The 144,179-nt window shown below is 44.4% G+C and overlaps 2 protein-coding genes across 3 annotated transcripts; one reads left to right on the forward strand and one right to left on the reverse strand.

The window, feature by feature from the left end:
- Positions 1-6,186: 6,186 nt before the first annotated feature.
- On the forward strand, positions 6,187-117,720 carry LOC122936202 (major facilitator superfamily domain-containing protein 8-like). Of its 2 annotated transcripts, none has more exons than XM_044292294.1 (13): positions 6,187-6,437; positions 47,792-47,866; positions 54,615-54,800; positions 71,152-71,214; positions 71,352-71,471; positions 94,209-94,288; positions 96,091-96,379; positions 99,867-99,940; positions 100,983-101,066; positions 105,097-105,226; positions 108,945-109,067; positions 113,561-113,691; positions 116,820-117,720. In XM_044292294.1, exons 3-13 carry the CDS (start codon positions 54,638-54,640, stop codon positions 116,883-116,885), a joined length of 1,323 nt encoding a protein of 440 aa, XP_044148229.1. In that variant the 5' UTR covers positions 6,187-6,437; positions 47,792-47,866; positions 54,615-54,637; the 3' UTR covers positions 116,886-117,720. The 2 variants fall into 2 exon arrangements, with proteins under 2 accessions (XP_044148229.1, XP_044148228.1); XM_044292293.1 differs by having other exon boundaries at positions 6,187-6,394.
- Positions 117,721-136,082: 18,362 nt separating this feature from the next.
- Positions 136,083-139,259, reverse strand: LOC122936193. The gene is made up of 3 exons (XM_044292281.1): positions 138,982-139,259; positions 137,971-138,124; positions 136,083-136,883 (listed from the first exon to the last, which is right to left on the reverse strand). Exons 1-3 carry the CDS (start codon positions 139,172-139,174, stop codon positions 136,616-136,618), a joined length of 615 nt encoding a protein of 204 aa, XP_044148216.1. The 5' UTR covers positions 139,175-139,259; the 3' UTR covers positions 136,083-136,615.
- Between the last annotated feature and the right edge of the window lie 4,920 nt (positions 139,260-144,179).

Below are 144,179 nucleotides of genomic sequence, written 5' to 3' on the forward strand. Positions count from 1 at the left end.
ATTAGCCTTGTAATCAGCGTCCCCTCCCACAAATGCAGCAATACAAGTTTTGAGAATGACACAAATATTAGTTTTCACAAAGTTTGCTGCTAAACTGCTTTTAGATCTTTGTTTCAGTTGTTTCTGTGATGTACTGAAATATAATTACACGCACTTCATACGTTTCAAAGGCTTTTATCGACAATTGCATGACATTTATGCAAAGAGTCAGTATTTGCAGTGTTGGCCCTTCTTTTTCAGGACCTCTGCAATTCAACTGGGCATTCTCTCAATCAACTTCTGGGCCAATTCCTGACTGATAGCAACCCATTCTTTCATAATCACTTCCTGGAGTTTGTCAGAATTAGTGGGTTTTTCTTTGTCCACCCGCCTCTTGAGGATTGACCACAAGTTCTCAATGGGATTAAGATCTGGGGAGTTTCCAGGCCATGGACCCAAAATGTCAACGTTTTGGTCCCCGAGCCACTTAGTTATCACTTTTGCCTTATGGCACAGTGCTCCATCGTGCTGGAAAATGCTTTGTTCTTCACCAAACTGTTGGTTGGAAGAAGTTGCTGTTGGAGGGTGTTTTAGTACCATTCTTTATTCATGGTTGTGTTTTTGGGCAAAATTGTAAGTGAGCCCACTCCCTTGGATGAGAAGCAACCCCTCACATGAATGGTCTCAGGATGCTTTACTGTTGGCATGACACAGGACTGATGGTAGCGCTCACCTTTTCTTCTCCGGACAAACCTTTTTCCTGATGCCCCAAACAATCGGAAAGAGGCTTCATCGGAGAATATGACTTTGCCCCAGTCCTCAGCAGTCCATTCACCATATTTTCTGCAGAAGATCAATCTGTCCCTGTTTTTTTGGGAGAGAAGTGGCTTCTTTGCTGCCCTTCTTGACACCAGGCCATCTTCCAAAAGTCTTCGCCTCACTGTGCGTGCAGATGCGCTCACACCTGCCTGCTGCCATTCCTGAGCAGCATATTCTACCATGAAGGCCTGATTCACACAGTCTCCTCTTAACAGTTGTTCTAGAGGCTGGTGACTCGGATGAACTTATCCTCCGCAGCAGGGGTGACTCTTGGTCTTCCTTTCCTGGGGCGGTCCGCATGTGAGCCAGTTTCTTTGTAGTGCTTGATGGTTTTTGTGACTGCACTTGGGGACACTTTCAAAGTTTTCCCAATTTTTCGGACTGATGGCCACTCGTTTTTCTTTACTTAGCTGCTTTTTTCTTGCCATAATACAAATTCTAACAGTCTATTCAGTAGGACTATAAGCTGTGTATCCACCTGACTTCTCCACAACGCAACTGATGGTCCCAACCCCATTTATAAGGCAAGAAATCCCACTTATTAAACCTGACAGGGCACACCTGTGAAGTGAAAACCATTTCAGGTGACTACCTCTTGAAGCTCATCAAGAGAATGCCAAGAGTGTGCAAAGCAGTAATCAAAGCAAAAGGTGGCTACTTTGAAGAACCTAGAATATGACATTTTCAGTTGTTTCACACATTTTTGTTATGTATATAATTCCACATGTGTTAATTCATAGTTTTGATGCCTTCGGTGTGAATCTACAATTTTCATAGTCATGAAAATAAAGAAAACTCTTTGAATGAGAAGGTGTGTCCAAACATTTGGTCTGTACTGTATATATATATATATATACACACAGTCATGGCCAAAAGTTTGGAGAATTACATAAATATTGGAAATTGGAAAAGTTGCTGCTTAAGTTTTTATAATAGCAATTCGCATTTGCATATACTCCAGAATGTTTTGAAGAGTGATCAGATGAATTGCATAGTCCTTCTTTGCCATGAAAATTAACTTAATCCCCAAAAAACCTTTCCACTGCATTTCATTGCTGTCATTAAAGGACCTGCTGAGATAATTTCAGTAATCGTCTTGTTAACTCAGGTGAGAATGTTGACGAGCACAAGGCTGGAGATCATTATGTCAGGCTGATTGGGTTAAAATGGCAGATTTGACCTGTTAAAAGGAGGGTGATGCTTGAAATCATTGTTCTTCCATTGTTAACCATGGTGACCTACAAAGAAACGCGTGCAGCCATCATTGCGTTGCATAAAAATGGCTTCACAGGCAAGGATATTGTGGCTACTAAGATTGCACCTCAATCAACAATTTATAGGATCATCAAGAACTTTAACAGGACAATGACCCCAAACTCACCTCCAGGCTGTGTAAGGGCTATTTGACCATGAAGGAGAGTGATGGGGTGCTACGCCAAATGACCTGACCTCCACAGTCAACGGACCTGAACCCAATCAAGATGGTTTGGGGTGAGCTGGACTGCAGAGTGAAGGCAAAAGGGGCCAACAAGTGCTAAACATCTCTGGGAACTCCTTCAAGACTGTTGGAAGACCATTTCAGGTGACTACCTCTTGAAGCTCCTCAAGAGAATGCCAAGAGTGTGCAAAGCAGTAATCAAAGCAAAAGGTGGCTACTTTGAAGAACCTAGAATATGACATATTTTTAGTTGTTTCACACTTTTTGGTTATGTATATAATTCCACATGTGTTGATTCATAGTTTTGATGCCTTCAGTGTGAATCTACAATTTTCATAGTCATGAAAATAAAGAAAACTCTTTGAATGAGAAGGTGTGTCCAAACTTTTGGCCTGTACTGTATATTAAATTAGATTTGAACTATTATTAATACAAAAAACCCACACAAATAATACTTACTTGACATTCTTGTCGAAAATTTGTAAAATTTCCAATAGACGTCTGGCTGGCTTGTCTGTCTGGGTTTCGCTTTTTCTTGCGAGCAGGTCAACAGAGATTTTTTTTAATTGAAAAATATTTTTAGTAATATTTTTTTGACATGAGAAAAAAAAAAAAAAAAAGGAGAGTCATTATGTTGTAGAAGTACTACCCCTAGCATCCCCTATGTACTTGCACCACATGCATTGCCTATGCAAAACTACATAGGCACTGCATGTGGAGCAAGTACATAGTGGATGCTAGGGGTAGTAGTCATCAGGACTACCACCCCTAGCATCCACTATGTACTTGCACCACATGCATTGCCTATGCAAAAGTACATAGGGCCCCACTGGTGGTACAAGTACATAGTGGATGCTTGGACTAGTAATCAACAAGACTACTACTCCTAGCATGATCTATTTACTACAGCTCCTATGTATAAATACATAGGAGCTGCTTATATTTATTTTCCCTGCAAAGACAAACAAAAAGCAAAGACAAACAAAAAAACTTTCTACTCACTTCTAATGGCGTCCAGCCTTCTCCCTCGCAGGCAGTATCGAAGAGAGAATAGGAAGTTGACAGCGCCCACAGCTCCTCCTATTCGATTGCGCAGGAGCAGAAAGAAAAGCCGGATCCTTCGATTAGGCAAACGACGGAAATCTTTGCGACGGATCCGGCTCTAATGCATTCCTATGGAGAAAAACGCCGGATCCGTCATTCCGGCAAGTATTCAGTTTTTTTCGCCTGAGAAAAAAATGTAGCATGCTATGGTATTCTTTTTTGCCTGATCAGTCAAAATGACTGAACTGAAGACATCCTGATGCATCCTGAACGGATTACTCTCCATTCAGAATGAATGGGGATATGCCTGATCAGTTGTTTTCCGGCATAGAGCCCTTTTGACGGAACTCTATGCCGGAAAACAAAAACGCAAGTGTGAAAGTACCCTTAGTTGCATCTCACAGCAAAAGCCATGGTCCACAGAAAGCTTCCAATGCATCAGGGGGATCTCATTGTTAAAAGGTATCAGTCAGGAGAAGGGTACAAAAGAATTTCCAAGGCATTAGATATACCATGGAACACAGTGATCATCAAGTGGAGAAAATATGGCACAATAGGGACATTACCAAGAACTGAACGTCCCTCCAAAATTGATGAAAAGACAAGAAGAAAACTGGTCTGGGAGGCTACTAAGAGGCTTACAGCAACATTAAAGGAGCTTCAGGAATATCTGGCAAGTACTGGCTGTGTGGTACATGTGACAACAATCTCCCGTATTCTTGATACTGTATGTCTGGGCTATGGGGTAGAGTGGCAAGACGAAAGCCTTTTCTTACGAAGAAAAACATCCAAGCCAGGCTACATTTTGCCAAAACACATCTGAACTCTCCCAAAAGCATGTGGGAAAAAGGTGTTATGGTCTGATGAAACCAAGGTTGAACTTTTTGGCCATAATTCCAAAAGATATGTTTGGCGCAAAAACAACACTACACATCACCAAAAGAACACCATACCCACAGTGAAGGATGGTGGTGGCAGCATCATGCCAAGGGGCTGTTTTTCTTCAGCTGGAACTGGGGCCTTAGTTAAACTAGAGGGAATTATGAACAGTTCCAAATACCAGTCAATATTGGCACAAAACCTTCAGGCTTCTGCTAGAAAGCGGAACATGAAGAGGAACTTCATCTTTCAGCATGACAACGACCCAAAGCATACATCCAAATCAACAAAGGAATGGCTTTATCAGAAGATTAAAGTTTTGGAATGGCCCAGCCAGAGCCCAGACCTGAATCCGATTGAAAATCTGTGGGGTGATCTGAAGACGGCTGTGCACAGGAGATGCCCTCGCAATCTGACAGATTTGGAGTGTTTTTGCAAAGGAGAGTGGGCAAATCTTGCCAAGTCAAAATGTTCCATGATGATCCTATTAGTTTTAGGCCTCATGCACACGGCCGTGTGCATGCCCCCAGTTGAGCTAATGTCCCCATAGTGCCAACATAATGTGCCAGTATAAAATACCCCCATAGTGCTCCTCTCCCTCCTTCCTCCTAGTGCCCCCCATAATGTACCAGCATAAAATACCCCCTATATAGTGCCCCAGTAGATGCCCTCAGTTTCCCCCATAATTTGCAAGTATAAAATACTCCTTCTTAGTGCCCCCGTAGATGACCCCATAGTACTCCTCTCTCCCCTTCCCCATAGTACCCACCATAATGTGCCCCAGTATAAAATGCCCCTATACAGAGCCCCCCTATAAAATACTCCTTCTTTGTGGCCTCAGTAGATGCCCCTAATAATGTGCCAGTAAGAAGTCCCCCCCACAGTGCCACCTAATAATGTTCCAGTAAAAAGTGCCCCCAATAATGTGCCAGTAAGAAGTGTCCCCAATAATGTGCCCCCATAGATGCCCCCCAATAATGTGCCAGTGAGAAGTGCCCCCAATAATGTGCCAGTAAGATGTGCCCCCATAGATGCCCCCCAATCATGTGCCACTAAGAAGTGCCCACCAATCCTGTGCCATTAACAAGTGCCCCCCTATTTTGTGCCAGTAGCCTGTTTTGTACCTGAGGACGGCAATACAGATTACTATGGGGATAAGCACTTCCACAATGGAAACGCTTATCTCCCTGTGCCCTGCCGCCACCCCCCACTTGTGAGCAGGGCCGCGCCGCCTGGGGCGATCGCCTCACCTTGCCTAATTGGCGGTGCAACCCTGCTGAAGCAGCCTAAAATTTTTGCGCACAGGGCAACGCCCCTCCCCCACTATAAATATATATATATATATATATATATATATATAAAATACATCTGTATAACAACCTGGGGACATACATGGGCATGAACCTATCACCTGGATTTTGGGTATAGAGCTGAGGACATGGGCTGCTAAATGGCCGCTAGTCAATTTGCATATGTATCAAATCAGTTTTTTTACACAATAAAAGCACACAGAGCTATGGGGACTGGGTATTGCGGATGTGCTAGCGGCCATCTAGCAACCCATGTCCTCAGCTCTATACACAAAATCCCAGGGACAGGTTCCCTTTAAGTATATACAGACATGCATTACAGGGGATATGCATATTCGTATATACACCCATACGCTGGGCCCATATCCTGGACATAAAGGGGCAAATATATATATTATAAAACAGATTTATGCATAATACCCCTTCCCTACAGGGATCATTTGTAACTGCAGCACCAGGGCGCAGGGCTTTATAATATGACCCACGGCTTCTGCCTCAGCTTCATCAACGCACTCCTCAGTACTATGTGCCACACAGGCAGCAGGATTTGTAATGCATCTGTACGCCACATATTTATACCCCCCTCCCCATCATAACGCTACGGGTGCAGCTCCTGAGCCCCCATGTACAGGCGCCTGCAGCCCACACCCAGCAGCGCCTGGCTGTGATATCTCCGCGCCCTGACTAATAAAGCTTGTCTCCTTCAAACAGCCGGAGTCTGCAGAGAGAAGCTGCCGCTGAGGCACCATGGCAGCCCGGGCGCTTTATAGGCCGGGCAGTACGCCGTGACTGTGGCCCTGAGGGCCCCTGTGCTTACAGCTGCAGCCTGGGGTCATAGGTCCGGGCTGATATATAAGTACGCGTCCTGTATGTAAAGCAGCCGCATCTGACACAGACTCCATGGAGCCGCAGGCAGACCCTGACAGTAAGACGCCATAATGGCCTTTCTATTGGGGGGTGCGGTGCAGGTGCGTGCACTAGTAGTATCCCTGTCTGCAGTGGGAGAATGGAATCTGATAATCCGGAACCATTGATTTGTTATGCAGATTGGCGATCCCGTCCCAGGAATTTGGCGCTCCCTGTGTAGTCTGATCTGGGATTATTTCTGGGCTCACAATGCGTGCCTCCCAAGTGTCCCTCAGTCCCTCTTTGATCCTTAAATGTCCCTCTTTTTGACCCTCTTTGATCCTTAAATGCCCCTCTTTTTGACCCGTGAATTAGTGCATAAATGTGCATTAATAAATTTACTAAATTGCTCTTTTCTAAACTATCTGTATAGTTTCTAACTGTATATTGGACCAGAACATTATTATGTGCAATTCGGACCTTAAAATATCTATAATCTGATGATTCTGCTAATATTAAGGCTACTTTCACACTAGCGTTCGGCTGTCCGCTCGTGAGCTCCGTTTGAAGGGGCTCACGAGCGGACCCGAACGCTTCCGTCCAGCCTTGATGCAGTCTGAATGGATGCGGATCAGCTCAGAATGCATCAGTCTGGCGGCGTTCAGCCTCCGCTCCGCTCGCCTCCGCACGGACACCTGAATGCTGCTTGCAGCGTTCAGGCTGTCCGCCTGGCCGTGCAGAGGCAAACGGATCCGTCCAGACTTAAAATGTAAGTCAATGGGGACGGATCCGTTTGAAGTTGACACAATATGGCTCAATCTTCAAACGGATCCGTCCCCCATTGACTTTCAATGTAAAAGTCTGGACGGATCCGCTCAGGCTAATTTCACACTTAGCCATTTTTTGCCAATATAATGCAGACGGATCAGTTCTGAACGGAGCCTCCGTCTGCATTAATATGAGCGGATCCGTTCAGAACGGATCCGATCAAACGCTAGTGTGAAAGTAGCCTTAAATGGCTATTGAAGTGCGAGAAAAAAAATTGTCCGAGGGGCTCCACATGCTGTAAAAAATAAAGGAGTATGTGGCCCTTAAACATGGGAGCAATTAGATCATATTTTTTATTTTATTTTTTTTAGGCAGTTTTTTGGGGGGTTTATAAAATAATTCCTTGAAATTAATTCTTTTTTTCTCTAGTCACATGTTTTCTTTCAGGCATTTTCCTATAGACTTTATATACTGTATAGGAAAAAATGTTTGAAAGAAATGTTATCTTTTATGGACCCCAAAAGAGAAAAAAAAGCCACAAAAACTCCATGGCTTGCAGCAGGCGAACAGAATGCACCTGTCTCCTGCAACGAGGAGAGAGAGAGAGCTCTATTCAACAGCTTCTCTCTAGGGATGAGTGTACCCGGTGTTTTCAGGTTTCGGTTTGGCATTTAAGAGGCATTCCGTTTTGCATTACGTCATAATAGAAGTCTGTGGGCCGCATAACGGATGTCTGGTTTCCGTTATGCAGGACAGGACTTTGTTTTCCGTCCTGCATAACAGAAACTAGACGGATCCGTTATGCGGCCCATAGACCTCTATTATAACTGAACGCAAAACGGAATGCCTCTTAAAGGCTTTCGTTTTGCCTTTCCGTCATAGCATGGAATATAACAGAATTCTAACGGAATCCAAAACAGAATTCCTCCACCGTCTGAACGCCGTTTGAAGTTGACACAATATGGCTCAATTTCAAACGGATCCGTCCCCCATTGACTTTCAATTTAAAGTCTGGACGGATCCTTCTGAGCAACTTTCACACTTGGAAATTTTTCTAAAATATAATGCAGATGGATCCGTTCTGAACGGATCCCATCATCTGCATCAGGGATGTCAAACTCGTGGCCCTCCAGCTGTTGCAAAACTACAACTCCCATCATGTCTGGCCATACTACAGCTATCAGGGAATGATGGGAGTTGTAGTTTTGCAACATCTGGAGGGCCATGAGTTTGACATCCATGATCTGCATTATAGGAGCGGATCCGTCTGTGCAGACACCATGGTGATGGATCATGTGATGTACCATGTGATGAGCTCAGTGATGTCACCACAGGTCCTTTGACAGGTCCTGAAGAAAGAACAGGAGACCGGCTGCTACGCGATGAATTGTCCCCTTGAAAAAACACTAAGGCTACTTTCACACTTGCGGCAGTGTGATCCGGCAAGCACTATCCCATTGCAACCCACCAACAAGATGAAGAATTCCTCACTTATGTTATTGTATGTAGCCCTAACAGATATTTTACAAAACTAACAATCATGTATAATTCGTACAGTTGGTTTGTTAATTCTGTTACAAGGCTACAATGCTTGCTGCATTCCGGGAGTGCACAGATCCGCTTACCAAAACGTAGCCATGAGCCACGCAGACCGGTTACTCAAACCCCAGCGTCCGTAGATTGCCTCAACGCCAGACTTAATGTTAGTACTCAACTAACTGCACTTGAGGAATGTCCCAAACCGCTTACTGAAACACAGTCGTGAGATACGATACCAGTTGCCCGTGACAAACCCTGGTCTGTGGAGACTGTCTGAACTCCACCTCAGCCGTGTTAGCCCCCCCATATCAAAATTTTTGAACAAAATATGTGCAGTTGGTTAGATCTTTGTTAGATCAGGTTAGATCAATTGTTCTTTGCGTTAGATCTCATACAGAAGTAGAGATATTAACAGTTATTTGCAGGGGGGGCTAACCCGTCATCAGCCCCCCCTTATCAAAAAATTGACCAAACAATTAGCTATTTTGGAAGATATTTGTTAGATCAGGTATGATCAACTAGTTGTTTTGTTAGATCTCACATAATTGCAGACTTATTAAGTGATTAATGAGGGGGGGCTAGCCCCCCCACATGCAATTTTCAGGTAAAATTTGATGCAGACTAATAGGCCTTCGTTAGATCCGGTAAGATCAAGTGGTTTCAACGTTAGATCTCATTTAATTACAGAGATATTTCACATAAAAATACAGATATTAGGTAGTATTAAATAGGGGGGCTAGCCCCCCCACATGCAATTTTCTGGTAAAATTTGATGCATACTAATAGGCCTTCGTTAGATCCGGTAAGATCAAGTGGTTTCAACGTTAGATCTCATATAATTTCAGAGATATTATGGATATTTGGTATTACGTCAGGGGGGGCTAGCCCCCCCACATGCAATTTTCAGGTAAAATTTGATGCAGACTAATAGGCCTTCGTTAGATCCGGTAAGATCAAGTGGTTTCAACGTTAGATCTCATATAATTACAGAGATATTTCACATAAAAATACAGATATTAGGTAGTATTAAATAGGGGGGCTAGCCCCCCCACATGTAATTTTCTGGTAAAATTTGATGCAGACTAATAGGCCTTCATAAGATCCGGTAAGATCAAGTGGTTTCAACGTTAGATCTCATATAATTACAGAGATATCATGGATATTTGGTATTACGTCAGGGGGGGCTAGCCCCCCCATATGCAATTTTCAGGTAAAATTTGATGCAGACTAATAGGCCTTCGTTAGATCCGGTAAGATCAAGTGGTTTCAACGTTAGATCTCATTTAATTACAGAGATATTTCACATAAAAATACAGATATTAGGTAGTATTAAATAGGGGGGCTAGCCCCCCCACATGTAATTTTCTGGTAAAATTTGATGCAGACTAATAGGCCTTCGTTAGATCGGGTAAGATCAAGTGGTTTCAACGTTAGATCTCATATAATTATAGAGATATAAATATTTGATATTACATAAGGGGGAACTAGCCCCCCCATATGCGATTTTCAGGTAAAATTTGATGCAGATTAATAGGCCTTCGTTAGATCCGGTAAGATTAAGTGGTTTTAACGTTAGATCTCATATAATTATAGAGATATTTCACATAAAAACACAGATATTAGGTAGTATTAAATAGGGGGGCTAGCCCCCCCCCACATGCAATTTTCTGGTAAAATTTGATGCAGACTAATAGGCCTTCGTTAGATCCGGTAAGATCAAGTGGTTTCAACGTTAGATCTCATATAATTATAGAGATATAATGGATTTTGTTATTACATAAGGGGGGGCGTGCCCCCCCACATGCAATTTTCTGGTAAGATTTCATTCAGGCTAATAGGCCTTCGTTAGATCCGATAAGATCAAGTAGTTTCAATGTTAGATCTCATATAATTACAGAGATATTTTACATGAAAACACAGATATTAGGCAGTATTAAATAGGGGGCTAACCCCTCCCCACATGCAATTTTCTGGTAAAATTTGATTCAGACTAATAGATCTGCATTAGATCCGCTAAGATCCAGTGGTTTCAACGTTAGATCTCATATAATTACAGAGATATAATGGATATTTGGTATTACGTTAGGGGGGCTAGCCCCCCATAATGCAATTTTCTGGTAAAATTTGATGCAGGCTAATAGGCCTTCGTTAGATCCGGTAAGATCAAGTGGTTTCAACGTTAGATCTCATTTAATTACAGAGATATTTCACATAAAAAAACAGATATGAGGTAGTATTAAATAGGGGGGCTAGCCCCCCACATGCATTTTTCTGGTAAAATTTGATTCAGGCTTATAGGCCTTTGTTAGATCCGGTAAGATCAAGTAGTTTCAACGTTAGATCTCATATAATTACAGAGATATTATGGATATTTGGTATTACATAAGGGTGGGGGCTAGCCCCCCCCCCCCCCCCACATGCAATTTTGTGGTAAAATTAGATTCAGACTAATAGATCTGCATTAGATCCGGTAAGATCAAGTGGTTTCAACGTTAGATCTCATATAATTACAGAGATATTATAAATATTTGGTATTACATAAGGGGGGCTGGCCCCCCACATACAATTTTCTGGTAAAATTTCATTCAGGCTAATAGGCCTTCGTTAGATCCGGTTAGATCAAGTGGTTTCAACGTTAGATCTTTACAGAGATAATTAATAATTACAGAGATTTTTCAAATGAAAACACAGATATTAGGAAGTATTAAATAGGTGGGCTAGCTCCCCCTTATGTAATTCCTAATATCCATAATATTTCTGTAATCATATGAGATCTAACATTCAAACCACATGATCTTACCGGATCTAACAAAGGCCTATTAGCCTAAATCAAATTTTACCATTAAATTGCATGTGGGGGGGGGGGCGGGGGGGCTAGCCCCCCTATTTAATACTACCTAATATCTGTGTTTTTATGTGAAATATCTCTGTAATTAAATGAAATCTAACGTTGAAACCACTTGATCTTACCGGATCTAACGAAGGCCTATTAGTCTGCCTCAAATTTTACCAGAAAATTGCATGTGGGGGGCTAGCCCCCCCTGACGTAATACCAAATATCCAAAATATCTCTGTAATTATATCAGATCTATCGTTGAAACCACTTGATCTTACCATATCTAATGAAGGCATATTAGCCTGAATTAAATTTTACCAGTAAATTGCATGTGGGGGGGCTAGCCCCCCTATTGAAGACTACCTAATACCTGTGTTTTTATGTGAAATATCTCTGTAATTATTTGAGATCTAACGTTGAAACCACTTGATCTTACCAGATCTAACAAAGGCCTATTAGGCTACTTTCACACTAGCGCTTGATCGGATCCGTTCTGAACGGATCCGATCATATTAATGCAGACGGAGGCTCCGTTCAGTACGGATCCGTCTGCATTAATAACTTAGAAAAATTTCTTAGTGCGCAAGATGCCTGAGCGGATCCGTTCAGACTTTCAATGTAAAGTCAATGGGGGACGGATCCGCTTGAAGATTGAGCCATATGGTGTCATCTTCAAGCGGATCCGTTCCCATTGACTTACATTGTAAGTCTGAACGGATCCGCACGGCCGTTCAGCTGTCCGCCTGTCCGTGCGGAGGCGAGCGGAGCGGAGGCTGAACGCCGCCAGACTGATGCAGTCTGAGCGGATCCGCTCCATTCAGACTGCATCAGGGCTGGACGGAAGCGTTCGGGTCCGCTCGTGAGCCCCTTCAAACGGAGCTCACGAACGGACCTATGAACGCTAGTGTGAAAGTAGCCTTAGTCTGCAACAAATTTTACCTGAAATTTGCATATGGGGGGGCTAGTTCCCCCTTATGTAATACCAAATATTTATATCTCTATAATTATATGAGATCTAACGTTGAAACCACTTGATCTTACCTGATCTAACGAAGGCCTATTAGTCTGCATCAAATTTTACCAGAAAATTGCATGTGGGGGGGCTAGCCCCCCCTGACGTAAAATACCAAATATCCATAATATCTCTGTAATTAAATGAGATCTAACGTTGAAACCACTTGATCTCACCGGATCTAACGAAGGCCTCTTAGTCTGAATCAAATTTTACCCGAAAATTGCATGTGGGGGGGGCTAGCCCCCCTATTTAATACTACCTAATATCTGTATTTTTATGTGAAATATCTCTGTAATTAAATGAGATCTAACGTTGAAACCACTTGATCTTACCGGATCTAACGAAGGCCTATTAGTCTGCATCAAATTTTACCTGAAAATTGCATGTGGGGGGGCTAGCCCCCCCTGACGTAATACCAAATATCCATAATATCTCTGAAATTATATGAGATCTAACGTTAAAACCACTTGATCTTACCGGATCTAACGAAGGCCTATTAGTCTGCATCAAATTTTACCAGAAAATTACATGTGGGGGGGCTAGCCCCCCTGACGTAATACCAAATATCCATAATATCTCTGAAATTATATGAGATCTAACGTTGAAACCACTTGATCTTACCGGATCTAACGAAGACCTATTAGTATGCATCAAATTTTACCAGGAAATTACATGTGGGGGGGCTAGCCCCCCTATTTAATACTACCTAATATCTGTATTTTTATGTGAAATATCTCTGTAATTAAATGAGATCTAACGTTGAAACCACTTGATCTTACTGGATCTAACGAAGGCCTATTAGTATGCATCAAATTTTACCTGAAAATTGCATGTGGGGGGGCTAGCCCCCCCTCATTAATCACTTAATAAGTCTGCAATTATGTGAGATCTAACAAAACAACTAGTTGATCATACCTGATCTAACAAATATCTTCCAAAATAGCTAATTGTTTGGTCAATTTTTTGATAAGGGGGGGCTGATGACGGGTTAGCCCCCCCTGCAAATAACTGTTAATATCTCTACTTCTGTATGAGATCTAACGCAAAGAACAATTGATCTAACCTGATCTAACAAAGATCTAACCAACTGCACATATTTTGTTAAAAAATTTTGATATGGGGGGGCTAACACGGCTGAGGTCTGAACTCCACATTAGCAGCATAACCTTAAACCAACATCACAGGTCTTTGGACAGGACAATTTAAAATCTGTAAGACCAGATCTTAGCAGTCAAAACAGGGAGGGTCAGAGGGTCATGTTGTAAGAATACACTTTTTACCGTTCAGTTGCGTTATGGTCTGTCTGTCCCAGTGGAGGTCATGCCTTTGTCGATCCGAATGGCCTTTCTAGATGTCTCTTCCCTGTTCGGGTGCCATTTTCTGTGGTCGCAAACCGACCTTCTGATGTGATGACTTCTCCTAATAGTTCTCAAGTTGAGGATTGAGGTCATGGCACAGACACATACACTATGTGTTCCTCATAATACCCCTGCTTTATTATAATGAGCAGTTCACGCATTTATACACACAAAAAGCAGTAACAGTGTCATAGTGGAGACAAGCTTGAGTTACTAGGTCCAGTTTGAGATGAGAAAAATGCAAGGAACAGCATGGGGGCAGTAGGAGCCCACTGTGAAATGTGTACTTCTTCCTTCCCCCTCCTATCTAAGTGCAGGTTATTCATATATATAAAATGAATACATATACAAAATGGATGCTTTCACTCACAGTGGCACCATTGGCCCTGGTACATTTATAATTTACACCAGAAACTGGCACCAATATGTCAGCAATCTGGTGCGCGTTACTGCTGGAGGAGACATTTAACTTACGACGAGGGTCGCGCCTTGTCTGAAATGAAATGCGTAGTCTAGAAGCACAGGCCCTGTAACGACCAGCGTAGCACATGCCGGTTATGATAAATCAGGGCCAGTGTGTTTTATCAGTGCATTTTCCTCCCTATGAGAGTAGGAGTTGTTTTATATTTCTTCATGAGAAATGTTTCTACTACTTTTCTGCTGAAGACTTTGGTAAATAGGGAAAAGTTCACTGTGAACCTTTTGCCTTCTGGATGAATTCACCAGGGTCTGAAACGTGAGCCGTGTGACTTCTCTACATTCATATTTTATATATATGCATAGTACTGAAGTAAGAAGAATGATAGGCTTAATTTTTTATTACATATGAGGCTTAAAGAGGACCTTTCACTCGTATACAAACTAAAAACTAACTCTATCTGTGGGCAGAGCGGCGCCCAGGGGTCCCCCTGCACTTTCTAGTATGCCTGGGCGCTGCTCCGTTCGCCCGGTATAGGCTCCGGTGTCCAGTGGCGTCTCTAGCTTTCAAATTTTGAGGGGGCACACTGGGGGCCAGGACAAAAGTAGGGGGGACAGCTATAACAACGATACATTTACACAAGTACGCTTAGAAATGCTGCGATACTTTACCCAATACCTAAAACCGCAACAGGGAAGAAAAATCCAGCTGTCTGTGGATGACACTTTTATAGAGAGGGGGATCTGTGGATGACACTGCTATGGGGGGGATCTGTGGATGCCACATACAGTGTAATGTATAGCATCTTATGCTATATGTGTCATCCACAGATCCACCCCATGACGGTGTCATCCACAGATGCCCCTCCCTATAACAGTGTCATCCACAGATGCCCCTCCCTATAACAGTGTCATCCACAGATGCCCCTCCCTATAACAGTGTCATCCACAGATGCCCCTCCCTATAACAGTGTCATCCACAGATCTCCCTCCCCGCCACTCACAGGAGTGTACATTTGACATTTCTAAACCGTAATCCATATCCTGCAGTAACTTTAACTTTTAAATCAGGATTAAGCGGCCGCTCATCTCTACTAGTACCTTAACCTTACACCACTTGGCTAGCTTCGGTAACAGGGCCAGGCTACAGCCTACAGGTCCTGCCTGTTAGTTGTTATCGAGCGAGTGCTGATTTCTGCAGGTCAGAGGATACGGATTACAGTTTAGAATAAATGTACACTCCTGTGAGCGGTCCAGTGGCGGATCAGAGCCTGGTCTCGGGAGGGGCACTTCCAGATTATTTTCTGTCCGCCGCCACAGAACAAGGGTGCTTATAGAACAGACTACACAGTGTAGAGGCATACTATATATTGTGGGGCACAGTGTAGCAGTATACTGTATATTGTGGGGCACAGTGTAGGCTATATGTGTATAACAAACATATTTCACATGAACACTTACAGTTACTTGGCTTGGCCCTTGGGGGTCTCGGTCGCCACTTCCACACTTTGGCCGGGGGCTTGGCGGAGCTGATGTTGTGCTTTATCCTAATGAGAAAGATTTCATAATAAGGATTTGGAGAAGAGGCAGAGGAATAGCAGAGCAGGGAGAGGCTGGTGCTGCTACTAGGGGTCATACCATGTGGGAGTAATAAAGCCCACCATAATGCCCCCCAGTAGTAATAATTCTCCTTATAATGTGACAATGCAAAAAATACCCCCTTATGCCCCCAGTTGAGCTAATGTCCCCCATAATGTGCCAGTATAAAATACCCTATATAGTGCCCCCAGTAAATGCCCCATAGTGCTCCTCTCCCCTTCCTCCTAGTGCCCCCATAATGTACCAGTATAAATTACCCCTTCTTAGTGCCCCCGTAGATGACTCCACGTGCCAGTAATAAGCCCCCCATTACGTGCCAGTAATAAGCCCCCCATTACGTGCCAGTAATAAGCCCCCCATTACGTGCCAGTAATAAGCCCCCCATTACGTGCCAGTAATAAGCCCCCCATTACGTGCCAGTAATAAGCCCCCCATTACGTGCCAGTAATAAGCCCCCCATTACGTGCCAGTAATAAGCCCCCCATTACGTGCCAGTAATAAGCCCCCCATTACGTGCCAGTAATAAGCCCCCCATTACGTGCCAGTAATAAGCCCCCCATTACGTGCCAGTAATAAGCCCCCCATTACGTGCCAGTAATAAGCCCCCCATTACGTGCCAGTAATAAGCCCCCCATTACGTGCCAGTAATAAGCCCCCCATTACGTGCCAGTAATAAGCCCCCCATTACGTGCCAGTAATAAGCCCCCCATTACGTGCCAGTAATAAGCCCCCCATTACGTGCCAGTAATAAGCCCCCCATTACGTGCCAGTAATAAGCCCCCCATTACGTGCCAGTAATAAGCCCCCCATATCATGTGCCAGTAATAAGGCCCCCCATATCATGTGCCAGTAATTAAGTGCCCCCCATATCATGTGCCAGTATTAGGTGCCCCCCATATCATGTGCCAGTATTAGGTGCCCCCCATATCATGTGCCAGTATTAGGTGCCCCCCATATCATGTGCCAGTATTAGGTGCCCCCCCATCATGTGCCATTATTAAGTAAGTCCCCCCCCAATGTGCCATTATTAAGTAAGTCCCCCCCCCCCCAAGTATCACTATTGTAAAAAAAAAGAAAAAAAAAAAAACACACATACCTCAGTGTCAGCGATGCGATGCAGGCCTCTTCTGGCCTGTGTCCCATGCTGTATGGCTCAGGCGGCGCGATGACGTCATCGCGCCGCCTGCATCGGCCTCTGATAGGCTGCAGGCACTAGGCCGGCAGCCTATCAGAGCAAGGGGAAGGGACACGCCTCTCCCTCCCCTGCACCGCCGCTTAGTGATGGGAAGTTCGGATCTTTTAGGTGAATCGGTTCATTTGAATCAGCTCATTCAAATGAACCAATTCATGAATAGGATCTTCGGTTCACTTGGTGAGTCAGACTGCTGAGCTGACTCGCAAGTGAACCGAAGACTCTAGGTGCCGGTGCGCATGCGCAGATGCTTAATACATTCGATTCACTCACTACTTGCTGCGCTGCTGACTCAGTGCAGTCTGCTCGTCTTCTTCAGCTCTCTCTGATTACTAGTATTGAGTGAGTCAGGAAGAGCGATTTATTATAGTAAAGGGAAGCTGAGGCTGACGCCGGACAGGAGGACTCAGGAGTCAGACAGGAGTCAGAAGCTGTCACTGTGGTGTGCAATGTGAATTGTTGTCTGTTGTGCATTGTTACCCACAGTGACAACAGTCTGACACTGACAGTACAATCCATAAAGGTGATGTGAACCCACCCTTAGGCCCCTTTCACACTTGCGTTGTCAGGATCCGGCATAGAGTTCCGTCGTCGGTGCTCTATGCCGGAAGAATCCTGATCAGTTTTATCCTAATGCATTCTGAATGGAGATAAATCCGTTCAGGATGCATCAGGATGTCTTCCGTTCCGGAACAGAACGTTTTTTGGCCGGAGAAAATACCGCAGCATGCTGTACTTTTTACTTCGGCCAAAAATCCTGAACACTTGCCGCAAGGCCGGATCCGGAATTAATGCCCATTGAAAGGCATTGATCCGGATCCGGCCTTAAGCTAAACGTTGTTTCGGCGCATTGCCGGATACGACGTTTAGCTTTTTCTCAATGGTTACCATGGCTGCCGGGACGCTAAAGTCCTGGCAGCCATGGTAAAGTGTAGCGGGGAGCGGGGGACCAGCATACTTACCGTCCGTGCGGCTCCCAGGCGCATGGATGACGTGATCGCATGTACACGTCATCCATGTGCATGGGGCGCTCTGACGTCACTCTGGAGCGCCCCGGAGCCGCACGGACTGTAAGTATACCGCTCCCCGCTCCTACTATAGTAACACTGAAAGCATTTTGAAGACGGATCCGTCTTCAAATGCTTTCAGTACACTTGCGTTTTTCCGGATCCGGCGTGTACCTCCGGCAAGTGGAGTACATGCCGGATCCGGACAACGCAAGTGTGAAAGGGCCCTTAGTTATATAGCTACTGAATGAGATGCCTTTAACATATACAGGTCCTTCTCAAAAAATTAGCATATTGTGATAAAGTTCATTATTTTCTGTAATGTACTGATAAAGATTAGACTTTCATATATTTTAGATTCATTACACACCAACTGAAGTAGTTCAAGCCTTTTATTGTTTTAATATTGATGATTTTGGCATACAGCTCATGAAAACCCAAAATTCCTATCTCAAAAAATTAGCATATCATGAAAAGGTTCTCTAAACGAGCTATTAACCTAATCATCTGAATCAACTTATTAACTCTAAACACCTGCAAAAGATTATTGAGGCTTTTAAAAACTCCCAGCCTGGTTCATTACTCAAAACCGCAATCATGGGTAAGACTGCCGACCTGACTGCTGTCCAGAAGGCCATCATTGACACCCTCAAGCAAGAGGGTAAGACACAGAAAGAAATTTCTGAACGAATAGGCTGTTCCCAGAGTGCTGAATCAAGGCCCCTCAGTGGGAAGTCTGTGGGAAGGAAAAAGTGTGGCAGAAAACGCTGCACAACGAGAAGAGGTGACCGGACCCTCAGGAAGATTGTGGAGAAGGACCGATTCCAGACCTTGGGGGACCTGCGGAAGCAGTGGACTGAGTCTGGAGTAGAAACATCCAGAGCCCCCGTGTACAGGCGTGTGCAGGAAATGGGCTACAGGTGCCGCATTCCCCAGAAACAGCGGCAGAAGCGCCTGACCTGGGCTACAGAGAAGCAGCACTGGACTGTTGCTCAGTGGTCCAAAGTACTTTTTTCGGATGAAAGCAAATTTTGCATGTCATTCGGAAATCAAGGTGCCAGAGTCTGGAGGAAGACTGGGGAGAGGGAAATGCCAAAATGCCTGAAGTCCAGTGTCAAGTACCCACAGTCAGTGATGGTCTGGGGTGCCATGTCAGCTGCTGGTGTTGGTCCACTGTGTTTTATCAAGGGCAGGGTCAATGCAGCTAGCTATCAGGAGATTTTGGAGCACTTCATGCTTCCATCTGCTGAAAAGCTTTATGGAGATGAAGATTTCATTTTTCAGCACGACCTGGCACCTGCTCACAGTGCCAAAACCACTGGTAAATGGTTTACTGACCATGGTATTACTGTGCTCAATTGGCCTGCCAACTCTCCTGACCTGAACCCCATAGAGAATCTGTGGGATATTGGGAAGAGAAAGTTGAGAGACTCAAGACCCAACACTCTGGATGAGATTAAGGCCGCTATCGAAGCATCCTGGGCCTCCATAACACCTCAGCAGTGCCACAGGCTGATTGCCTCCATGCCACGCCGCATTGAAGCAGTCATTTCTGCAAAAGGATTCCCGACCAAGTATTGAGTGCACAACTGAACATAATTATTTGAAGGTTGACTTTTTTTGTATTAAAAACACTTTTCTTTTATTGGTCGGATGAAATATGCTAATTTTTTGAGATAGGAAATTTGGGTTTTCCTGAGCTGTATGCCAAAATCATCAATATTAAAACAATAAAAGGCTTGAACTACTTCAGTTGGTGTGTAATGAATCTAAAATATATGAAAGTCTAATGTTTATCAGTACATTACAGAAAATAATGAACTTTATCACAATATGCTAATTTTTTGAGAAGGACCTGTATAAGCCAATTTGATTCTAAAGGGTTAATTTAATTCAACCTGTAATCTAAACTCTTGTGTCATCTGTCACTTCTCCTATCTGTTGCAACAAAAGCAGCCTCAGCCTCAGTGTAATGTAACCTGTTCTACACTCTGACTCACGGTTCTTTTAACTCAATGAATCGAATGAGTCACAAATTAAGGGCTCTTTCACACCTGCGTTATTGTCTTCCGGCATAGTTCCGTCGTCGGGGCTCTATGCCGGAAGAATCCTGATCAGGATTATCCTAATGCATTCTGAATGGAGTGAAATCCGTTCAGGATGCATCAGGATGTCTTCAGTTCCGGAACGGAATGTTTTTTGGCCGGAGAAAATACCGCAGCATGCTGCGCTTTTTGCTCCGGCCAAAAAAACTGAAGACTTGCCGCAAGGCCGGATCCGGAATGAATGCCCATTGAAAGGCATTGATCCGGATCCGGCCTTAAGCTAAACGTCGTTTCGGCGCATTGCCGGATACAACGTTTAGCTTTTTTAGAGTGGTTACCATGGCTGCCGGGATGCTAAAGTCCTGGCAGCCATGGTAAAGTGTAGCAGGGAGCAGCATACTTACCATCCGTGCGGCTCCCGGGGCGATCCAGAGTGACGTCAGGGCGCCCCAAGCGCATGGATGACGTGATCGCCCCGGGAGCCGCACGGACGGTAAGTATACTGCTCCCCCGCTCCCCACTACTACTATGGCAACCAGGACTTTAATAGCGTCCTGGCTGCCATAGTAACACTGAAAGCATTTTGAAGACGGATCCGTCTTCAAATGCTTTCAGTACACTTGCGTTTTTCCGGATCCGGCGTGTAATTCCGGCAAGTGGAGTACACGCCGGATCCGGACAACGCAAGTGTGAAAGAGGCCTAAGTCGGATCTTTAGATTCTTTTAACTTGTGACTCATTCAATTCCTTTCTATTCTTAGACTCCCTGCACTTGTGTGACTCAGACGACTCGAGTCAGAGCTGCTGGTGTGCTGTGCTTGCCTTGCCCCCTCAGCTCTGGTCGGTGATTGGTTGGTGGGTGTGGAGGGGTGGGGCTGGCAGAAGCCAGCTTCCACTCTGAGATCATATTACGCTCCTCCCCGTCCCTCCCTCAGGCTCCGGCTCCCTGAGTCCCTGCTGCCAGCAGCGTGAGGTGAGAGACTCTCTGTGACTGAGCTGAGCGCATTTTAGTTGGGGGGGGCACATGGGGGGGCCCAGCATGATGTAGGGGGAGCCGTGGCCCCCTCTGGCCCCCCTTCCTGGCGACGCCACTGCCGGTGTCTCAGCTCCGTCTGTTGTATTGGAATGATTTTTTTTGTAGGAGGCGTGTCCCTTGCTGCAGTGCTGGCCAATCGCAGCACACAGCTCATAGACTGGCTATGAGCTGTGTGCTGCGATTGGCCAGTGCTGCAGCAAGGGACACGCCTCCTACAAAAAATCAGTCCAATACAACAGACGGAGCTGAGACACCGGAGCCTATACCGGGTGAACGGAGCGGCGCCCAGGCATACTAGTAAGTGCAAGCGCCGCTCTGCCCACATATAGTTAGTTTTTAGTTTGTATACGAGTGAAAGGTCCTCTTTAACTGTTTGGTTCAGTATGACGTGGCCTATAAATAAAGACTTCTAGAACCAGGGCCCTCAGAGAACATTCTGGAAGCAAAAGAATTCATATCTGTCTCTGTTGATGATTCTCTCAGTGATACCATATTACTAATTTGGAGCTTAGAGCGATTGATAAAATGAACAACTCTATCACCCCAATAGAGAAAGACGTCAAAAGGCCTAATAAAGAGCTACAGCATGCTGGATTTTCGAAAAAGCAGCAAGAAAAACAAAATTGCCACCTTATTACCAAAGATCTCAGGACATGTTTGTGTCCTGCATTTTATATTTCCTATCAGTGGCGTACATGGAGAAATAAGGGCCCCATAGCAAGGATCAAACCAGGCCCCCACACAGGACAGAAGGGTTTCCGCCTAAACCCCTTTCAATGACCCTTGGGCCATTTTTTTCACTGCCACATTTGCTAAAAAGTTGTTCCTTTAGAGGGTTGAGTCCTGATCAAGTTTTAACCCCCCAGTAGAAAAGGAGATGATCCCAGCTGGGCCCCCTCTTGCTCTGGGCCCTATAGCAGTCGCATGGTCTACCACTATGGTAGTTACGCCCCTGTTTCCTATAGACGGCTAACATCTGGAACTGGCCTTTTTACTGCAAGAATGCTGCAGAAAAAGATCAAAAACCTATGTGAAAGCACCCTATGGCTACCTACTTACGTTGCAGGTTCCTGTGCAGCAAAAACACAATGTAACACAGTACCAGCAAAGTGTATGAGATTAGACAAATCGCTTTGGTTGTTTGGTCCGTGTGGAAATCATCCTGCTGGATTTTACAAAAGTGAGATCTGCAAATAACGCATGCAATTTTGTAGAAGATTTGGTGCAGAAAAGCACAGAAATCGGCACAGAACATAGTGTGGAATTTCTGCAAGACATCCCGCGCCCTTGTGCAGGTAGCCTAAGTGGATTTTCCCGAAAGTTTTATTTTGGTGACCTGTTCATAGAATAGTCCAGTACAAGTGAATGGTAGATGGCTGCAGCAACCAGGCATGGCCACTACACTCCTGGTTGTGGTGTGCTTCGGCCTCTGTAATCAGCTGAGTGTTGGGAGTCGGACCCCCACTGATAATGGTGACCTATTCCAAGGATGGGGTGACAGAGGAAGCCTTCTCTAACCACATGTCCAACCACTGAGATGCCATGATTATTATTGACTGTAATATGCAGCTGCCACCCGCCGCTGATGGCATTACCACACTCCTGTGCCCTCTTTATACCCCACTGTACATTTAACAGCACTTTATGACAAAGTGTGGGAAGAGGTTAAAGAGGACCTGTCACCGCTCCTGACATGTCTGTTTTAATATCTTCACGCATTGCCCATGTAATAACAATTCTGGAGCATCTATTCTTATGTCTGTATGTTGTGCCATTCCTCTATTATTTCTACTACAATTTATGAATGAATTGCTATTAGCCTTCAGTAAGGGTACAGAGGGGAGGTAACCAGTTTGGGGGTGTTGTACCTGCACAGACTCACTCTATCTAGTTCAAGATCAGGCCATTTACTCTCCATCATGAAAAGGCACATTCCCTTTATACAGTGCTTCCTTGGAAAATGAAAGATGGAATCTGATTGGTTGCTATGGGCAACTAAGCCAGCTTTCCTTTACACCAGTTTTGATAAATCTCTCACATTGCATCCGGAGGTCTTCCATTTTTCACACAAGCCCCATTCAGTTTGTTTGTAGCCAGAGCTGCGCGTAAAATGCACAATATAGATTATGCTGCGTTCCCCCCCCCCCCCCCCCCCTCCTGAACGCAGAGATGAGGATTGAAAAATGATTTGCACTTACCCATTGTAATGGATTCAGTCCGGATGCTATGCGTTCACTTTACACATACAGACGGAAAAGCCGCTGATGTGAGACGGACAGGGAAACCAGCCCTTCCGGAGTCCACCCAGTGCTCCAGACTAAAAAAAATACCTAGTAACCATTGGCTCCTGAACTGAAAAATTTAGTCGCCAAATAACATTTTTAGTCGCCAAATCGAAACCGAATCAAAATTTTTGGTATCGTGAGAACGCTACGCCGATCAGATCGGCGTAGGGTTGTTTCGATGCGAAAATTTTTATTCACTTTCGTCACTATAAAAAAGTATTGCGATACTCAATACCACGCAAAAAATAAACACGAAAAAAAAAGCTGCGTGTATTTCGCATTTTATGAAACGTTCGGCCCATAATAGAACAGTCCTATCCTATTTTTTGGGGTGACAAGGTGACAAAAAAATGGCGAATCTCATGGTATTTATTTATTTCTGTTACGGCACTCACCGCTTAGTAGATATTTTTTAATAATTTATTGTTTTGACTTTTCGGATGCAGCGCTATGTAATATGTTTATTTATTTATTGTTTATATATATTTTATAGTTAAAATTTGGGAAAGGGGGGGATTTAAACGTAATATTTTATGGTACTTTTACACTAGCGTTTTTCATTTCCGGCATAGAGTTCCGTCACAGGGGCTCTATACCGGAAAAGAACTGATCAGTTTTATCCCCGTGCATTCTGAATGGAGAGTAATCCGTTCAGTTTGCATCAGGATGTCTTCAGTTCAGTCGTTTTGACTGATCAGGCAAAAGAGAAAACCGCAGCATGCTACAGTTTAACTCCAGCGAAAAAAAAACGAAAGACTTGCCTGAATTCCCCATAGGAATGTATTAGTGCCAGATCCGGCATTCAAAATGCCGGATCCGTCCTTCCGCTCTGCGCATGCGCAGACCGGTAAAAATGTGTAAAAAGATACAAGACTGATCCGTCTGTCACATACAGATCGGCGGATCCGGCAGGCAGTGAAAGTAGCCTTAGTGTTTTTTTTTTTGTTTGTTTTTTACTTACTATTAGCCCCCTTAGGGGCTGGAACCCTTGTCCTTTTCACCCTTAGGCCCCTTTCACACGGACGAGATTTGTGCACGGGTGCAATGCGTGAGGTGAACGCATTGCACCCGCACTGAATCCGGACCCATTCACTTCTATGGGGCTGTGCACATGAGCGGTGATTTTCATGCATCACTTGTGTGTTGCGTGAAAATCGCAGCATGCTCTATGTTGTACATTTTGTCACGCAACGCAGGCCCCACAGAAGTTAATGGGGCTGCGTGAAAATCGAAAGTGCGGATGCGGTGCGATTTTCACCCATGGTTGCTAGGATGAAAGTCTATTCACTGTATTATTTTCCCTTATAACATGGTTATAAGGGAAAATGATAGCATTCTTTAATACAGAATGCATAGTAGAAGGTCAATTGAGGGTTAAATAATAAAAAAATGAACTCGCCTCCTCCAATTGATCGTGTAGCTGCCGGTCTCCTGTTCTTTCCTCAGGACCTGACAAAGGACCTGTGGTGACATCACTGAGCTCATCACATGGGCCATCACCATGGTAATGTGAACTGCGCCACCAATGAAGATAACTGACCTGTTAATACAAATACAGGAGGCGGGTGCCGGAATCAAATAGCCGGCACCCGACCTCTATGACAGGGGGCTGCGATCTGCTGCAGTTAACCCCCTCAGGTGTCGGTCCCTGTCATAGAGGTCGGGTGCCGGCTATTTGAATCCGGCACCCGCCTCCTGTTTTTGTATTAACAGGTCAGTTATCTTCATTGGTGGCGCAGTGGCCACAGCCCCTCCCCCTCCTCCTCCCGTCTCTCTCCTTATTGGCGGCGGGAGCAGCACAAGGGGGAGGGAGAGACTCAAATTTAGGACTATCATGAAGTACAATCTCATAATGGCTTGGATAAGTAAAGGCGTTCCAAAGTTATCACCACATAAAGTGAGATATGTCAGATTTGCAAAATTAGAAATTAGGGGGCAAATGGCCCAGATGGGAAGTAGTTTGTGTTATAGAATGCATTTGTGGAAAAATGTACATAATAAATACTTGTGTATTCCTATAGACTTTTATCTTCTTCATAGATTTCCCTGGTAAATCATAATCCACAATGAAATCCATATATATATATGTATGTATATGTGTGTGTGTGTGTGTGTGTATATATATATATATATATATATATATATATATAAAATTAGTGTGGATTTTTATGCCATGTGTGAAAGCATTGAAATAATGACTAGGTGCATGCTTGTGCTGTTCTCTGCTCGTATGCAAGTAGTGATAGGTAGGTGGGTTAAGGAACAGAATATCTGCAAAATCAATCGACACTCTTGATAAATCCGATTCCACACATCATGTCAGTTTCTGTATGGAGAAAATAAATGCAGGGTGAACATCAGTTTCGTCTAACCTCACTCACTTTGTTGGTACTGTATTACACTGCGATTTTTCCACATGAAGATCCTTTTAGAAAAAATGCTCATAATCTGCAAGTTGTGCAGGTAGGGTTGTTTCGGATATAACATTTTCGATACCCAATCGATACTTTGTCTGAAATTGCCCTTAATAACAGAATTTGACTTTTTTCGATACTATGCTTCGCTATTGCGCAGTCTAGTATCAGAGAACATGGAGCACGCTGCTCTCAGCGCGCTCAGTGTTCTCCTCAGCAGCACAGGGGAGTAGGAAGCAGTCTCTCCTTCCCCCTGTGCCGCTGCCACCAATGAGGGGAGCAGGGCGGGCGCACTGCGCCACCAATTAAAGTAAAGGTTTAATACAAATCCAGGAGGCAGGTGCTGGTGGGGAGCTGCGATCAGTGGCAGTTAACCCCTCCTGTATTAAATGTTAATTATCATTGGTGGCGCAATGCACCCCCCCGTATTAAAATCATTGGTGGCAGTAGCCAGCAGTGTAAGCCTGGGGCTCCGATCGGTTACCATGGCAGCCAGGACGCTACTGAACCCTGGCTGCCTTGGTTATCTCCCTGCTGCCATGTGCACAAAGCACAGGGCAGCAGGGACAGTGTGAAGTCCCTATTGACCCTAATAGAGCTCTATTAGGGCTTGTTTACATAACCGTGTGGAGCCCGTGCTGTGGACTTCAAATTGCGGTCCACAATGTACGGGCACAGATCGTGGCCCAGCCGCATGGGGATCACAGAGCCATTCACTTGAATGTGTCCGCGATCCATCCGTTCCGCAAAAAGAGAGCAAGTTCTATCTTTTTGAAGTGTTTAGGCACGGAACGGAACCACAGGAAGCACTCCGTAGTGTTCCGTTCCGTGCTTCTATTCCGCATCTCCGGATTTGCGGACCCATTGAAGTAAAGTTACAAAAAAAAAAATAATAATAAGTATAAATCACCCCCTTTCCTAATTTTACATATAAAATATATAAACAATAAATAAATAAACATATTACATATTGCCACGTCCGATAAGTCCAAACTGTTGAAATATAAAAAAAATGTCCTATGCGGTGAATGCCGTAACAGAAAAAAATTAATAAAAAATGCCCGATTTGCCTTTTTTTCACCTTGTCCCCTCAAAAAATAGAATCTGACTGTTCTATTATAGGCCGGACATTTAATAAAATGTGGAATGCACGCTGCTTTTTTGGGTGTTTTTATTTTTTTTGCGTGGTATCGAATGGTATTGAGTATTGCAATACTTTTTTATGGTATCGAAACCAAATCAAGATTTTGGTATCGAAACCACCCTATGTGCAGGTACTCTTAAAGGGGCTTTCCTGGGATTTTTACGTGCATCGGAGCAGCACTGCAGTAACCGCAGCCACAGCGATGACAGGGTACTATTGGTCATCAATAGGAAACTCCTGGAAAACCCCTTTAAATATCTTCTGTGCTGAGATATAATTGCTTGACGTTACCAGCAAAAAGCTGGACGTTGCAGTGCTCATAGATTTAACATTCAGAGACCAAATACAGCATTATCTACATCCATGTAATGGTAAGCTGGAGCATGTATCTTAAAGGGAACCTGTCACCCAAAAATCGCCTATTAAGCTGTTTACAGTACCTTATAGTGCTGTATAGTCGTTTCCTGATGCACTTTTTGTTAGTTTTGCAGCATGTATGCTCAGTCAGAAATCGATGTTCTATTCAGCTGCTGCCCCGTGCTTCAAGTCAGGCTTGAAGTCACGGGGGCAGCGGCCTCGGCGTCTTACATGGCCCTCTCCCCGCCCCCTGCCTCTGTGACTGACAGCCGAAATCCGATTCCGGGACCGCGCTCAACGGCCGCATGCGCAGTAAAGGGCGGCAGGAGCGCGGTCCCGGCTGCCGCGCGTACTACGCGCCGTCTTACTTTCGCCGCACTGCGCATGCGCCCGACATCCTGTATCAAACGCGCCCGCGCCCGGCATCTGGGCGCGGGCGCGTTTGATACAGGATGTCGGGCGCATGCGCAGTGCGGCGAAAGTAAGACGGCGCGTAGTACGCGCGGCAGCCGGGACCGCGCTCCTGCCGCCCTTTACTGCGCATGCGGCCGTTGAGCGCGGTCCCGGAATCGGATTTCGGCTGTCAGTCACAGAGGCAGGGGGCGGGGAGAGGGCCATGTAAGACGCCGAGGCCGCTGCCCCCGTGACTTCAAGCCTGACTTGAAGCACGGGGCAGCAGCTGAATAGAACATCGATTTCTGACTGAGCATACATGCTGCAAAACTAACAAAAAGTGCATCAGGAAACGACTATACAGCACTATAAGGTACTGTAAACAGCTTAATAGGCGATTTTTGGGTGACAGGTTCCCTTTAAGGTCCCTTTACACGGGACGTCAGAGCAGCGTTCCTTCCTGACAATCTTCATTTACCTGCAGTGATCTCCTTCACAGTATGGGGAGGAGTGATCGCTAATGCCATTGCTCTTCCCCATACTGACTTGTTTGCCAGCAGAAGATTGTGATTGCGATAATTTTTGCGTACGCACAAATGATCAAACTACCTGATAAACGAGCGGTTATCTGGCAGTACATTTACATCGCCAGATAATCTCTTATGAGCATTCCTGTGAACACTCATTATTGATCATCTTTGGGATTCTTGGCCCGTGTAAAGGGCCCTGGTGACCCTAACCGCTTGCAATGGACAGTGGTTGCACAATTTGAAGGCAATGTCTCCTTTTCTCCCACAAAAAAGGTGGGAATTCAGCCTCTTTCTTAGGACTCATGCACACGACTATATATATATTTTTTTCCGCATTCGTTCTGCATTTTCTTTTGGGTCTGATGAAGACCCATTCATCTCAGTGGGGCCGCAAAAAAATGCATGTAGCACACCGTGTGCTCTCTGCATCCATATGTCTGTTCCTTACGCAAAAAAAAGAACATATCCTATTCTTATTGTTTTATGGACAACAAGCATAGGACCTTTCTATAGAGGGCTGGACGCTCCGTTCTGCAAAATGAAGAACATACGTTAGCCGATATCTGTGTTTTGCAGACCGCAAAACAGGCTACGGTTGTGTGAATGAAGCCTTATAGACGTCTTATCAGCACATTTTATTGTCTGTATTATGGTTGCAATTCCTGACCTACTGTGACTATGGTCTATGTTAAAAAGTGGTGTATGTTCGGCTGTGAAATAAGGTAAATGCATAAGTGGTTGTCTATACATAATCCGACAGATTCTAATAATCTCTGCTTTTATAAAATAAGTATTCCAGTAATAAAGCTCTGTATTCTAATTTCTAGCATTATTCCTCTATGTGAATTTTGGGGAACTTGCCTTCCAAAAGGTCAGAAAATACCTTTTCTGATTTATTTCTCTTACATTACCTACTTCTTCCACCTATATCGAGAACTGCTTTAGCAGCCCCAGTTCCAGGGCTAAACAGCTGTAACAATGTGATAGTTCTTTCTGTTGCCAGGACTCATGGAGTGTTGTATACACAGAGACCGAGGAGGCAGAATTGTAATCCTGCGGCTATATTCTTCTCCACACACTGTTTCTTACCGCACTGCTGACAAATACCCTTTGTATAGATAGAAATTACAGTGTATGGTCTTTTAGTTAGTGACCAGCCTATTTTGGGCCTTAATATAAAAAAAAATATAAATATATATGTTTGTGGTCGTGGCTAGTAATACGAACTTTGGCATGCGTGCCCGCTTTGAACCTAAACCGCCTGAGGTGTGCCTGGAGCCGGGTACGAGAGCAGCCTATAAGGGGGCTGCCCTAAAGGAGAAGATTTAATAAATAAGGGGAATGGGCGGGTGGGTTGAAGACCGGAACGCCTACCAGGTGAGGGAGAGAGGGGCTGATAAAGGCTCAAACCCCTCCCACAAACGCAGGCTGAGCTTCAGCCTTACTAACTTGTGGTCGTGGCTAATAATACGAACTCGGGCATGCGTTCCCGCCTTGAACCTGAGGTGTGCCTGGAGCCCGGTACGAGAGCAGCCTATAAGGGGGCGAAAAGGAAACCAAGATAGTTAATTCAAGAATTTTATTAACTCATAACACCAGAGACTGAAAGGCTTGCGAAATCTCTACCTGTGGGTTAGGTATATACCTGGTGAAACAAGACGAGCGCCACCTTCCCATTCTCTGGATGACATGAGTGGGGACCCTGTGCTGGGAAGCCGCAGAAGCGGCTACAATGCAGAAGGAATGGCCAGATATAGAGCTGGGGTCAAACCCTAAGCCAGAGGCAAGAGTACGGATATGGCTGATGAATTGCACGGAGGTGAGAGAGCCATTAAGATGTGGTAGCAGTGGGCTGTGAGGGGGAGCTTCATGGATGGCGTGCATGAGCTGCCCAAAGACATTTATTGCCAGACTGGAAAAAATTTACCTCAACCGGGGGACCTGTTTGGTTTGTCTTAGTGGATGTTAAGCGTATAATGGTCCTGGTTCCGCACCAGCTGTTCCTTGGATAGACCGCTACGCCCCGCAGAACTGCAAGTGAATTCGCCTGGCCTAAGGAACCCGTAGCAGGCCCAAGTACATAGCAGCTTTAATGACTAAGCTGGAAAAGGGCCCAAAAGGGGCAACATCAAGGGCTGAAGACAACCTCCGGAACATCTCCCCTGTGACTGCCTGTCTACGGGACGGGGGATTGACCCTACCTTTCGGGACCCCTCGCAAGGTGGCCTTGACTGCATTGTGGAGCATGGTGTGGTGTTGGACGCCCGCAAGGTATAACTTGATGGTGTTGTATAAGAGATGCAAATGGTGATGACAATGGGCGATAAAGGCCATGATGTATGGGATGTCCGCTAGGCCACCCTGTGGGTGCAGATTTGAAAACTCCCGGTAGGTTCTCAGGCCTGATTTGATAGTTCCTGGCTGTATTTGGGGCAAGGGACTGCTGTGCCAGATCCCTTGCTGAGGAGACGAGCGTATTTAGCCCATTGTCAGGGAACTGAATGCTGGGGTGGGACATCTGAGTGGATCGGCTTCTGGCATGACCTGAAAAAAGAGGGTGAAATTAAACCGGGATAGTGCGTCAGCCGCTATGTTTTGCTGACCCGGAATGTGGCTGCAGTGTAAATGGAAATTGTGGGACAGGGCAAGCCATACCAGCTGGCGCAATAGTGCCATGATCTTTTGGGACTTAGCCCTACCCTTGGCCAAGATGTCGACTAGAGCCTGATTGTCAGTTACAAATATCACCGGTGAGTTAGCCCAGAGATGACCCCATGCCTGAGCAGCTGCGACAATAGGGTATAACTCCAACAGGGAGGAGGTGCAGATGGACTCTGCATCCTCCAGGATGGACATGGGCCAATGGTCAACCAGCCAATGGGTACCCCAAATGGCTGCGTAACCGCAGGATGCGGCGGCATCTGAAAATATAGTCGGGAAGGAGGGTGACCACGGAGGGATGAAGAGGGAGATGCCGTTCCGCTGGGAGAGGAACAACTCCCACATGGCCAGGTCTGCCATCGCCTGGCCCCCCAAATGGATGACGCTGTCCTGTTCAGGTGCCGAGGGAAGAAGCTGGAGTAGTCTCGACACGAATTTCCTTCCCTGGGGCATGATCCTAGAGGCGAAGATAAGCCGGCCCAGAAGAGATTGCAACTCGACCCTAGTGAGGTACCCAGAGGAGGCAGCGTGGGAAATGACCTCTCGGCACTGAGTGAGTTTCTCTTCTGGGAGGCTGGCCTGCAGGCTGACAGAATCCAGGATGATGCCCAGGAATGAGACCCTAGTGGTCGGGACCCTCAGTCTTGGCCTGGGCGACCGGAACATCTAGACTGGCGAACGTCTTAAGGAGGACGGCGAGAATGCCAGATCCACCCTGCGGGCCCTCAACGACCAGAAAGTCATCTAGGTAGTGGATGATCATCTGAAGGCCACCATGATGGACCAAGATCCAATGTAGCGCTTTGGCAAACTGGTCAAATAACCAGGGGCTACTTTTAGAGCCGAACGTGAGTCTGTTGGCAAAGTAATATTGGCCGGCCCACTCGATGCCATAGAACTGCCACAACTGTGGTTGGATGGGAAGGAGCTGGAACGCATCGACGATGTCTGCCTTTGCCAACCAAGTGCCCCTGCCATGCAACAGAATGGCTCATATGGCGTAGTCTATGGAGGAGTACCTCATGGCGAATTCCTCAGAGGAATGAGGGAATTGAGGCTGGGAATAGCAGAAACGTGAGGGGCGGACAGGTCATAGATCAACCTTTTTTTATTAATGTTTTTCTTGGACACTAGGCCGATTGGGTCGATGCGCCATGACTCGAAGGGAATTAGCGGGAAAGGGCCTATGAGGAAACCTTTCTCCACCTCAGACCGGATCAATTCGCTAGTTGCTGGTGGGTCCATGGTGGCCGATAGCAGATTCCTGCCTTCCCAGGGAACCTGTGGCAGTGTAATGAGCCCTGTGTGGAATCCCTGCCAGAACCCTGCCAACAGCTTTTTTGCAAAGGATGGCCACCTTAGCGTTTGAGGCGGAGTTGTTTTATGAAATAGTTTCTCCTCTTTTTTTTCTAATAATCGTAAAATATTATTATTTTTTCCCCCCAATGGCCCCCGAGAGCATGGCAGAAGGCCCTGCCGAACCCCACCTGGGATGCTAGCACGCGGAACCCTGGCGCCGGAGAAAGTTAACCTGGTCTTAAACATTTATAAAACCATGACAACAGGACTCATGTTATGGGGGCAGGAAACACCAGCCCTGCACTCCTGCGTCAAGACCCCCGGAAGGGGAGGGGGGGGGGGGCGCGTTTTCCCTCACCATACCCTGGGGCAGCCGTAAGGAATCGGCGCAGCAAGAGGAAAAAAAAGAGGGGGGTTAGGGGGGCCAACCCTGTGCTGGAAGAAAAACAAATAGCGGCTTCACATTTAATAAGAACCCGTGGAACTTGTGCTAAAAGCCCCAGGGCATGGAACCGAAGGTGCTGCAGCCAGGAGGAGGCGCCGCGTGCGTTCCACAGTGGCACGCACGCTACTCCCCCAGAACCAGCGCTTGTATTAGAGACCGGCCCACTTATGCAGCCAGCCAGGCAAAGAGCTGCGAGCGTTCCACGCTGGAACGCACGCCGCTGACCATTGCATAGGCGCCCGCAGGAGCCGGTCAACCCCCTGTCGCCAGCCATTATGAGGGGGTGCGTGCGTTCCACGGTGGAACGCACGCCGCTGCACAGAACCACTTTTCTTGTGATTGGTGGGTCTTAACAGTTGGACCTTCACCTCATATACTTAGAACCTATCCAGAGGACTATAAACAACTTTTTCATCTTTGTTGCCTTGCTTAACTTATACACGTGAAATTGACAATATCTGCCTGTGAAACCAAAGTAGGTGAGGCTGCTTGGAACCCATCCAAACTTTTCCCTTTTCTTATATTAGATGAGAGAGGTGTGTGAACTTTCTAGCAGACATGATGGGTGGCTGAACAAGTTTGAGATAATCATGACTTCAGAACAATGCAGATACCAAGTATGACTCACATTTCATGCTGGACAGCATTCCAGGTATAACTAGAATAGCTAAAATTTCTGGGGAAATTGTGTGAAGTGTTCTTGCCTCCACCAGTAGACTTCAACTGGAGTGGGCGGAGTAACTGGTTGGAGTGGCTTGAATAACTGTGCTGTGTGGTTGGACTGGGCAGAGTAACTTTATGGAGTGGGCAGAGTAACTTTATGGAGTGGGCAGAGTAACTGTGTGGAGTGTTTGGAGTAAGTAAATATAGTAAACAACACACTAACCAACTGATCAAATTTAAAAAAGTGCACATGGAAAGCTTGATAGAGTGAGAAATGCATTTCAACTTTTATTTATTTATATAGCACATTTAATTGCAATGTTGTTGCCCAAAGTGCTTCACAGTTACATTAAAACATACACAAATCGGCTGCTTTATAAATGTAGGTGTGCTTGAAAATGAGGGAGTGGTGGCAGTTTAGAAATCATGTCCTGATTTTTTTTCAGCTCACTCTCTAGCTTTTGTCACACTGCTCACACACCTGGGTTCTTATGGCAACTCACTCTAAAGCAAGGGCAGAGAAGAGCAGTTAAAAACAAACTGCTCCAACTTGCCCACTTCCCTGGCGGTTGCTATCTTCAAAGGTTGTAGTTTAAAAATGATGAGGGCTTACTCCCTCTGACGGGAGATAAAGCTTTTGAGAAAGTATGTCAATTTCAACCATTTACATACTACATTGCAGTTTCGCGACTACAAGAGATTGCTTGCCTAACCCGCCTCAGGTGATAAAATTGTCTTAAGGAAGGGATACCCACTTGTCAGTGGACTCTCTCCTAATTTAACACATCAACATGTGACCAGATGTTCTCCCCTTTCCCCTTTATTGAAGTAATGTCTTTTGCAATATTGCTCTTTGAAGTACTGATTGTAATCTGCTGGAGACTTATTGTCGTCTCTACTTTCATGTACCCTTATTCTTGTATCTGCGATATTACTCAATAAAAGAGTTAAAAGTTAAAAAAAAAATAAAAAAATAAAAAAATTATATACTGACAGTCTGTCCTTTTGAATCTAACGATACTTATTATGATTTTAATTAAAACTTTATTATTTACAAAAAAAAAAAAAAAAAAGATAAATTCTACAGTGAAGAGCTTTATATTGTAAGAATCACAAGAGCTTTATATTGTAAGAATCCCAAGACCCAGACCTACATTTTGATGTGTGGTATGTCTCTGAAATATTGAAGATGAAGGCACAGTCGCAATTTAGAAATTGCCCTTCAAATTTGAGGTGGCTATAGTGGAGTTTCAATGAAGGTCATTGGGCGGCATGAGTTTCAAACAAATGGTCATATTGTGAAAACGATCACGACTATGGCTTAGTTGTGGACATTTTTAGTGGCAGCAGGGATAGCTGAACGTTTTGATATAAGATTTGTGTAGGTGGGCTTGAAAATTAGGGAGTGGTGTCAGTTTAGAAATCATGTCCTGATTTTTCAGCTCACACTCTAGCTTTTGTCAGCTTCCACTCTAGTTTTGAACATTCCTCTGGGACCAATTTCGCCACAAAAACGCCGATATTTCGTGAACCATTTGGCGAAAAGTTCCGCAAAGTAATTTACTGTCTATGTAGTGTAAAAATTGTGGAAGGAGTTTGGGTGGTACATTTGGCTATAATAATAAGAATATATATGTGAGATAACTGTAAGTGGTCTTGCCATGCAAGAACACTTAAAGGGAACCTGTCACCGGGATTTTGGGTATAGAGCTGAGAACATGGGCTGCTAGATGACCGCTAGCACATCCGCAATACCCAGTCCCCATAGCTCTGTGTGCTTTTATTGTGTATAAAAGCTGATTTGATACATATGCAAATTAACCTGAGATGAGTCACAGCTTGAAAATATGACTCTTCTCTGGTCACACAAGATATGACTCTTTTATGTTAATTTGCATATGTATCAAATCGTTTTTTTTAGACAATAAAAGCACAGAGAGCTATGGGGACTGGGTATTGCGGATGTTCTAGCGGCTATCTAGCAACCCATGTCCTCAGCTCTATACCCAAAATTCCGGTGACCGGTTCCCTTTAATGATAGAGATAATGGTAATGCTGCCATGAAATTGTGTTGCTACAAATTCAAGTCACATGAGGGTGATGCAATTCATTCCATCTGCTGCTGTATTTGGGAGTGGCAAGTATTAGTTGATCTTTGACTGGTCTTTCATTAACCCCTTCCTGACATATGACTTAATAGTACGTCATGGCGGCAAGTGACTTGCAGCATTTTGACGTACTATTACGTCATGGTGATCGGGCAGGCATCGGAGCGGTGCGCCCATCCAGTCTCCGCGCTGCTGTGGCGGGGACCCGAAGGGTGTGAGGGTGCATCAGGGTAGCTTCAAATGAGACGTGGCATCTAAACACCAGTTTGGCAAAATCTGCCTTCCAAAAACCATATGGCGCTCCTTTTCTTCTGCGCCTAGCCGTGTGCACTTACATCAGTTTGCGACCACATGTGGGGTGTTTCTGTAAACCGCAGGATCAGGGTAATAAATATTGAGTTTTGTTTGGCTGTTAACCCTCGATGTGTTAAAGAAAAAAATGGATTAAAATGGAAAATCTGCCAAAAAAGTGAAATTTAGAAATATCATCTCCATTTTCCTTTTATTTCTTGTGGAACGCCTAAAGGGTTAACAAAGTTTGTGAATTCAGTTTTGAGTAACTTGATGGGTGTAGTTTTGACAATGGGGTCATTTATGGGGGGTTGCCACTATGTAAGCCCCACAAAGTGACTTCAGACCTGAACTGCTCCTTAAAGGGAACCTGTCACCGGGATTTTGTGTATAGAGCTGAGGTACATGGGTTGCTAGATGGCCGCTGGCACAGCCGCAATATCCAGTCCCCATAGCTCTGTGTGCTTTTATTGTGTAAAAAAAAACCCGATTTGATACATATGCAAATTAACCTTAGATGAGTTCTGTCCCTGAGATTAGTCTAGCGTGAAGGAGCCCAGATTACGGCATCACTAGATTACGGTGCTCTAGCTTTCTGACGTCGGGGAGCAAGGAGGAGATTCTGAGGATGCGGGACGGTGCTGGGCTTTTTCACGCTGGACTTTTTTCAAAATTTTTGGTAAATTTGGGATTTTTTCATACATAAAGGTGAAATATATTGGCTTAAATTTATGACTATCATGAAGTACAATGTGTCACGAGAAAACAATCTCAGAATGGCTTGGATAAGTAAAACTGTTCCAAAGTTATTACCACATAAAGTGACACATGTCAGATTTGCAAAAAATGGCCTGGGCAGAAGGACGAAAACTGGCCCAGGATAGAAGGGGTTAAATATTAAAAAATAGCATGCATTCACAATGGAAAAAAGAATACTCTTGGATTTTAGGCTTTGCTGCAGATTCTTAAAACAGCTAATTTCAGAGTGGTTTCTCACTTTTTATCTAATTCTACTTATACCTCATCTTAAACCACATGTAAATCTGTATTCGGATTAACAAAGTGGGTATTGTGTCCATGTTGTGCAGAACTTCCTTAGGCTTATCTCACACAAGCTTTGGTGGACTAGCCATAGCCACAAAACCAGTCAAGGCGTTATTCCAGGATGTTTGCCCTCTACTCATTGCCCCTGCAGGTTTTCTGAGGCTTAGGCCACATGGACACGACTGTATCTGTATGCAGTCCACAAATTGCGCATCCACAAAACACAGATTTTCCCCTTCCGCACATCTGCCCTATGTTAAAAATGCCTTTTCTTGTCTGCAAAGTGGACAAATATAGGACACGTCTTATCTTTTTTGCAGGATGACAGAACAGACATATGCATGTGCTGTCCTCATTTTTTGCAGCCCCATTGAAATGAATGGGTCCGCATTCGATCCGCACCAAAAATACGGTCATGTGCATAGCGCCTAAACCTGGCTTCACATGGGTATAGTAGATCTCTGCCGGAATCCATGTCCTTTGAGATCAGGAAAGCGTTTCCTGAGGCCTGTCCATCCTGGGCTCTAATGGTACGGCCACACGTTCAGGTTTATTTATGCTATTATTAAAGGCAAAACCAGGAGTGCATAAAAAAATAAAATAAAATTATAATATCCTTAGAACTGCATCAGAAAACCTGAATGTGTGGCCGTTCCTTTTGGCTGGGTCTACACCTAGACTTTTTATAGCACTATGGTGGTCATTTACTAAGACCAGCTTTTTACACCGGTCCCCTCCCCCCCATGCTGCTATAAGATTGGCCTCGTTTATGATGAGATGTGTGCCTTGTCTTAAATTTGGTAAATTTAAGGCAGTCTTCGGGCCTATAAAGAAAAAGTACTCCAATCCCTGGTGGAGTCGTTTCTCTGCAACATTTACACCTGTTTGCAGGGGTAAGTGTTAGTAAATTTGCCAGGGCCGGTGTCCCGGTCCCAGTATGTCCCCGCTCTCACCCCACCCAGCTGACTAACACAGCGTTAAACCAAGTCCCTTTTATAAGTGACTGCCCATGTATTGAGTCTAAAGGGGAGGGGGGGGGCCCATGTATTGAGTCTGCAGTTTGTTTTAACTGATGATCTATCCTCTGGATAGATCATCAGCATCTGACCGGCGGGGGTCCGACTCCCAAGACCCCCACCGATCAGCTGTTTGAGAAGGCAGCGGCGCTCCAGCAGTGCCGCGGCCTTCTCACTGTTTACCGCTGGCCCAGTGACATCACGACTAGTATCAACTGGCCTGGGCGGGGCTAAGCTCCATTCAAGTGAACCCCTTTAACTATTGACCCACAGCTGTAGTCCAAAGCACTAAATTGAATTGTATGCAATTGTGCACTGCAGCTGTCTCTCGATAGTTGAAATCGGTAAGTAGTTCTACAAAAAGTCTAGATGTAGTATAATCCTAAATATGATTTGTGAGACGTGAGTCATTAGCACAAGCATTCCAGGAAAAACTCTTCATTTTTGCTAGATTAACACATTGGCTGATTTGTATTTGATAACATAGTTACCCATTGCCCTAGGTTAGATCACAGTAGAGAAGGCAGCAGATCTGCGACTTATCAAGGACAATGAATTCTGGATACGATTGTCACAGGTTAAGGCCTCATGCACACGACAGTTTTTTTTCACGGTCCGCAAAAACGGGGTCCGTGGGTCCGTGATCCGTGACCGTTTTTTTGTCCGTGGATCTTCCTTGATTTTTGGAGGATCCACGGACATGAAAAAAAAGTCGTTTTGGCGTCCGCCTGGCCGTGCGGAGCCAAACGGATCCGTCCTGAATTACAATGCAAGTCAATGGGGACGGATCCGTTTGACGTTGACACAATATGGTGCAATTGCAAACGGATCCGTCCCCATTGACTTTCAATGTAAAGTCAGGAGTCCCTTTACTTTCACACTTGTGTTCATAATGCAGACGGTGGCTCCGTTCAGAGCGGATCCGTCTGCATTATATTGTTAAAACATTTCTAAGTGTGAAAATAGCCTCAGACGGATCCGTCCAGACTTTACATTGAAAGTCAATGGGGGACGGATCCGTTTGAAAATTGAGCCACAGTGTGTCATCTTCAAACGGATCCGTCCCCATTGACTTACATTATAAGTCTGGACGGATCCGCTTGCCTCCGCACGGCCAGGCGGACACCCGAACATAACTTGAAGCGTCCCCATCACCATGGGAACGCCTCTACGTTAGAATATACTGTCGGATATGAGCTACATCGTGAAACTCATTTCCGACAGTATATTCTAACACAGAGGCGTTCCCATGGTGATGGGGACGCTTCAGGTTATAATATACTGAAAAACTGTGTACATGACTGCCCCCTGCTGCCTGGCAGCACCCGATCTCTTACAGGGGGCCGTGATCAGCACAATTAACTCCTCAGGTGCCGCACCTGAAGGGGTTAATTGTACTATCATATCCCCCTGTGAGAGATCAGGGCTGCCAGGCAGCAGGGGGCAGACCCCCCCCCCCCCCAGTTTGAATATCGTTGGTGGCACAGTGTGCGCCCCACACCGCCCCCCCCCCCCTCCCTCTATTGTAATAAATCGTTGGTGGCACAGTGTGCGCCCACCATCGGCCCCCCCTCTCTCTATAGTAGTAACAACCATTGGTGGCAGTGTGCGGCCTCCCATTTCCCCCCCTCCCCATCATTGGTGGCAGCGGAGTTCCGATCGGAGTCCCAGTTTAATCGCTGGGGCTCCGATCGGTAACCATGGCAACCAGGAAGCTACTGCATCCCTGGTTGCCATGGTTACTTAGCAATAGTACAATTGTAGAAGATTCATACTTACCTGCTTGCTGCTGCGATGTCTGTGACCGGCCGGGAGCTCCACCTACTGGTAAGTGAAAGGTCTGTGCGGCGCATTGCTAAAGAACTGTCACTTACCAGTAGGAGGAGCTCCCGGCCGGTCACAGACATCGCAGCAGCAAGCAGGTAAGTATGAATCTTCTACTGTTGTACTATTGCTAAGTAACCATGGCAACCAGGGCTGCAGTAGCTTCCTGGTTGCCATGGTTACCGATCGGAGCCCCAGCGATTAAACTGGGACTCCGATCGGAACTCCTCTGCCACCAATGATGGGGGGGGGGGGGAAATGGGAGGCCGCACACTGCCACCAATGGTTGTTACTACTATAGAGAGAGGGGGGGCCGATGGTGGGCGCACACTGTGCCACCAACGATTTTTAACTATAGAGGGAGGAAGGGGGGGGGGGCGATGGTGGGCGCACACTGTGCCACCAACGATTTTTAACTATAGAGGGAGGAAGGGGGGGGGGGGGCGATGGTGGGCGCACACTGTGCCACCAACGATTTTTAACTATAGAGGGAGGAAGGGGGGGGCGATGGTGGGCGCACACTGTGCCACCAACGATATTCAAACTGGGGAGGGGGGGGGGTCTGCCCCCTGCTGCCTGGCAGCCCTGATCTCTTACAGGGGAATATGATAGTACAATTAACCCCTTTAGGTGCCGCACCTGAAGGGGTTAATTGTGCTATCATATCCCCCTGTAAGAGATCGGGTGGTGCCAGGCAGCAGGGGGCAGTCTTGTACAAAGTTTGCAGTGTATTCTAACTAGAAGCGTCCCCATCACCATGGGAACGCTTCTGTGTTAGAATATACTGTCGGAAATGAGTTTTCACGAAGTGAAAACTTAGATCAGAAAAAGCTTTTATGCAGACGGATCTTCGGATCCGTCTGTATGAAAGCAACCTACGGCCACGGATCACGGACACGGATGCCAATCTTGTGTGCATCCGTGTTCTTTCACGGAGCCATTGACTTAAATGGGTCCGTGAACCGTTATCCGTCAAAAAAATAGGACAGGTCATATTTTTTTGACGGACAGGATACACGGATCACGGCCTCGGCTGCAAAACGGTGCATTTTCCGATTTTTCCACGGACCCATTGAAAGTCAATGGGTCCGCGAAAAAAAACGGAAAACGGCACAACGGCCACGGATGCACACAACGGTCGTGTGCATGAGGCCTAAGGGGAAGGGAAAAAACCAAATGCATACCACAACGAATGGAGAACATTCTAGGCCTCAAAAGCTAAAGAGGGATGGTGACCTCCTAGTAATCCCTAGGCCTTTCCCTAACTCCTGCCAGTATGAGCAGATCCTGATGGTGGAAATACTCATACACTGGATACCTAAAGCCCTGCTAAAACTGACGAGCCCTAGGATAGGTAGCAGGGGATGAGACAGCTGGTTCCTTCCAGAATGAAGGAACCTGCGTCTCCCTGAGGCCTAGAAACAACACACTTCAGATAATAAGAAACAGCAAAGGCAACAAGTACTTAACTTAGAGATGTATGGAGAAGCAGGAGATCCAAGACAAACTAGCACTAGCAACTCCAAGCAGAAACTATCAACCGCATGGTCAGCAGTGTGAGGCGGATCTAAATCGAGCCTCATCACTGATAGCGAGCGGCACCTGAGGAGAGGTGAGATCCTGCCCAACAACATACATAGAGGAAAACAGAGAGACCTGTCAGCCTCACGTGCAGCAAGTCTATCCGATCTTCTCACCTCTCACAGGAGGGACCGTGACAGCAATTAGGTGATATTAATCCATGGGGAAACACTGTCAATAAGGTAATGGTGTAATTGAAATTGAGTAATAAGTAGATACTCTTTAGTGTAAGGCACCTTTCACACAAGTGAGTTTTCCGCTCGGGTGCAATGCGTGATACGAACGCATTGTGCCAGCACTGAATCCGGACCCATACATTTCAATGGGTCTGTGTACATGAGCGTTGTTTTTAACGCAACACTTGTGCATTGCATGAAAATCGCAGCATGTTCTATATTCTGTGTTTTTGACGCAGCCCTGGCCCCATAGAAGTGAATCGGACTGCGTGAAAATCGCATCCGCAAGCAAGTGTGGATTAAATGTGTTTTTCACTGATGGTTGCTAAGAGATGTTGTTTGTAAACCTTAAGATTTTTATCACGCGCATGTAGAGAACGTTACAGCCAGGGAGAAGGGGAGTTTTTTTTTCTCCCTGGCTGTGACGCTCTCCGCTGCGATTAGACAGCGCTACAGCCAGGGAGAAGGAGACTCCCTTTGAGAAACCCTGGCGTCTCCTCCCTGTCCCGATGCTCAGTATTAGCATACTGAGCGGGAAGAATAAGAGGGGCGTACCAGCGGTATTTAAAAACATCAGGCAGGGTGACAGCATCAGCTGGGGGTGCCCTGCAAGTAAAGGTATTTATCTCAATTAAATAAAAACCATGAAAGGTCCTCTTTAAAATATGTATGTGCTTTTGTGAATTGCCTGTGTCTGCTAATAAGCCTGTCAAGGGATCACTCTTGGACCTAACCCCTTTTTCATATCGTACAGTTTTGCAAAAGGCTTCTTTGTTAAGATATAATATTATTTATATATATATATATAAAAAACGGACAGCACTCCAAGTAAAAGTAGTGGTGTTTTTTCACCTATGTGGATGGCAACGTTTCAGCTCATACAAGAGCCTTTTTCAAGCTTGAAAAAGGCTCTTGTATGAGCTGAAACGTTGCCATCCACATGGGTGAATAAACACCACTACTTTTACTTGGAGTGCTGTCCGTTTTTCATCTGTATTCTATGGGGTAAGCAGCTACATCCCTGGACATAGCACCCACATTGTTTCTTCCAGTGCCGCCATATATATATATAGCACTTTACAAATTCTTATAACTGCAGAATATATATCTATACAGTGGATATAAAAAGTCTACACACTCCTGTTAAAATGTCAGGTTTCTGTGATGTAAAAAAATGAGACAAAGATAAATAATTTCAGAACTTTTTCCACCTTTAATGTGACCTATAAACTGTACCACTCAATTGAAACACAAACTGAAATCTTTTGGGTGGAGGGAAGAAAACAAAAAAAACTAAAATAATGTGGTTGCATCTTTTAACTGGGGATGTAGCTGTGTTCAGAATTAAGCAATCACATTCAAAATCATGTTACATAGGAGTCAGCATACACCTGCCGTCATTTAAAGTGCCTCTGATTAACCCAAATAAAGTTCAGCTGCTCTAGTTGGTCTTTCCTGAAATTTTCTTAGTCGCATCCCACAGCAAAAGCCATGGTCCACAGAGAGCTTCCAAAGCATCAGAGGGATCTCATTGTTAAAAGGTATCAGTCAGGAGAAGGGTACAGAAGAATTTCCAAGGCATTAGATATACCATGGAACACAGTGAAGACAGTCATCATCAAGTGAAGAAAATATGGCACAACAGTTACATTAACAAGAACTGGACACTTAGTTAAGCTAGAGGGAATTATGAACAGTTCCAAATACCAGTCAATATTGGCACAAAACCTTCAGGTTTCTGCTAGAAAGCTGAACATGAAGAGGAACTTCATCTTTCAGCATGACAACACCCAAAGCATCCAATAAGTGATAACGGAGGCAGCATGAAAAAATCCCTTTATTGGGAACTGCTGAAATGCAAAACGTGTTTAAAAGATTGCTACGTTTCGGCTACTACATAGCCTTTGTCAAGCACCAAGTGATCCCTAAATGATCCTGTTTAAAAAGCTTAAGCCACACCTCCACATACGTGGCCAATTACATAATTGCACAATACAATGATTATCCACAGTGCATCCAAATGTGTACATATAAACCCGCTTACCATATATATCAGTGTTCTCCCATATGGAGAGTGAAGAGCAATGGAACACATAAATCCGTGATGCACGCTTCCAGCGCGTCTTTCAGCAACCAGTGCGCATGTCCGGGGAGGAGGGGCCATTCACTCACCTGTCCGTCACTGGTCACATGATGGCGCTGAGCCCACTCCTCACCCAGGCAGCACTCCATTGCTAGGGATGCACACAGAACCGCCCACCCCTCATTTGTAACACTGGCAAAAGCATCATATTCCTAAGAGCCAACAATCGTGTATTCACTCTTACTTAAGGAGGGGGGCAAGTTCCTCAATCAGGTGGATCATGAGGCAGTTTTCAATGTGTAAAACAAAGTGAGCATAAGTGGTTATAGCATTAGTGTAGAAAACAGATATCTATTAAAAAATCACTATACAGAGTACAAATTCGTCATAACGTCACATGGATCTCCTATATATTCCCCACATAAAACTCAATATTCATCCCAAAAGGTTGGAGTGCCTTGAATTCAAAATCCACTTCAGTTCCCAAAGCATACATCCAAATCAACAAAGGCATGGCTTCACCAGAAGAAGATTAAAGTTTTGGAATGGCCCAGCCAGAGCCCAGACCTGAATCCGATTGAAAATCTGTGGGGTGATCTGAAGAGGGCAGTGCACAGGAGATGCCCTCGCAATCTGACAGATTTGGAGTGTTTTTGCAAAGAGTGGGCTAATCTTGCCAAGTCAAAATGTGCCATGCTGATAGACTCGTACCCAAAAAGACTGAGTGCTGGAATAAAATCAAAAGGTGCTTCAACAAAGTATTAGTTTATGAAATGATTTCTCTTTGGTCTTTTTTTATTTATTTTTTTACATCACAGAAACCTGACATTTTAACAGGGGTGTGTAGACTTTTTATATCCACTGTATATACAGTGTGTGTGTGTGTGTGTGTATGTGTGATACATGCATAAATACATACCATACGTGAGTAAATAGATTTATACTGATTTGGAATTCGTCCTAAATTTTTCCAAGAAGTTTGGATTTTAACAAAGCCCAATTTTATGATTTGTTTAGAGAAAGTGATGGAGCATCTAGGATGTATGTGAAGTGGCCAGAGAGAGAGAGTACCTAGGATACTAATCTGGGTTTCCTGGCCATATATATGCATTGTCTGGGGTATACTCTCTCATTAAGGAGAGCGCCTAGTATGTGTAGTACTTGTGTGGAGTATTGTAGGCCAGGCAATGCCCTTCTGGGTTTCTAGGAAGCTATTCAAATAAGCTTTTCTAAGCCTGTCTAATGCTAGCAGATGTAAGATGTGCTAATTTTTATATATTTTTCCCCGAAACCTGGAGGAACGTTGACTGGCTTAGGCTACTTTCACACTGGCGTTTTGGTTTCCGTTTGTGAGATCCATTCAGGAATCTCACAAGTTTTGCCCTTAATGCATTCTGAATGGATAAGGATCCACTCAGAATGCATCAGTTTGACTCTGTTCCACCTCCATTCCGCTTTGGAGGCGGACACCAAAACGCGGCTTGCAGTGTTTTGGTGTCCATCTTAAAAAACTGAGCCAAACTGATCCGTCCTGGCACACAATGTAAGTCAATGGGGACTGATCCGTTTTCACTGACACAATATGGCACAATAGAAAACTGATCCGTCCACCATTGATTTTCAATAGTGTTCAAGACTGATCCGTCTTGGCTATGGTAAAGATGATACAATCTGATCCATTCTAAACGATGCATGCGGTTGTATAATCTGAACGGATGCGTTTGTGCAGATCCATGACGGAGCCACACCAAAAGCGAGTGTGAAAGTAGCCTAACAATACGCCTCGTGCATAACTTGCACCCTCAATTAGAAATAGTACCCCAACCAAGGCCTCTCAGGCAGCAAAACAAAGTGGCTTTGCCTAGCTCTGTTAAAGATATTTACCCAGAAAGAGCTGGAATCCTGGTATGAGACAGTTATCATTTGCTTTTGGAAAGGAAGCTAGCTTGCATGTCTCCTTGCACAGAAACATTATGTGGAAATGCAAGCACAGCAATAGATAAAGATCTGATTATCAAAAACCATTGATTAAACCGTTTGAGGCTACCACTGATTATTTTCAGGAGGGAAGCACTCTTTCCAAGCTATTGCCTGCACGATAGCGGAGGAGACTGCTGCTATTACATGCAGCAATCTCCCCCACGGTATAGGGAGGAGTGATTGCTTATGCCATTGCTTGTCCCTTTACTGACTAGTTGTTTACCAATAGCAGATTGTGATTAGACAACATGATCTGCTGGCGGCAGTATTACATTGCCAGATCATCGCTAAAGAGCGTTCCTGTGCTCGTTACCGCTTGTTAACTATGAACTGGCTTACAGTCTGCCAGTCTAATACAGGCTTTAGTGAAAAAAAAAAAAATACATATGTATAAATAAACCTACTAGAGATGAGCAAATCAATTCTATAAATTTGGAATTTATCCAAACTTCAAATTTGTTTGAGGTAAGATTTATTAAACTTCTTGAAAAAGTTTTAATTCAGACACGAATCAGTTCTGGGCTAATAAAATATGCTCCAGTTGGCCTAAAAATTGGTATACAACACCTACCATTCTCATATTATATAGGACTAATTTTTTCTAAAAATCCTCGCCAAATAAATAGTCTGAAGAGAGACCATACTCACCCAATATTTAACTGAAAGCGAGGTATGCAATGTAATTTTCCATCCAAAACAACTAGAATATCCTACCAAGGATTACACTTGTCTCAATAATACATGCAAGCTAGCTCTGCCTTCCAGAAAGCCCAAAGAACCAGAATGTCTTAAGAGAAGATTGCCTTGCTTAGCTTACTGGCCTTGAGGAGTACTCTTTGTTGTGCTCTTTATCATTAGGGAGACCAAAAACTATTCATGATTATTTTATACCAGACAACACAGTTTTTTTCAGAGAAGAATAGATGCAAATTCGCTTAACTTTAATTCTACTGGCATTAGGATATCCCCTATTTTTATTTTTTCAGGCAAGCTAATTGGCATACCTCTGGGTTTCTGGGAAAGATATTCATATTGGCCTTTATTGCATGTAAGCCGAATTAAGATATGTAAATTTGCATATTTTATTCCTAGAAGCCAAGATTAGTGTCACCTGGCATACAATACTCGCCATGCATATTGTTTGGTTTCCCTAATGCACCCTGAAGATTACCCCCTAAGGCCAGTGAACCAAGCAAAGCAAGGTTCTCTCAGGAAAGAGGGTTAGCTTGTATGTCTCATTGAGAGAAGTGTAATCCTGGTTGGGATGTTCTAGTTCTCTTATCTATCTTTTAGTTGAATATTACTTAAGGGGGTCTTTCTCTGGTTCATCTGAAATGAATCCCAAAATGGTAAAATGGATTTGCTCATTCTTAATTCTAACAAGCGTAAACATTTTGTAAATAATTTCAGACAAATAAAGAGACATCCTCATGTGAAAATACATAAAAACACATGTAATTCAGCTGAGTGTTTCACAATTACAGCATATCCTTCCAGTTATTGTCCAGCCTTTTTAAACATACTTGTGCTGTAAAAAAAACACCAAAATATCTATTTCAGCACAGAAGCCCTTTGTTGGAGCAAAGCTGATGGAATCAGCTTTTCTAGTTGAGAGGCCTTGGGTGGGTACTATTTCTATTATGGAGACCAGTTAATATATGTGATGACTATTGTAGGCTAGGGAATGCTCTTCTTGATTTCCTTGAAAAATATATGCAAATTAGCATGTCTGCCATCAGCTGGAATCAGAAATAATTGCCATTCTTATCTTTTTTTTTTTTTGTCTGAAAAGCTAAATTAATTTTTTTTTTTCCCCAAAAACACATAGCTATGCAAATTGTCTTTCTTTTTTAGAATACAATTTTTATTTTTTCAGGATGGATTCCAATTGATTTGCTTATCCCTAGCATCTACAGCTTTTGGTTGTAGCCTCAAACTGTTCAATCAATGCTTTTTCATAATAATTTATATTTTTTATTGCTGTGCTCGTATCCCCCTAAAATGCTTCTCTGGAAAAGACATGCAATCTACTATCTTTTCCAAAAGAAAAGTGTCTTGTACCAGGAACTCGGCTCTTTCTTTGCTTTGCTGTCTGAGAGGCATTGGTTGGGATATTATTTCTTCTTATGGAAAGTGCATGAGGCGTATAGTAAGCCAGTCAACGTTCCTCCGGGTTTCTAAGAAAAATATATGAAAACTGGAACATCTTACATCTGCTGGCATCAGATAGGTTTAGGAAAGCTTATTTTTAAAATATTTGTAGTTTGTGTCAACCTGTGAATTATATGTGGTTAGCGTATATTTTCTGTTTCTTCCACTTTGTGGCCATTGCCTGTGTTATAATGGCATGTATTTATTTATTTTTCTCCAGTTTTGCTGCAGAGGAAGCGGAAACTGACAAATGTTGCAATAGGATTAATCTTTCTGCTGAGTGGCATTGAATATGGTTTGTATTCTATTTCTGTTTGTTAACTGCACTCTATAATTATCACCAAAAAGTCATGAATTGGTGATATCCCATAGAACAACTCCTGGGCCACTGATAATGCTGGATATCACCTTTTTAAAAGGGTTGTTTCACTTCAGCTAAAGGCATTTATCATGTAGAGGAAGTTAATACAAGGCACTTACTAATGTATTGTGATTGTCCATATTGCCTCCTTTACTGGCTTCATTCATTTTTCCATCATATTATAGACAGCTTGTTTCCATGGTTACGACCACCCTGCAGATGTCATTTACTGAAGTGAGACAACCACTTTAATTATATTAAAGCGGGTTTTACATCAAATGTAAGATATGCTAGATATCTTTAAAAAACTGGATGAATTGGGAAAGGGGTATAACCGCTGGAACTCCCAGTGACACGATGAGTAATGGTAATCTGCTTGTTGGGTGATCGGTAGCATATTTAGGCTACTTTCACACTTGCGTTCAGAGCGGATCCGTCTGAGACGGATCCGCTCATATAATGCAGACGGTGGCTCCGTTCAGAACAAATCCGTCTGCATTATATTGTTAAAAAATTTCGAAGTGTGAAAGTAGCCTGAACGGATCCGTCCAGACTTTACATTGAAAGTCAATGGGGGACGGATCCGTTTGAAGATTGAGCCATATTGTGTCATCTTCAAACGGATCCGTCCCCATTGACTTACATTGTAAGTCTGGACGGATCCGCTTTCCTCCGCACGGCCAGGTGGACACCCGAACGCTGCAAGCAGCGTTCAGGTGTCCGCCTGCTGAGCGGAGCGGAGGCTGAACGCTGCCAGACTGATGCATTCTGAGCGGATCCGCGTCCACTCAGAATGCATTAGGGCTGGACGGATGCGTTCGGGGCCGCTTGTGAGCCCCTTCAAACGGAGCTCACAAGCGGACACCCGAACGCTAGTGTGAAAGTAGCCTTACACGGGTGAATTATCAGTCAACAAGATTGTTCCCAATCATCTAGACCGACACCAGATTTATCATGGAGGCTCGGGCTGGATGATAGATGTGGTGCTGGTATAGACACTGTTCTCTGATTCTATACCAACTATTAGTTGGTTTACTTTGAGACAAATATTTAGGCCAGACTTGGGGTGCAAAATGGTGCAACTTAGTCCCTTCCTACTGTTTTCTGCTGAACCACACCCCTTGTCAAGCAGGTCAGAAAAAGAGATCAAACCCTAGATGTGCCAAGTCACACCAATTTGCGACACTTTTTGGACAGATTTTTGGCACAGACACACCTGTGGGTGTACCAATATTTAAAAATAAATTTTTGGCATTGCAAATAATTGCTATCATGGGTATAGGAGTGCATATGCACTGCTTTACATGTTTCTTTTCTTAGAATATTGTAAATGGATTGTAAACCCGCGCAGGCAGGGGCCCCTTCTCTATACCAGTCTGCTAATAAGTTCATGCTTATTGTGCTTCTTTTATATTATGTGTTGTGATTTCATGAGTTATGTCTTATATCCCATATTGCACTGAGTCTTATGTGTATGGTAAGGGAGCACCTTCAGCTCATTTGTGACCCAATTAGCATATGCCTATGAAATGCCAACACCATTTGAACTATTTTATTGGGTGTGCACAGGTTCTCACACCTGCAAATCGCTCAATCCCATTGGAGTTCATGAAGGGCCCAGACATTGAGGCTCTTGTCACAGCAGTGGGCCTAGAGACAGCATGGCTCTACAGAGCAATGAGTGAATATATCATAGGTTGTACATCATTCTGTTGAGACATATTTGTTAATAAATTTTATCGCGTTTGGTGCATCACAGGTTTCGCATGAAGCCCAAACACCCCATACCTTTTTGCATGCTTCCCCACCTCCTGTAGAACTTACATTTAATATTTAGAGGGTCATTTATTAAGACCAGCGTTTTATACACTGGTCTTAATAATCTCCTGCGTTGGCGGTGGATCTGCCGAAGTTATGAAGAGGTACCGACCTCTCCATAACTTTGGCATATCCAGCGCGTGTAAATGTAAGGCAGCTTCCAAGCTCTCTTACGTTTTAGACCATTTTATACACCTAAAACAGCTGTAGAAAATTATAAATGAGACGGGCCTGCCTGTCCACCCCCCACCCACGCCATGCCCACTTTTTTTAGACCTGCGGCATTAGTCTAAAGAAGGCCGGTAAGCCGAAAACGTCACACTATTATATACAGCCGCACCGGAATAAAAAAAAATCACTACTTTGCAACAAAACTTCTAAGTTGTTAGAATAAATGAAATATGGGGTGAGAACCCCACTTCCAGCACCCTAATCTACACTTTTTTTTAGACCTGGCGTGAGCAGGTAAAAGTCGCAGAGAGTCAGAGATTTTTATTCTGATGACCTATCCTCTGGATCAGTTGGGGTCTGACATCCAGAACCCCTACCGTTCTGCTAAAAAGGCAGCAGCACTCACAGTAGAATGTGGCTGAGCGCAATACAGTACAGTACAATTGGGGATGAGCGAATCGACTTCGGATGAAACATCCAAAGTCGATTCGCAAAATTCGCGTAAAACTTTGTTCTAATACTGTACGGAGCAGGAGCTCCGTACAGTATTAGAATGTATTGGCTCCGATGAGCCGAAGTTATTGCTTTGCGAAGTCTCGTGAGACTCAATCTGATTGGATCTGTGCATCTTCTTCCCTGTCTCGAGGATAGCAAAGGACTTTTACCACGCAACCTGTTAAGTATTAGACTTTGATATAATTCTTTTTATATCATAAATGTCTTTGCACATGTCCATATGTCTTTTTTATTTCTTTATTTTTCTAAATAGTGGAAGGTGAATGCAAGATTGTGTGAGTGCAGTAAATTAGTCCCTCGCAGTCATAACCGTGTCACCTGCTACAGTGGTACGCACGTGTCGTGTATATATACCACGTTTCTAGATGTACAGGGCCCTGGAGATAATGGTGCTTTCAAATAAATAATAATGACACTATAACTTTTCCACTTGCATCACGTCACGTTTTGGTCCACTTTTGGCATACATTTTGGGTAAGGCTCCTGACACATACACTAAACTTATCTACAGGGTGGGCCATTTATATGGATACACCTTAATAAAATGGGAATGGTTGGTATATTAACTTCCTGTTTGTGGCACATTAGTATATGTGAGATGGGTGGTGACCATGGTGGCCATTTTGAAGTCGGCCATTTTGAATCCAACTTTAGTTTTTTTCAAATAGGAAGAGGGTCATGTGACACATCGAACTTATTGGGAATTTCACAAGAAAAACAATGGTGTGCTTGGTTTTAACATAACGTTATTCTTTCATGAGTTATTTACAAGTTTCTGACCACTTATAAAATGTGTTCAATGTGCTGCCCATTGTGTTGGATTGTCAATGCAACCCTCTTCTCCCACTCTTCACACACTGATGATGTGTTTCTCTCTTTATGCACTGAAGCTGGCATGTTCCCTGAGTTTTTCCAGCAAGATGATGCACCACCACATTATGGGTGTCAGGTCCGAGCATTCCTAGATGAACAGTTTCCTGGAAAGTGGATTGGTCGTCGCGGGCCAGTTGAATGGCCCCCAAGGTCTCCCGATCTGACCCCCTTAGACTTTTATCTTTGGGGTCATCTGAAGGCAATTGTCTATGCTGTGAAGATATGATATGTGCAGCACCTGAAACTACGGATACTGGAAGCCTGTGCGAGATATTCTCCTGCGGTGTTGCTATCAGAGTGTGAAGAGTGGGAGAAGAGGGTCGCATTGACAATCCAACACAATGGGCAGCACATTGAACACATTTTATAAGTGGTCAGAAACTTGTAAATAACTCATGAAAGAATAAATTTACGTTAAAACCAATTTTGTGAAATTCCCAATAAGCTTGATGTGTCACATGACCCTCTTCCTATTGAAAAAACAAAAGTTGGATTCAAAATGGCCGACTTCAAAATGCCTGCCATGGTCACCACCCATCTTGAAAAGTTTCCCCCCTCACATATACTAATGTGCCACAAACAGGAAGTTAATATCACCAACCATTCCCATTTTATTAAGGTGTATCCATATAAATGGCCCACCCTGTATACTGCTTTATTCACCCAATGGAACCCAAAAATGTTCTTGAAGCTTCTGTCAGGTTGGTATACTTTGTATACTTTTCTTTAGCAATGTGGAATAGCTATGCATCCTGTAGGAGACTTAGGATGCATCGCAGTCACCTGTTAGAGGTATACAGTGTATTTAGAAAGTCTTCAGATGCTTTAACTTTTTCACATTTTGTTATTTTCTGGTCTTGTGTTGAAATAAAAAAAATTCTCATTATTCTGCACTCAACACCCCAATGGCAAGGTGAGAACAGAATGTTCAAAATCTTTGCTAATTTATTGAAAAGGAAAATCTAAAATCTTGCATTGACAGAAGTATTCTGACCCTTTACTCAGTACTTATTTGATGCACCTTTGGCAGCCTCCAGTCTTCTTGGGTATGATGACACAAGGTTTGCACACCTGGATTTGGGGATTTTCTGCCATTCTTCTCTGCAGATCCTCTTAAGCTCTGTCAGGTTGGATGGGGATCGTTGGTAGACAGACATTTCTAGGTCTCTCCAGAAATATAAAATTGAAGTCAGGGCTCTGACTGAGCCACTCAAGGACATTCACAGAGTTGTCCCTAAGCCACTTCTGCGTTGTCTTGACTGTGTGCTTAGGGTTATTGTCTTGTCTTGTTGGATGGTGAACCTTCAGCCCAGTCTAAGGTCCAGAGCACTCTGGAACGGGTTTTCATTAAACATATATCAACGCTAACCAGTCTTCCTGCCCCATCCGCTCAAAAGCACCCCACAGCATGATGCTCCACCACCATCCTTCACTGTAGTAGGGTGATTTGAACAGGGCTTAATATAAATATGATGGTCTTGGTATTTCAATAGAATAGGCAGAGTCTTATAAGCATCAGCTTGTCAGTGAATGGTATACAGGTTTCCAGTTACTTTGTGATGCAACCTTATGAACACAGCCAGTAATACAGTGGGATGCGAAAGTTTGGGCAACCTTGTTAATCGTCATGATTTTCCTGTATAAATTGTTTGTTGTTACGATAAAAAATGTCAGTTAAATATATCATATAGGAGACGCACACAGTGATATTTGAGAAGTGAAATGAAGTTGATTGGATTTACAGAAAGTGTGCTATAATTGTTTAAACATAATTAGGCAGGTGCATAAATTTGGGCATCACAAAAAAGAAAGGAAATCGATATTTAATAGATCCTCCTTTTGCAGAAATTACAGCCTCTAAACGCTTCCTGTAGGTTCCAATGAGAGTCTGGATTCTGGTTGAAGGTATTTTGGACCATTCCTCTTTACAAAACATCTTTAGTTCATTCAGGTTTGATGGCTTCCGAGCATGGACAGCTCTCTTTAAGTCACACCACAGATTTTCAATTATATTCAGGTCTGGAGACTGAGATGGCCATTCCAGAACGTTGTACTTGTTCCTCTGCATAAATGCCTTAGTGGATTTTGAGCAGTTTAGGGTCGTTGTCTTGTTGAAAGATCCAGCCCCGGCGCAGCTTCAGCTTTGTCACTGATTCCTGGACATTGGTCTCCAGAATCTGCTGATACTGAGTGGAATCCATGCGTCCCTCAACTTTGACAAGATTCCCAGTCCCTGCACTGGCCACACAGCCCCACAGCATGATGGAACCACCACCATATTTTACTGTAGGTAGCAGGTGATTTTCTTGGAATGCTTTGTTATTTTTCCTCCATGCATAACGCCCCTTGTTATGGCCAAATAACTCAATTTTAGTTTCATCAGTCCACAGCACCTTATTCCAAAATGAAGCTGGCTTGTCCAAATGTGCTTTAGCCCACCTCAAGCGGCACTTTTTGTGCTGTGGGCGGAGAAAAGGCTTCCTCTGCATCACTCTCGCATACAGCATCCCCTTGTGTAAAGTGCGCCGAATGGTTGAACGATGCACAGTGACTCCATCTGCAGCAAGATGATGTTGTAGGTCTTTGGTGCTGGTCTGTGGGTTGACTCTGACTGTTCTCACCATTCGTCGCTTCTGTCTATCCGAGATTTTTCTTGGTCTGCCACTTCGAGCCTTAACTTGAACTGAGCCTGTGGTCTTCCATTTCCTCAATATGTTCCTAACTGTGGAAACAGACAGCTGAAATCTCTGAGACAGCCTTCTGTATCCTTCCCCTAAACCATGATGGTGATCAATCTTTGTCTTCAGGTCATTTGAGAGTTGTTTTGAGACCCCCCATGTGGCTACTCTTGAGAGAAAATTAAGAGGAGGGAAACTTACAATTGACCCCCTTAAACACTCTTTCTCATAATTGGATTCACCGGTGTATGTAGGTCAGGGGTCACTGAGCTTACCAAGCCAATTTGAGTTCCAATAATTAGTTCTAAAGGTTTTGGAATCAATAAAATGACAACAGTGCCCAAATGTATGCACCTGCCTAATTTTGTTTAAACAATTATAGCACACTTTCTGTAAATCCAATAAACTTCATTTCACTTCTCAAATATCACTGTGTGTGTCTCCTATATGATACATTTAACTGACATTTTTTATCGTAACAACCAGTGATTTATACAGGAAAATCATGACGATTAACAAGGTTGCCCAAACTTTCGCATCCCACTGTACATAATCAATTTTGTCTTGTATGTAGAGTTAGTATGCTTTGTACAGTTCATGTGTATTTTGTCTTTTTATCCTTCTAGCTGTGATCCTACCCACTGTCTGGATGTTCCTGCAGTCACTCGATGCTCAGCCATTCTTTCTAGGTCTTGTTCTATCTGCATTCAGCCTTACAGAACTATTGTCTGGCCCCATGTTTGGTTATTGGTCAGACAGTACAGGAAAAACTAAGAACGTCATCCTATTGAGCAACTGCTTTGAGATTGCAGGTAAATGATCACAGCATTTATTTTTACTGCTTTACAGAAAGATAAAACTGTACAGCTTTTAGATGTCTCTACTTTTTGGGTATGCCTGCACATGACTAAAATGCGTTTGGAGAAATCGAATATTAAACTAGCAGAACAATTATGCTGTTATGTTATTAAAGAGCATCTGTCACCAGGATCAACCCTAATAAACTAGGTATATAGCCTGGTAGGGTTGATCTAGCTGAGTAAAACGATACCTGTATTATCTTTCTAGGTCCCGGCATTGTGGAGAAATTTAAACTTTTATTATGCAAATTAGCCCTTGGAGCACCAAGCAGGCTTATGCGATGCCCCTGGTGCTCCAAACATGCCCCCTCCCCTTAGATTGACAGCACTAGACTTCACTTATAGCATTGAGTTCTTGCGCCTCTGCATTAGTTCGTAAACGTAGAGCGTGCGCACTCCATATTCTGCTGCTTGCTGAGCAGCGAAGATTAGTAGTGCACACACACTGTTGACATCTTTACGCCCGGAAGTGGTGGTGCCATTGGCTTCATCTGCAGTCACCTCCACTTTTGGGTGCAATGGCGCGTGCACGTGCCGTGTTTGTGAATGAATAAACAGGCGCAAGAATTCAACGTTGGATTAGAGGACTCATACTGCATAAGCCTGCCTCTTGGTGCTCCAATGGCTCATTTGCATAATAATAAAGGTCTACATTTCTCCACAACGCCAGGACCTACAATGACGATACAGGTATTGTTATATTCAGCTAGATCAACCCTACCAAGCCATATATATGCCTGCTTGATCCTGGTGACAGGGCCTCTTTAATGTTATACTATTAACACTGAGGTCTCTGATGCTAAATGTGTTGATACAGTAGAACCCAAAAAACCTAGACATAGACAGCTAATTCATGACAAAGAGAAAACATTCTTCTTGGAAAAGGCAATAATTAGTTCTGGAACCCTGGATAAAGGTACTAATTAGTTGCTAATTATATAGTACAGTCCTGATCAAAAGTTTAAGGGCTGTTTCACACAAGCGGATGCCGTGGGTGACATCCGCTCCGTGAATGACAGCCAAGACCCGATGCGGACTGCAGAAGCACGGAGCATTAACATGATTGATAATGCTCCGTGCCTCTCTGTGACCTCTTTACTATGAAATCACAGTGAGATAAAGTTGTCACTGTGATTTCATAGTAAAGAGATCACAGAGAGGCACAGGAACATTATCAATCATGTTAATGCTCCGTGCTTCTGCTGTCCGCATCGGGTCTTGGCTGTCATTCACGGCATCCGCTCGTGTGAAACAGCCCTAAGACCACTTGAAAAATGGCAGAAAATCATATTTAGCATGGCTGGATCTTAAAGGGCTTCTGTCACCCCACTAAACAGTTTTTTTTTTTTTTGTTGTGTACTTATAATCCCTATACTGCGATTTATCCATACATAATGTAATTAATCATTTTGGTTCAGTAGATTCTTCTAAAAACGTACTTTTATAATGTGCTAATTACCTGTCTACCAGCAAGTAGGGCGGCTACTTGCTGGTAGCAGCCGCATCCTCCTATCCTAAAGACGCACCCTCCGCATGTTGATTGACAGGGCCAGCGAACGCGATTGTCCTCTGGCTGGCCCTGCCTGCTATCAAGATCTCGCGCCTGCGCCATAACGGTATTCAGTCGGCGCAGGCGCACACTGAGAGGCGGACGCTCGATCAGCCGCCCGCTCCATCCTCAATGCGCCTGCGCCGATGACGTCATCAAGTACACCTGGAAGAGAAGACGCCGGCATCGCTGGTCACAGATCTTGATAGCAGACAGGGCCAGCCAGAGAACAATCGTGTTCGCTGGCCCTGTCAATCAACATGCGGAGGGGGCGTCTTTAGGATAGGAGGATGCGGCTGCTACCAGCATCGCTGGCGTCTTCTCTTCCGGGTGTACTTGGAGCGAGATGGAGCGGGTGACCGAGCGAGCGTCCGCCTCTCAGTGCGCCTGCGCCGACTGAATAACAGGGCCAGCTGTTGATGGCAGACAGGGCCAGCCAGAGGACAATCGCGTTCGCTGGCCCTGTCAATCAACATGCGGAGGGGGCGTCTTTAAGATAGGAGGATGCGGCTGCTACCAGCAAGTAGCCGCCCTACTTGCTGGTAGACAGGTAATTAGCACATTATAAAAGTACGTTTTTAGAAGAATCTACTGAACCAAAATGATTAATTACATTATGTATGGATAAATCGCAGTATAGGGATTATAAGTACACAAAAAAACAAAACAAAAACTGTTTAGTGGGGTGACAGAAGCCCTTTAACCGCCTCCGGACCGCCTAACGCAGATGTGCGGTCCGGAGGCGGCAGCGCTGCGCACAGTCACGCATATACGCGAGATGACGCGAATATGCGCGCGCGCATGCGCAGTTCGCGCCGGCATTTCGTAGAGGGGGGTCGGGTCACCAGCCTGTCAGCCAATGATCGCGGCTGGCAGGCTGGCGATTTTTAAAAAAACCAATCAATAATACCCTACAAAGTGCTTTTCGTAAATTCATATGGGCCGGAAAAAGATCAAGGATAGCACTGAAAACTCTCATGCTTACTAGGGAAGAGGGGGGAATAGGCTTTCCTGATATAAGACATTATAACGTGGCTAGCTTGTTGAGGTATGGAATAGACTGGATTAGACAATCCTCATATTTCTCTAACTTCTCTCTGGAATCACAATTGGCAAAGCCATGGAGTCTTAATGCTTTATTGCATACTAGATATTCGGCATTCCCGTCGCTGATTAAGCATAGTGTACTAATTAAGGACACTGTAGCGGCTTGGAAGGTAGCCAGGAAACTGCATAGACTCCCTTTCCTGATGTCAAAATACTTGTCTCCCTGGCGGCATCCAGAATTCCAATCAGGGTCACTGAACAAGCAATTTATAGAGTGGGAAAGTAAAGGGATAAATAAGGTTTCGGATTTATGGGATAAACAGAAAGCGCAGTACTATTCATTCATTGACTTACAAACAATATATGGTGTACCCTCGAGGCACTTTCTAGCATATCATCAGATCATGAGATTCTTGAAAGAGAGACTCAAAAATACTGTGTCTGAGTTTTCACTAAATGAATTTGATGGTATAATATCTCCTAGCTATGGCAAGCCTTCAATAGCCTCCCTATATCAGAGGGTGAGGAAGACACTCTCCTCAGGCATTGTGGATACTCTCTTTAAGAAGTGGACGGGAGAACTGAGCATTAAAGTAGAAGCCGAAGATGTATTGAGGGGATGGGAAAATGTTCGTACAGCAGTATCTAGTGAAATATGGAGGGAGACCCATTTTAAATTGATACATCGAGCGATATATGGCTTCGATATCAAAGGAAACAGTACTGTTGCCGCTAGGGAAAGGCTAAACGCCTGCCCTAAATGCTCGTTACCAGATGCAAACATGTATCATTGCATGTGGGAATGCAGGGACATTGGGGAGTTGTGGCAAAGGATAACCAAAGAACTAAATAATAAGTTAAAAACAAAACTCTCTATGGATCCGAAAGAGCTGTTGTTACAAGCTACAGGCCCACGGGTTCCCTTGGCAGTGCAGGTAGTTCTGTTAGCCACCAAAAGATGTATACTAACGCATTGGCTTCAGTCAACGGTCCCGTCAATTGAAGAAATAATAAAACATACAAAGAAATGCATACTGGCAGATAAATGGGCGGCGGACAGGGAAGGTCAGAAAGCCACAAAAAAATACCAGGCAAAATGGCTTACGTTCATACTTACATTCTTCTCGGGAGATGACACTAGGGATTTGATATAAAGAAGGCATAGGGGCTAGGGTCACACAACGGTTATATTCACAAAATAATTTAACTGAAAAGATTGTAACTGCATGAAACATGAGTATAGGTTTGAAGGATTACATTCTATTAACCCAATTGGGTTACTAATATATACTGTAGGCTTAAGTACTTAGGGAGGGGGGAGGGGGGAAGAGAGGGATTGATGTTTGTTATTCCTAAATGATCTGTATTACACGATTGTCTTGACCACATGTGGATATGTAAACTTATGCAAGTTATGTATCACAGATAATTTTGTGGAAATTAATAAAAATATGTTACAAAAAAAAAACCAATCAAAGGCCAGATATCAGATCATATTAGTAAATATGATCTGATATATGGCTGCCTGCTCCTCTGCTGGTTCTTTTCGTCGGTTGGATCCAGCAGAGGAGCAGGCTTCACAGTGAGTACACCAAACAGCACACTTTAGCCCCAGATCACCCCCCTGAACCCCAATTAACCCTTTGATCACCCCTTTGTCAATCACTAGTGAAAGAAAAAAAAGTGATCAGTGTAAACTGTCACTTTTTTTTTCACTGGTATTGACCGTTAGGTTTTAGGTATAGTTTAGGCCCCTTGGTTAGGTAGTTAGCGATCAGTTAGCGCCCAGCCCACCGCACCGCAGTCCGTTATTCGCTGATTAGCGTATCGCTAATCAGCATTTGTACTTTTATAGTATCTGGAAGTGATCAAAACTGATCACGGTCAGATCTATAATAGTATTAGTGTCACCTTAGTTCGCCCTCCACCCAAAACGCAGTGTTTGCCCGATCAGGCATGATCGGTCGCCCACACGTGCGTTCGCCCACACCCGCCCCACCGCAGTGACAAAAAAAAATTTTTTTTTGGTTCACTGCACAATCACTTTACACGCACTGCGGCGATAAAAAAAATCAGTTTTGATATTTTTTATCAACCGCAGCGGCCTCCGGTACTTCGCTAGCCTCCCCTTTGTAAGACAGGCTTGCTTTTTTTTTCTTGGGTAGTCTCAGGGAATACCCCTAAATTTAGTTGCCCACATGTCTAACAGGGGGTATTCTTCTGAAGAGGCCTACAGGCTTCTGACCCAGTCGGATGAGGAGTGGGAACCCTCATCTGATGAATCCAGCGGGTCAGAATACGAACCTGTAGAAAGCAGTGGCTCTCTGACCCAAAGTTCGGACGAGGAGGCTGAGGTCCCTGATACCACCAGGCGTTCCCGGCCCCGTGTCGCTAGACCACAGGTTGCGCAGGATCCGCTTCAAGAGCAGCAGAGTGGGGCTGGTGCTGTCGGATTACGTGGTGAGGCATACACCAGCAGCCCAGCCCTCCCTGGACCTAGTACCAGCACTGCCGTACAACCTGGTGAAGTAGCGAGCACCAGAAGGGCAGTTGAAGCTGGTACGGTGGCACGTGCAGTAGTGACCCCGTTGCAGCCACCGCAAAGACGTGCCCGTAGAGCCCCTAGAATCCCAGAGGTGCTGGCAAACCCTGATTGGCAGTCCCCAACTTCAGCCGCACCCGTAGTTTTCCCTTTCACTGCCCAGTCTGGAGTTCGGGTTGAGACAGCTCAGATCGGTTCGGCCCTGGGATTTTTTGAGCTGTTCTTGACTGCGGAGCTTTTAGACATAGTTGTGGCCGAAACAAACAGATATGCCACACAATTTATCACCGCTAACCCGGGAAGCTTTTATGCCCAGCCTTTCCGGTGGAAACCAGTCCAAGTTTCCGAACTTGAAACTTTTCTGGGCCTCCTCCTCAACATGGGCCTGACAAAAAAGCATGAATTGCGGTCATATTGGTCCACGAACCCGATTCATCACATGCCCATGTTCTCTGCTGCTATGTCCAGGGCACGTTTTGAGGCCATCCTGCGTTTCCTGCACTTTAGTGACAACACCGCCTCCCGTCCCAGGGGCCACCCTGCTTTTGACCGGCTCCACAAAATTCGGCCCCTCATAGACCATTTCAACCAGAAATTTGCAGATATTTATACCCCAGAGCAAAACATCTGCGTAGACGAGTCCCTGATACATTTTACCGGGCGCCTTGGCTTCAAACAATACATCCCAAGCAAGCGCGCCCGGTATGGGGTCAAATTGTATAAGCTCTGTGAAAGGGCCACAGGCTATACCCACAAACTTCGGATCTATGAGGGAAAAGATCAGACCCTGGAGCCGGTCGGTTGCCCTGACTACCTGGGGAGCAGTGGGAAGACAGTTTGGGACTTGGTGTCACCCTTATTCGGCAAGGGGTACCATCTTTATGTGGACAATTTTTACACAAGTGTGGCCCTCTTTAGGCATTTGTTTCTAGAACGGATTGGCGCCTGTGGTACCGCGCGAACTAGTCGCGCGGGCTTCCCCCAACGGCTCGTTACCACCCGTCTTGCAAGGGGGCAGAGGGCCGCACTGTGTAACGAAGAACTGCTCGCGGTGAAATGGAGAGACAAGCGTGACGTTTACATGCTCTCCTCCATTCACGCAGACACGACAATACAAATTGAGCGAGCAACCCGTGTCATTGAAAAGCCCCTCTCAGTCCACGACTATAACCTCCACATGGGAGGGGTGGACTTCAATGACCAGATGTTGTCTCCGTATTTAGTTTCCCGCAGAACCAGACGCTGGTATAAGAAGGTGTCTGTATATTTAATTCAATTGGCTCTGTATAATAGTTTTGTTCTCTACAGTAAGGCTGGGAGAACTGGATCCTTCCTCAAATTTCAGGAAGAGATCATCGAGAACCTCCTGTACCCAGGAGGTTCCGTGGCCCCATCCACCAGTGTAGTTAGCCGTCTACACGAGCGACATTTCCCCAATGTCATTCCTGGTACCTCAACCCAACAGTCACCCCGAAAAAGATGTCGTGTCTGTAGCAGGAGTGGAATAAGGCGTGACACCCGCTATTTCTGTCCTGACTGTCCTGACCACCCTGCCCTATGCTTTGGAGAGTGTTTCCGGAAGTACCACTCACAGGTACACTATTAGCATAGGGATCATCTCACCAGGATAGGCACACAGGGCTATTAGGGCCCATTAACTCACTGCTGCTGCAAACGTCTCCTTTCACATGGGACAAAGTGCATAACGCACTTCGCCACATCTTTGGGCGATTTGCGCTTTGCACATTGACCCATGGGGAAGGAGAGGTTTGTTCTATAAAGGTAAAAAAACAAAAAAAACAAAAAAAAAACACCAGTAAGCAAAAAGGTTAATGTTCAGTTAAAAAGTTAAAGTTACATGTTCTGTTGCAAAGTTAATAAAATTATTGCGTTGCGGCCTGGTTTTTTCTTATTTTTTTTTTTTTTGTCTTTTTACCTTCCAGGTGGACCAACCGATCGACCAGCTGCAGCACCGATGTGCATTCTGACAGAAGCATTGCGCTGCTGTCAGATTACACGCAAGTCGGTGTATGCGGCGCTGCAAGACGGGATTTTCTCCTCTGCAGTAACAGATATGTTTGCCGAGGCATACGAGCTGAGGAGGAGGCGGCGTTCCTATGCTTTGGCAAACACTTTGTATGTATATAAATATATATAAAAATAAATCCCGGCAATGATTTATTCATCCACATCGATTGATGTGAATGGAGAAATCTGGTTTGCCAGGGCATACGAGCTAAGTGGGTATGGATGTAGGGCGACGCCTTTCCCCTCCATCTTTTTTTTTTGGCAGAGATTTTTTCATCCACATTGATCGATGCGAATGAAGAAATCTGTGCCGTTCATTTTTTTCTTTCAGCCCAGAGGCTGAACGGAAAAAAAAATCTCATTACCTGTATGCTCAATATAAGGAGAATAGCAGAAACTCCTAATGCTGGCCATACATGTAATGATTGCGGAGACCCTCAAATGCCAGGGCAGTACAAACACCCCACAACTGACCCCATTTTGGAAAGAAGACACCCCAAGGTATTTGCTGAGGGGCATATTGAGTCCATGAAAGATTTAAATTTTTGTCCTAAGTTAGCGGAAAGTGAGACTTTGTGAGAAAAAACAAAAAAAAATCAATTTCCGCTAACTTATGCGAAAAAAAAATTTTTCTATGAACTTGCCAGGCCCCTCATTGGATACCTTGGGGTGTCTTCTTTCCAAAGTGGGGTCACATGTGGGGTATTTATACTGCCCTGGCTTTTTAGGGGCCCTAAAGCGTGAGAAGAAGTCTGGGATCCAAATGTCTAAAAATGCCCTCCTAAAAGGAATTTGGGCACCTTTGCGCATCTAGGCTGCAAAAAAGTGTGACACATCTGGTATCGCCGTACTCAGGAGAAGTTGGGGAATGTGTTTTGGGGTGTCATTTTACATATACCCGTGCTGGGTGAGAAAAATATCTTGGTCAAATGCCAACTTTGTATAAAAAAATGGGAAAAGTTGTCTTTTGCCAAGATATTTCTCTCACCCAGCATGGGTATATGTAAAATGACACCCCAAAACACATTCCCCAACTTCTCCTGAGTACGGCGATACCAGATGTGTCACACTTTTTTGCTGCCAAGGTGGGCAAAGGGGTACATATTCCAAAGTTCACCTTTCAGATTTTGCAGGCCATTTTTTACACATTTTGATTGCAAGGTACTTCTCACACATTTGGGCCCCTAAATTGCCAGGGCAGTATAACTATGCCACAAGTGACCCCATTTTGGAAAGAAGACACCCCAAGGTATTCCGTGAGGGGCATGGCGAGTTCCTAGAATTTTTTATTTTTTGTCGCAAGTTAGTGGAATATGAGACTTTGTAAGGAAAAAAGAGAAAAAAAAAAAAATCATCATTTTCCGCTAACTTGTGATAAAAAATTCTAGGAACTCGCCATGCCCCTCACGGAATACCTTGGGGTGTCTTCTTTCCAAAATGGGGTCACTTGTGGCGTAGTTATACTGCCCTGGCAATTTAGGGGCCCAAATGTGTGAGAAGTACCTTGCAATCAAAATGTGTAAAAAATGGCCTGCAAAATCTGAAAGGTGCACTTTGGAATATGTGCCCCTTTGCCCACCTTGGCAGCAAAAAAGTGTCACACATCTGGTATCGCCGTACTCGGGAGAAGTTGGGGAATGTGTTTTGGGGTGTCATTTTACATATACCCATGCTGGATGAGAGAAATATCTTGGCAAAAGACAACTTTTCCCATTTTTTTATACAAAGTTGGCATTTGACCAAGATATTTTTCTCACCCAGCATGGGTATATGTAAAATGACACCCCAAAACACATTCCCCAACTTCTCCTGAGTACGGCGATACCAGATGTGTGACACTTTTTTGCTGCCAAGGTGGGCAAAGGGGCACATATTCCAAAGTGCACCTTTTGGATTTCACCGGTCATTTTTTACACATTTTGATTGCAAAGTTCTTCTCACACATTTGGGCCCCTAAATTGCCAGGGCAGTATAACTACCCCACAAGTGACCCCATTTTGGAAAGAAGACACCCCAAGGTATTCTGCGAGGGGCATGGTGAGTTCCTAGAATTTTTTATTTTTTGTCGCAAGTTAGTGGAATATGAGACTTTGTAAGAAAAAAAAATAAAAAAAAAATCATCATCATTTTCCGCTAACTTGTGACAAAAAATAAAAAGTTCTATGAACTCACTATGCCCATCAGCGAATACCTTAGGGTGTCTACTTTCCGATATGGGGTCATTTGTGGGGGTTTTCTACTGTTTGGGCATTGTAGAACCTCAGGAAACATGACAGGTGCTCAGAAAGTCAGAGCTGTTTCAAAAAGCGGAAATTCACATTTTTGTACCATAGTTTGTAAATGCTATAACTTTTACCCAAACCATTTTTTTTTTTTGCCCAAACATTTTTTTTTTATCAAAGACATGTAGAACAATAAATTTGGCGAAAAATTTATATATGGATGTCGTTTTATTTGCAAAATTTTACAGCTGAAAGTGAAAAATGTCATTTTTTTGCAAAAAAATCGTTACATTTTGATTAATAACAAAAAAAGTAAAAATGTCAGCAGCAATAAAATACCACCAAATGAAAGCTCCATTAGTGAGAAGAAAAGGAGGTAAAATTCATTTGGGTGGTAAGTTGCATGACTGAGCGATAAACGGTGAAAGGAATGTAGTGCCGAAGTGTAAAAAGTGCTCTGGTCATGAAGGGGGTTTCACGTAGCGGGGCTGAAGTGGTTAACAAGGTTCCAAGTAGAGCTTCAACATGCAACAAGAAGAAATGGGAGTGAGACAAAAAAATTTTGAGCATTCAATTTAATGAAAACAACGAATAAACTGAAACGGGCTGTTTTTCAGCTGATCAAAAGTTTAGGACCACACCTCCAAAAAAAAAACTAAACACCCCCCCCCCCCAAAAACAGAAATCCAACTTCCAAATATAAACTCAGTAATGAGTAGCTCCGCTGTTATTATTTATCACTTTCGAAATTCGTTTCGGCATGCTTGATGCAAGCGTTTCCATGAGGTGAGTGGGAACATTTCTCCAAGTGGCGAAGACGGCCGCACGAAGGCCATCTACTGTCTATAACTGTTGTCCATTTTTTTAAACTTCCCTTGCCATCCATCCCCAAAGGTTCTCAATTGGATTTAGATCAGGGGAACACGCAGGATGGGCCAAAAGAGTGATGTTATTCTCCTGGAAGAAGTCCCTTGTCCTGCGGGCATTGTGTACTGTAGCGTTTTCCTGTTGAAAAACCCAGTCGTAACCACACAGACGAGGGCCCTTAGTCATGAGGAATGCTCTCTGCAACATCTGGATATAGCCAGCGGCCTGCACTTCCTAAAGATCCATTGTTGCACTGAAGAAAAAAGCACCCCAAACCATTATGGCGCCCCCTCCACTGTGGCGCGTAGAAAACATCTCAGGTCGGATCTGCTTGTCATGCCAGTAACGTTGGAAACCATCAGGACCATCAAGGTTACATTTTTTCTCATCAGAGAATAAAACTTTCTTCCACCTTTGAATGTCCAAACGAGCAGTTCTGTGGCGTTCAAGGAGACAAGGTCTTTGAAGACATTTTTTGTTTTTGAAGCCCTTCAGTCTCAGATGCCGTCTGATGGTTATGGGGCTGCAGTCAGCACCAGTAAGGGCCTTTTAATTTGGGTCGAGGATCATCCAGTGTCTTGATGGACAGCCAATTGGATCCTCCGGCTCAGTGCTGATTACATTTTTGGGGGTCTTCCACTTGACTTTTTTGTTCCATTACCCTCAGGATCATTTAAGAAATCCCAAATGACTGTCTTACTGCGTCCCACCTCAGCAGCGATGGCGCGTTGTGAGAAACCCTGCTTATGCAGTTCAACAACCCAACCACGTTGTGACTACCTGACATAAAATGACAATGGATCCACATCTTTGCACAGATTTGGCCTTCTAAAGGTCCTAAAATTTGGATCAGCTGAAAAACTGCCTGTTTCAGTTCAATTGTTATTTTCAATTAATTCAATGCTCAAAAAATGTTTTGTCTCACTCTCATTTCTTCTTGTTGCATGTTGAAGCTCTACTTGGAACCTTGTTAAGATCCAGCAATGTAAAATATGATTTTTTTGCCATTTTTCAAGTGGTCTTAAACTTTTGATCAGGACTGTACTATATAATTAGCAACTAATTAGTACCTTTTATCCAGGGTTCCAGAACTAATTATTGCCTTTTCCAAGAAGAATGGTAATTACTGCTACAATCATATTATTTGAATATAAGTTTATTCTTGTTACTATTACTAATATTAAACTAGAATTACAATTTGGGAATACTATTACTACTACTCTCATTGACAGAAAAATAACCCTCTCAGATATTAATGTCTGTGTCATGGCAGGGCTTCCACACACACTGCATTACTTCATGCGTTATTTGTTTAGTCAGTGACTGTATATTATTATTCATAATCAGTCCCCTAACCCTAAAGTATTTGTTACCTAATTATTAAAGGGGTTGTCCAAGTTATTATTATTATTATTATGTTTTGTTCCATGTATGTTTTTATATTCATCTACAGTGGCTCCATTCTCCTAGTTAGCTGAGTGTCACATGACCTGTGATGTTAGCTTCTTCCCCTGCTCTGATGATGCACAAGCCTGAGAGAGCAGGCGGAGCAGGTCTGCCTCTGTGCACAGGATGTCACTGTGTAGGCTGTGCTGGTTGGAGCAACAAGCCACGTCCCCTGCACTGCCTGATCAGCTGTCTGCCCTGTATCTCCCCTCCCACTGTATTCTTCAGGACATTTTAACCCCTTCTACCATCAGCAGCTCAGACAGGGCTGGAGGCTCTGTTTCAGGTACTGAGTAGCTGCAGGGTTTCCTCTTCTCCAGGCAATGAAGAGATGCATGCTGTGCACAGGATTCCCCCCCCCCCCCCCTCACCTTGCAAACACAGAGCTGACAAAGACTGTTCTCTCCTATGTACTCTTCTGCTGGCTGTGAGGAAGTGTCTACAGAGCATTGGAGGACAGGGGACCTGATGGATGAGAAGGCAGCCAGACTTTGCCTTCTACAAAGGCCTAGGAGATTCAGCCCCTGGATGTGTCTCCTGGGGAACTATCGGTGTATTACACAGATGTATTGTAATACATTGCAGAGGGGATCAGACCCCCAAAAGTTGAAGTCCTAGAGTGGGACAAAAATAGAAAGTAAAAGTGTTTTTCATAATAAAAAGATAATAAAACAAAAAACGCCCCTTTTCCCTAAAGTTGTAAAAAATTGAAATAACAGACATATTGGGTATCGCCATGTCCGTAACTAACAGCTCTATAAAAATATCACATAATCTACCCTGTCGGATAAATTCTGCAATAAATAAATTAAAAAACTGCCTTTTTTTTGTCACCTTACGTCACAAAGTGCAATGAGAAAGTCACGTACCCCAAAATAGTACTAATCAAACCGCCATCTCATCCTGCAAAAAATGCGCCCCTGCATAAGACAATCGCCCAAAAAAGAAAAAAATATGGCTTTCAGAAAATGGGGACTTTGAAACATAATTTTAAATGCTTTTATTGTGTAAAACTGAAATACATTTTTAAAAAAGGAGCCATATCACCACATCCAGAACAACCTGCTCTATAAAAATATCAATGATCTACCATCTAAGGTGCATGCCGTCAAAAAAAATTAAAACTGCCAAAACAATGAATTTTTGGGTCACCTTGCCCCATAAAGTGTAATATTGAATGATCAAAAAAGGTACAGATGAAAACATCCTCTTCCCGCAAAAAACGAGCCCCTACACAAGACGATCGACAGAAAAAAAATAAGGCTTTCAGAAAATGGAGACACACAAGCACGATTTTTTTATTTTATTTTTTAAATGCTTTATTGTGTAAAACTGAACTGTAACATATTTGATATTGTTGCATCTGTAACAACTTGCTCTATTAAAATAGTGCATGATTTAACCTGTCAGATGAACATTGTAAAAAAACTAAAATACAAACTGTACCAGAAATTTTTTTGCTCAACTTTCCTCACAAAAAGCGTAATATAGGGGGATCAGAAATCATATGTACCCTAAAATAGTATCAATAAAACTCTCACTTTTATCCCGCAGTTTCTAAAATGGGATCATTTTTGGGTAGATTCTATTGTAGGGGGGGCATCAGCGGGGCTTCATATGGGACATGGTGCCTAAAAACCAGTCCTCAAAATCTGCCCTCCAAAAACCATATGGCGTTCCTTTCCTTCTGCGCCCTGCTGTGTGCCCATACAGCAGTTTACCACCACTTATAGGGAGTTTTCGTACAATGCAGAATAAGGATAATAGATTTTGAGTCTTGTTTGGCTGTTAACCCTTACCCTGGGTTCACACGTGAGCGTTCGCGATGGAGCGCTCTGTATGCGCGATTGTACCGGCGTTTACAATCGCGCATACAGAGACAAGCGAACGCCCATTGTCGCGCGTTCCCGAAAGTCTATGTACGGGAACGTGCGACAAAACGCCCCAAAGAAGCTCAAGAACTTTTTTGAGCGTCGGGCGTTTTACAGCGCGATCGTACGCGCTGTAAAACGCCCAGATGAGAACCATTCCCATAGGGAAGCATTGGTTTCTCCTTGTTGAGCGTTTTACAGCGCGTAGGAACGCGCTGTAAAACGCTCAAGTGTGAACCCAGGCAGGGCTCCAGATGGCGACCAAAACGGTCGCCAATGCGCCTTAAAATTTGCAGATGGCGACAAGACTTTTTAGTCTTGTCGCCATTTGCGACTGTACCGCCGCGATCCTGCGCAGCCTATGTTCTCTTCAGTAGCACAGCACAGTCAGGGAAGAAGGAAGGAGTCCCTCCCTCTCCACTGTGACGCGGCTGCCTCTACCACCAATGGGCAGATAGCAGGGAGGAGGAGGGGAGGAGCTGTCGCCACTGCGCTACCAATGAATGTAAAACATAAGTATAGGCAACGGTATCACAGACCCGGCACCCGGCCTCAATAACAGGGCATGCGATCTGCAGTAATTAACCCCTCAGGTGCCACAGATCGCATGCCCTGTTATTGAGGCCGGGTGCCGGGTCTGTGATACCGCTGCCGACAGGAGTTAAAGAGGACCTTTCATGGGTCCAAAGAATATGAACTTAGTAGCAGGCTGCATAGAGCGGCGCCCAGGGTTCTAAGTGCACTTACTATTAGTCCTGGGCGCCGCTCAGTTCACCTGCTGTGGCCCCCGGTAATTTCAACATTCAGAGCAAGGAGCAGGAGACGCCAGTGTCTCTCCTTCCCCCTGACAGCAGCGCTGACCAATCACAGCGCAGAGAGAGGGAGTTGTTTTTTTTCTTCCTCTCTCTGCGCTGTGATTGGTCAGTGCTGCTGTCAGGGGAAAGGACAGACACTGGCGTCTCCTCCTCCTTGCTCTGAATGTTGAAATTACCGGGGGCCACAGCGGGTGAACTGAGCGGCGCCCAGGAATAATAGTAAGTGCACTTAGATCCCTGGGCGCCGCTCTATGCAGCCTGCTACTAAGTTCATATTCTTTGGACCCACGAAAGGTCCTCTTTAATTACATTCATTGGTGATGCAGTGCGCCCTCCCAAAGCCTCACCCCCCCCCCCCCCCCCATTGTTATATGGTGGCCACAGGGTCCCATCCCCTCCATTGGTGGCAGTGGCAGATTACACTGCTGGGGCTTAGATCGTTACCATGGCAGCCAGGACGCTACTGGAGCCCTGGCTGCCATGTTCAGCTCCCTGCTGCTGTGTGCACAGAGCACAGAGCAGCAGGGAGATGTGAGAGATCCTATTCACCCTGAATCAGGGTGAATAGCACAAGGGATGAAAAGATCCAGGTTCTAGTCCTAAGGGAAGAAATGGTTATTAAATAAAAAGTTAAACAAAAAAAACACCAAAATACTAAAAGTTTAAAATGGCCCCCTTCCCAGTTTTACATATAAAATTTACAAACAATAAAGAATTAACATATTACATATCGCCACGTCCCAAAAAGTGTGAGCTATTAAAATAGAAAAAAATATTTCCGCTCGGTGAAGGCCGTAACAGAAAAAAAAAAAACTCTAAACCACGCAATTCGCCATTTTTAAGTCACCTTGTCCCCCAGAAGATGTCCCTGGATGTGAGAGGTATGTGGTGCAGTTTTCTCCTATATGTAGTGCTGGCTCACTACTGTGACCTGCGTCTCATCTTCTCAAAGTCCTTTTTTTTAAATTATATGCATTTTAAATTTGGCGACTAAAAAATGTAATTTGGCTCCTAACTTTTTTAGTTTAGGAGCCAATGGCTCCTGGTCATTTTTTTTTGTCTGGAGCACTGCCAGGGTTAGGCTACTTTCACACTGGCGTTTCTGGGTCCGCTTGTGAGATCCGTTTCAGGGCTCTCACAAGCGGCCCAAAACAGATCAGATCAGTTTAGCCCCAATGCATTTTGAATGGATAAGGATCCGTTCAGAATGCATCAGTTTGCCTCCGTTCAGCCTCCATTCTGCTCTGGAGGCAGACACCAAAACTTGCAGCGTTTTGATGTCCGCCTGACGATGCGGAGCCAAACTGATCTGTCCTGACTTGCAATGTAAGCCAATGGGGACGGATCCGTTTTCACTGACACAATATGGTGCAATTGAAAACGGATCCGCCTCCCATTGACTTTTTTTTTTTTTTTTTCGTGGTAATGCAAACGGATCCGTTTTGAACAGATACAAGCGTTTGCATAATAGGGGCAGATCCGTCTGTGCAGATACCAGACGGATCCGCACCTAACGCAGATGTGAACGTAGCCTTACTGTGTTACAGAAAAAAATTGATTAAAATGGAAAATCTTACTTTCCTTCAATGCCTGCGAAATACCTAAAAGGTTAAAAAGTTTGTAAAATCAGTTTTGAATAACTTGAGGGGTGTAGTTATGTAAGCCCCACAAAGTGACTTCATAACTGAACTGGTCCTTAAAAAGTGGGTTTTGGAAATTTTCCTAAAAATGTTAAGAATTGCTTCTAAAATTCTAAACCTCAGCTCTGAACCCAGACAACTCCTTTAAGTTAACATGGAATTGAGTTATTCCTAAAAATAATAATTCCATATCTGTGAGCAGGGAATAAATCTCTCATAATTTATCTTTGACGAATATTAAGATATTAATATTGAACTTATTTTCTTTTTCATTAGGTAATTTTATGTACTTTGTTGGAATCTCTAAGTGGTTTCTTCTGGGCAGTCGTCTAGTAGCAGGTAATGGCATTAATTTAAAATATATAAATTGTATAATGAAAACTTTGATGGTTGAGTGACAGATGCATGTGTATATTGCATGTTAGCATTGTCAAAAAGTTCCCTTTTAGTTTACTTTATTTTTTATACCTTTTCAGGTGTTGGTGCAGGAGCTGGTGCTTCAATATTTGGGTATTTGACCAGATGTTCTAGCTCCAGGGATCGTATACCAGTGTTTGCAATGGCCATGGCATGTCGTCAGGCAGGGCTTTTAATAGGTAAGGTCCCCTGCAATGGATGGTTGAACAATTGCAAGTTTAAATTAAGAGTTTTATTGTATAGATTGCCCATTTTCATACACTCTTGTCTGGAAACTGATTTCTTTGCCAGAATGGAGAGCATCTTTTGCAGTTGAGGTCCTGTCTTGTCCTACATTACACATTCAACCCTCTAATTTCAGTGGGTACTGTATAATGATCAATTGAACATTTTAGTTACCCATACACATAAGAGGAAAGTTGGCCAAATTGAGGACTGGGCATGTGGGCTTTCAACATACTCAATTCTTTGTTCTCACAGGAAATAAGCTACTGCAGAGGGGCCTGGCAGCTGCTTGTTACCCACTCCCCATCGAGACCACATGTCCACCTTAACTTAAGCTGAGTTTCACCACAGATCACGGAGAGGGTCCAAGCACATGCACATTTTGCAATCAGCATATATATTTTCAAGGGATCCTTCTAACAAGCAGGGACTGTCCAGGACAGCTCACTAGGGATAAGCGAACCCGAACTGTATAGTTCGGGTTCGTACCGAATTTTGGGGTGTTCATGACACGAACCCGAACATTTACGTGAAAATTTGGGTTCGTTGTTCGGCGATTTATATGGCGCATTTTGAAAGCCTGCAAAGCAGCCAATCAACAAGCGTCATACTACTTGCCCCAAGAGGCCATCACAGCCATGCCTACTTATTGGCATGGCTGTGATTGGCCAGTGCAGCATGTGACCCAGCCTCTATTTAAGCTGGAGTCACGTAGCACCGCACGTCACTCTGCTCTGATCAGTGTAGGGAGAGGATGCAGCTTCTGTTAGGGCGAGATTAGGCAGGGATTAACTCAGCAAAAACACTTAATGAAGTGATCGATCTACAGCTGTGAATCATTCAACTTCTGCTAGTTAATTGCTCACTGTTTTTAGGCTGCCCAGAGCGTTTTTCTGTCACTTTTTTTTTCTGGGGTGATCGACGGCCATTTTGTGTCTTGTGGTGCGCCAGCACAAGCTGCCACCAAGTCCATTAATCCATCAATAGTATTTTTATTTATTTTTTGCTATATCCTACATCAGGGGCTTGGCTGTGCTTATTTTCACCCCTAGAAACTCAGGATAGAATTTTCAATATTTTATTGAGGGGTGAAATTCACTTGAAAAAATAGCAATCCCCTAAATCTGGTGTTCCAGCTGTGTTTAGCCAAGTGTAATACTGTCTGCTGTCTGGCAAAGGATATATTTTTTTCTGGGGTGAAATTCAATTGCCAAAAAAGCAATACCCTAAATCAGTGGTTTCTGCTGTTGCCGGCCAAGTGTAAATCTGTCCGTAAAAGGGTATATTACACTCAGCGTGCATCTCCAAGTGTATTTCTTTCCGTAAAAGGGTATATTACACAGTGTTAAATTACATTTGCTGAAAGCATAATACTTTAAATTTGCACTATTGTGCATCTCATAGTGTATTTCTGTCCGTAAAAGGGTATATTACACTCAAGGTGTAAATACAAGTGCTGATAGGGTCATCCTCAATAACTTCACACGCTACCGTGCATCTCCAAGTGTATTTCTTTCCGTTAAAGGGTATATTACACTAAGTGTTAAAATACAAGTGCTCAAAGCTATATTATATATCTTTTTTTCACACGCTACTGTGCATCTCCAAGTGTAATTCTGTCCGTAAAAGGATACCTTTCAACCAGGGACTAAATACTAGACTTCCCCTAAATCTGTGGTTACTGCTGTGCCTGTATTAGTGTAATACGGTATATAAAAAGATAGCCAGATAGTGTTAGGTGCCTGTAAAAAAAAAAAAAAAAAAAAAAAAAAAAAAGGCCTGAATTTGAATTCAATACATTGGGCCAAATAGTTTTTTTCTGATTGTGGTGAACGGTAACAATGAGGAAAACATCTAATTAGGGACGCGGACATGGTCGTGGTGGTTTTAGTTGACCCTCTGGTGCTGGGAGAGGACGTGGCCGTTCTGCCACAGCCACACGTCCTAGTGAACCAACTACCTCAGGTCCCAGTACCCGCCAGAATTTACAGCGATATTTGGTGGGGCCCACTGCCGTTCTAAGGATGGTAAGGCCTGAGCAGATACAGGCATTAGTCAATTGGGTGGCCGACAGTGGATCCAGCACGTTCACAACATTATCTCCCACCCAGAAAACGCACAGATGGCGCCTGAAAACAAAGCCCATCAGTCTGTCACATCACCCCCATGCATATCAGGGAAACTGTCTGAGCCTCAACTTATGCAGCAGTCTCTTATGCTGTTTGAAGACTCTGCTGGCAGGGTTTCCCAAGGGCATCCACCTAGCCCTTCCCCAGCGGTGGAAGACATAGAATGCACTGACGCACAACCACTTATGTTTCCTGATGATGAGGACATGGGAATACCACCTCATCAGAGTCAGCACGTCTATGATGATGACGAAACACAGGTGCCAACTGCTGCGTCTTTCTGCAGTGTGCAGACTGAACAGGAGGTCAGAGAGGAAGACTGGGTGGAAGACGATGCAGGGGACGATGAGGTCATAGACCCCACATGGAATGAAGGTCATGCCACTGACTTTCAGAGTTCAGAGTAAGAGGCAGTGGTGAGACCGAGCCAACAGCGTAGCAAAAGAGGGAGCAGGGGGCAAAAGCAGAACACCCACCGCCAAGAGAGTTCGCCAGCTACTGGCCACCGCCACCTGGGACCGAGCACCCCAAAGGCAGCTTGAAGGAGTTCCCTGGCATGGCAGTTCTTCAAACAATGTGCTGACGACAAGACCAGAGTGGTTTGCACGCTGTGCCATCAGAGCCTGAAGCGAGGCATTAACGTTCTGAACCTTAGCACAACCTGCATGACCAGGCATCTGCATGCAAAGCATGAACTGCAGTGGAGTAAACGCCTTAAAAACAAGGAACTCACTCGGGCTTCCCCTGCTCCCTCTTCTGCTGCTGCCTCGGCCCTTTCCTCCGCCTCGGGAGGAACGTTGGCACCTGACGCCCAGCAAACAGAGGATGTACCACCAACACCACCACCTCCGTCACCAAGCATCTCCACCATGTCACACGGCAGCGTTCAGCTCTCCATCTCACAAACATTGGAGAGAAAGTGTAAATTCCCACCTAGCCATCCTCGATCCCTGGCCCTGAATGCCAGCATTTCTAAACTACTGGCCTATGAAATGCTGTCATTTAGGCTGGTGGACACAGACAGCTTCAAACGCAGTATGTTGTTCCCAGCCGCCACTACTTCTCCAAGAGAGCCGTGCCTTCCCTGCACAACCAAATATCCGATAAAATCAAGTGTGCACTGCGCAATGCCATCTGTGGCAAGGTCCACCTAACCACATATACGTGGACCAGTAAGCACGGCCAGGGACGCTATATCTCCCTAACTGCACACTGGGTAAATGTAGTGGCGGCTGGGCCCCAGGCAGAGAGCTGTTTGGCGCAAGTCCTTCCGCCGCCAAGGATCGCTGTAGCCTCCTCCTCCTACTCTGCTTCCTCCTAATCTTGTTCCACCTGCTCATCCAGTCAGCCACACACCTTCACCACCAACTTCAGCACAGCCCGGGGTAAACGTCAGCAGGCCATTCTGAAACTCATATGTTTGGGGGACAGGTCCCACACCGCACAGGAGTTGTGGCGGGGTATTGAACAACAGACCGACGAGTGGTTGCTGCCGGTGAGCCTCAAGCCCGGCCTGGTGGTGTGCGATAATGGGCGAAATCTCGTCGCAGCTCTGGGACTAGCCAATTTGACGCACATCCCTTGCCTGGCGCATGTGCTGAATTTGGTGGTGCAGAAGTTCATTCACAACTACCCCGACATGTCAGAGCTGCTGCATAAAGTGCGGGCCGCCTGTGCGCGCTTCCGGCGTTCACATCCTGCCGCTGCTCGCCTATCTGCGCTACAGCGTAACTTCGGCCTTCCCGCTCACCGCCTTATATGCGACGTGCCCACCAGATGGAACTCCACCTTGCACATGCTTGACTGACGAGCAGCAGCAGGCCATAGTGGAGTTTCAGCTGCAGCACGCACGGGTCAGTCGCACTGCAGAACAGCACCACTTTACCACCAATGACTGGGCCTCCATGCGAGACCTGTGTGCCCTGTTGCGCTGTTTCGAGTACTCCACCAACATGGCCAGTGGCGATGACGCCGTTATCAGCGTTACAATACCACTTCTGTGTCTCCCTGAAAAAACACTTAGGGCGATGATGGAAGAGGAGGTGTCCCAGGAGGAGGAGGAGGAAGAGGGGTCATTTTTAGCACTTTCAGGCCAGTCTCTTAGAAGTGACTCAGAGGGAGGTTTTTTGCAACAGCAGAGGCCAGGTACAAATGTGGCCAGCCAGGGCCCACTACTGGAGGACGAGGAGGACGAGGATGAGGAGGAGGTGGAGGAGGATGAGGATGAAGCATGGTCACAGCGGGGTGGCACCCAACGCAGCTCGGGTCCATCACTGGTGCGTGGCTGGGGGGAAAGGCAGGACGATGACGATACGCCTCCCACAGAGGACAGCTTGTCCTTACCCCTGGGCAGCCTGGCACACATGAGCGACTACATGCTGCAGTGCCTGCGCAACGACAGCAGAGTTGCCCACATTTTAACGTGTGCGGACTACTGGGTTGCCACCCTGCTGGATCCCCAGTACAAAGACAATGTGCCCACCTTAATTCCTGCACTGGAGTGTGATGGGAAGATGCGCGAGTACAAGCGCATGTTGGTAGACGCGCTACTGAGAGCATTCCCAAATGTCACAGGGGAACAAGTGGAAGCCCAAGGCGAAGGCAGAGGAGGAGCAAGAGGTCGCCAACGCAGCTGTGTCACGGCCAGCTCCTCTGAGGGCAGGGTTAGCATGGCAGAGATGTGGAAAAGTGTTCTCACCACGCCACAGCTAACTGCACCACCACCTGATACGGAACGTGTTAGCAGGAGGCAGCATTTCACTAACATGGTGGAACAGTACATGTTCACACAACTCCACGTACTGACTGATGGTTCGGCCCCAACTTCTGGGTCTCCAAATTGTCCACGTGGCCAGAGCTAGTCTTAAATGCCTTGGAGGTGCTGGCCTGCCCGGCGGCTAGCGTTTTGTCTGAACGTGTATTCAGCACGGCAGGGGGCGTCATTACAGACAAACGCAGCCGCCTGTCTACAGCCAATGTGGACAAGCTGACGTTCATAAAAATGAACCAAGCATGGATCCCACAGGACCTGTCCATCCCTTGTGCAGATTTGACATTACCTACATCCCATTAACCATATATTATTGTACTCCAGGGCACTTCCTCATTCAATCCTATTTTTATTTTCATTTTACCATTATATTGCGGGGCAACCCAAAGTTGAATGAACCTCTCCTCTGTCTGGGTGTCGGGGCCTAAATATCGGACAATGGCCTGTTCCAGTGGTGGGTGACATGAAGCCTGATTCTCTGCTATGCAACCTCTGTCTGGGTGCTGGGGCCTAAACAAGTAAAAGTGGCCTTCTCCATTGGTGGGTGACATGAAGTCTGATTCTCTGCTATGTGACCTCTCTCCAATTGATATTGGTTAATTTTTTTTAAAATTGTAATTCATTTCCCTATCCCTATCCACATTTGTTTGCAGGGGATTTACCTACATTTTGCTGCCTTTTGCAGCCCTCTAGCCCTTTCCTGGGCTATTTTACAGCCTTTTTAGTGCTGAAAAGTTTGGGTCCCCATTGACTTCAATGGGGTTCAGGTTTGGGGTGAAGTTCGGGTCGAGTTCGGAACCCGAACATTTTCGGGAAGTTATGCCGAACTTCTCGAACCAGAACATCCAGGTGTTCGCTTAACTCTACAGCTAACCCATTTCAATGCTGATTTTGAATGTTATATATAAATGGTACGCCCTGTTAAGAAATGTGTCCTATATTTCTTTCCTGTGCTCCAAGTTTCTTAAAAATTCTTCTTATATTCTATGGTAGTGGGCCTAAACCAGAGGTTCTCAAAATGTTGTGCAACTACATCTCCAGACATGTCCACACCCTGTGCAAATAGCTGGCCATGGCCCTATTGGTTGACTGACTAATGTCTATATGGAGAAAGAATTCATAGAACTGTTTTAGGCTACTTTCACACTAGCGTTCAGAACGGATCCGTCTGCATTATATTGGCATATAAAAGCTAAGTGTGAAAATAGCCTCGGACAGATCCGTCCAGACTTTCAATGTAAAGTCAATGGGGGACGGATCCGCTTGAAGATTGAGCCATATTGTGGCATCTTCAAACGGATCCGTCCCCATTGACTTACATTGTAAGTCTGGACGGATCCGCACGCCTCCGCACGGCCAGGCGGACACCCGAACGCTGCAAGCAGCGTTCAGCTGTCCGCCTGTCCGTGCGGAGGCGAGCGGAGCGGAGGCTGAACGCCGCCAGACTGATGCAGTCTGAGCGGATCCGCATCCATTCAGACTGCATCAGGGCTGGACGGAAGCGTTCAGGTCCGCTCGTGAGCCCCTTCAAACGGAGCTCACGAGCGGACAGCCGAACGCTAGTGTGAAAGTAGCCTAAGACTTAATGCTTGATGTAGAGTAAATGAGGTATTGTGTTTTTAATTTAGCAGTGGACACAAGCCATTGGACTTTTTTTTGTCAACTTATTGTGTGCCCATGTGCAAACTAGATGAATGAATATAGAAAATACGGTAAAATTAGTGGTGCTGAAAAATATTACTAAAATAACAGTCCTAGTTAGGTTTATATTCTTGCCCATTGGTTGCAGTATTAAAGGAGTTTTCCAACTTTAATCCCAATTTCCAGTTTAGCAGGACAGCGGTGTACAGGGGGGGACTACTCCCAACTACTCTCCTTCTGGTTTTCGGTTTGCAAACCTCCAGACAGTCACATTCCCTGCTGCAGCCATTCACTGATTTTAGCAGATATGCCCCCAAGTGGCATGTAAATGTGGAGTCATTACACCAGTGAGAGTAGTGAATGACTGAATTGTTGTGTATGGTGCATAAACAATCCTATTCATATGAATGGTACAGATTTTTCATTTTGAGAAATTTTTGCAATCAATCTGTCACTTAAGAATATACCCTTTTGGTAGTTAGTACTTCATTAGATTAAAGGTGATAGGATATGTAATAAATGTCAAATAGGTGCTGGTCCCACCACTGAGACCCACTCCCATCTCCTGAACAGGGCCCTAAAGTGAATGGAGAAAAAGCCAGGTGTGTGTGTGGCCACCCTCCATTCACTGCTAAACATTGCACGTAAAAAAATGATGCTAAAATGCATTTGTGTAGTGACAGCTAGCAAAATCCACAACAAAAATCACATAAAACATGTGAACCCCACACACACACACACACAAGTTGTAAAAAATGCCCCCCAAAAAAGGACATCGGACGTTTGGTGTGGGCGGAGCTAACATAGCCACACACCCATCCTTTGCCTGCACTTGCTCCAGGCTGTAAGGCCCAAACCAGACTGGGATGACTGGGCCTTCTACTGCATCCGACCCCCAGGCTCTGACCTCAGCTGCTGTACTGCAGGAGTTCCCAGGACCCTCCTATCATAGCACCTGGCTTGTTCCCCATCCAGCTGGCAAGTCCATCCAGTAAAAGGCATGCAGCAGTGTCTGTGGAGGAGGGGGTGCAGGGCTGCTGGGGGTCACACTCTCATTGTGGCAGCCCTGCGCTGCCCTCAACTACTGATGGTCACTGATCTGTGAGCTCCCTGTGCCCCCTCTGTGAGTGCCCAGTGTGCACGCCCCCTGTGTGTGCTCTCTGGGACCGCTGCGTGCGCTCTCTGTGTGTGCTCCCTGTGCCTCCTGTGTGTGCTCCCTGTGTGAGTTGTTTGTGCTCCCTGTGCCTCCTTTGTCCCCCATATGTGATCCCTGTGTCACACACGGTTTGGGGGGGATCTGTGGATGGCACTGTTATGGGGGGATCTGTGGGTGACGCGGTCATCCACAGATTCCCCCATAACTGTGTCATCCACAGATTCCCCCCATAACTGTGTCATCCACAGATTCCCCCCATAACTGTGTCATCCACAGATTCCCCCCATAACTGTGTCATCCACAGATTCCCCCCATAACTGTGTCATCCACAGATTCCCCCCATAACTGTGTCATCCACAGATTCCCCCCATAACTGTGTCATCCACAGATTCCCCCCATAACTGTGTCATCCACAGATTCCCCCCATAACTGTGTCATCCACAGATTCCCCCCATAACTGTGTCATCCACAGATTCCCCCCATAACTGTGTCATCCACAGATTCCCCCCATAACTGTGTCATCCACAGATTCCCCCCATAACTGTGTCATCCACAGATTCCCCCCATAACTGTGTCATCCACAGATTCCCCCCATAACTGTGTCATCCACAGATTCCCCCCATAACTGTGTCATCCACAGATTCCCCCCATAACTGTGTCATCCACAGATTCCCCCCATAACAGTGTGTCATCCACAGATACCCCCATAACAGTGTGTCATCCACAGATTCCCCCCATAACAGTGTGTCATCCACAGATCCCCCCCCCCCCATAACAGTGTGTCATCCACAGATCCCCCCCCCCCCCCCCCATAACAGTGTGTCATCCACAGATCCCCCCATAACAGTGTGCATGTGCAGCATTATCTCCATTCACTGCTAAGGATTGGCCAGTGATCAGCTATTTTTAGAGCACCCATAGTATAATGTAGGATGACCATGCATGCACACTGTGCTCTCCCTTTACTTCAGGGGCCTGGATGGGACAACACCTTTTTTTCCCGCTTGTGGTTTTATAAACTGAACCATGGAAAACAGAATTGCCCTGGCAATTCATAACGCGGGGTCCATGTCCAGAATTCCTATTGAAAATGGGCATTAATGGGCAATAAAATGCATCAGAAAAAAAACATCCCAAAAAACCTGATGCTGATTCTGCATTAGGTTTTTTTAAGCACATAAAATACTCTGTGTGAACATACCCAAAGAGGCTGCAGGATCAGCAGCTTACAGTGGAAAGGCTAAAGAGAGCTAATGTGGCATTCTACACTCAGCTGCTGTGGTTGCAACCGCTGTCTGTGCCTACAAAGTCCTGTCAGACTTCTGGCCCAATATTTCATGATTTGGGGCCCCACTTTAAATTTTGCCCAGGGCCACACTTTGTCTAAAACCGGCCTGGTCTCTGGATACTGATAACACAGCAGTAATAGACAGCATTGAACCACCTATATCCTCTTTAAAACCAAGATCTAAATTCACTCCCTTTTTTGGGAATATAGATACTTTTTCCACTTGGTAACAAAGGATCTTAAAGATATTAAAAGATCCCTTAAACCTCCCATTATGAATTTAGATATGGATGAGGTACAAGCACTACAAGAGTTGACAGATAATAAAAAAAATTGTGATAAAACCGTCAGATAAAGGCGGTAACATTGTACTAAAATGGATAGACAAATATATCAAGATATGGTAATGGACCTGTTGAATGATGTACAGACCTACAAAAAACTGGATGGCAACCCAACAGAAGGGTTCCTTATGGACCTTAAAAAGATACTTACCACAGCCAAAGAAGAAAATTTGATTTCCAAAGATGAGTTCAAATATCTTTATAACTCGCATCCAACGATTGCCATGATATATGCCATTCCTAAGGTGCACAAACAAAGACGACCTATCCCTGGTAGGCCGATTGTTTCTGGGAATAATGACCTCACAGAAAATATTAGCCAATATGTTGATGAATTTTTAGCTCCGTTTGTGCCTAGCTTGCCATCTTTTATTAAAGACACTGAGGATGCAGTCACCAGACTCCAGGAGATCCAGGTCACAGCCAATACTAAATTGGCCCGTTTATACATTGAGGCGTTCTATACAATCATCAGACATGATTTGGGAATTTCGTCTGTTTCATCTATCCTATTCACAAAAGGCACACAATTTCACCTGCACAACCAATTTGTTCTCACACCTTTGCAGTTTTTGCTCACTCGCAACTATTTTTTATTCAATGGTCACTAATAGTAACAAATAAATGGCACCGCGATGGGGAGTAAATGTGCACCGAATTATGCTAATTTGTGTTTGGGGTGGTGGGAAAACACCATTGTAGGGTTGTTTCGGGTACCTAATCAATACTTTTATGGCAGTATCGATTCGGTACCGGGATGTATGCATTTTCTCGATACTAGGCTGTGCTACTACGCAGTCTAGTATCTCCTCTTATGAGAGAACATGGCGATCGGCGCGCGCTGTGTTCTCTCCAGCCAGACAGTGGAGAAGGAGGGAGGGACTGAGGGAGGGAATCTCTCCCTCTTATGACGCGGCCGCTGCTGAGCCCAATGAAGGGAGCGGGCTCTGAAGCTTCCCGCACCCCTGCCACCAATGAATGTGTGGCTAATTAAAGCAGGAGGCGGGACGGGGGAGGTAATAAACTGCTGCGCCGTCTGAGCTAGTGAGCTCGGCGAACGCAGCCTCCTCCTCCTGAGTGTTTTGTGTCCTCCCCAGCATCAGCTCAAGCCCCAGAGTCAAGCAGCCAGCATAGCAGGTACCCGTCCTGGCCACTGTGCCACCAATGATAATTAACCTTTTATACAGATACAGGAGGTGGGTGCCTGCGCCAGAATCTCCATAGCCGGCACCTGAGGGGTTAACTGCCGCTGATCGCAGTGCCCTGTCATAGAGGCCAGCACCCACCTCCTGTATCTGTATTACAGGTTAATTATCATTGGTCGCGCAGTGCACCCCCCTCTCCCCCAGTATTAAAAACAATGGTGGAGCTGTGCGCCCCCCCCAACCTCCCCAGTATTAAAATTATTGGTGGCAGTGGCCACAGGGTCCCCTCTCCACTCTTTATTGGTGGTACAGTGGCAGTTGTGATCGGAGCCCCAGCAGTGTAATCCTGGAGCTCTGATTGGTTACCATGGCAGCCTGGATGCTACTGAAGCCCTGGCTGCCATGGTAAGCTCCCTGCTGCTGTATACTATGCACAGGGCAGCAGGGACAGTGTGAAGTCCTATTTACCCTAATTAAAATATCCTAGGTTCTAGCCCCTAAGGGGGAAATGGTTATTAAATGAAAAGTAAAAAAAAAAATATTAAGTATAAATTGACCGCTTTCCCAATTTTACATATATAATATATAACTAAACATATTGCATATCGCCACGTCTGAAAAGTCCAAACTATTAAAATATTTTTAAAAAATCTATGCGGTTAACGGTGTAAAACAAAAAAAAAATTAAAAAATGCGCGATTTGCTATTATTTTTTTGGTCACCTTGTCCCCCCTAAAAATAGGATAGGACTGTTCGATTATGGGCCAGACATTACATATAATGCGTTTTTTTTTTTTTTGTGTGGTATCTAGTATCGCAATACTTTTTTATGGTATCGAAACCGAATCAAACTTTTGGTATCGCAACAACCCTACACCATTGTATTTACGGAATCTTTTCACACATACAGTAATCGGATTTTATTTTGGGGTAGGTATATAGATGATTTGATTTTTGGGGATGGCACTATTGCACTTTTTAATGAATTTGTCAGTCTTCTCCACCATAATCGCATAGGTATGAGGTTCACGTCTGAAATAGATGAGCACACGCTGACTCTTTTAGACCTTAGGATCTCCGTGGACTCTGGTGGCCATATCCTGACAGAGGTGTTTCGCAAACCCACTTCTACCAACAACCTGTTACATTGGCTAAGCCACCATCCAGCACCATTGAAAAGGGGCATCCCTACTGGCCAGTACATCAGGGCTCAGAGAAACTGTACTGAAGATTCCAGTTTCATTAAAGAAAGCAATAATTTATACCAACGGTTTAGGGAAAGAGGATACCCCAAGAAAGTATTGCATAAGGCATTTACCCAGGCCAAAGGGTTAAATCGGTCAGATATGTTATGTGATAAAAGACATATTCTAGTGTCAAAAATCCTCAGGTGCATCGGTTCCTATGATGCACAAAATTCCAAGGTATTTCAAATTCTCAAGAAGTATTGGCACATTCTTCAGGTGGACAACGATCTAAAGGAGGTGGTGACTACCTATCCTAGCATCACATACCGTAGAGGTAAAAATCTAAAAGATATCTTGTTGCACAGCGTGTTCAGTCCAGAACCACCTCAGAGAACATGGCTTACATCCAAGATAGTGGACACACATCCATGTGGCAGAGGTTCCTTCTGTCCATTTGTCAAAAAAATTAAAATATTCAAAAACCCACTTGATAACAAAGAATATCATATAAAGGAATTCATCAACTGCCAGACCACAGGCATAATTTACATTGCTCAATGCACGTGCCATAACATATACGTGGGCAAGACTATTCAAGAATTTAGATGCCGCATTTGTCAACATGTCAGCAGTATAAACACCAAAGCAGATACATCAATCTCCAGGCATGTCGGACAACGTCATGATGGTGACCCCAAAGACCCCAAGAGGATCTATAGATTGGACAGTTTGAGTCTAAAAGGTCTAAATGAAGGCTTCACCTACTCTTCATTTCTGTAGTTGCGGATATATTTGTGATTTATTCAGTTGCTTTATATTTTCATAAGTGAGCCATAGGAATGCCAAATGTTGGATCATTTTTATGTCTTACTGCAAGACACTTAAACACACCTAAACTGTAATGTAGCTGTATCAACCATTTAGGAACATCTATTTTTTTTTTGTTTTAGGCATAAATTATATATTTTTTTGATCAAATCGTTTTTATTAATCAATAAATCCAGCATATATTGACAATACGATGCCACATTGTCTACACAAAAGCATAATCCATAATCAGCAGTGTTATAAGGCATCTCCACAGAAGAAACGCAGTGCAACGGCGTACAATGCACATAAACTCAATACAGAGTACGAATATAAGACCCCACAACTTAGAATACACTAAACCCTCCCCTCACCCCCATTTTAGGGATAAATATTTAGGTTCTCCTTTTAGTCCCCAGATTCATTCCATCTGTATAATACTTACCTCTTCATTTCCGCAAGGGATCTACACTTGGTGTAAGACCTTCAAAAATATATCAGTCAGTATTGACTGTGATATTGCTGCTCTTACCTTACCTTCATTCATTGCTAAGTTCCTGCGCACTTATTCCTTGCGCAGAACATGAGCCCTCCCGAACACTGACCTTAATCTTACTGGCGTATCCACATTGTGTGCAGGGCATGCGCACTAGGCAATATCTATTTCAGCGAGGTCAGTTCCAGCGCAGTCTCAGTAAGCTCACCATTACATTCTGCCAATGAAGTCCGTGCGCATCGGGTTTGTGCGCAGCGCGTCATCATGGCCACTCCTCCGGACATAGCAATTGGTTAAGGGGATGTGGCGTAGGATTGGATGGACATGCAGGGAGCTCACACCCACTCAGTAACGTTCCCCATGTTTCTTAGGTGCATTCAGGTGTCAATCACATTTCAGAGGTTATACAGGTCCTTCTAAAAAAATTTGCATATTGTGATAAAGTTCATTATTTTCTGTAATGTACTGATAAACATTAGACTTTCATATATTTTAGATTCATTACACACAACTGAAGTAGTTCAAGCCTTTTATTGTTTTAATATTGATGATTTTGGCATACAGCTCATGAAAACCCAAAATTCCTATCTAAAAAAATTAGCATATTTTATCCGACCAATAAAAGAAAAGTGTTTTTAATACAAAAAAAGTCAACCTTCAAATAATAATGTTCAGTTCTGCAGTCAATACTTGACTGGTCGGGAATCCTTTTGCAGAAATGACTGCTTCAATGCGGCGTGGCATGGAGGCAATCAGCCTGTGGCACTGCTGAGGTGTTATGGAGGCCCAGGATGCTTCGATAGCGGCCTTAAGCTCATCCAGAGTGTTGGGTCTTGCGTCTCTCAACTTTCTCTTCCCAATATCCCACAGATTCTCTATGGGGTTCAGGTCAGGAGAGTTGGCAGGCCAATTGAGCACAGTAATACCATGGTCAGTAAACCATTTACCAGTGGTTTTGGCACTGTGAGCAGGTGCTAGGTCGTGCTGAAAAATGAAATCTTCATCTCCATAAAGCTTTTCAGCAGATGGAAGCATGGAGTGCTCCAAAATTTCCTGATAGCTAGCTGCATTGACCCTGCCCTTGATAAAACAGTGGACCAACACCAGCAGCTGACATGGCACCCCAGACCATCACTGACTGTGGGTACTTGACACTGGACTTCAGGCATTTTGGCATTTCCCTCTCCCCAGTCTTCCTCCAGACTCTGGCACCTTGATTTCCGAATGACATGCAAAATTTGCTTTTATCCAGAAAAAGTACTTTGGACCACTGAGCAAGAGTCCAGTGCTTCTTCTCTGTAGCCCAGGTCAGGCGCTTCTGCCGCTGTTTCTGGTTCAAAAGTGGCTTGACCTGGGGAATGCGGCACCTGTAGCCCATTTCCTGCACACGCCTGTACACGGTGGCTCTGGATGTTTCTACTCCAGACTCAGTCCACTGCTTCCGCAGGTCCCCCAAGGTCTGGAATTGGTCCTTCTCCACAATCTTCCTCAGGGTCCGGTCGCCTCTTCTCGTTGTGCAGCGTTTTCTGCCACACTTTTTCCTTCCCACAGACTTCCCACTGAGGTGCCTTGATACAGCACTCTGGGAACAGCCTATTCCTTCAGAAATGTCTTTCTGTGTCTTACCCTCTTGCTTGAGGGTGTCAATGATGGCCTTCTGGACAGCAGTCAGGTCGGCAGTCTTACCCATGATTGCGGTTTTGAGTAATGAACCAGGCTGGGAGTTTTTAAAAGCCTCAGGAATCTTTTGCAGGTGTTTAGAGTTAATTAGTTGATTCAGATGATTAGGTTAATAGCTCATTTAGAGAACCTTTTCATGATATGCTAATTTTTTGAGATAGGAATTTGGGGTTTTCATGAGCTGTATGCCAAAATCATCAATATTAAAACAATAAAAGGCTTGAACTACTTCAGTTGTGTGTAATGAATCTAAAATATATGAAAGTCTAATGTTTATCAGTACATTACAGAAAATAATGAACTTTATCACAATATGCTAATTTTTTTAGAAGGACTTGTATATACCTCATTTGCGGCGTTCCTCTTTCAATGCTGCCCAAACCCCTAATAAAGCCAGGTTAGCTGGTGAAACATGTCGGGGGGCAGTTCCTAGGTTTTAGATCTTCTGTTTTACTTGCCTCATTGAGATTGTACCATTTGTTTAATTGAATAACATAGAGTGTGGAGGCAGACACAGCTCTATATGATAATTGGTGCCACAACTGAAACGAGTGACATGCTATCAGCTAGCTAGTGACCTCAGCAGGGAGAGTGCACATCCCTGTAGGGGTTAAACAAAGTAAATAAAATAGGAACAGTTTATTTAAATTCCTTCTTTAGATTGACTCACAATTTTGTTTTTGTTTTAACAAGTTATAAATAAAAGTTATTTTTTAGTAACATATTATCAGCTGGGTAAAGTTGATATGTAGTCCGCAAGGTCTGATTTGTATAGGTACTCCACATACAATCCACTTGTAGGTTCATTCAAAAGCATATCATATATACAGTAGTATACCACATTCCATTTCAATATCCCACTTTGGGCTGTCCGTGCACTAGAGCCACTTATTGCTTGTAAGGCAATATGGGGTTATACAAGGTAATATGTACCAAAAATCAGTTGTTTTTATAATTGGTGTCTATTACACATACAGCCCACAATAATTTTGATGCTATGAGTCACAACTGTGTCTTATCGCTTTTACTTAATTGTACTTGGTTGATAAAACATCTATTTGCCATATCAATAATGCATGCTTCTTAGGTTTATAGTTCCACCGTTTGTTTATGCAATCGAGTTATAATGGTGGTATGGTACATTCAGATGGTAAGTATACAATGTCAGCCGTTAGTTGTAATATGGTACATTCAAATGGTGAATGTACAATGTCCACCGTTAGTAGTAGTAGTAGTAGTAGTAGTAGTAGTAGTAGTAGTAGTAGTAGTAGTAGTAGTAGTAGTATGGCACATTCACATGGTAAGTATACAGTGTCCACCGTTAGATCATACTGTGGTTAGGTTGATTTTTCCTTTTGTTTGTATTAATACTGGTTATAATCTAGCAGTGGGTGTTATCACGTACTCACTGTTAAGTGGGTATTATTCGCCAGCCGTGGCGTCCCACGTGGTGGTTAGTAGACTCTGTATTTGGAGCTGGTAATATTACCTGTGTCACAGTATAGATCGCACAGTCTTCCCATGGAACTATTCTCTGATCTCGGCGTCCCATGTGATCAAGCACGCTGGTTCCAATCTGCCCAGGTTTTCACAGGCTGCGAATATGTAGTGTCAGCCTAATCACAGTATGATCTAACGGTGGACACTGTATACTTACCATGTGAATGTGCCATGCTACTACTAACGGCGGACATTGTATACTTGCCATTTGAATGTACCACACCACTATTATAACTCGGGATATCCAAAATGGAGTACAAGGTGGCTCTCCTATTTGCTGGTATGGAACTGGTGCACCAATCAATATGACTCACCCTGTCATTATTTAATTGAAATTTGTACGTACTGTAAATGATGGGAACTGTGTATCCAGAATCAATTCAAGTCAACAATGTTTATTTAAGAAAAGATAATATAATTAAAATAAAATGAACTCTTATCACTTGGGACATTAATATCGACTAGATAATATCCAATTTATTATACTGCATTTCTGCCATTTATATTGAGATATATCAGATGCAGATGTGATAAATGAATCATATTCATTTTCATCTTTTGTGATGTCACTATTCTAACAGGGTTTTTGGTCACCAGTAATAAACGGTATGATGAATAGTATTATGCACGACAATATTGCCAGTTTTTAGAAAAGTTGCCTAACTATAGGAACAAAATTGTTTTATTTGCCATTTTACTCAGCGGTTTTTAAGATATATGTACGATTGTTGGAGTTCATTTTATTTTATTTTTTCTTAAGTAAACGTTGTTGACTTGAATTGATTCTGGACGCAGAGTGCAAATCATTTACAGTTCGTACAAATCACTATTATAACTCGATTGCATGAACAAATGGTGAAACTATAAACCTAAGAAGCATGCACTATTGATATAGCAAATAGAGGTTTTATCAACTAAGTACAATTAAGTAAGAGCGATAAGACACAGTTGTGACTCATAGCATCAAAATGATTGTGGGCTGTATGTGTAATGGACACCAATTATAAAAACAACTGATTTTTGGTACATATTACCTTGTATAACTCCCTATTGCCTTACAAGCAATAAGTGGCTCTAGTGGATGGACAACCCAAAGTGAGATATTGAAATTGAATGTGGTATACTACTGTGGGTATAATATATCAAATTGACATATCTGCCAGAAATATCCCATTTTATTGTTTGGGGAAACTTTTTTTTTTTAAACGAAAAAATAAATAAAAGTTCTATGTTAACTGTCGGAATTGCTGTGCAATGAATATTTGTATAAAGGATACATTCTCTTTGAATGGTTTCAATTGATGAGTGCCAGCCTTGCCTATATATAATTCTTTATTTTCGATGGGGTGAGTCAGTTTGACAGAGCACCATATCCATAGCTACATGGAGGTGAGCCATTGTAATTAGTATTAAAGGTTAAAAAACTAATAACCCACACAAAATCGGAGCTGAATTTGCTCATTTTTACCAGTCCTTATATAATCTACCCTCTTCCTGTCCCTCTGAACCTTCTCTGGTCATACCAATTAATAAAATTACTGATTTGGATAGACCCATCTCTGGGGAAGATTTATCTACTCCCCTACAATCCACGCAACCTAGCAAAGCGCCTTGGTTCTGATGGCCTCTCTGCTTCTTACTATAAGGCTTCTTGCACACAAACGTGTGCTGCCCGTGCCCTTGCTGCGGTCCGCAATGCATGGGCACCGACTGTGGGCCAGCCGCATGCGGATCAGGACCCCATTCACTTGAATGGGGTCCGCGATCCGTCCTTTCCGCAAAAAGATAGGACAAGTTCTATCTTTTTGCGGAATGGAAGCACGGAACCCCACAAAAGCACTCTATAGTGCTTTCGTTCCACACCACATCTCCGTGATTGTGGACCCATTCAAGGGCCGCAATATGGCCACGAAGGACATACGGTCGTGTTCAAGAGGCCTAAGATGTTTCTGCCTTTACTATCCACTTCTATGACAGACACTCTCAACTCTATTGCCACAGAACAACCTCTCACTAGGGACATGACCCATGGTCGTATTATTGTTATTCATAAAGAGGAAAAGGATCTGGCCTTGTGCTCAAGCTATCGCCCAATATCTCTTTTAAATGTAGATCTTAAACTCTTTGCAAAATTTCTATCCATGAGGCTTTGCCCCCCTGTTACCTGACCTCATGCATACAGATCAGGTTGGTTTCGTTCCTCCTTGCAAGACTCTGGATAACGCCACTCAAGCTTTAAATGTTGTGCATTATGCTAAATAAAAACATGTTCCCATGTGCCTTATTTCCACAGACACTGAAAAGGCCTTTGACCAGGTGGGATGGCCCATGTTGTTCGCGGTTCTTCGCCATGTTTGCCTAGGAGCAACCATGCAGACTCTGATTCGTTCCCTATACACCTCCCCCACTGCCTCGACAAAGGTTAATGATGTTCTCTCTTCGGCCTTCCCGATTAGAAATGGTACAAGACAGGATTGGCCATTATCGCCCTTGATCTTTGTCTTGACACTGAAACCTCTTATGAGGATTGTCAGAAAGAACCCTAATATCTGAGGTCTTCTGGTTGGCTAACAGGAGATTAAGATTGCCCCTTATACAGATAGCCTTCTTTTCTTTGTCCTTACTGCACAGACGTCACTCCCTAACATGATGGCAGAATTTCATGTTTCATTGTGGCCAATTCTAAAATAAATTTCCAAAAATCTGAGGTCTTTTAATGTGTCTTCCACACAACATAGAATCCACTCTTGCTTCCTCCTTTCCATTTCACTGGATAGTTTGAGCCATCATATATCTAGGCACTTGTATTCCGAGGGATCTAGGTGAGATTTATCAAAGGAAACACATCCCCTTTTTTATTTTTTTGCATAAAATACGAGAGGACCTTGTTAGATGTTCCAGGGGGCTATACTCTTGTTTTGGCTAATGTGCTATTTTTAAAATGAATGTCCTGTCCTGTATATTATACCTTTTTACTAATTCTCCCTATTCAATTGCCACTTAGTTTCTTCACCTCTATAAATCAGGACCTTGCTAAATTTATCTGGGCAGGAAAGAGGGCTAGGCTAGCTCATTCTCTATACTATGAATCTCATACTTTTAACTTGGTGTTGTCATTCCTCACTGAAGCTATGGATTATTATTGAACATTTCTACTCTAAATCTCTACTTTTTCTTTTTCTATGGGCGGGGACCCCAACTCCCTCTTGTTTGGCATCTCCTCCTACCATAGGCCTCACTCTACTGACCTGTCAAAAACTTTTTCCTTCAGTACAGATTTCACTATCCCCATTGTTCCTGATTATGGGACACCCTAACTTCCCAGCAGGCTCTTTTTTTGGTCCATTCAAAACTTGGTGCTGTCAGGGAAAGTGCAGTGCTCCCCATTTTAGAAAGTCAGGATGATGGCTAACATATTTAGAACTGCTAATTTAGAACAATCTCTCTGACCCTTGCCAACTGGGCTCTTGGACTCTTCTCTCGCATTCAGCATATGATAGATCCCTACCTTGGAAACGTCTGCATTGGTTCTGGTATTATCTGGCACTCTCTATCTGACTTTTATAAGTTATTGGTCTCCTGTCCCTCGGATTTTAGACCCTCGTACATTGACAACTGGGAGTCCACCCTTGGTCTTACCATTTCTTCAGATGAATATTCCTTATTGACCATAAATCCTCTATAGCGAATTAAATATCAGGAAGTGGGTTACAATATACTGACCAGGTGGTACAAAATCCCAACATAACTACACAAAATGTTCCTCGCATCCCCTGTGATGTGCTGGTGCTGCAAGTTGGCAGAGGGCTTGCCTTTTCATATATTTTGGCAGTGCCTTTCCTTACTCAATACTAGAGTTTTTCCTAATACATTTGTCGGATCTTCTGGTCCTTCACAAACAAGACACTTAGTAAATGCTGCCCGCTCTGTCTCAATAGATTCACAAAGCTGAGGACATCCAGGGCAGTGATGGCCAGTTCGCAGTGTTCACCAACGACCACATGCGGGCTGCCATCTTGACTCACAAGTCTGGCGATGCACAGGTAAGCCCTTACCTGTGTCGGGAGCCGGTCTGAAACAAATGCGGTCACCGGGAGCAGGCAGTTCCGGGAACAGCCTGGTGAAGGCTGCCGTTGACCGCATTTGATTTCAGACCGGCTTGCGGCACAGGTAAGGACTTACCTGTGCATCGCCGGACTTGTGAGTCAAGATGGCAGCCCGCATGTGTTCGTTGTCAAATCTTGGACCCCTTTTGATGTATGCTATATTGTGGTAACATAGTCATGATCCCCCCTCACTTTTTTCCTTTTCCATTCCCGTTCCCAGTAGGCCTAATGGATGATATACAAAGGATCTTCCCATTCTCTCTCAGATGATGGGAATATATAAAAAAGAAAATCTTTGGGTTTTTCTCCTATCTGTTTTATTGTTTTCATATAACTGTGGTATCTTCTGGTAGTGCTCTTTATCTGTACTTGGTGTTTCTATACATCATTTTGACATTATGGGGGTCATTTATGATGCAAGTACTTTTGTCGCAGATTTGGTCGGAAAGGGGGCTTGTGGCCGAATCTGAAATTTCGCCCCATTCCCTCACTCCACTTTTCCGGTGTAATTCCTACACCGTTCGCCTGGTTTGGATGTAAATACCCTCAAATTAAAGCTGTCAGTCTGCAGTTAAAGCACATCTTGTTCATTTCATTTCAAATCCATTGTGGTGGTGTATAGAGCAAAAAATGTTAGAATTGTGTCGATGTCCCCAAATATTTATGGACCTGACTGTATATGGTGAATGTTAATTACTATCTGGTCATACCCTATGTCACTGATGGTGAACATTTTACAGACTGAGTGCCCAAACTGCAACTGTTAAATGGAAATATATAACTACTGTATCCTAAATATACATGAATCACTGCCTGTATGGATACCAAAAAGAAAAATAACAAATCTTTATTTGGTAGACTAATAAAACCCTAAACCAGGCCCCTGGTATCCCAGCCACTAGCCTCTAAAAAAGTGTATCCACCAGTAAACCTTAGGTGGACAACTGTACATGCACACCCTGAATAGGCTGCAACTCTGTTTGCAGAGACTTACGACAGAGGGCACATATGGAGTTAATTTTCTGGTGGTATGAGTTACGTCCACCCGAAAAAAAATCCAGATTCTAGATCAGTAGGGATAAAATTGGTCTAATGCCTAAAGTCACCTTAGTGGGCAGAGAAAAAACTGCAGGATTCCATTATTTAAAAGAATCATTAATTCTTTAAAAATATGGTTAAAAGAGGTTATCCAAGATGCAACGTGATCATGTGCAGTCGCCAATTCTGGGATCCCTTGCCATACATTAGGATTACAAGCGGTAGTCTGATTCTCCCCCAATAGTTCTTCTGAGAGCTTCAGACTTGCACATTCACTGCGGGTTCTAACCCCAGGTTCGGATCACATGCCCAGTGTACGGCAGGTGATCCTGGAAGTGGCGGCCGCACGGGATTGTGGTGTATCTCTGAAAACCCTTTTAAGATAAAAATGTGATTTAAACAGTAGGTTATTTTCTAAAAACAAATTATTAGAAGAAAGTTCCCAGTGCTCAAAATGGATTGACCGAGAGGCAACATCACTTACGTTCGTTTATAACAATGGTTGTAGGTAGGCACTAATGGGTCCCACTGACTTTAATAGGGCATGTCTGGGTTCCATTAATTTTGATGGCAAGGACAGCACAGCAGTCTACACTACTTCTCGCAAAGTCCGCTCTGCCCAGCCGCAGCAGTCAGAATGTTATGGAGGGCTCCAAACATAAGTTCTGTGGAGAAGAGATGATACCTTGGGCTGTTGAGATCAAAATCAAGACAAAACAGACCCCACAGTAATGGGTTTAAATCACTAAGATCTGTACAAATTTATGTTACGTGTATATTAGGCTTCTAAAACCAGCCAAAACCTAATCTTCAATATATGTTCCAAATAGCAGGGACTAGAACAGCGGGGGATAAGTGAGATGAGTAGTGCCTGTTTTTAACCCTTTCTGGCTCTTAAAGTCCCACAGAAAACCCCTTTTAATTATTCTTGGATGAATTTAATTATGAAGTAAAATAAAGTGTTGGCCATATTACAGTTCTGTTTAGGGACCATATACTTAGAGCCAAAGATAGCATGTTATCCCATCCTGTAACATCAGGAGACCCTTTGCTGAAAAAATTGTAGATTTTAGTTGTACTGCACCAAGTGATGGTGGCAGAAAGCCATTAACCCCATTCAGTGTAACTAATGTCAGCTTTCATAATCCACTACAGAGACGAAATGTCCATGTCCATACAATTTTACAGCTAATTATTATTACAGAAGTAGATGTAGCATTCTTCATGCAGTATTTTCCGGTCTTCATCCATAAGCACAGAATCTGAATGCTGACAACAACTGAATGTGATGGTTTGAATTAGCGTATGTATAGCTATTGTATAGTGGAAGAAAGTTCATGTTTTCAGTTGTATCCAGTTCAGCTGGAAATATTACTTATCATTTCTTCCTCTGGCTCTTTACAGGGCCGGCATTTAATGTCTTCCTAAGATATTGCACCTTTCAGATTGGACCATTCCATGTGGACAAGTTCTCCGCTCCTGGTGTAAGTATACAGCGCAAAATAATATATTATAGTCAACCCTTAGAATCAAAATGAAACCGCCAAAATAAAAACTCTGGTATCCGAAGTCTTCCTGGAGCCATAACTCTTTTATTTTTGCGTTCACATATCCATATGAGAGCTTGTTTTTTGTGGGACAAGCTTGTACTTGTAATTTCCTAATGGGGTGGAATTGGGGAAAAAAAATTCTCCACAGTTTAATGGATTTTGTCCCTATTGCTTTCCCTATCCTGCCTGTGCCCCTAATTCTCTGGGTCAGTACGATTATGACAATACCACACATAGGTTTTATATGTGTAAATACTGAAAAAAAAAATATGTATTAAAACTTTGAGAAAAATATATATAATTTTTGAGTAAGAGAAGCAATTATTTTATTTTATTTTATTTGAAGCCCCTCTAGGTGGCCACAATGTCCACCTAGAGGGAGTATAGTAATACATAGATTGCCCTTCTCCTAGGTTGACCTGCTGGCCAACATAGGAACTGTACTTCTAATATGCTGTATCTTTTCAGAGAGACCCAGCTTATTAGAATTAATGACCGGCATCCCCAATTGCCGCACGGTAATGCCAGTCTTAACCCGGAAGCACACTTTTGGGTTTTTCGCTCTTTAGATGCCGTGATCACACTTGATCATGGCATCTAAAGGCTGTAATGTCCGCAATCTGCATTATTGCCAGTTGTGGACATTAGCCGCAAGCCTCTGCTGTTTGAAACAGCAGAGACCCGCCGGTTATGGTACCCGCTGCGTGTGCGAGCGGGCACCATGTTAAAAGACTGCACCAGAGCCCTCACCTTCCTCATTAAGGGTATGTGCACATATGGCTGATTTTCTACCACAGATGGAAAATCCACAGCCCGTTGCAATATCCACAAAGTGGCTGGGACTATACAAAATCTCATCCACACACTGCAGAAAAAAAATTCACAGCAGAAATGAATCTGTCATGTGGATTTTAAATCCACGGCAATTTTTTGGGTGTTTCCACAGTCTTTCACCCTTTGTAAAGCAGAAGGTCAAATCTGATGCAAAATCTGCAGCAAATCCACATGATTCATTGCAGATCTTGCAGAATAATCTGCCCCATACAGCATGGCTGAGCTATTGTGTGTGCTCTTGGCAGCTAAAGGCATCAGTATTGGTCCCATGTTCGTATGTGCTGATATTGCTGAGCAAAATGGTTTTATATACACAAATGTGCCTCTGGGAGCCACGGGGGCCTTGCCTTTACACCTAGAGGCTCAGCCATCTGCACTTTGATTGACAAAGCTAGGTATGATGACTTTTTCACTGGCAGTTGCAGAGGGAGCAAAGCCTCTAAGTGTAACGGCAACGCCCACGTTGCTCCTAGGGGCTCATTTGTGTATATAAAAACATTTTGCTCAGCAATGTTAGCACATACGAACATGGGACCAACACAGATGCCTTCAGCTGACAAACGCCTAATGTAATTTAGGTCAGCCAGTTTCATAGGTACAATCTGCTGACAGATGCCTTTTAATGCCACGTATGCACTTCCTATAAATGGATAATGGTCTCAGGAATGAATTGCTATAGCTTATTGAGTAATGATTTTGAGCACTTCCTTTATAATGTAAATTCATTCTATAACATAATTTAAATCCCGATTGCCGGCAGGTCCCACCACAATTGTCAGAATGATCTGACAAATGTTTCTGGTCTACACCCAGCTTTAGGATGATTGTATATATTTTACTATACTGATAAGCAGCGTATCAGTCTTTAATATTTTCTTTGGACCCCTTTCTCACCTTTCCAGATCTTCATGTGTGCTCTTTGGGCACTGATGCAGTTTGTGGTGATTTTTATGTTTTATGATCTTCCACCAAATCCTTCACCACAGCATGAGCGGGAACCCCTCTTGAAGCAGACAGACATTCAGAGTCCCTTATATGGCGCTATCAACTGTGTTCATGACCCATCATCCAACCAGGATGATTTTTCCAGCATGGAGAATTCAAGCCCTCCTTCAACTCTTCCAATAACAAATAATCATATTCTTTCTCAAAGTGCTGAGTTAAATGAAACCACTAAGCAACCAATCATAGGTAAGAGGAGCCGATGAAACCTACCAAATAACTTTGCCAAGTATCTTCTCAAAGCAGTATTGTTTGATGAATTAGGCCATATTCACACAACAGAATTTCTTGACAATTTTGGTGTGTATTCCATGCTTATGAATAGAGTTTCCACAACTCCATTTGCTTGCATAGCAGAATTTGCCTGCAGATTTCTAGCATCTTCTTCTGTTGCAGAAATAAGTGGCAATTCAGTCAATTCAGGTTGAAAACTCATGGATTAGAACCATTGAATAACAGTGGGCCTAATTCTTGTCCAGATCTGTAGCAATACATGCGTACTGTGGCAGAAGAATATGGAAAATGCATGACTGAAAATATTGCATCGTGAACATACGGTACCTTAAAAGAAACAGATGTAAGATACAAATAAGTATACATTCACATCTGAAAAAGGCCAAGACGCCCATCTAATTTCACCATGTTACTAAGCATGTTTAAAGGGGGTTTACCAGGGTGAGAATATTAATGGCGTATCCTCAGGCATCACTGCCAATTAATTCTTTACATCGGTGCAGGGTATCCCGTTCACTTTAATGGTACAGCATCATCCACCGCTGCTTCTAAGTAGACGGTGTTCATGTAGACGGACCAAGGCAGAAAAAGGATGTGGCTGAAGGGCTCACGTGAGGTTTCAAACAGCCGATTAATGGATTTGGACCCCCAGAAGTCTGGAGGTCTATACTGAGGTTAAGATATCCATATTCTAAACCTGGAAAACATTATTTTATTGTACATATCATTGCTCTTTCTGTTTTCAGGCAGCTGTATGTATGTTCTTTTGCGGTATTTTTAGACTGCCCTTTTTCAGCATATTCCCTTTTGCTTAAAGAGTATTTGTCAGCCTATTAAACCATCCATACTGTTTGGACAGGTTGATCCTGATGATTAAATTGATACCTGTCTTGTGAAAATTTGGTTGCAGTGTTCCTGTGGAAAAATTATTTGATTCTTTATGCAAATCAGGGCTCTAGGCGGCCCTAGCCTCTCGCTGCACCTTAGCTCCTCATCTTTCCATTGTTGACCACACTCCTCAGTACACTGAAGCTCTCATTTGCATAAAGGATAAAAGTCTTTTTTTGTTAGGAATGCTGCAAATGATTTTCACAAGACAGGCTTTATTTAATATGAAGGATCAACCCTACTAGGCAGTATGGCTGGTTCAGTGGGGTTCATCCTCCCAATAGGTGGTCTTTAAAGAGGTTATCCGGGTTATTAATATTGATGACCTATCCTCATAGACCGCAGTGTTGACAGCATTAGCGCATACAGTTGATCGGCGGGGGTGCCGGACCCCCGCCGATCTGATATTGATGACCTATCCTGAGGATAGGTCATCAATAGTAAAAGCCCAGACAACCCCTTTAAGTCCGGATCACTAGAATGATTATCAGCCACAACCAATTCTTTGTATTCTCATTACCAGTCAAGGCCAGCACCCTTTTATTGGTAATGCTCCTCTTGTACTCTACAGCTTGTGCATGATACTTAGCTGCACTGTTTATGGCCACTTTCACATGGTCAGTGTTTTGCATTAGTATTTGTAGGCCAAAACCAGGAGTGGGACCTACAGAGAAACACTACGATGGAAATATTTGTGCCTCTTCCATGTTGTGGACGCCTATCCTGGTTTTAGCTTACAAATACTGATGCAAGATACTGACCGTGTGAAAGTGACCTAAGGCTGGGTTTACACATTCAGGTTACTTGATGCAGTTTTTGAAGCTAAAGCCAGGAGTGGATCATAAACTAAGTACACGAAAAAAGGAAAGTGTCACCTTCTCTTCTTTTGGAATCCACTCCTGGCTCTGCATCAAGAAACCTGAACATGGAAACTCAGCCTTTGTGAGATACACACAGATGAAACAGAGGGGAGAATACTTCAGTCCTACGCTAAAAATGGAGGGCATTTCATCCACACAAAAGTATAAAAAGTGGTACAAACTTTATTAAATTTTACAGTATCGCATATCTGTTAGGATTGAGGATTAAAGGCATGTGCAGATATAGGGCTCATTCAGACGACCATATCCGTTTTTGCGGTAAGTAAATTGCGGATCTGTAAAATACAGACACTGACCATGTGCATTCCACATTTTGCGGAACGGAATGGCCAGCCCTGTGATAGAAATGCCCATTCTTTCTATCTTTTTTGTGGGGCCACTGAACAGAATTACGGATGCTGTCCGACTATTTTGCGGCCCCATTGAAATTATTGGGTCTGCATCTGTTCTGCAATATTGCGGAACGGATGCGGACACACATATATGGTTGTGTGAATGGGCCCATAGTATATGAGGTGGTCATGTAACAAGTCTCTACAATAGCCCTTACAGACACAAATGGGATAGACATCTAGTGACACAATATCATGGAATAATGTTATTTGTAAAAGCTGGTTACTTCATGACACACACATCAGGACATGTGCAGCCAGGAAGAAAGGTAAGGACTTGTCTACTCATCTGCCATTTGCTTCTTGTCCAATAATAACTGTGACATTCTTTTTGTATCCTATCTGGGATCATTTACGGAGACCCCTACGCCAGTTTTGTGGTGTCATTGCACCTCAATTTAGGGTGTGGTGTGGGCAGATTTATCATCATTTACACTAGTTTACTGGGGTAAATGACGACTGAAATCTGCACCAGCTACCAGTTGGCATAGTTTTCATTGTAGTCACACAGACTGCAAGAGGAAGTGCATCCTTCCATGGGGCAGGGGATATCATGACCGGTTTAGCACATGCTGGTCTTTGATGAATGAGCCCTACCGGTCATTCCATCCATTCATGATGTAATGTCATGGTATGTCATGTCATGCTTGGGAGATCACAGCAGAACACAGTACTTGACAATTGCTGCGGTTGACTTTTTCCTCTAGCATTGGTGGAGAAAAAACACATAATTAGGCTACATTCACCCGGCATATCTGTTTTCTGGTCCGCAAATCGTGGATCTGCAAAATAGGGATGCTGTTCGTATGCTTCCCACACTTCTCACAGGGCCCATTCTAAAAATGCCTATTCTTGTCCCAAAATGGGCAATAATAGGACATGTTTTATAATTTGCTGCATGGATGCAGACAGCACACTAATGCTTTTTTCTTGCAGCCCGTGGAAATGAATGGGTTGCATGTGATCTGCGATGCAGATCGGACACAGACCGAAAGTACAGTTGTGTGACTGTAACCTTGCTCAGAATCTGGCCATTTATCTGCAATATGTGACAATGTTTGTTAAAAATCACAATTATTTTGATGAAAATGTTTGTGTTTTCTGAGAGAAAGGGTGCAGCAATATAGCACAAAACTTGTATGACCAGCCTCTTTACGAACTGTTAATGATTCCTTTCGGTGACACCTCTGCCTCCAGCTGACTGTATATTTGAAGTGATTTTTGATATTCATGTTTCCTATATATCTTTTACATGGCGGTTTCTTGTTATGTTGCCTCTAGGGTTGGTAAGGGAGGAGGTTGTGGTGCTTCTGGCTGCTCAGTTTGTGACGTTCTTTAATCAGACAGCACTGGAGGTGAGTATGAAACTAATAGGACACCTAATACAACTGAGGCAAATTTAAAGTGGGTTTCCAGGCTTTTGTTATTGATCACCTATCCTCGGGGTAGATCATCAGAATCTGATCACTGGGAAGCTGGTCTCCTGGCTCTATTCAAAGTGCTATCTCTGGTGCCACTGGCAGCAGGGAACAGCTAATCGGTGGAGGTGTGGTGTGTCGGATCCCCACCTATTGATGGATAAGTCATCGATATCAAGAGCCCAGAAAACTCCTTTAAATTGCCGATACATTTTCAATAGCTGTCAGTAGAACTCTTGTTTAGTCAACAGCTATTCCTCTAGACCAGGGATGCTTAACCTGCGGCCCTCCAGCTGTTGTGAAACTACAATTCCCAGTATGCTCCATTCATTTCCATGAGAGCTCTTAGAAGAACAGAGCAAGAATGCAAACTGGGAGTTGTAGTCTCACAACCACTGTAGTGCTGAAGGTTGCTTCCCCCTGCAGATGCATGCACAGTTGAGCCAAGAGTGCATGTGTTTAAGGGTGCATTCACATGTCTGAAAAAAGTGGATGCGGCAAAAATACGGATGATGTCTGTGTTACATCCGTTTTTTTTTTTTTGCGGAACAATAGTAACAATGCCTATTCTTATACGACAAACGGTAAAAATAAGACATGTTCTATCTTCTTTGTGTGACTGGACATACAGATCCAGACAGCATGTGGTGTTATGTGTTTTTTTTTTTTGTTTGTTTTTTTCTTCGACCCATAGAGATGAATAGGTCCATGTGCAATCTGCAAAAAATGCAGATTGGATACGGACCAAAAAGATGGTCTTGTGGATGGGGCCTTAAATGGAGAGAGGCCAGTAAGTCGCTGCCAGATACCTGATGGAGGCTTATTTCCCATGTAAATAAATGTGTGACCGATCCTTCTTCTCCCAACATCAGCTATTGGGAGAGTCAGGAGGCCCCCATACACATAAGATAGTCGGCTGGTCCTGCCAATTTTTCTCTCCTGTGCCTTCAGTCTCACCTGTTTCCACATTCTTTTATAGACTTTAGTGACGCCTCTAGCTCAAACATATCTTGGCTTTGAGGATCTGCAGAACTCGCTGATTTACTTTCTCTGTGGGATTGAGGTATGTAAACTGGGTAAATGCCTTTGTGTGCTGATTGTTAGTAAATTGGTGTGGGCAGTAGAGAAGTACCTATTGGATTCCATTTTCAGCACTTTGGGGTTCTGTGTGAAATTAATGGTTTAGCAATATGTAAAAAACTGGATGTAAACTGCCAGTTTGATGCCGCTGCAGCCAATTGCTGGCTGCAGAGGTGACCTGCATGACACAAGAGGGGTAGTTGACCGCTGCACACAGTGCTATTTAATCTGTCACACGTGATGGAATATGCACCGCTGGCTCCTGATGGAACCACTGGCAGAAAAGTGTACAGAGCCTTAGAGAAGACATAGCTTTACTGGGTTGTGGCCGGTGTTCTGTCTGCTGGATGACTCCTCTCTGGCTCACAATGGTTGACAGGTCCCTTACTGTACACCAATGAGACCGGTCACTATATCGTGCTGTGTGGAGTCAGAGCAGTAAGACCTTTCTGATGGTTTCCCTTTAAATTCATCCTAAATTAAAGTAAATCTTTTTTCCTATCCCTTTTGAGGCAACATCTGACAGCTGTGTAAGTGATCACATGTAGCTGAGGACAAAGTCCATCCCTTTTGCCCATGATTCCTGGTTATCAGGCAGCTCACATGACGCTGATGATATATCCAGAGCTCTTCAGTGTTTCTAGGGCAGGCGGCAGGGTTGGGCATGATTTTACAAGAGCACGTCTTCTAGTACATCGCAGTCAGGATGAAATCAGCACATTTGTGGTTGATCTCTTGTACTGAGCCGTGAAATCATGTATTTTCTAAAACGGGAAAACAGGCATGTCCGGAGCGGTGACAAGTATCTTTAACCCTTCAATGATCGGGAATTTTTTATTTTTTGTCTTTTTCGTTTTTTTACTCCCAAAGCCTTAACTTTTAGACTTTTTTCATTCACATAGCCGTATGAGGGCTTATTTTTTGTGGGACAAGATGCAGTTTCTAATGGCACCATATACAGTTGCATAAAATGTGGTGGGAAGCGGGAAAAAAAATCCATGTTATAAAGCAGGAGGAGCTCAGTAGACTGATACAGTGGTCACTGAAGTTACAATATTAATTGGTTCCAGGAAAACCATTGTATGTTGAAACCATTGTAGTTGAGTAATCGGTTCCAAAGCCCCAAAACGTCATCCAAGATAAGAGAAAATAAAGATTAAAAAATAAGCAGATAACTAAGACAGATAAAACATGTCCTTACATATTACAGTCAGGAATGGCTGCTAACTAGCAACTAATCCAGCTATTTTACTAGAGAGGTGGTCTTGATTGGTTGGATCTGAGTCTGAGACATTGTATGTTGAGTCTAGTTTCAACTTGTGATGGGTCAGAAAAGACCATTGTATGTTGAAAATATTGTATCCTGAGGCCATTGTATCTTGAGGGATCACTGTATATAGTTTTGTGGGAAATATTCAGTAAAACTTGTATTTCATTTACTTAAATTCCTGCTTATTCTGGGCTTCGAAGTCAAGGAAGCGGTCCTATCAGTGATTGACAGCTCTACCTGTATACACAGATATAGCTGTCAATCACTGATTGCAGTCAGGGAGGCGGTCCTATCAGTGATTGACAGCTCTACCTGTATACACAGAGATAGGACTGCCTCCCTGACTGCAATCAGTGATTGACAGCTATCTCTGTGTATACAGGTAGAGCTGTCAATCACTGATAGGACCGCCTCCCTGACTGCAATCAGTGATTGTGACAAACTGCCATTTGCCACTGGGCATTGTAGAAAACTTATGGCTAGCCTCCTGCCCTACGACTATGGCCCCGGGACATATTACCCTTCAAGAACCATGTAACAGAACTATGCCGCATGTCTGGACTGTTAATAGGACCAAACGTGGTCAGCGGTGTATACTAAAGATTCTGTGGAACTAAAATCGGATGCGCAAATACATGAACACCGCTGACCCTTACCTTCTTCCATACTGAACTTTCAGCTCCAGAGGCTAAGTCCCGTTCGAAGATGGGACTTAGTCGTTTTTCTGCATGAAATTGACCGACCGCACAGCCCAAATCTATGGAACTGTTTTGGGCAGGAAATTGTGCTTGCGGACGGTCATAAAGGACTTCCACTTAACTTTTTATCCGCTGGAGGGATTTGTGTGATTTTTGGAAGTGTTTGTTTGATGTATGCTGAGTTTAAATATGTAATTTTTATGGAGATGGAATGCATGGTTTTAAAGTTACAGTGTATGTTTAAAAACTGTATTTTTACTGTCTGATGATTATGTTAATCCATAATTATATCACAGACAGAAGGGAGGATTTTGTGTGTTTGGGTGGTGATTCCTGTCCTGTTGTTCCCACATGTGTATTGGTGATTTCCCTTTGTCCTGAGAGATAATTGAATTGCACTTCGGGTGTCTCCAGGACAGAGAGGAGGAAACCATGATGCATTGTGGGGATGTGTTGTATCTGTGTGTCCTGGGTGCTGCGTGTCTGTCCTGTGTCACAGTCTCCCGTCTGGTCCCCTAGGGGCGTGGCCACCAGATGGGGACCTGCATAAATACGGGTGGGTAGCCCTCAATAAAGGTCAGTTCTTCTTGATCCCTCAAAACGTAGCCTTGTCTCGTTATTGGAGGGAATTGCTGTATCACGCTGGGGATTGCTATGCTCTGCATATTCCCTGGAGCTTTAATCTTTCTTCGTGTCCCGGATACCCTCTCCTGGAGGAGAGATCTTTCCCACACGGTCCTGAATGCTGGAGGTTCATTCAGGGTGGAAGGAAGACGGCGCGGCTCCAGTTAAGCTATGGCGGTTGTGGAGTCTGCGGTGGTTGTGGTGTCCAGTGCGGTGCTTGTGGTCCTCGGCGCAAGCTAGGAAGCGTCCATTAACGGAAGGGGATCCGTTACATTGACAGCTATCAGTGATTGACAGCTCTACCTGTATACACAGAGATAGCTGTCAATCACTGATTGCAGTCAGGGAGGCGGTCCTATCAGTGATTGACAGCTCTACCTGTATACACAGAGAATAGCTGTCAATCACTGATTGCAGTCAGGGAGGCGGCCTTATTGGTGATTGACAGCTCTACCTGTATACACAGAGATAGCTGTCAATCCCTGATAGGACCGCCTCCCTGACTGCAAAGTCCAGAATAAGCAGGTATTTAAGTGCATAAAATACAAGTTATACTGAATATTTTCCCATAAAACCTATATATCTCTCCTGCTCTATTAGATGCTGCCTTTAGCTCACACTATGTTCAATGTGACAGGTTGCCCTTTAAAGCATCTAGCTTTGGATCTGTTTGACGCTGAAAATTGAATTGTATTTAATAAACATGTTACTCCACTTAAAGAAGGAGTTTAAGATATTGATAGCCTGTCCATAGGATAGGTAATCAATATCTGATCGGTGGGGGTCTGACTCCCAGCACCCCCTCTTATCAGCTGTTTGAAGAGGCTGCAGTGCTCCGATGAGCAATGTAGCCTCCTCACAACTTACAAAGCACAGCGCGGTCCATTGTATAGAGGCTTTGCATGGTATTGCAGCTTAGCCCCATTCACTTAAATGGGATTCAGCTGCTCCTAGGCCATGTGACATCAGTGGCCTGCTGATTGGCAGGAGTCGGACCCCCACCAATCAGATATTGATAACCTATTGTAAAGATAGGCAGTATCAAAATCCTGAGCAACCTCTTTAATCAAAATGACTTTCAATACGGTAATAGAGAAGAGCAGTTTCAGCAGTGTCACTTCCAGTCTTTGAAAATAGGAAAGTGATAACATAAAGAGGGACATTTATTAAGCCCTTTAGGCCACCATTGTGGCATTAAAAAGTCGCACATTATGGAGCACACCATGTGTGCACCATAATTTGCACCTTTTAATAAATTAAGCGCATATCACTCCAGTGCAGGGAGATCAAGACTGGCGTATGGATACTATGGGTACTTTCATTTTCCATTAACCACCTATATACATTTCAAGTGACCAGTTCTGATTATATAATCTGAATGATGAGTTTAAGTGTTTGACTGAGTATCTCTGTGTCTGCAGATGTTGATTGGTTTCCTTGTGGTGCGTATCCTTAGCCGCTGCTGTTCAGATCGCATCCTCCTGGTATTTGGACTTTGTATCTGTAATATATCCTGCATTTGGTGTCTCCTGTTCTTGGCAAAACCCAAAGGTTAACTGGTCTCATTTAACTTACAATGTTCCATAATGTGCATGTTATTTGTAGTCCACTTTTATTACAGGGCGCTAAGCAAAAAAGAATTGGGCCTCATGCACACGACCGTATCCATTTTGCGGCCACAAATCGCTGATCTGCAAAACGCAGTCATCGCCTGTGTGCATGCTGCCATTTCTTTTTTAACTCCTGCAGAAATGTCCTATCCTTGTCCGCAAGACGGAGAAGAATAGCGCATATTCTGTCTTTTTTGCTTTGTCATGGAACGGACATATGGATGCAGACAGCACATGGAGTCTTTTGCGGCCCCGTTGAAATGAACGAACCTACGATCATGTGGATGAGGCTTTAACTCGAGTGCCCTTGGCTTCTAAGTCTAAAAATGCAGAGCCAAACTTTTCTTTTTTTGGCCACCAAATTAAAAGGTAAAGGTTATTACATGTAAAATAAAGAGTTTTCCCACTAAGTCTATGGAATGACCAGCGACTTGACTGAAGTATTTAAAGGAACCGATGTGCTCTGTGTTCTGGCTACCTGCTGCAGTCATGGGAGGAAGTGGAACTTTCTGCGTAGTGTGATACATCTAATTCAGTAACACAGCATACAGGCTGCGGGCATCCAGAATACTATGGTTTCGTCCTTGAGAAGATTCCTCTTTTTCTACGCTGGCCGTAATATTCCCTGTGCTGCCGGGGCAAGCACTTAATTTAAGTGGGGTGTGCATTGTTAAAAATGAAGTGCATGCTCCAGCAATCTATGCACCTAGAATGAAATATATGCCAGCTGGTAGCTGGAGGCGTAAATTTCAGTCATTATTTACACCAGAAAATGGCCCTGCCCACAGTGGCGTCTCTAGCTTTCAAATTTTGGGGGGGCCAGGACAAAAGTAGGGGGGGCAGCTATAACAACGATACATTTACACAAGTATGCTTAGAAATGCTGCGATACTTTACCCAATACCAAAAAGCGCAACAGGGAAGAAAAGTCCTGCTGTCTGTGGTTTAAAAAATAAAATAATCACTCAGATTTCAACATGTCCTAGCTGTCCTAGCTGCCTGTGGATGACACTTTTATAGGGAGGGGGATCTGTGGATGACATATACCATATATAGCATCTTATGCTATATGTGTCACCCCCATATCCCCATTTCCCCCTCCATAACAGTGTCATCCACAGATCTCCCTCCCCACCTCTCACAGGAGTGTACATTTGAAATTTCTAAACTGTAATCCATATCCTGCAGTAACTTTAACTTTAAATCAGGATTAAGCGGCCGCTCATCTCCACTAGTACCTTAACCTTACACCACTCTGCTAGCTTCGATAACAGGGTCAGGCTACAGCCTACAGGTCACTGCCTGTTAGTTGTTACCGAGCGAGTGCTGATTTCTGCAGGTCAGAGGATACGGATTACAGTATAGAAGAAATGTACACTCCTGTGAGCGGTCCAGTGGCGGATCCAGAGCCTGGTCTCGGGAGGGGCACTTCCAGATTATTTTCTGTCCGCCGCCACAGAACAAGGGTGCTTATAGAACACAGCACAGTGTAGAGGTATACTGTATATTGTGTGGCACAGTGTAGCAGTATACTGTACATTGTGTGGCACAGTGTAGAGGTATACTGTACATTGTGGGGCACAGTGTAGCGGTGTACTGTACATTGTGGGGCACAGTGTAGCGGTGTACTGTACATTGTGGGGCACAGTGTAGCGGTGTACTGTACATTGTGGGGCACAGTGTAGAGGTATACTGTATATTGTGGGGCACAGTGTAGCGGTATACTGTACATTGTGGGGCACAGTGTAGCGGTATACTGTACATTGTGTGGCACAGTGTATGCTATATGTGTATAACATAAATATATTTCACATGAAAACTTACTTGACTTGGCCCTTGGGGATCTTGGACGCCACTTCAACACTTGGCTGGGGGGCTCGGCGGAGCTGATGTTGTGTTTTATCCTAATGAGAAATATTTCATAATAAGGATTAAGAAATAATTCTCCTTATAATGTGACAATGCAAAAAATACCCCCTTGTAATGCCCCCAGTTGAGCTAATGTCCCCCATAATGTGCCAGTATAAAATACCCCTATATAGTGCCCCCAGTAAATGTCCCCATAGTGCTCCTCTCCCCCCTTCCTCCTAGTGCCCCCCATAATGTACCAGTATAAAATGCCCCATATATAGTGCCCCAGTAGATGCCCTCAGTGTCCCCCATAATTTGCAAGTATAAAATACCCCTTCTTAGTGCCTCCCGTAGATGACTCCATAGTACTCCGAGCCCCCCATATAAAATACCCCTTCTTTGTGGCCTCAGTAGATGCCCCTATAGTGCCCACCAATAACGTGCCAGTAATAAGTGCCCCCAATAACGTGCCAGTAACAAGAGCCCCCAATAACGTGCCAGTAACAAGAGCCCCCATCACGTGCCAGTAACAAGAGCCCCCATCATGTGCCAGTAATAAGCCCCCCATCATGTGCCAGTATTAAGCCCCCCATCATGTGCCAGTATTAAGCCCCCATATGTGCCATTAATAAACCCCCCCCATATGTGCCAGTAATAACCCCCCCCCCAATGTGCCAATAATAAGCCCCCCAATGTGCCAGTAACAAGAGCCCCCCTTATTGTGCCTGTAAAACCATTGTGCGATGCAGGCCTCTTCCGGCCTGTGTCCCGCGCTGTATGGCTCAGGCGGCGCGATGACGTCATTGCGCCGGCCTCTGATAGGCTGCAGGCACTAGGCCGGCAGCCTATCAGAGGAAGGGGAAGGGACACGCCTCTCCCTCCCCTGCACCGCTGCAGCACAGGCAGATTACTATGGAGATGAGCGCAATGGAAGCGCTCATCTCCCTGTGCCCGGCTGCAGCGGCTCACTTGGGGGGCATTATAGTTGGGGGGCACAGCATGATGTAGGGGGGGCCATGGCCCCCCCCTGGCGACGCCACTGCCTGCCCATACTCCCTTTTCATAAAGTGGCAAGGACAACGTTAAGACTATTGCGGTTTCTTTTTTTGCTTAGGCGGTTGATAATTCCCCCTCTCCCTGATGTCTATGCAGCAGAGCTTCAGGCTCGAAGTGGTTGTCCAGGATTAGAAAAACATGGCTGCTTTCTTCCAAAAATGGCACCAATGGAGCTGAACTGCAATACTAGAAACTTCCAATTAATAGCTGTGGCATTGTTTCTGGAAAGTAGACATTTTCTGATCCTGCAAAAATGTGTTCATTTGCATGTATAGCACTTACTTATTAGTGATGGCAATCTTTATCACAATGTAATTCACTTCTCAGAAACACACCCTAGAACAGAATTATTCAGACATCAGTCTGGGAGGCAACTGGAGCGCCCACAGAAAAGCTGTGTAAATGAGTGCAGGCTTGATGCAGTTGTTGTCCTTGCACAGAATCCAGAGCCTAGTACTGCAAGGCAGAATTATGGCAAAGACATTTTTTAAAGTAGTAAAACATAATAGAAACTATAAAAAATTGCAGGTTGTTTTTTTTTTTTCCACTTTCACCCTGTCCAATGCAAGCTATGGTAAATTAAAAGGTGCCATTAAAAAATACTTCTCTCGCAAAAAAGTTGATCTTAAGGGTTTGATGATGTGTCAGTTTAGAACATTAATCTCATTCAGGAATTTAATGTTACTCTGGGGTTTATTTCTCTTATCTCCTTCCTGTGCCCCTTATATCTACTCTGTTGCTATTTACTACAGGAACTTATGGCTTTCTTCTGGCAGAGTTTGTGATTGGCGTTTTTCTACAAGTTCTTGGACTGCCATTTGTATCAGTGTCACAGGTGTCTTTATTTTCAAAAGTAACTGCTGAAAAAACTCAAGGTAAGTTACCAACGTTGGTTCCTGATGATTGTCCCGGGTAAAACGGCCTTAACAAATGAGCAAACTGTCACTTTTCATACATGAGTAGCATTGCTTACACTGACCTCCGATCAGTACTTTTTATTCTGATAGAATTTCCCAGTTCCCCCACCGTCCGTCCGCAAAGATCCACTGGATTACTGTCATGCCCTGCTCAGGTTATAAGCGGAGGTCTGCCAGGTTAGCAGCACGTGTGTAGTTTTTTTGTTTTGGGTTTGGAGTTCAGCTGTATCCACCTCCCTTGAGGTGCACTGGGTGGGGTCGTTTGTATAAGTTTTAATTACGCCCCTTCCCAGTGTCCTGTACGCGTTATAGCTTCTATCTTGCTCGATGGAAGGATGTGCTGTTTCTGTTCAGTAACAAGATAAGTTGGTTTTGTTTTCTGTCTAGGCTGTTAGAGAGACGTCTGCCCCCTCCAGGTCCTGAGGAAGCAGAATGTCTTTCCCTCTTTCACCATCTTAGGGATTTTAGGGAATCTTCAGCCTTAGGCACGGGGGCACATTTATTCCCACCTTTAGGGTCTGAATGTGGGCGGGATTAGTCAGGAGGTGACCTTTATCCCCAGCTTCTGGCCTAGACACTTCTTTGTGGTTTTCTGTTTGTCCAGCGTGACAATTGCATTGAGAGGCTTATGAGTCCTCTCAGTGCAATCCAGCAGAGCTTTGTGGTGGCACAGCAGTGGAAGGTGTGTGTGTTGGTTAGGGGAGGGGGGGGGGCTTGTGAGAATAAAAAGTACTGATCAGAAGTCAATGTAAGCAGTGCTACTCATGTATTACAGCAGTTCATAGTGGTAAATCGAGGTGGCAGGTACCCTTTAAAGAAGCACTCCCACAAAATGTTTTATTCTCTGACCTGTTAGAAAGGTACACAGTGTAAACTGTAGTGAAGGTAATCCTCTTCCCAGTGACTGTATTTGTGAATTATAACCTTCCTTCTGATCCTCAGCTGTGTTATGTGACTAACACTTTGATCTCCAGCTGACACAGGACAGGAAGTCAGTTATTTCTCTATTCATTCCTATGAGACTGATGCTCCTATAGGAATCCATAGAGAAACTGACTTCCTGTCCATAAGATGCTGTGTTATTTGGAAAGTCAGTGTGTTGATCAGAAGGGAGTGGATCACAAATACAGCCACCAGTAAACTTACCTCCACTACAGTTTACATCCTGTACCTTAGTAACAGGTCAGAGAATACACATTTTTGTGGGAGTACTTCTTTAAGGGTACTTTCACAATAGCGCTTTAGTTTTCCGGTATTAAGATCCATCATAGGGGCTCAATACTGGAAAAAAAAGCTTCAGTGTTGTCCCCATTCATTGTCAATGGGGACAAAACGTAACTAAACAGAACGGAATGCTCCAAAATGTATATTTAGTTGTGTTCCCAGACCGAAGAGCAAACCGCAACATGTTGTATTTTGCTTTCCGTCCTGGGATGCGGAGCAAGACGTGTCCGGCATGACCCCCCATGCAAGTCAATTGAGATGGATCAGTTTTCTCTGCCACAATAGAAAACTGATCCGTCTACCATTGACTTTCAATGGAGTTCGTGACGGATCCGTCTTGGCGATGTTACAGAAAATGCAACCGGATCCGTTCATAACTGATGCAGATGGTTGTATTATCAGTAATGGAAGCGTTTTTGCTGAACCCTGCCGGATCCAGCAAAACGCTAGTGTGAAAGTAGCCTAATGTGAATGCCATTGGCTTCTTATGTATCGTAGAGCATAAGTGGTCTCACTCTGTGTGTAAGTTGCCATTTTGTATTTTATTTTTTTTGTGGTATATTTGTATATGAACAGTTAATTTGCCGAGTAGACTGTCTGATTTGAACTGATGTCTGTCTTGCTGTGTGCTGTTCTTCTCACAATTCAAGGAGGAAAACAGACATTAACAGTGCGCTTAAAGCGGCAATTCTGGTGCACTATAATTCGTTTTTCTTTTGTCTTCTAAACCTCAGCTACAATTTCAAGAAGCACAGCACACATGCAGCATGTATTTAAATAGGGTTTTACAGTGTTTAGTGCTGCGGTACTAGTCAGTATATCCGCCTTCATTGATTTGTGATGGAGTGACCTTTGTACTGTTTGACTTCATGGTCACAAGAGTCATTAGTGGTTGATATAGAACTATGCCCATGTAAAGGAAAATATTGAACCATATCCAAACAATGTACTGAGGGCAAGTAAAATATTAACATTTAATGGTGGAATGGCTGTAAAGCATGAAGTGACATTAATAAAGGGTAATACTAAAGAGAACATGGTTGTGAGGTGACTGAACGTGGTGGTGGAGATTAGTGATGAAGCATTCAGGACTTTGAGTCTTATACTTATGATAAAGATCTTCTAAGTTGCATAATCTTTTCTGTCATCAATGTTCTCTTTATTCGTAATGCTACTATGGATTTTTCTTATCTCCACTATTCTATTTCATGCAGTCCCTCCCTATAACAAAAGACAGATATATGTGTAATATACCGTAGCGAGAGATTGCGGTCACAGAAGGCTGCTGATAGCTATTATGCAGTAATACTGGTTTATAGGTTTCACTTTTATATAAGCGAAGAGAAAAACAATCAGTGGCAGAAAGTTTCCATAGACCTCTATATATTGTGACAAAATTCCTTCCACATTCTATCGGATAAATTATGCTTCCTGTGGACCCAGGTGTTGGATTTGATATTGATACCTAGTATATGTACCAAGTTGGTAATCTCAGACATTTTTTTTTATTTTTTTTCTAGTGAAAGCTGAATTTGTGTAGGTGCTGTAATTGTTATATTTCTGTTTTTGTCCACTGTGACTTACCGGTAGTTCCATATATGTATTAGTTATACATGGATGCATACGATAACACCTACGTTTACATTTGTATAGTGTCAAAGTGATCCTTTCTGTAAAAGGATAGGGAATGGACTTCTGACTCCCTCTTATCGGCCTGACGTGCGCTTGTACTGAGACTCGACACGCTGTATATATAAAATATATATTTATTATACACTACAGAGTCTTTCAGGTCTTTTGATCCTCTGCCTTTGATGTGCCCACAACTGAACACATTTGTCCAGTTGCCCGGACTTCTCCCCTCCCCAGCAGGCATATGTTACTGGGCTCTTTTAAAGGGGATGTGTGTATCTGTGTGTGTGTGTGTGTGTGTGTGTGTGTGTATATATATATATATATATATATTTATTTTACACACACATACACTTCTTAAAGGGGTTGTCAGGGATTAGAAAAACTTTCTTCCAAAAGCAGCACCACTCCTGTCCCTGGGTTGTGTCTGGTATTGCAGGTCGGCTCCATTGGAGTCAATGAGGCAGAGCTGTAATGATGCATACAATGTTGGAACAGGGGAGATGCTGCCAAAGCAGCCATGTTTTTCTAATCCCAGACAACCCTTCTGATTGACGGGGGTCCCGCACTCTGCACCCGTCAGTAATGCAGTGCTGCAGTAACCAGCTCCATCTACTGCAGAAATACATGGAGCTGTGTAGTGCTGGAGCTACTGCAGACGAGCTGATCGATTTGGGATGTGGGTTGTCAGACCTCCACTCATCAGATAGATGTCCTATCCTGAGGATAGGCCATCCATATTAAAGTACCAAAAAAAACCTTTAAGCATTTCAGCACTGAAAACATTTAATTCTTTAACATTTTCCTCATAACTGCCTCTTGTGAGTGTAGTTGCCCTTCTATGTGATGTTTTCAGCTCCAGGGCATCCTTCTTGTTGGACTGGACTGAAATATGTATTCAAGGTAAAAATGCAGCGACTGCGCTAATTGTTTGTACAGCTACAAGGTTTTGTCCCCTAAATATATGCATCTTTTACTTCAAAACCGTATTGCACCTAGACCTGTGGTGATCAAATAGTAGATACAATCTGCTGGTGGACTTCACAGTGGGGACCAGTAAATGGGCTCTTCTCCTGGTGGTTTTAACACAGAAGTGTATGCTTGTCACTATCGTATCCCGTGTTTTTTATAATGACCTGTGAATCTCGAACTGTGCCACTAACCTGTGTGGGTCTAATAAACACTAGCACAGAGCAGGATAGAGAGTAGACGTGCGAGATCTTGTGTGAAGAGGACATGGGTGTGGAGCATGTGACTGATCACTGTTAACCCTTTCAGGAGCAAGAATCAGTAAATCATTTTGGATTAATGCACTCTATAGTTGAATATTCTTTTGTATTTCATACTCCTCTAATATTGTTTGTTTTTCTCTGTTGTGGGACTCACATGCTTTTGTTATAGGATCAAAATGGAAACACTATTTTCAGAACAGTAAAATTGGAAAAGAAATGCGACTTTCTCCATTTCTTTCTCCTTGTAATCTTATGTAGCTCGTGAAATCAATGACATTTACCACATAAAATAGCTTCTGTCTATGGATGATGGGCACAATTGGAAATGACAAACATTTTTTTTAACGTGTGATCATTTTGTAGGGTTCAATCATGGACTACGAAGATCGGTTGGTGGTGTGGCCACAATCCTGGGACCTTTGTGGGCAGCAGGTTTAACACAAAATCTGTATATTATGCTGGGAACTATGATGGGTCTGCTTCTTCTAATCAGTGTAAGAAACAGAAGTATAACCTATTATTTTCTAAGGCTGCATTCACATGTGTTAAATTTCCCATTGTTCTGTTTAGGGGAATGGAAAAACAGAAAACAGTAGATCTGTTAAACAATGTAATAATGGATACAAACAGAACATCTTGGAAAGCGGACAGCTCCTTTCATTCATGTTTTTGTGATCCTGCAGTACTTTTTCTCTTGTCAAGTTAACGGAAACATGATGGAATTGAGTCACGTTGAGCACAACTCATGCTAACCCCTTTTGTACCTCCACCGTACATGTACAGCAGAAGTCTAGATGGCACCCGCTCAGAAGGACATTATAGCTGCCGGGTGCCTGCACATACAGCAGACACCCAGAGGCAATGTCTTCAACCCTAAGATTTAACCCCAAGATCCTTGGTCAATTGCAACCACAGCATCTGAGCAGTGAAATCCCACAAGCACTATGCTCCCAGTACCTGAACAGCTCCCCCACCATGAAAGAGAGACGTTCAGTTGTTGTGGCAGCTTTGGGCTTTCTGAACGCTCTGAAGCATGCCACAGGGATTTTTCAATGGAACGGAGATGTCCAATATAATGAAACTCTCATCATAAAATTGCTGGGAGCAGCAATCAAACAAGTGCATGTACAAGTCCCCTAAGGGGAAATATATAAAAAAAAGGGGGAAAAAAATCAAATCACCATGTTAAAAATAAATGGTATCAGCATGTCCCAAAATGCCTGTTAAAACTATTAAAATATAAATGTATTTATCCCGTTCCCCCAATTCTACTCCATTTGGAATGTTTTTTCCAGCTTCCCACTACATCATATGCAATGTAAAATGATGCCATTAGAAAGTACAACTTGTGCCACAAAAAACAATCGCTCAAACGGCTATGGCTACTTTCACACTAGCGTTGTTTGAATCCAGAGGGCAATTCCGTCGCCGGAACTGCCCGCCGGATCCAGAAAAAACATGTGAAAATAGATTACATTTGAATCCTGATCAGGATTCTGATCACTATGAAAAATATGCATTGGGAAAAACGGATCCGCCATTTATGGACTTTTTTTTGCACATTTTTCGGGTTTAACATGCAAAAGCCGGATCCGGTTTGACGGAACACGTGGCGCCGGATCCGGCATTAATGCAAGTCAATGGGAAAAATGCCGGATCCGGCGTTCAGTCAAAGTGTTCCGGATTTTTGGCCGGAGGTAAAAATACAACATGCTACTGTTTTCTGAAAAGCCTGATCAGTCAAAAAGACTGAACTAAAGACATCCTGATGCATCCTGAACGGATTGCTCTCCATTCAGAATGCATTAGGATAAAACTGATCAGTTCTTTTCCGGATTTGAGCCCCTAGGACGGAACTCAGCACCGGAAAAGAAAAACGCTAGTGTGAAAGTACCCTTACCCTGGGTTCAGACCTGAGCGTTCTGAAAGGAGCGCTCTGTATGCGCGATTGTACCGGCGTTTACAATCGCGCATACAGAGACAAGCGAACACACATTGTCGCGCGTTCCCGAATATCTATGTACGGGAACGCGCGACAAAACGCCCCAAAAAAGCTCAAGAACTTGTTTGAGCGTCGGGCGTTTTACAGCGCGATCGTACGGGCTGTAAAATGCCCAGGTGAGAACCATTCCCATAGGGAATCATTGGTTTCTCCTTATTGAGCGTTTTACAGCACGTAGGAACGCGCTGTAAAACGCTCAGGTCTGAACTTAGGGTTAGTGAATGGAAAAATAACAAAGTTATGGCTCTGGAAAGGCAGGGAGTGAAAAATGGAAACACAAAAACTGAAAATTGCAAGGTCCTTGGGCTAATATTACCATAATTTATTTTCCATTTTTCAGTTTAGATGAACAGAACAATGGAAACCATTAGGGCTGATGTGAACTTAGCCTTACACTGAACAAAATGTTAATTTTTTTTTTTCTCTTTTTATTTGATTTTCAATTTACAGTTTTGAAAATAAACAATAACAAATGTGCCTTTTTTCAACATACTCAATATTTCACATTTTTTTAAACTAGAATGTGAGCGTGGCCTGCTATTGTCTATATTTATGAATCTGAAAACCCATGATTTTGGCATAAAAAAAAAAGGGGTTGCAATATTAGATTTATAGTTGGTCTAAAGCAGGGATGGGCAAACTCTGCCCTCCAGCTGTTTTAAAACTACAACTCCCATCATGCCCTGCTGTAGGCTGATAACTGTAGGCAGACTGGGAATGATGGATTTGTAGTTTTACAACAGCTGGAGGGCCGAGTTTGCCCATTCCTGGTCTAAAGTTTTTGGTGGACAGAATTTTGGCACATTGGGACAGTGTGGACGGAATTTTGAGGCATGTGAATAGATTTTTATTTTTTTGGGCATAAACTAAACCAACAAATAGGTTACAACTCAACTAGACAGTCCAAATTTATCATCCAGATGATCGCTAACAAGAGTTCATAGGAACACGTGATGCAAATATCTGATGGTGTAGAGGGGCTGCCGATTACCCGATGAGCAAAACGCTTGTTCATCAGGTATTCGCATCATTCATGCAGTCACCTAACTCCTTATTTGCCAGCAGCATATCATGCTGTGTAAATCATATCTGCTGCTGTCAAACAACAAGTCTGTATAGGGGCGACACTACTCCCCATACTGTGGTAGAGAATGCTTCCTTCCTGACTATCGCCTGTGAAAAGGAGCCTTAAAGTTTACTCTGTCTACAAATCAGACAGGATTAGTAAATCTGGGCCACTGACTGCAAGTTAAACGTTAGTGTGCTAATGTTGATTTAAGTGCCTGTAATCCACCAGCCCATAATACAGAGGGAGAGAGTTATCAAAACTGGTGTAAAGGGAAACTAGCTTATTTGCCCATAGCAACCAGTCAGATTCCACTTTGGAAAATTAAAGGTAGAATATAATTGGTTGCTATGGGTAACTAAACCGGTTTTCTTTTACATCAGTTTGATAAATCTCCCCTAGAGAGTCTGGAAATCAGGTTCTTGAAATAAAAATTTCCAACACCAATTGCGATACGTTATTTCACTAGACTTTAAGGCAAAGAGAATTAAGAAACTTCTCTGATAAAACAACGCTATGCTATAATAGCATCTTTTGTGTTTTTGTTTTTTCAGGTAATGGTCATTGTGTCGTACAAGTACCTAGTAGAACCTCCTGCATCAGAGGACCAATCTTCATGAAGAATAGCCTGTTCCTTGGACTGTTTAGCATTGCACTTACTGTAAAGTCAATTTAGGCTAGGCTTCCTTGTGAGCCATAAGTCTTAGAAATTCTGTTCGGTAATCATATTTTACAGTTTCTTTTTTCCATATGAGAAAAAAAAGTTGCAAAATAGATGTTTGTTTGTTTGGCTTCCAAATTTCTCACAGAGAAGTATTTAGGTTTGTCAATCCTACAATTTTACCTTGACTGGGGAGTGACACCATGGAACCCTAGTAACAAGGAGTATATATAAATGGCTGTGAGAAGCAAGGTCTGTATTGAGCGAAGCCTTGAGATAAATCTCTGTTCATCTTGGAATTGATAATATATGTTCATTTGCTGTCATCTTCAAACAAATCTGATAATATGTACCAAAGCCAACATAAAGCTGTGTAAATTAAATTCCCTAAATGATGTTCCGCTAATGTTTTGATGGTCACACTTGCAATTATTTTGCATTGAAGAGTAATAGTCCACTGTTAGGACATAGTCTTATGCTGGAGCCCTCTATGATGGCACATTAGGACTTTGTGTGCCTTCATATAATATCAGATGCAATATAAGCACACAACAATCGATGGAAGCTGTAGTCCTGGATCTGTACTACAGATCTGTAATATCGCATTGAATATGATCCCTTACTACAAGTAGTGGTTCATGTTAGATAGAATGTAACTATATAATAGAAAATTAAATTCTTTGGTTTAAAAGAAAATAAAATTGCAAAAAAGGCTCAATTGCTTATTTTGATGAATGCATTGTATATGTATTTGTTTTATGGAATAGTAATTTGAGTATTAAAAGGATTGTTCTAGGAAATGTTGGTTAGCTTCTTTTTCGCTCCCGACCGTGTTTATTTCAGTAGGACGAGGGACACAAGCTGATGCCCAATACCTATGACAGCCTCCGGGAAACAAAGGACTGGGCATGCTGAAATCCAGCATGCCCGATCAAAAATATGAATCTGTGGTTTAAAGGGAGTCTGTCACCAACCTGACCGGTTTTTAACAGATCACATAGTTCAGTGGGACACAAAGACATGACACAGATGGTACCTTGTTTCATTTTTCAGATCATCCAAATCGCCCAAAAAGTAGTTTTTATGATATGCTTATGAGCCGTCACAAGTGCCCAGGGGCGGAGAGTTTGCTGAAAGTGCCCAAGTTCCCCCGCCTCACTCGTACCTAACTCCGCCCCTCAGTAAGCTCCGGCCATTCCTGTGGCTCTGTGACATCAAAATTACCTATAGGCCGTTCGCGCATCGCTGCCGGGCGTGAAATCGGCACATGCGCACAGCATATCTCTGTGCCCAGGCCCAGCAGCGATGCTCGAACGGCCTGTAGAGAAATGATGTCACAGAGCAACAGGTTATTACTATTACTTAAAGGTATTACTATCTGAGATATTTATGGCATATCAAAATAATATGCCATAAATGTCTGAGGTGTGCCAGATCCACTTCCATGACCACCTATTGGGAAAATGGGGGTCCATTTCTTTCCCATTTTCACTTCAGAAGGGAGGAAATTGTATGAATGGCCACCTGTCCACCTCATCTACTTCTTTCTGTAGGGCCACATGGGGGGCAGGGCACCCCTATTCTGCTGATTATAGGACGGGCTCCAGAGATAGGCACAAAATGCACCATTAGGGCTCATGCCCACAAACGTAAGGGCTCCATGTCTGTGCTGCAGACCGCAAATAGCCATGCTGTGGATATGGACCCATTGACTTGAATGGGTCCTCGATCCGCAGGATACGGCAAAATATAGGACATGTCTCAAATTTTGCGGTGCAGAGGTGTGGACCCCAAAGCCCACTGAAGCACTGCGTAGTGTTTCCGTGGGCTTCTGATCCGTGCCTCTGCACTGCAAACCATAGGACATGTCCTATCTTTGGCCGAGTCTTGCAGATCGCGGACCAGAATACAGGCACGGAGCCCTTAGCTCATGCCCATCCCTGCTTCTGCACTATGAATCATCCTCTTCTCTCTGACATGGGAAATACTTAAGGCAGCCACCAGACATAAACAATTAAGACTGTGACCAGATGGTTGAGGGCCACACAGATTAGTGTTGCAGGTTGTACACCCCTGCATTAAATAGTCATCAGGTCCAATGAAGATCGGTGGGTTCGGTTGACATTCATCTAAGAAGTCTGTCTGTTTTGCAGATGAAATACACAGGCCTCATGTGGTTGGGGAAAACTTTTAAATTTTCACTTTATTTTTTTGTCCCACTTTGGGACTTGAAGTTTTGGGGGTATATTCCTTTACAATGCATTCCAATGCCTCTGTATTGGAATGCATTGGCTGTATGAGTAATATGTTCCAGCAGCTAGGGAAGAGACCGGGGTGGTGATATGGAGCTGGCCAAGGTATATGAGGATTTCAACTGGCTGGCATCATTGGTCAGACGATTCCAGTTGTAACATGAGTCCCCATGTTGGGCTGTGGCCCCTACAGGGACATGATCAACTGTAAGTTGGCCATCAGTCCCTAAAGGAGGGGTCAAAAGCCACCATTCATACATTCCCCATATGAGAACAGTGTTAACCACATAATTCCTTTAGTAAGTTTAGTCTGTAACAGGGGTAAGGTCACATAACAGTATCCCCCTGATCGCTCAATGGCGAATTCATCCTTGTTTTTAGAGGCCCTTTATATATCAGACTTACCCCCGTGGTTCAGGAGAAGCTGCTGGAAATTTTTAGCTTGAGAAAGACCAGAGATCGGTATGCTGCTGTTACTAATAAAGTAACCAGATTTTTCACCTGAATTGAAGTGTGCTGTGGATTTCTCTATATCTTGCTACTTGACTGGACCCCCAGCCAGGATCCCCATCCACGGGCACCATCTCACCATATTTTTTATTATAGGCGTTTGTCCCCAAATTAGGACCTAGAGTGCTGCTTACCCCATTTTTTGCTAATCTCTGTCATCCAGCATCCTATCTGATGACACTACTATGGAGAAATAATGGTCTTTTATACTGTATATTAGATGGAGACTATGAAGTTGTGAAAGTCTCCCACCACTTGAGACCCGAAGGACAGCCTCCAATATATCAGGCCAATGCTGTTCTGGAATCTCCCCGAGGTCCCTTTCCTATTTACGCATACTCATCAAAGGGTACCCATCAAGATATGTGTTCAATAATAGTTAATGGTGGAAATGAGACCTGAAATCTCACAGAGGCTATAGGCAACATTCATTTGAAATAACAGGGATATCCTAGCAAATACTGATTAAAAACATCATTGCTGGATGTAAAAAACAACTGTTGAATGATTTGAATTGATATTCTGCAATAGTTTGGCTAATCCTGGTGACTCCCAGTTGTCTCCATGTCAAACCCTTCCAACAAAGCATTTTTATTGGATTATATACAGTTGGGGAGTATTTCCTGTACACACCGTGACACCTCTCAGCTGCCTGATCTTGCACCATCATGGATCAGCTTCTATGTTGGACCTCTTCTCGTCCTACATTAAAACCACACTCCCCCCTGTTGTGCTAACAGATCAGTACACCTCGCCCCTGATGAAGCCATTTGGAGCGAAACCTGGGTCGGGCAGGAGCATGGTTTGATGCCTATTTTACAATTGCGCATTTAATTGTGTTTAAATGTGAGTATGATAAATAATTTTTATGAATTTTAACTACGGATCTTCACTATGGGAGCAATATTGAATGGTTTGCAGGGAGTGTGATGAAAGAACACCCTTACAGGAGCTACTGATCGGCTTATCTTTGAGGCGCCTATATTATCTACACGCTTGTGAGTATAACATCGAAAGCCAGGTACAACTGGCTGCTACAGTGCTTCACTATGTATGCGTCTTTCTTGATATTTCACAGGGTGTTTAAATAAGAAGTGGCGCACAAAGTTAACTGGTGTGTGCTTGCTGGAAGATGGAAGGCTCGATTGTACAACAACTTTATTGGTTTTGAAACTTGCGCTATACGATATACGTACTGCTATTTGTGAATAAGAACCCACTTCACTCTTGGGAGTCGCTGCAGTTTGGACCTTCCAGGCAACGTACTGGAAACAATTTATTGACTGGTAACAGATCAGTACAGTTTAAATAGTGTTTAAAAATAGAGGGCTGCTAGAAAATATAACCAAGGGTTAGGTAATGTGCATCCTTATCATATTGCAATGTCTCAAGCTTAATTCTAGGATGTTGTTTACACCGTGAAGTTGGTGCTCATCATGGATTGTTTCTGCTCCAACTGTTTTGATAAGATTAAAAACTAAGCTCAGTCTTTCTATCTCCCCCTCCCTGTTCTTAGTAGTAGCATATGCTTCTGCCAGACACCTCTGGCGGTGGCTTATCTCCTGTAGGAACAAAGGATCGGCATGTTGAAATCCAACATGCCTAATCCTTTTTTCGCCATTCGGGCATAGTTGACACCCCCCCATTCACATCAGAGATAGTTAGCCATTGATTTCAAGCAACTTCACTCTGATGTATAAGCACCTGAAGATCACCTCCCCATTGTTTCCTTCCTCTTCCAGGAGGCCACATACACTGTGAGAAATGTTTTCAGGGAAGAATTACTGGTGCAGGGTCACAAGACAGGAGGTAGGTACTTCACTCTTCCTTTTGTGTGTTTTTCATTAAACATTAATCTAGGGTCTTTCTTCGTAGAATACTAATGCCCTATAAAAGTTTTGTGAGAAGTGAAAATATATTTACTCCACACACAGAAGCTCCACAAAGAACCATGTATGCATCCTCAAAGTGTGTATTCTTCAGTTTAGTATTAACTCTGTTGCCATGAAGTACCGTAAACGCGTATTTGGTTATGTTCTAACCATGCTCACTATATAAAGATGCAGTATTTCCAAAGGCAGCAAGAATGTCTCCTGCCAACACGCTCCAAATTATCACGTATAGAATAACGCAACAAATTGGACGTTATTTTCTGTAATAAACATATTCAATGACTGCAGATGTGTAAAATGGAGATGGAGTGTGCCCCAACTTAGCCATTGTTAGTATGGCAAAGTGTTTGTTGCCTTGCCATTTGTATGTGAGCTGGCTGCTGTTCTGGTGGAATGCAGAGAGCAGGCAATAGTCTGCAGCTCATAAAGGTAAAAGTCCTTGAAGCATGTATAGACCTTGATAGTGAGTCCGGTAAGGGACGGTGCCGTCTTTATTGCTAGGGGACGCACTGTGTCAGTGTGGTACAGCTCCAGCTGCCATTAATGGCAGAGAAAGATGGCATTTCAGTGTCTAGTGTCTAGCAGTTCAGTGTCTAGTGTGGGGATGTTGCTATACTGAGGCATAGCATCACCCACATGGGCTGGAGTCATGGTGGCGTGACATGGCAGTGAATGTGCTGGCTAGCTGACCCTATGCAGCCAGAGCAGTTAAGGACAGGCAGCTAACTGAAGCTGGACCCAGTGGGGGGGGGGGCTAAGGCAAAAATAGAGAGAGAGGAAAAACTCCTAGAGCCCCGGACCACTCAGTGAGATGGGAGGAGAGAAGAATAGCACAGCACTAAAGGGAGCCTGCTCAGGACTGTGGTACAGTTGAATACTTCAGTGAGAGTGACAGTATTCCACTGGGAGGCTGTAAGGAGGGCTCAGGTGGCCCCCATGGGCATCGGCCCACCGGGAAATTTCCCTGTAAGGTCTATGGCCAATCCGCTCTTGGCATGTATGAAGGCACTTAAATAATAGTTTTTCTAGTGGGCGGGTGTCTCTGTACAGGTATGGCTTTTCTAGCACCTACTGGTGGATTCATGTATGCTTTACCACCTGTCACTTGTTTTTGAGTTAATAATCAATGGTCTATGATAATATATTCTCATGGGAGAATTCAATTAAAATCAACACAGGGAGACAAACTAACAGGACGGCACTGCTTCAACTTCCCCTCAGATTCCAGGAGAACACTTCCCCCTCTTCCTCAGCGGTGACACCGGGACCCACGATAGACTTCGGTGGTGCTCAGTCTCAAGACACAGTCCGACACACAGTAAGAAGATACGAGACGGCACTCACCAAGAAGGTCCAATCTTTACTTTATTAAGGTAAAAGGCATGCGGGCAGGCAATCAAAGCGCGGTACTCCACACAGACACCATGAGGCGACGGCCGTTTCGCGTAGGTTACACTTCTTCTTGCCTCTTGACGTGGTGATGTCAGGTATGTCACTTTTATACATAAGTACTGCCTCCACAAACATGCGCAGAGACAGCGCTACAAAAAATGCATATAAAATGTACAAGACATTAGTCTAATAAGATGCAGCAAATCAACAGGATTTAAAGAAAAAAACTTAGGTCATTCAGACCCAAAGGACCCAGGGCCCTGGCTTTTATAATCCAACTGGCTTCCTGGTGACAGTGGAGGACAACCAGTTGGTCACCAGGGGATACAGAAAACCAGCGGCGATCAACTCACTGTTACACCATGAGCGCTTCCACCCGCAGAGTGTAAAAACAGCTGTACCTTAGATCATACCAGTGTATTACTGTATTGTGGCGGCAGCAGGGAGCGCACGGCATCATAGCAACCAATGACGCCGTGCGCAACTGCTCGCAGCAGGAATCCAGCCCGTGGTTCCACGGACCACTCACAGCCATGAAAAACGGCCGTGTGCATTCGGCCTAAAGAGAATCAATGGCCGGGATGAAGATTTCAAATCCTAGGCCATTGACCTCACTAAACGTCTGTTGAAGAGAGGTTACCCCCTTAGGCCTCTTTCACACGAGCGTCATGTTTTTTGGCCGGATGCGTTCAGGGAAAATCGTTCTATTTTGCTTGCGAGTGCATCAGTTTTGTATGTGATTTTCGTGCGTTGCGTTTTTCCCGCGCGTGTGACATGCGGATGTCATGCGTTTTTTCCGCGCGTGAAAACCAAAATTAACTATCTACTACATTCACCTGTGATTGCAAAGACATAAGTACCTCCAGCATGCATAGTTTTCTTGGACATCTCCATTTTTTGGTGGACTTTGTCCTGTGGTAGTTGTGTGTCTGTGTGTGGTTTTGGACTTTTCTTTGCAGGATGTCCACTTTCACCCTGTCATCAACTGACCATGTGTTATTGCACTGGCTGGTCTCCCGCTATTTTGGAGAGCAGCCAGAAATGATTGAGGAGGAACCGCGGAGGAAGCGCATGTGGGTGCATCCTATAATTTCGCAGCGGGCCAACAAAGGTCTCTTTGTTGGCTTGTACTCAGAGCTCCGTGCGCACCCGGCAAAGTTCTTAAATTTTTGCCGTATGTCGGTGGCTACCTTTGATCGGCTGTTGGGGGAGTTGAGGCCTGCCTTGACTTTACAGGACACCAACATGCGGCGGAGTGTGTCACCTGAGGAACGTCTACTTATTACTTTAAGGTAAGAGTATATATATTATCTGGCTCATACATGAATGACCCACTGTTTGCCAATACATAGCTGTTTGATATATGGCCTGTGTCTTCAGAATTATACATCTTCTATGTATACTTACTTAATAGTAGTCCCTAACTATTGTATATATTGTATTTTTTATTCCGAAAACTGTTTGTGCTTTTGTGTATAAATGATTAAAGCCAGGTCCTCCCCAGCAGCTGATACCAGTGCCTGGGCCGTGTGCACTTCTCCCTGTCCCTGCGCTTAGTAGACGCTCCCTCACTCAGCAGAGCTGGACAATGCAGAGCCGAAGCAGCGCAGAGCAGGGAAGGGAGATCTGCCGTCTGCTCAGTGTATAAATGAAAGCAACATGTGGTAAGAGGACCCCTTTGTGCTGCAGGAGATTAACCCTTTGAGGGTGGAGGGCTCTAGTTACTGACACTTTTGGGGGGCTAATGTTACTGGCTAGTGAGGGCAGGCAGGATTAGCCTCAAGGGTTAGGGCAATGGCGGCCATCTTAACTGAATAGTGAGATTGCAGTTTTATTATGCAGACTGGTTGCACTTTGTGTAATAACAAGTAATTGATTATAGTCACAGAAGATACATGTTCCGTGGGGGTTAATACATTTAATTTTGCCTGTAGTGATGAGGATACTTCCCCTGTGTGTATCTGGTAATGGTCTGGATTTTTTTTTTTGCAAAATGCTCTTAAATTTGTTAGAAGTATGTATGAATATATCATATTGATTTCTAATCTTGGAGTATGGGTTAATAAAAATTCAACTTGCCAGACACGTTGCAGTAAAATAATGTAAATTAAATAAAATGATTTTAACTATTGTGCAAAGTAGTATATTAATTTTTAATTTTTCTCATTTCAGATATCTTGCGACAGGAAATTCTTTTTCGTCCTTACATTTTGTTTTTAGAATGGGGACCTCCACAATTGCTGGCGTGGTACGGGCTACATGTGCCGCCATTTGGTTGACACTGAAGGCTTCAGTGCTGCCACCTCCAACCAGGCAGCAGTGGCTTGATATAGCCCAGGGCTTCCAGGAGAGGGCGCAATTCCCAAATTGCATTGGTGCCCTTGACGGGAAGCACATACGGGTTAAGAAGCCACCTAACTCAGGGTCCCGATACTATAATTATAAGCAGTATTTCTCTGTAGTTTTGTTGGCCTTGGCTGACACAAACTACAGGTTTATACTTGTAGATATTGGGTCCTATGGAAGTTCTGCAGATGCTCGCATCTTCAGGGCTTCCAGAATGGGTCGCTGGCTTCAGTCCAACCAACTGGACGTGCCACAGCCAGCAAACCTTCCTGGCTCTACTGGGCCACCAGCGCCTTATGTGGTTGTAGGGGATGAGGGTTTTGCCCTTTCAAGCCACCTCATGCGCCCCTTTCCTCGACGAGGTTTGGATGCCAAAAGACGCAATTTTAATTTTCGCTTAAGTAGAGCCAGAAGGTTTGTGGAGTGCGCCTTTGGCATTTTTTCCCATAAATGGCGTGTTTTTCTGTCGCCCATCCAGCTGGCCCCACAAAATGTGAATACGGTGATCAAGGCGTGTGTAGTGCTGCATAACTACATACGTACCTATGAGTCAATACCTGATGAGGATGCCCAAGTCTACAGTCCGCCATCAGGAAGAGACACTTTACGACTCGGAGGATCTGGATCTGCTGGACTGAGAGTGCGGGAGTTATTTTCTGATTATTTTATGTCCCCAATAGGTTCTTTACCTTTTCACCAGTAGACCGAGACTCATAGGTTTTTATTTTTTCACTTTTTGGCTGATTTTTACCTGGATGGATATCTTTTAGTTAGCTTTTGTTTTTGGTAGTTAGGGACTCGCAAGATAATGAGGACCCTTGACGTGGGTTGCGAGCTTACATATTTTGCTTCATAATATACTGTAGAAAACACAGTATGTGAAATATGTACTAATACCTCATTCCGTCACATGTTGCAAATTTCCAAACACATGTATGCATGCTTTCCCATCATCAGTTAATAAAGTTTGATTTCGCTGCATTTAGAGGTCCCACCAAAATCGCGGAAACATGTTTCATGGCACATAACTCCATCTGTATTGTGTTTTCTATTGTGTGTCTAAATAAAAGGACAATAAATTCTGGAGACCATGTTATGTATATATGTATAATCTAAATAAAAATCAGTTGAAAAAAGTCTTTCCCCCCCAAAAAAAATCGGAAATATACATTTAAAATAGTCTGGGTACTGTTATTGAGCAAACAATCAACCCAATGTGTATATATATATATATATATATATATGTATTAAGGCAGATTGCCTGGATTTGTGGGAGGGGCTGAGGTCCGCCTCCAGCCTATTTAGGGCACTCCCCTTACCTGGCTCCTGCATCATTGAGGTCTGAGCTTTTGAGAGAGGAGGTCGCTTGTGGAGTGTCTGGAGAGTTGCCTGCGAGTCGCTGAATTTCTGGGAGTTTTCGTTGCCATCAGTTCTGGATTTGGAGCATTTCGGTTCTATCTTTCCGGCTTTACTCAGGTTCACTGGGGGTCACGTTTTTGCCCGTTAAATTGCGAGTCATCCATACGGTGCAGCTGGGGCCTCACGGTTGTCCCCTGTACCGGTTCAATTCATTTCACCAAATGCTGCACCATGTCACTGTTTTCTCATACAAGTCACCAGTATTTCATTTCTGTCACGCCTTGTTCATGCACAATTTGTCTACACCGTACCACCATTCCGGTCAGCACCCCTGCGGCAAGCATGCAGTCGTTTCCTGGGCATCCCCCATTTCTGTTAATTTCATTTCACCATACGCTGCACTAATGTCACAGCTTTCTCGCCCAGGTCACCAGCATTTCATTTCTGTCATGTCTTGTTCATGTATAAATTTACCTACACCGTATCACCACTCCGGACAACACCCCAGCGGCTGCAGGCAGTAGTTCCGAGTCACTCATACGGTACAGCCGGGGCCTCATGGTTGCCCCTGTACCGGTTCATTTCATTTCATCATACGCTGCACCCATGTCACGGTTTTCTCATACAAGTCACCAGTATTCATTTCTGTCATGCCTTGTTCATGCGCAATTTGTCCACACTGTACTACCATTCCGGTCAACACCTCTGCAGCATGCGGCATGGTTTCTGGCCTAATCCCCCATTTCTGTTTATTTCATTTCATAGACGCTGCGCAATATCACGCCTTTCTCACAGTCACCAGCATCTCATTTTGTCATGTCTCGTTCAAGCAATCTTCCCACAAGCAACGCTGCGGTCAGCACCCCTGTGGTTTCCAGGCTCGTTCCCCATTTCCTTTTCAGTCCATATCACCCCACAATCATCCACATTCATGCCCCCCCCCCCTCCTCCTCCTCATGTTCATGTGCACGGCTGCAGGAGCACAAATGCGTATGAGTTATTTCGTACGGGTCAGCAGGGCCTCACGGTTGCCCCAGTACTGGTTCAGCTCTTTTCATCATGGCGCACCAATGTCACGGTTTCAATACAAGTCACTAAGCATTTCTGTCACACCTGGGCATGCATTCTCTTTCACATCTGCACCACCTCCGGCCTTACACTCTGACGGCATGCGGCAGGGTCCCCCCTTTTCTGTTGGTCTCACACACGCTGCACCCAGGTCACGGCTTCTCGCAGCAGTCACCGCCAGCTCGTTCTCAGGCATTTCTCACGTCTCCCCAGCAGATTCCGGTCAGCCCCTGTCGGTCCCAGCCCCATTCCCTGGTGGGATCACCCCCCAACATCCATCATTCAGGCCCCCCCCTTCCTCCCCCGTTCATGTCCACTTCACCAGGCTGGCGCTCTTACATACAGATAGTATGGCCCCATGCGGATGGCAGAATCCTGCATAGAAGACAAATCACCAAGGTAAACAACGGCCAAACTTTCCTTTGCTTGTTGCGGCCTCCTCTCCACTCGTTGTCTCACTCACGTGGGAAGACTCTCACCTCCTGACCCGCAGCCTCCTGCCTGTTGCCGCTCCGCTTGCACGCGGCCAATGGCGCCCGGCCGCGTCCTGGGGCCGGTTCTGCGCATGCGCGGCGATATTTCTGCGCATGCGCGGCGATTTTCTTGGCGCATGCGCGGTATCCTGGCACCGCGGGCGGACTTCGGGCGCATGGGTTCGCCGCCAGGGGGTAGTCACCGATGTCGCTCCATGCGGCCACCATCAGTCAGGCCCCCCCTTCCTCCCCCGTTCATGTCATCATCAGGCTGGCGCTCCCCGCCGCCTCCTGCGCACACCACACCCGCACACACTCATCCCCCCCCCCCGGTCATTACGGGCGGCACATTTCGCCTTCACAGGGCTCACCGCGGCCCTGTCGTCCCCTCCCCGCTACCTCCTGCTGGATCAACACTCCTCCCGCCCGCGTCCTGGTGCCTGGTCTGCGCATGCGCGGCCGGGATTCGGCGCATGCGCGGCGAGTCCGTCGCCGCGTGCGCGGTGTCCCGGCGGCCGTGCGAGCCGCATCGGGTGCGGGGGGCACGCCGGCGGACGACGAGAGAACCTCCCAGCACGCCCCATCATCATACTCCCCAGCAGCCCCCCCCTGTTCTCCATCATGGGCACTACCATCATCATGCAGCAGCAATTTGCATATTCACAATCATCCTTCTTACCGGTGTTCATCAGGGATTCAGCATGTCCCACGGATTGCAATGGATTTCAGTGCCAAATGTGAATCTCATCAGTTGGACCGGCAGTGTGATGCATGTTTCATTCCCCTTTTGATAATCAGATCATCAGGGGACGGGAAAAAAAAAAAAAAAAAAAAAAAAACTCACGTCGCTGCTTCACACACAAATGGACAGGTGGAATGGCTGGGGCACGGTCCCTATGCGCCATCCAATTGCAGTCACGCACTTTCACCTGGGCATGGCCACACGGCACGCACCGGCCCCCCCTTTCATACCAGGCGCAAGCCGTCATTTCACGGACAACCGCCATGATCCTCCCGGTCATGCACATGTACCACATGCTTTACACATTTTCTCACACTTTGTCATGTCTACCCCCCCCCCCCTTGTGTTTTAGGCGGTTAACCTATACTGTTTACACTACCGTGTAGCCGGAGAATTTTTTCTTGGTACCAGGTACGTTCACCTGCTCATTTACCTAAATCTTCCTCACATTTCGGACGGTCCCATTAGGGTCTGCGTGCTGGCTTTAGGGCCACCATCATCCCACTAGGTACCCCCCCCCCTTCTTTGGCTTCGCCAGTAGTTAGTGGTCCCGCGAGGCCGACACCCCGCCTCAAACGTACGGAGGCACCTGCCCAACGCGCCATCTCGTTAGTAAGCCGCCTCGCATGTCGCATAGAGAGGGCCTCACCTGTCACTCCCTTCCCCTAGTCCTGTCTTACAGTCACCGAGAGGCCAACGATCCTGCCACTACCTCGAGTGGCCTCATTATCCCCTCGCGCCAAATCATAGGTAGAGCCTCTCAAAGCCGCTTGGCAACTAGCAGGGCCTCATCTGTCACCATGCAAGTATAATTTTTCGCCATCCGGCCTAGCTAGCTTGCCAGCACGATCCTGTGTTTCCCCAAGCTAATCAACTGTTTGTTTACCATGTCTCTGGAAGGGATAGAGAACTTCTCCCTACCTGGCACCCCTGCTAGATCCGTCACTGCTACCCAGGGAGACGGTCTAGCCAGTCCAGCACCCATCAGATCCTGGACAATCCCGCGCATAACGACAGAGTTAAGGTGACTGCATGTTCCCTTCCCCGCCACGGCGAGGGAAGCAGAGCTTTTCCGGCTGCTGCACACGCCAATCGATAAACAGGGAGGCAGGGGAAGGACCTAGCCAGTCCAGCACAGGGGATATACATACCATGCTGTCCTCCCTAAATGTCATCCATGTCTAAAGTCAATGCCAGGTTGGAGAGGCTGGAATCAGTCACTGCGACCCTCTCCTTGGCAGGGCCACCACCGGCAGCATCACTGGCGCCGGCCGGATTGCCAGTGATCACGTCGACCGTTAGCCTGGAGGACCAAGAAGTCAGCCCGGCGCACATAATACCGGAGGAGGAACCTGGGGTACCCATCGCCACCAAGAAGACAGAAGGGCCAGACACGGTCATCACTTTTCCTGGGTACCCAGTTGGATTCAGCCTCAATGCAAGCCAGTTTGCCATCCGGGAAGATCCAGGACATTCTCGCCCACATAGTCAACTACCTTCAACTCAGCACCAGCAACCGCAAAGAACTGCAGTCCCTGTTGGGCTCCCTGATCTTTGCCATGCGCATCCATCTCGGGGTCGCTCATTTATATCACGGCTCCTGCACCTCTCCCCTTTCTCCTACACGACTCGCACGGGGTGTCCCTGGATGCCCACGCTGCAGGCAGCTCTGGGCACGTGGGGGAGATTTCTGTCCACCTGGAGTGGCGGGGGCTTGTTTCTCCCTCAGCCGTCGGACTCTTCCCCCTCTATCTGGTCAGATGCGGCATCTACCACAGGCTTCGCGGCCATTTTTGGGAGCGATTGGCTGTGGGGCAGCTGGCCTCCTGCGGTCCAGGGTTTGGAGGGATTCTCCGCTGCCTCAGCGCTTTGCAAGTTCTACCCCATCGGGGCGGCTGCCGTAGCGTGGGGTCATTCAGGGGCAAACGTGTCGGTCCGGTGCTAGCCAGACAACCATACGACCTGCCAGTTCATCAACAGGATCGTTCCAAATCTCTCACAATCGTGAGGTTTCTGCGGAGACTTCCTTGGTTGGCCGCTTGCAATAATAATTTCTTCTCACATTGTTTCCATGTCCCGGGGGTGGGCAATACGGCAGCTGTCAGTCTGTCTCGCGTCAAATTTCAGGCATTTCATCAAGCTCTCCCAGCAGCGTCACCCACGGCCTCCATCACTCCATCATTCAAACAGCTCATTCTGGATTAGAAGGCATCATGCGGCATAGCCAGTCTTTGTCCCGCTCAGCACTATCAGACGATACACATAGAACACACGAAAGAGCGTTCACACTATTCAACAGGTCCTGTTGGAACACAACATCACGCACCCTTTTATCATGAAGTCTCTTCCGGGGTTGGCTTCTTTTTGCCACCTCAAAATCATGTCATACAACACCATCAAACTATATCTCACTGGCATTTCAACATCATATGCTAATCACACACCCCAATAACATCAGCTTCATGTCCTCGCACCAGATCAAATCCATACACAGAGGTATTCAGGAAACGGAACCCGCACGTCCAGCCCAGAGGCTACCCATAGTCAATCATATCTTCAAAGCATTATCCGACTTACTGGACGCCACGCCTCTTGAAACAGATACCAACTCCATCATCAAAACGGCAATTTACTTGACCATCTACGGATTCCTGAGTTCCTGGAAATTCACTACAGCCTCCACGACCCGAACCTCACCTTGTCTTCTTGTCTCCCACTTGTCAAAACACATGGTTCCCTACATCCTGTCCTTACCTCACTCCAAGAATAGTCAGCACTTACCCGTCAACATTTCATTACCCCACGCACAACAGTTCCAGTCAGGGTCCTGGATGCTCACAATCAGCGTCACAAGTTCTACCCTCTCAACCGCTACTTCAACTACATGGTTCGGTACTCACCACCACCACCTTCATGACCCATGCCGGGTCATCCCTCACACAACTAGGCCTCAATGCAGCCAACTACTCAGGGCACTCCTGTCGCATTGGAGCTACGTCCACGGCCTCCAGTGCCAACATCCTCACTCATGTCATCAGGGGATTGGGGCTCTGGGAGTCATCCGCTTACGCGCAACACATTCCCAATCCAACACAAGAGTCAAGAGTGGCTTTCCAAAACATGTCGGGTTAAGCCATTGATACATCAATTGGTTACAATAAACTGGTTATTTCCATTTTTGCCCTCTTCTTTCTCAGGCCTACCTCATCCTCGGTTTCGGCACACCACAACCGACTGCACTCATTCCCTGCTTTCCCAGGGCTCTTCACTGTACTACCGTAAGCCCCTTACACAAGTATTAAGGCAGATTGCCTGGATTTGTGGGAGGGGCTGAGGTCCGCCTCCAGCCTATTTAGGGCACTCTCCTTACCTGGCTCCTGCATCATTGAGGTCTGAGCTTTTGACCCTCCCACCACTCCACTCATTTACAACTCATTTCTTCCATATCTTTTCCTTGGGTAGGCCCTCTTCTTTCTCAGGCCTACCTCATCCTCGGTTTCGGCACACCACAACCGACTGCACTCATTCCCTGCTTTCCCAGGGCTCTTCACTGTACTACCGTAAGCCCCTTACACAAATATATATATATATAGTTTAACTGTTTTTGGCTAAGATAACTGTATAGTATATTACTATGCAGTATATCTTCCAATACCATATATTGTCAGTACTATAGTATTAGACTTCCTTAAAAAACAATACAACACTATAGAGTACACTATTAATAATGTTGTGTATGTGTTGCTGATATATAAATATGCTATGTCTTTAACCACCTCCGGACCGCCTAACGCACATGTGCGTTCCGGAGGTGGCAGGCTGGCGCACAGTCACGCATATATGCGTCATCTCGCGAGACGCGAGATTTCCTGTGAACGCGCGCACACAGGCGCGCGCGCGCTCACAGGAACGGAAGGTAAGCGAGTGGATCTCCAGCCTGCCAGCGGCGATCGTTCGCTGGCAGGCTGGAGATCCGAATTTTTTAACCCCTAACAGGTATATTAGACGCTGTTTTCATAACAGCGTCTAATATACCTCCTACCTGGTCCTCTGGTGGTCCCTTTTGTTAGGATCGACCACCAGAGGACTCGGGTAGGTCAGTACAGTCGCACCAAACACCACACTACACTACACTACACTACACCCCCCCCCCCCGTCACTTATTAACCCCTTATAAACCCCTGATCACCAATGATCACCCCATATAAACTCCCTGATCACCCCCCTGTCATTGATCACCGCCCTGTCATTGATCACCCCCCTGTCAGGCTCCGTTCAGACGTCCGTATGATTTTTACGGATCCACGGATACATGGATTGGATCCGCAAAAAGCATACGGACGTCTGAATGGAGCCTTACAGGGGGGTGATCAATGACAGGCGGGTGATCACCCATATACACTCCCTGATCACCCCCTGTCATTGATCACCCCCCTGTCATTGATCACTCCCCTGTAAGGCTCCATTCAGACGTCCGCATGATTTTTACGGATCCATGGATACATGGATCGGATCCGCAAAACACATGCGGACGTCTGAATGGAGCCTTACAGGGGGTGATCAATGACAGGCGGGTGATCACCCATATACACTCCCTGATCACATTGATAACCCCCCTGTAAGGCTCCATTCAGACGTCCGCATGCGTTTTGTGGATCCGATCCATGTATCCATGGATCCGTAAAAAATCATGCGGATGTCTGAATGGAGCCTTACAGGGGGGGTGATCAGTGACAGGGGGGTGATCACCCTGATTACCCTGATCACCCCCTGTCATTGATAACCCCCCTGTAAGGCTCCATTCAGACGTCCGCATGCGTTCTGTGGATCCGATACATGTATCCATGGATCCGTAAAAAATCATGCGGATGTCTGAATGGAGCCTTACAGGGGGGGTGATCAGTGACAGGGGGGTGATCACCCTGATTACCCTGATCACCCCCTGTCATTGATAACCCCCCTGTAAGGCTCCATTCAGACGTCCACATGCGTTCTGTGGATCCGATACATGTATCCATGGATCCGTAAAAAATCATGCGGATGTCTGAATGGAGCCTTACAGGGGGGGTGATCAGTGACAGGGGGGTGATCACCCTGATTACCCTGATCACCCCCTGTCATTGATAACCCCCCTGTAAGGCTCCATTCAGACGTCCGCATGCGTTCTGTGGATCCGATACATGTATCCATGGATCCGTAAAAAATCATGCGGATGTCTGAATGGAGCCTTACAGGGGGGGTGATCAATGACATATACCCATGCTGGGTGAGAAAAATATCTTGGTCAAATGCCAACTTTGTATAAAAAAATGGGAAAAGTTGTCTTTTGCCAAGATTTTTCTCTCACCCAGCATGGGTATATGTAAAATGACACCCCAAAACACATTCCCCAACTTCTCCTGAGTACGGCGATACCAGATGTGTGACACTTTTTTGCTGCCAAGGTGGGCAAAGGGGCACATATTCCAAAGTGCACCTTTCGGATTTCGCAGGCCATTTTTTACACATTTTGATTGCAAGGTACTTCTTACACATTTGGGCCTCTAAATTGCCTGGGCAGTATAACTGCCCCACAAGTGACCCCATTTTGGAAAGAAGACACCCCAAGGTATTCCGTGAGGGGCACGGCGAGTTCCTAGAATTTTTTATTTTTTGTCACAAGTTAGCGGAAAATGATGATTTTTCTTTTTTTTTCTTTTTTCCTTACAAAGTCTCATATTCCACTAACTTGCGACAAAAAATAAAAAATTCTAGGAACTCGCCATGCCCCTCACGGAATACCTTGGGGTGTCTTCTTTCCAAAATGGGGTCACTTGTGGCGTAGTTATACTGCCCTGGCAATTTAGGGGCCCAAATGTGTGAGAAGAACTTTGCAATCAAAATGTGTAAAAAATGCCTGCAAAATCCTGAAAGGTGCACTTTGGAATATGTGCCCCTTTGCCCACCTTGGCAGCAAAAAAGTGTGACACATCTGGTATCGCCGTACTCAGGAGAAGTTGGGGAATGTGTTTTGGGGTGTCATTTTACATATACCCATGCTGGGTGAGAGAAATATCTTGGCAAAAGACAACTTTTCCAATATTTTTATACAAAGTTGGCATTTGACCAAGATATTTTTCTCACCCAGCATGGGTATATGTAAAATGACACCCCAAAACACATTCCCCAACTTCTCCTGAGTACGGCGATACCAGATGTGTCACACTTTTTTGCTGCCAAGGTGGGCAAAGGGGCACATATTCCAAAGTGCACCTTTTGGATTTCACCGGTCATTTTTTACACATTTTGATTGCAAAGTTCTTCTCACACATTTGGGCCCCTAAATTGCCAGGGCAGTATAACTACCCCACAAGTGACCCCATTTTGGAAAGAAGACACCCCAAGGTATTCCGTGAGGGGCATGGCAAGTTTTTAGAATTTTTTATTTTTTGTCGCAAGTTAGTGGAATATGAGACTTTGTAAGAAAAAATAAAAAAAATAAAATCATCATCATTTTCCGCTAACTTGTGACAAAAAATAAAAAGTTCTATGAACTCACTATGCCCATCAGCGAATACCTTAGGGTGTCTACTTTCCGAAATGGGGTCATTTGTGGGGGTTTTCTACTGTTTGGGCACTGTAGAACCTCAGGAATCATGACAGGTGCTCAGAAAGTCAGAGCTGTTTCAAAAAGCGGAAATTCACATTTTTGTACCATAGTTTGTAAATGCTATAACTTTTACCCAAACCATTTTTTTTTGCCCAAACATTTTTTTTTTATCAAAGACATGTAGAACAATAAATTTGGCGAAAAATGTATATATGGATGTCGTTTTTTTTGCTAAATTTTACAGCTGAAAGTGAAAAATGTCATTTTTTTGCAAAAAAATCGTTACATTTTGATTAATAACAAAAAAAGTAAAAATGCCAGCAGCAATAAAATACCACCAAATGAAAGCTCTATTAGTGAGAAGAAAAGGAGGTAAAATTCATTTGGGTGGTAAGTTGCATGACCGAGCGATAAACGGTGAAAGGAGTGTAGTGCCGAAGTGTAAAAAGTGCTCTGGTCATGAAGGGGGTTTCACCTAGCGGGGCTGAAGTGGTTAATAAAGATAAGTAACAATATAAATTGGTGAAATAAAACTCTGTTTATTTGAACATAAACTTCTGAGTCATCTTGACTTTTCTCAAAATAAAATTCTTTTCATACAGAAATTAAAAATAACATAACTTTTATAAATTGGTATAATGTGTAGATGGTGATGGTGGGGCCTGATACTGTGGCATAGGGTAGGGTGGTTGGGAAGGGGGGGCCAGAGTACTGCGATGATCCAGGCTGCGAAGTGATGGGTGCAGACTGCCCATATCCAGAATCTACCTGATAATGTTGCCCATATGGGCGAGGAGGTGGCCCATAATGTCCCCTTGGCGGTTGCATTTGAGGAGGAGCCGGCAGCGAAGGCTGGGAGTGCTGGGAAACTGGCATCGGTTGGGGGCCATACAAGTTCCCATGGAGCCGCCAATTTTCAAGGCCCTCGAAAACGATATGTGGGTCATTGGGGGGAGTGGCTGCATCCAAAACTATATTTAGAGCAGCTTTGGTGCGCAAAACTCGTTCTGGAGGCAGCCTGCGCAAATATGAGCCCATACTACGCACATAATGGTCAAACTCATCCTCATGCCGGGCTCTGGCTAAATAATCCAGCACCTGCAGATTTACATTTGTATCGGCAGGAGTGGTTGCCCGTCGTCTGGCCCTGCTTGGAAGAGACAAAGGCATGGGGGGGGGAATCTGCTCCAGAAACAGGTGGTGGTCTGGATGGTGCAGTGCTTTGTCCTGGTGCTGTGTCTACCTGTGATGGACCAGAGGGAGCATCTTCCTCATATGCACTGGACATCTGCGGTGCAGACTCCGCCTCTTCTTCCGGTAGGTTGTCCTCTGTCCTTTAAAAAGAATCAAAAAATTATAAATTTAGAAGATGAAGTGTATTTTCTTGTATTACTATTCACGGCACATATTACAATAATCATCCATTTAGTTTATACAACAGTACTACCTGACCTACATAACATATTAAATTTTGGAGATTAGAAGTGTCATCGCTGCCCCTAAACACCATTGAAAAACCACTTGTCATGTTGTTAAAGCAAATGTCATCATGGAAAAGGAGACAATTTTCAAGTTGGTTTTGTTTTACAAATATGTCTATTTTACCTGATTTTTGGAAAAACATATATAACATTAAAGTGTTTTTTTAATCTCAGAAAACAGCGGCATATTGCTCGGATATGCCCCCATTGTCTTAAAGGTGTGGGTCACACCAATGGAACCAGCACCTATAGCGAGAAGGGAGAGCCAAAACTGAAGGAGAGTGCACTGCGCATGTGCAGCTGACGTACATTCATTTATATGGGAGAGTGGGGAATTTGCGCTGGGTGGTGGAGGTACCCTGGCAAATCTGCCCTCCTCCAGCCACAGCCATCCCCGCTATGTTAGTTAGTGATATAGCACGTAAATTTAGAGTAGAACCTTCCTAATCACAGGTGCATAACCATGAACCAAACATAATAAAAAAAAAATATGGCTGCACACCGTTATAGATATACAAACTATTGATGAAAGAAATGGGGGTCATTCTAGATAAAAGTGATCCAATAACGACTAAAAATGAGTAATTTAAGCTCTTAGCGCACATACGTGTCGGGCCAATCTACCAGGCGTTTTAAGGTGGCTTTCACAGATGGATCCATTAAAACTATATTAACAATAAATAGACTGCCTAACTTTGAAGTTACTTTTATTAAAGCCTACAATATTCAGGGCAGTGGAGGAACCAGCTACAAACCTACTCTGCTCAGAAGTCCCAGGTAGATGGGCGTGTTCTTGATATAGCTGCTATCAGACAATGGTGGCATATCCTAGTGATATGCCCTCATTGTGTTAAGATGGGAATACCCCTTTAATTACATAGTCTACAAACAGTGTATATGGATATAAATATCTAATGGTCATTGAGTAAAATAAACTTACGGACGCAGCTCCATGACCTCACGAAGAAACATCAGCTGGTTTTTGAACATGTATGGCCTTTTCTTGCTGGCCCCGGACCCGCTCCTCGCATGTAGCAGCATTTCCTTGCGGAATTGGTCCCTGCAACTCCGCCAACGATTCTTGACATCGTCCACTTTAAAATAAATCAAAAAAATATAATTTTATTAACCAAAATAAACAGTCCGACAAATTATAACATATGACATACATGTGCTATGCTAAAAGGAGCAGGGACGTGCACACATACTGCTCGATAAGGGGGCTTGAGCCCCTGCCTCTTTTAATGCCTACATCCATTCCTTCAGGTAAAGCACAATTTATTCACCAGTCTGCACGCTCACTAGTGCAGGATCAGGGTGACAGGGTCTTTTAAAGGCTAGCACAGGGGCTGCCTGGGTCACAGACATGCATGATGCATGTCTGCAACGACACGTCACCCCCCCCCCAAGCGGGATTAATGCAGGGGAGCAAGCGCCGGCCTGTATGACTCCGTCTGCTGCCTAAGTTCCTTTATTGCCTGTCTGCTCTCAGTGGCTGCCCTGGTTAATATATTGTATATAATTTCAAGTCCTTAAAACAAAACAAGTATGCCAAGGAACAATAGTTGTAGTGCTTTGTCCCTTTGCATACTGGGGGTTGTAGTGCTTGGTCTCTTTGCATATTTGACTCTGTAGAGTCTGGTAATGACATAATTTTTCCATAATATGTACGGTTAAACCCAAAAAGTTTTTTTTTTTTTTAAGAACTTTAAAAGCCCCTGCCCTTCCAAATATCTGTGCACGTCCCTGCTAGGGAGGATTAAAGATTACATGTGCTATGCTAGGGAGGATTAAAGACTACATGTGCTATGCTAGGGAGGATTAAAGACGACATGTGCTATGCTAGGGAGGATTAAAGACGACATGTGCTATGCTAGTGAGGATTAAAAGACGACACGTGCTATGCTAGGGAGGACAGCAAGGATCACACAGGTATACATTGCCTACTTACCCAAATTCTGCCGGCTTTTGCCATGGGTTTTTTCCCAGATGGATTCAAACAGCTCCTTGCTAATTTCCACCCAGGCCTGATCTTTTTTATACCGATCGTGGTAGTCATCACTGCGCGTATCCCAGATGCATGGCCTATCTTGCACAAGGACTATCAGCCTACCAACATCCATTGGCCGTGGTGTCTTTGGCATGTTAGCAAAGAAAATCCAAGGCTCCGCAAGGGATGGAAGTGTGTGCTGAGTAAACTACAAAACTCCTGCCTCATGTGCTGCCTTCAGTCACACACTGAGCAACTCAACTTCCTGTCTGAAATCCATTCTGGGTTGCTAAGTTACTTGCGTTTAAAACGCAACGCATGACATCCGGATGCACTACGATTTTCACGCAGCCCCATTCATTTCTATGGGGCCTGCTTTGCGTGGAAAACGCACAAAGAGGAGCATGCTGCGATTTTCACGCAACGCACAACTGATGCGTGAAAAACATCGCTCATGTGCACAGCCCCATAGAAATTAATGGGTCAGGATTCAGTGCGGGTGCTGTGCGTTCACCTCCCGCAACGCATCCGCGCGGAAAACTCGCTCGTGTGAAAGAGGCCTAATGGACCTTCATAAGGCAAAGTCAAAAGCTGCACTTTTCACCCAGGATGCATTATTAATGGGTAAAAAGAGTTCTAAAAGAGAGATTGGAAATATGAAAGCCCATAGGTTCATGTTCTCATTCAAATATAGTCCGATGGTGTATGCCATCCATAAAACTATATATCAGAATTTGGACATACTGAGTGGTGACGAATCCTTGAAAGACTTGGCACAGAACATACCTATTATTGCGTTTAGGCGTAGCCATACCTTGAAAGATAGGTTGGTCAGAAGCAGGTACCGTATTTTCTGGCATATAAGACGACCCCCAACTTTTCCATTTAAAATATAGGGTTTGGGCTATACTCGCCGTATAAGACTACCCCTGAATGCCCAGCCCTCCCTGTCTTCAAGACGATATTCTCCAGTCCAGGGAACTGACTGGGATCTGTGAATGGCACTGTTATGGGGAGGGGATCTGTGGATGGCATTGTTATGGGAGGGGGATCAGTGGATGACACTGCTATGGGGAGGGGGATCAGTGGATGACACTATATAGCATCTTCTGCTACCTATATGTGTCATCCACAGCTCCACCCCATGACAGTGTAATCCACAGATCCCCCCTAAACAGTGCCATCCACAGATCCCCCTCCCCATAAAAGTACCATCCACAGATCTCCCCTAAACAGTGCCATCCACAGATTCCCCCTCCCAATAACCGTGCCATCTACAGATCCCCCTAAATAGTGCCATCCACAGATCCCCCTCCCCATAACAGTGCCATCCACAGACCCCCCCCATGACAGTGCCATCCCCAGATCCCCTCCCATGAAAGTGCCCTCCACAGATCTCCCCCTAAACAGTGCCCTCCACACATCTCCCCCTAAACAGTGCCATCCACAGATCCCCCCCCCCTAAACAGTGCCATCCACAGATCCCCCCCTAAACAGTGCCATCCACAGATCCCCCCCTAAACAGTGCCATCCACAGACCCCCCCCCCCCCCCAAACAGTGCCATCCACAGACCCCCCCTAAACAGTGCCATCCACAGATCCCCCTCCCCAACATTTTTTAACTGTAATCTTTAACTTTAAATCAACGCTCATCTCTTTATTAGGGTACCTTACTCTCAGCTCCGGTAACAGGCAGTGCGGGCGGTGCTCACTCACTGATGTCACGTGCCTGCGCCGCCTAGTGAGAGGAGCATGCGCATTACGCCAGTGAGTGAGCGCCGCCCGCACTGCCTGTTACCGGAGCTGAGAGTAAGACACCCTAGTAAAGAGATGAGCGCTAATTTAAAGTAAAAGTTACGGATTACAGTTACCGGTAATAAATGTATACTCCTCTAACACCCAGGCAAGCGTCCCCGTCACCATGGGACCGCCTGGGGGTTAGAATATACCATCGGATCTGAGTATACCCGGCGTATAAGACTACCCTTGACTTTTGAAAATAATTTCTAGTGTTAGAAAGTCGTCTTATACGCCGGAAAATGCGATATTTCGAAAAAAGACCAGATACATGGTTGAAGGAATATGCACCTAAAGGCAATCCCAAATGTGGAAATTGTTCATTTTGCCGTTACAATCCCCAGTATAGGGTGGTATGCTTTGGAGGGCTACAACACAGGGTTAACCATTTAATTACTTGTCGGAGTAGATTTTCTAGTGTACCTGATAATGTGCCCCTGCGGTCGCTTCTATATAGGAAAAACCATTAGACCGTTATTTGAGGGGATAAAGGAACATTTTGGATCAGTGACATCGGGTAGGGGATGTCCGCGTCTAATTAAGCATGTGAAAGAAATGCATGGCGGCGACCCCAGGGTACTAACCTGTCCAGGCCTAGAAATTGTCCCCTTTCTTCCTACAGGGGAGGATAGACACACTCAGCTTCTACGTGAAGAAGCCAGTTGGATTATAAAAGCCAGGGCCCTGGGTCCTTTGGGTCTGAATGACCAGAATGACCTAAGTGTTTTTCTTTAAATCCTGTTGATTTGCTGCATCTTATTAGACTAATGTCTTGTACATTTTATGTAAATATAGTAGAAAGGTGAGGCGGCACTGCAAGCGTCTCCAGCCAGCTCAGAAGTGGGAACTGTGTAGCTCAGTCGCAGTACAAACTTCAGTTGTGCTCTATCAACGTGAGAATAAGCAATAATGAATGAAGTATGCAAGGAAGAAAATGATAGCGGCACTCACCCGAATGTAACAAACAATTTCTTTAATCCTTGAAAAGCATATACAAGGTAACAGCAGGCTGGGGCGGATACAGGCATGTGTGTGTTGAGTGGTCAGCTGGCAGTCTCCGAAGCTGGAGCTAATCAGTAATCAAACTCTGAAACAGCGGCTGAAACAAAGTATACAGATAATCGGACATAATATCATCCCTGACATATAAAAATCAAAAAGCAACCCATACATCGGCTAATCTAGATACGTGTCTCCTATAAGTATACACTTAGCTCATTGCGGTCATTTAACCCTAGCAGTCCCATCGCATTAGTACGGATGATCCAGTCTGCCTCTCTCTGCATGAGGAGGCGATCCCTGTCCCCACCAGCCGGTGGAGCAGGTACGTGTTCCAAGGCTACAAACTGCAGGCATTCAACATCGCCCCCATGCATGTTCACTACGTGTTCGATCAATCTGGGGCATCCTTTACCGGATCTCACAGAATTTATATGTTCCCTAAATTTTTCACACATAGGGCGAATAGTCTTCCCTATGTAAAAGGACCCGCATGAACAAAGCGCCAGATAAACTACGTACTTAGTCTTACACGTAGTGAACTGCATGAGCCCATGTTTTATGCCAGCAAAAAAGACAAACTTGCCCTTTATTATATGTTTGCAAAAAGAGCAATTGCCACATCTGTGACTACCTGTAAGAGCATTCTCAGTCAACCAGTTTTTAGTTCTAGTTTTCCTCAATCTACTTCTGACTATTTTGTCCCTAATCGTATGACATCTCTTAAAGGTGACGAGCGGTTTACTATTCACTATATCCTGTAATCCTTTCTCATTTCTGAGGATTTCCCAGTTCTTAAGTATGGAAAGAAAATGGTGGCTCTCTCACTGTACTACTTCTGGAATGGTGCACTACCCCTCAGCACTCCCAAATGCTGGTAGATAAAGGTAAATGTAAATTTTGGATAGGGGGTCACTCGATATTAGGCAAACACACGATGGTTGAGTATCCACATAAATTTTATAGGTCTAAAAGTTAGCACACTACAATCTTAAAACATCTCATAAAACAATTAATAAATATGTAAGTATTAAATATAAATTGATACCGCACATAAATCGTTAGCACTGGATTTACAATTCAATGGCGCTGAGAATCCCTGGGAGGGGCTATTTTTCAATAGCACTATAGTACTTGAATAGGCTATTACTATTATCGAGTGGCTCTGAGCGCTATAGTCCAGAGACGATTATGGTAAGGAGGCCCACAGTTGTTAAAGAGTCATTTAATATATCCACATTATAGATGGTACTTTACCACTCCTGTAGTTAGTCCGCTTGTGCGCCAAGTATTTCAGATGGCGTGCTCTGTTGTGAGCTGCACGGACCTGTGGAAAAAATCTGTGTGTTGAGTTCCCCACGCTGCTGGATGTTCGTTGTGGCAGTGCCGCTTAGTGTTACCGCTCTGACCTTCCAGGACCTGTGTGGCGTCCCACGTGGTTTACTGGGCGCTCAGGTGATCTGTAGTTCCAGGCGGGGTTTTCAAATTTCTTTAGCGTAGGTAGTTTATTCCATAATCGTATGGGATTGCGGTTGTAGGTACTTCTTCCTAGTAGTCCCTCACTGTCATTCACCAGACGCGTTTCGGGGTAAAAGGACCCCTTCCTCAGTGGTTTAACAGTGGAGATGTAATGTCCTCTTTTATATAATGTCCATGATTAGCAAATGTAGATTGAAACATGGGTTGAACCATGGGTTGGACCAGTGAGGGACATCTTGAAAGCCAGGAGATCAAATCCAGTTGTTAGAACATATTCTTTTCTTGTAACTAATTTGTATTTAATGTATTCTGGTTCTAGACTCTTTATATTGACAGATTTATCGTTCAGTTTTACGTTTCATGCGGTATATTTTTACTTTAATGCACTTAAAACATATAAAACATATAAAATCCGAAAAAACGCATGTGCGGTTTCTATGCGTTTTCAATGCGTTTTTTGCGGAATTAAGCTAAAATGGATCATAGCATAAAACTGGATACATTGATAAAATTGAAAATGTTAAAAACATAGAATTGATATTGATATTAATACATTGTACACATTCAAGTTCGGAATCGGGATGGGGCTTATTATAACAGTATATGTGCATGATTGTCATAAATATTTTGTATGTTGTTATGTATTTTACAACAATGTTGAGCGAGGTGTCAGTAGTAGATCTCAACATCACGGTAGAGAATAATAAACTTATATGTAACACATATCAAAAAGCAGTAACTAAAAATAGTTACATATTACACACGAGCTGCCATTTACCCAGGTGGTTGACTAATGTGCCAAAAAGCCAGTTCAGAAGGATAAAACACAATTGCACTCAAGAATCACAATTTGAGATGGAAGCAGAGACATTAACCACTTAAGG

Source organism: Bufo gargarizans, chromosome 4 (assembly GCF_014858855.1).
Source record: "Bufo gargarizans isolate SCDJY-AF-19 chromosome 4, ASM1485885v1, whole genome shotgun sequence".
Taxonomy (NCBI): domain Eukaryota; kingdom Metazoa; phylum Chordata; class Amphibia; order Anura; family Bufonidae; genus Bufo; species Bufo gargarizans.

Excerpts from the sequence above, each read along its gene's own strand:
- LOC122936193 (XM_044292281.1), bottom strand. The coding sequence starts at position 139,174 with ATGCCAAAGACACCACGGCCAATGGATGTTGGTAGGCTGATAGTCCTT. Across the intron at positions 138,125-138,981 it reads CAAAAGCCGGCAGAATTTGG|TGGACGATGTCAAGAATCGT; the intron begins GTAAGTAGGCAA and ends TTTATTTTAAAG. Across the intron at positions 136,884-137,970 it reads GAGGTCATGGAGCTGCGTCC|GACAGAGGACAACCTACCGG; the intron begins GTAAGTTTATTT and ends TTCTTTTTAAAG.
- LOC122936202 (XM_044292293.1), top strand. The coding sequence starts at position 6,370 with ATGGAGCCGCAGGCAGACCCTGACA. Across the intron at positions 96,380-99,866 it reads CACTAAGCAACCAATCATAG|GGTTGGTAAGGGAGGAGGTT; the intron begins GTAAGAGGAGCC and ends TGTTGCCTCTAG. Across the intron at positions 101,067-105,096 it reads ACTTTCTCTGTGGGATTGAG|ATGTTGATTGGTTTCCTTGT; the intron begins GTATGTAAACTG and ends CTGTGTCTGCAG.